We start from the raw sequence: 121,590 nt of genomic DNA on the forward strand, positions 1-121,590 counted from the left end.
GTGTGTTTACGAGAGTGTAAATATTTCTGACGCGATCTTAGTGGGGTATATTCGGTCCTAATAAGCGCCAGGTGTGTGTCACAGGCCAGCGTCGCGGAACCGGCGTATGCATGGACCTGATTGTAGTTACACTACCCTGAATTTACTAGCAGCGTCTCCGTAACCATCGGTGTCCTTCAGATGTTCATGCTACGGGTATACACTACGACGTAAATCAGTTTTGTGCGCTTACATATTTAACGGAACACTGATACCTGATGGCACGCCAGTTACGTTTGCCAATATCATACCTCATATATTGATCACCACCATTTACAAGCTAGTGTGTGTTAATTTCGGGAATATTGAACGTAAGTACGACGGATAATGCAGAATTATACTCGGGGATCAGCACACGACAAAGAGTCGTCTTGTCGTGAGGTGAGCGCCCGCAAACATTCATATACGTATACCTTCTGCGAGCAGCGCGCAGACGGGCTTAGAATATAATCGGCGTCCGCGACTAAACGCTTCTTCGAAATATCGTCACATGGCACAGGGAGCCTGCAGAATATCGGAGAAACTGAAATCAGAGGGCCTTATCACATACCACACTCTTCCAACGACACCTTTCATCGCTTGTGAACTGCCTACCCTGTATTCTTCCAAAAAATGCGTCCGCCGAACGATCAGCTGTTCATTGCAGTCGAAAAACAAAACGACAGTGAACGCGAGATTTGTGTGTGTGATTACTAAAACGTTCATTGCTTGATTCCGCTCTGCATTTGTACACAGCGTCCCCCTCCTCTACCCCCCACCTATGTCTCGCGAAATAGCAGTGCATTTCGCGTATAGTTGGTCTGGTGAGCCCTACCTGGCTTAAGTTTCGACGAACGTCTTTAGCATGTCAGAAGCTGCACTGTGTGTTTTTTTTTTTTTCATTTCCGTTAGAGCTATTATGTTGCTTCCGCACTTGCACAACATGTATTTTTCCGTGGTTTCATATTAGATTGTCTTGGTTCTTGCTATAAGGCGTGTGGGCACATATTTAACGACTTACAGGCTTATAATATACTTAACATTTTCGCATGGTTTATATCCTTATAAAGGGCATGAGTTATTGTCCGGTATTGGTTAATCACATCCCCGAAACATATTTTTCTGCGACTTATATATTCGAAACGAAGCCGCCTTCGTTGTCCACGCTGCAAAATGAAGACAACCTCTCCCAATTCATTTGTGCCTGACGTATTTGGAGGTGACAGGGGTGATATGCTGCTACCGTCGCCGACGCCCGGAAGAGCGGCGACGATGCGCGCAGAACCGCGTCCCCGCGGGTGGCTCTTGCAGGCGACCGCGTGCTCTACGAGGACGCAGCTGCTTTTTAAGTGGCGTAAACGTACTGTTTGCTTATAGACGTCATCATAACAACGTTTTTTAGGGCGAGGAAATGCGAAAAGAAGCGAAACAGAACCAAAACACTGCACGAGCCCCTATCAGTCACGCAGCGCACATCCCGTCAACGCCGCGTAGAAGCGGCGGCAGGCGGCGCAGCGATTGCGAAGCTCCAGGCGTATAGAGAGTTTTACCATAGCGGCTACCGGAGGCTCACGCTACGGCAGCGGGTTACCGGGACCCGACTGCGCAGGCGCGCGCAGGGAGGGCGAGGAGGTTGCCCCTCACCGAAGCGAATGCGCGGGCATGGTGAACGCCGGCCCGCGGAACTAATCCACCCTACCGGAACGAATGTGAACCCGCCCAGTCGGGCTCCACCACCCGACGCCGTAGCTTTAGCGGACGGTACCCGTTATGCTAAATCTCTCTAATAGCGCCGGATGGCACGGGTGTCGCGTAGCGCGAGGCGCATGGCTGGCGGGCTAGCTCGGACGCCGTGGAGGTGAGAGGGGCACAACATAGGTGTTTCTTTTTTTTTTTAAGTTGAGCTTCCAGATAAAGGTTCGCAAATCACGCGAGAACGCACTAAATATAGTAGTTTAAATAAGTTCTTAGCCCACCTGTCGCGTGAGACCGTCTACGAGGCCGGCATTTACCCGCACCCCGGTCGTACGACTCCCCGGTCATACGATGCTTTCTCGCGGTCCCTTGAAAGTCGTATTATCGAGGTTCTACTGTATAGTAGCATAATGTTAAGTGCTACGAAATGCCTGAGAAATGTCCGTACACAAGTTTGCCATTTCAGTGGTGCCTCCCGGTAAACAAAAGAACGTGATTGACAAGCGAAGATGCAAATAATGTACTGGTTATGATAAAGATTTGCTATTGCCTCCGTATACTGAAGGTAAACAGCAGGTTGCAAACTTCACTAAACAGGCTGGCTCACTAAAACCGGTGGTCACCGATATTTTACTTTCAATTTTGGTTGTGTACTAATGCAGTAAAAAAAAATGGACGCCATCCCGCCCTGCAAAAGTGGATGTCCAGTGAAGCTGTTGTAAACCATGGTTTACAACAGCTGGTGCACTACACATGCTGATGGGGCAAAGTATGAAATATTCCTCGTCGTCTCGGCGGGCTTGTAGCTTGCGCTCGACTTCTCTGGCGGCAAATGCTGGGTCCTGCCTAGCCTGACGCATGCTTTCGCCCTCTAATGACGCCAACCCCCTGAGGGCGAAAGCATGTGTCGAAAGCATGCTTAGAGGGCAGCTGCAAACCTAATCTTTACCAGGAACACATGGGGGTGGGGGTCCCATTGTTCACAGGCGCCTTATCATCCATCGAGCGGTTTCTATGGTTGTTTTGTGTTTTTTACAGGAGTACTGAGGTATATGCTGTATGCCTGATTAGCCTGGCGCATGCGCTTGGCGTCATGAGCGAGAACTGCTGGGTCTAGCGTCACTTAATAAGCTACGCTTAAGAGTACCGACACTTCGTGCACACGGCATACAACAATGAGAGGAAAGAGTTCCGATACTCTAAAAGCCTTTATTTAGTGACGCTAGCCGCACCTCGTGCGCGCAATCGAGCGGCCGTGCCATAGCCCTCCACTACAGTACACATCATGACTAGCACAAGTTTAGTTCTGCCATGTGAAACCTGAAAATTCGAATTTTGAAGTCTATAGCTAGACTGTGCAATGTATAAGGCTAGTACGGTTTACCTTTGTTATGTATTTCGGCTAGTTGTTTAGGTTTAGTGTTTATTACACCAGAACTAAATAAAAGTGCGTAGTCAGTGTCAAATGGACACGAGATGATGCATTTAGGCTGAATGCACAAAATCATGCTCTCTAGCACAGATCGCAGAGCACAGATCGCAGAGACGAACACACTGTTCAGAGCTCCCTGCAATACTGCTTCTCCCAAATTAATCAGGGCTGTTGAACTTTTTATTAGGGATGTCTACAAAGGCTTCCCAGCACCAGTAGCAAGCCGCTATGAACAGATTCGACAAGCACAGCTCCACGACAAGGAATGTCTCGCAGGTGTTGGCTTCATAGAAAACGGCTTGCCAGACAAAAGCAAGGTTCCAGTGCACCTTATGCCATTAGGAAGGAAAAGGCAAGATTGAGCACTTTCAATGAAATTGCAGTTAAACGTGGATATATAACGAAGTTGACAAAAATTCGAAATTTTTCGTTACCTCCAGGTTTTGAGTTATAGGGGTCGCATGAATGAAGCAGAAACGGAGCCACAATGCCAGACATCAGTTAAGGTGAACTCACTTTTCAAGAATTTATTTCACAGCGCAAAACTGCGCGATTTGCGCCTGCTTCTTTCCTACCGAAGCTTAGTCACTACACGACACCCCAAAGAAGCAAGGTCAATTACCCCTGTATTCACAATTTCAACTTACGTATATCGCTTCTGCCTTTTGACACCTTGAAGGACCAAACTTATGCTCAAAGGGCGCCTTTCCGCGAACTTGATACTCTTTTCCGCACCCACAAAATTGTTGAGAGGGTGCTGGGATAGTGTACTAGGGGGGCGGTGCTCTTCGCTCTCGCTGGCAGAGACAGAATTTTATTACAAGCTTGTCTTAAAAATACCATTTTTCGTTTTGTGGCAGCAGAACTCATCAGCGGTGAACAGACACCATAGATGGCAGTGAAGAAGCGTGACTACACGCTGACAGACAGGCCTAGCACCTAACCGACACCGCATTCACACGTGGAAACGCAGGGTATAGTTAGCGGTGCAGGCGTATTTCTCTGAAGTGGAGCATTTGTCCAGCTTATTTTTCAAGAAAAAAATGCAAAAAAACAATGACTAATCAGCATTGCAAATCCGTTACATCAAGGTTAACCGTCGCAACGCCTTAGTTACATAGAGTACTTGGCATCACATCACAAAGAGGAGAGGGACATCTCCAACTTCTGGGGCATTTTCTGTTCCTGATTTGCCGCGGTCCACAGGCCGCCATCGCACGAAATCCAGCCGAGTGGTCCGATCCCCCCGGAGACTGAACTTATTGGCGGTGAGATGTTTGAGTGGCGCCCCCTGTATCTGACGTCAGCTTAGGGACCCGCTCCGCTGTCGTCTGCTACATTCGCAGCGCTGCTACACCCGCTCCGCGGTCGTCCGGTTCTGACTGACAGCAGTGCCTTTGCTAGAAATCGCCCCGCTTTGATGCTGTAGTGCTTTAAAAAGCGTGTTTTCAATCAGATTCTGACGGCTCTGAATAATTTCAAGCTTTGTCCCGCACAATTTTACAACACACGAGGAGAGAGAGAACGACTTTCACAGAGCATCGCTCAGAGGTAACTCGCCCTCGTCCTATCTAGCATATTTGCGAGTTTCAGCGCTCAGAACTCCTCGATAAGTAATCAAAATGCGTAGGCTTCCCTTAACTATTTCTGAGATGCTCTTATGAAGACTCAAGAGTCTAATGCTACGCATCAAGCAGCGGGTCGCACAGCAGCTGAATAAAACGGGTGTTTTCTCTTTCTTTCGTTGTTGTTAGATGAACATTTTTTTTTCTGTGCCCAACGCACCGTCCTAAACGTCCTAGGAGGTTTGGGGATGTTTGCGAGGCTCACAAAGTTCGTGTGAATATTCAATGCAATAAGATCTGTGCTACGGCGCAGATAAGGTTGTCCACCGTACTCGAAGGCGGCTTTTGTGCACCTAATTTCTATCCAACCATCGATATCGTAACGAACTCAATCTCAACCCGAAAAGTTCTGACATGATTACGGTGTTGAAAACTTGATATACTTGCTAACTAACGCAATAAATAGTATACATGCCAATTTTCAGTATAACACAATTCGAAACCAATGAATATGTCCAGACAGCTCTTTATTGTTTTCCAACCCCTTCAGTCGCAAAGAACAAGTCCTGGCCTACTCGGGATGGCGTTCGGTGAATTGAAGAATGAATCTTACTCTCTCGTCTTGGACTGAGGAGCCTGCCCACTAACCAGCTCGATTTTACTGTTTTCTCCTCCTCCTGGTCCTCCCCCTCTTCAGTGCAGTTTTACTATAATGCCTGTCTGAATATTGGGATGATGTGGTTGTGGCAAATGTACCAAAATATCCCTCCAAATATGAAAAAAACATAGTCTTACTGTATGTTTGTCTTACAGGTTACTCGTTTTGCTCAATAAGCCTGCATACTGGTTAGAAGCCAGGTAGAAAACCAGCACGCGCCTATACACACAGCAGGTTATTTGGAAATCAACCTACATTATTTGTGCCCCATAGTGCATGTCGGCACACTTTCATGCCGTGACAACGTAAAGTGACTTGATACAATAGTTTCGAGTGTTAGGCAAGGTTGCCAAATCTGTTTTACCTTACATGCGATTAGCTGGAATCGTAATGCCTTCTGCCAAAGCCGACAGCCCCGAAGGCCTGGAATTTGTTTTGGTCTTCCATTTTCGCTGTTGTCGGTTGTCAGCCTGCGGCTGTTACCTTTGTTCGAAAGACTGCTAAACACAGAGGCGGACGCCTAGCTCCGACTCTTCGCGCTCCGCACAGGACCAGCTTCGCAGCAATGCATGGGCGACGCCGGCAATGTTTTTTTCCGGAGCGGTATCAAAAACTATACTTAAAATCACGCCTTGAGCTAGTTTACGCTATTGTAAGTCTTTTGTTACGAAAAAAAAGTTGCGCATTCGCGAGATCTGCTGCGGACAAGCACAAAATCTCAACCACGCGCAAAGAAACAGCATAGAGAGCGAGCCCGAGTGAAGCAGACGACAAATGCGAGAATCCCTAAGCCGACGTCACGGAGGCGCGCTCCGCAGCGCCGCCCGTGGTCGCGCTCACCGCCAATAAGCACTTGAGTGCACTATTGGGATAAAATGAAATACGAACAACGGTGCACGTGGTGCCGATGTTGATGATGATTAGTGGTCTCCCTTTTGAATTGAGGTGACTCAGGTGACGGCATGCGCCATCTCGCCTAAGCTATTTATTTAATTAAATTTAGCTAACCTACAATTCTTATTTCTCTTTAATTATGTCCTGCCGCTATCTCTGGCTGGGATGACACTTTATAGACTTCTTCCCTCCTTTTTTCCCACCAATACTCGGGCCACTGTTTAGTAATACCTACTCCTGACCAGTTAATGCTTCCATCAACCGCGAATCCCAGTGCCTCAGGCAGTAGGACTTTCCCCCGAATTCTAGCTAGCTGAATCTTTTGGCATTCTATTACTACGTACTCGATTGTGCTATTACTACGTGGTCGATTGTGACGGCCTCTGTTGCCGGACAGTCCGGACTGTCCGGCAACAGAGGCCGTCACCATCCGGACCGGCTTTCAGCAGATCATCGACGCCGTAGCAGCCTTCCTGTCAGACCAGGGACTGACTCTGTCCGAGAGCAAGAGTCAAACCTTTCTGGTTCACCCCTGGGGCACTGTCGCTCAACGAGCTACCCCGTCTCTGCAGCTGCATGGTACCCCTCTTCCCTGGAGCAAGCCCATCACCTACGTTGGCCTGGTGATCGACTATAAGCTAAACTGGATTCCTGCAGTGAAGGCCATCCGATCAAGGACAGCCCAGGTGCTCCACAGCGTGCGCCAGCTGCTGGCGCGCGGCCATGGGTGTACACATGTTTGGTCCCTAAGGATCTATCATGCGGTGGCAACTTCGAGAGTGCTCTACGCCTTGCCGATTGCCTGCCTCACCCCTTATCGCTGGGAGCAGGTGGAGCTCGACCAGAGGAGGGCCAGTCGGGCATGCCTCGGCCTCCCACAATCGTCGCCAACTGCCGGCACCTACACAGGGTCATCCACCTGGTCCATCCAAATGCAGGCTCTGCAGTGAGGACTTCAGCATATATAGCGTCTACACAAGGCTCCCGATGGCGCCGCACTTCTTGGACGGCTCCGGTCCCGGCCCAACTCGCGCATGGGCCAGCTCGTTTCCCTGTTCGAGGGACACATCGAGTCCCCTCACCGACCCCGCCCTTATCACCCACCGCCTGACAAGAGCACCACCCTCCAGGTGTGCACCAATCTGCCAGGCGTGCGCTCAAAGCGCCACACCCCGGCGGTGGCACTTCGCCACGAAGCGGCTGCCATTTTGCAGGACAAAGTATAAGAGGCCGCCTGAAAATATATAAAGATTTCAAGATTTTATTTCAACATGAAATTTACCATACATTTGTGTGTGTGCAGTTGCTGCGCTAAAAGCTGCCATAGCAGCTTGACGAGGCCCAGCAAACCGTTACATGGCAGTAACGACCATAAAGACAACATAAGAGAACATGATATACATAATCCAATATACGGAATTTGCAAAACAACACGACCGTAAATCTGATTAAACCATCTATCACTTCAACGGCAGGTTACATACATTGGTGGGCAGGTTTTGCTTTCGAATGTAAATTATACAAAATCAATCCCAAACAGCAGAACATTACAGGCAAAATAAAAACCAGGCAGCACAAGCATTTACAACTTGCAGAGAGGAAAAAACGAAAAGAAAGTCTGCAACTGTCATGATAATTACAAACTTGTCTACAAGGTCACAAAATATTTTCGCAATTCCCGAAAATTAAAGTTTAAAATTAATTAAAATTAAAGTTTAAAATTAAAGACGGCTCCGTCCTCCCAGCGACCGGAAGCGCCGCGGCTGCCTTTGGCTGCCTGCACGGCCTCGGAGATCGGAGTAGCCAGGACCTGCCGCCTCCCTTTTCCCGCAACGCCAACCACTGCTGAACTGGCTGGGCTCCACCTGGCTGCAGACCTGCTCCTGGAGCGAGACCGCCTGGAACCAGCCGCAGTCATCCTAACGGACTCGGGGCCAGTTCTACTCCAGGTGCTGGAAGCAGACATGCCGATAAGCCGCAGTGGTCACGTCGAGCGCTCCCTGGTGGCCAAGCTGCACGCAGTCACTTCCCGCGGCTGCGAGGTCACCCTTCACTGGCTGCCCTCCCACTGCGGCATCGAGGGCAACGAGGAGGCAGACATCCTGGCCAAGGGAGCCCACGACCTTTCCACCCCGACTTGCACATCCATCAGCGCTCTCGATGGGGCACGGGCTGGGCTCACCCCCATCATTCTACGCGACCACCCTGACGACCGAGTTGCCTGCGGGAACCCGCCGCAGCCACTGCCACACTGCATACAGCGCCGAGAACGGGCCCTCCTCCTGAGGCTCCGTCTTAACTGCTCTAAAACCGCCAGCAGGGTCCACCATCAGCGGCGCGCAGACTCTCCTGCCTGCAGCAGCTGCTTGGAGCCCGAAACCATCAACCACGTCCTCCGCCTCTGCCCGCATCATGGCGCAGCGAGGTTTCTCATGGAAGCGGCATACCGACGCCTGGGGCTGCCAACCACCAGCCTCGAGGCGTTGCTCTTCTCGAGGGGCCTTGACCTGACGAGAGTGCGGGCCTTCCGGAGCCTTCTCCACTACCTCGAGGCCACGGGGCTGAACCAACGCCTCTAGCCACCCCGACTAGAACCATTTCAACTACTTCTCTCTCTCTTCTGACTACTTTCAATTCTTTTCTTTCCTTTGTCTCACAACCACTGTTTTCCCACCTTTACCCCCTCCCCCCTCACCAAGTTGAATGCAGGTGTACCTTATATGGGCACAATAATATACTTGGTCGAACTTTCCGCATCTTATTTCTGAATAAATCACTTACTACTACTACCGCCCTGCCCTCACAATTTCGCTACACTCTCCTCCTTTGCTTTGTTTCAATATTCGCTCTCTCTCTTTCTCTTGTCATCGTTCACTCGGTTACGACGACGACGCGGCTCAGTCCAGAGACGGCCGCCAAAAAGCTGTGCCCTAAAAAAGACACCGGCAAAAGACAAGGGTCTTCTTTTGTCCTTGTCTTTTTTCGTTGTGTCCCCGTTTATGCGCGCCAAGTTACCAACTAGCCCGCGCTTCCATGTTATAACCACTTTAATTGGGGCACCCTTACTGTCTACCAGCGCAACAAGACTAGCCTGCTTCACGCTCACGAACTCGGAGCACAACACATCTGGGGACAGCCATCACGGCGTGCCCCGTTGACACGCCCACCCAGCACAACCTTTGCGACTTTGGATGACAGCGGAAACACGGCGCATAAATTGATTACGGTGGGACCGCCGAGAAAACGGCAATGACGAGGAAAATATTAACAGAAGGCTGTGTCTTCTAAATTATCCTGCATTGAAATGGGCGAGTTCGTTGCTTAGAGCACTGAAATATTTTCAAACAGCGCGCGGCGCACAGATGATGATGATGATGATCGATTATGATTAGTGGCTCTCCCTTTGACCCGGGGCGTCGGTTGTCAGCAACCGACTTGCCTGTTTTATTACGCTTACTTGCCCTACTCCCAGCTAACCTAATAGATTTGCTTTCTCCCTCCCATTTCCCTCTCTTCCCTGTTTTAAACTCATCGCTCCCACCCCCTTTTTTCTCCCCTCGCTGTTCTAAATTCTCATCCGTATGATTACTCCGCCGGCGTACCCATCCCTTCCCTACTTTTCCTCCACCACCACTCCAGTCGCCTCTTCGTCACCTCTATGGCCTTGAAGTTGAGGTTCCCCCTCGCCCCAAATCCCAAAGCCTCCACCAGCGTCGTTTCCCCCTCACCCCGCAGTGGTCGCATCTCTGTGCAGCCCCTTACATAGTATGATCTATAGTTTCCCAATAACTGCCGCAGCATGCACATGTTTCATCCTGCTGCCTGTAGCTACCCGTGTACGCCCGGGTTCTCAGGCACCCTGCCCGTGCCTCGAAGAGCAACGCACTGCCTCTCGTATTGCCATAGAATCCCTCCTTAATTTCCCGTTTCTCTGCCCTATAGGTCTCCAGGGTTTTTTTCGCTTCCATTCTCTGTGCCCACTTCGTCGTCTCTGCTGCCTTTGCCAGCTTTTTAACGGTTGTATAAACCACGCTTTCCCCTAGCGACTTTCCGTACCGCTTGGTCAGCTGTCTGGTCCTCCATCTCCACCGCGTGTCCACGCTCCGCATATACAGGTAATTAAACACCCTCGCGGCCCATTTTTCGTCCTCCATGTCACGAAGTCGCTCCTCAAACTTTATCTTGCTCTGCGCCTCCCTCGCCTCGAAAGACGACCAGCCCATATCACCTTGTACCGCTTCATTTGTAGTTTTGCTGTGGGCCCCTAGGGCCAATCTGCCTACCGCCCTCTGAATTACCTCCAGGCCCGCTTGGGTCTCCGGCTTCATGTACAGAACCGAATTAGCGAAAGTTAATCCTGGTACCATCACCCCTTTCCAGACTCCCCTTACCACCTCGTATTTGCTGTATATTCCCAGAGGGCTCTATGCTTCATTATAGCCGCTTTCCGTCTTCCTTTCGTCTTAAAGGAGCCATGAAGAGAAAATACAACTTCGTTTAATTTGAAAGAACGAGGATTCAGTATCGCACTCAGCTCCATTAGAGCCACAAAAGATGTTTTTTTAACGAAAAAAAAAGCAAGAAGTATTTAAAAACTTTCAAATTTTGCGCCACAGTGACGTGTTATGAGCAAGAATGACGTCATACGGGCCAACAACATCCATGGGCCAACAATAACACATAATTTTCAGTGCGTTAACTGCACGTTAGCATTCACGTGATGCGGTCAAATGGAACTAGAGGCCCCATTACAGACGTCCAGTCATGTTTCGTTGCGACAGGTCTCCTAGGCGGCCGCCAATCGCACAAAAAAGGTTCCGTGACGTCATAGAAAAGTTGCGGGAAATTGGCTAGGGGGTCGCGACTGCTTCAAACGTTTTCTTTAATATCTCCGTTATTTGTTCGAAGATTGCGATGATATTGGTATCATTGTTATCGGGAATAAGCAGTCTTTCTAATAAACCCAACTTGTATTTTGTCTTCATGGCTCCTTTAAGGTGGGCCTCATGCGCCTGCGTGTAATCTCCGCTGTCGTTCAGCCATACTCCTAAATATTTATACTCTTTCGCCAATGGTATTTCTACTTGCTGCACTGATACGGTTTTGTGCTGCGTGCCGTTGTTAAAGACTATGATTCCCGATTTTTCTCTGCTGAAGGATAGCCCTAGGTGCATCGCTTCTTCACCGCATGTATCCATCAAGCCCTGCATACTTATCCGGTTGTCTGCCATCAGCATTATGTCGTCTGCATACATTAGTACCGGAACCCGTTGCTCCACCACCTGCCCGTTTTTCATGTATGACAAGTTGAACCCCATCGTACTGACTTCTAGCTTCCTTTCTAACCACACCATGTAGATAATGAACAGCAGCGGAGAGAGAGGACATCCTTGTAGGTGTATACACAGGCCTATTGTATGTTATCCCCTCCCACACTATTTGCACTTGGTTCTCCCGGTATAGCTCCCTGAGTAAGCTAATGAATTCTGCCCCCACTCCCTCGTCCTCCAGGATACTCCATAGCCGTTCCCTGTCTACATTATCATACGCCGCTTTAATGACCAGAAAGGCTAACCATAAAGGTCGGTTTTGCATCTTAGCCACCTCTATGCATTGGCTTACCACAAATAAGTTGTCGTTTAGTCTTATGTCCTTTCAAAACCCATTTTGAAGTTCCCCTAATATCCTATAGCTATTTTCTTCTAACCACTGCTCTAGTTCGAACTTCACTATATAGCTGCCTTCATTGCTAACCTGTACAGTAATGACGTGACGGACTGGCCTATACGAGCTCGGGTTTGTCCTGACTCCTTTGCCCTTGTACACTAAGTTCATCCTGCTCATTTGCCACGCGGCCGGTATTGCCTTTTTTTCTATCCTTGTTCTGATGGCTTGTAGTAGCTTTCCCTTGCTCTTTAATTGGTCCTAATTGGTTAATCAACTACATCGGTATCCCATCCGTGCCTACCGCCGTATTTTTGGGGACCTTTTCCTCTGCTCTTTTCCATTTCATCTTGTCCCCATCTATCTCCAGACATTCCGGCCTGCCTGTCGCGACATTGCGCGGGGCCTCGTCATCCACCTTACCGAACTTCTCCGAGCTGATTTTGTGTAGGTATATATGCTTCCTCTACCTTGAGATTCTGCCCCTGCTCTTATTCTATAATACCGCCTTCTGTGGGGCTCGTGCGTTTCCCTAATGTCTGAACATTGTTCCAAAACCGGTTTTCGGCGCGTCTATACCCTCCCGCGTATACTTGCGCTACCTATCGCTCGCTGTCCCCCTTTATTTTCGCTTGTACTAATTGCTGCACTTCCTGTTTCATTTGTTTATATTGCTCCCATTTTAGGTCCACCTCCTCCTGATGTCTCCCCATCCTGCCTGCCTGTGCTCTCTAGACGCCAGGTGTTTATTTATTTATTTATTTCCCTCTCTATCGCCTCTCTAACGCCTCTCTATCGCCTCCTTGATTTCAAATTTGTTCCACCAGCTTTTGGGTTTTCTTTCCTCGATTGGCCCTCTCTGCCTTGACTATTTTTTCCTGCATAGTTTTGATGAGCCTGTCATATTCCCACAGAATCCAACTCTTCTCCAGGATTACTTTCTCCGTCAGCCTCTATGCTTTTGGCTATAACCGCAATTTGTTTGCTGTGCGCTGCCCCGGTCGACCCGTTTTTTCGCCTCCCAGTTTCCCAAAACTCAGGTTTATACGCCTGTGTTCACTGCCCATGATTGTGGCCCTCTTCATCTATGCTCATTCCATCCAACCATTCATAAAGTCGCTCTGAAATAAGGCAGTAGCAGTAGTCAATACTCGCGACTGTCTCCTACCCCACTCCCACGTGATTTGACCCTCGCATTTTTGTTCCCTATTCACTATGATAAGCTTTTGGTACTCACACATTTATAGCATTAGATTTCCGTCGAAGTCTGTGAACCCGTCGCTCTCCTTGCACGCGCAAAAAAAAAAAAAAAAAAAAACACGGCTTCACCTTAAAATTTGAATATCACCGCACGAATGCAAAGTGTTCTCCAGATTTATTATTTTGAAATTTTTACTGAAGTTGATGTGTAAAGGAGAACTTAGAGCGAGAAAAAGTTCTGTGTGGGTACGTTGGGATTTTTATTACGCTGTTTTTGGAGAATTTTTAAGAGGCAGTTGGAAACACTGAGGCACAGTAGCAATTGCGAGTTTTCGCTGTAGCAGCAAAGTTGTTGCAGTGACTGTTCTGCAAAAATGAATATTTTGCCAAAAAAAAGGTACGTCTTTATCTGAAAAAGACAAAAACGGGTTTTTGGTTGCTTGGAAATGCCTTCAGTTGTTCACAAACTGCCTCAATTGTACTGTTCAGACGGAATCGTGCTTTGAACTCGCTGTCTTGCGGGAGCGCATTTTCTTGTTGAACGTAAACATTTGTGTGAATTGCGGTATTTCCGGTGTTATTTTCAGTTGTGGGGGTACGGAGTAGTGTCAATCACTTATTAAATATGTAACTAGAAGTAATCTAGTGCCGAATAAGTGTCTTGCCTGTCATATCGATTTACATACAGGAAAATTCCGTTCTCACCTTGTGCCGAAACGTTTTGTGAGTAGGTAGTGTCCTGGGAAAATGCAGTGCTGCTGCTTCTAATCCTGTAAAATTTGTGGATTGCTCTCCGTAACTCACCTTTTAATTTTACAGCTGGCATGTTCGCACAAAGCGAAACATCGACCGGGTGCGAAAGGATGAGGCCCTCGCCGCTCAGCAAGAAAAAGAGCTTGAAAGAAGAATCCAACTTGCCGTAAGTCGGGTTGATTGCTCCTGAGTCATTGTTTCCATTAGGCTGTGTCTAGCGTTCCGTCTGGACGGAACGATAACAAGTGGTAAAGTTCCGTCCAGACGGAAGTAAGTGCTACGGGTAACCTTCCGTCCAGACTTAATCCAAATGAGAGCTTAGCGCTCCGTCCAGACGGAACGAACGTTGCGAGTGTAGAGTTCCGTCCAAACGGGATGAAAACCAGCCGATTAGACTTCATTTCTCGTATTTATACTTGGTGCAGAGGCATCGCCTCTTCTTGCGGGCGTTAGTCGCAGGTTCGATTCCTTGCGGTTTGTATTTTTGATTTATTTATTTTTTTGGTGGCCGTGCCTAGAGTTGTGTAGTAGCCATACTTCACGACCGCTTTACAATTCACGCGGCGAGGGCAGTCGGTCTTGATTTTTACTCAACGGGCCAAACCGCTACCGCTTGCTGAAGCCAAGGCCGACGTAGCCATCGGTAGAGTTATGTCCGATCATCTGTAATTAGTGACAGTGATTAATAATTACCAGTGACTGGCTAGTCAGTGAGCGGTAGTTGTTCAATTGGTTGAGTAAAAATGAAGACCTACTGCCCTCGGCGCGTGAATTGTAGGGCGGGCATGAAGTATAGCTATTACAAAACGCTAGGCATGGCCACCAAAACACAGTAAATAAAAAATACAAACCGCCGGGAATTGAACCTGGGACTATAACGCCCACAAGCAAAGGCGATGCCTCTACACCAAGTCCCAAGCTGAGAAAGGGCGTCTAATCGGCTGGTTTTCATTTTGTTTGGACAGAACTCTACACTTGTAACGCGGCCGGATGCGCAAGCGATCGACGGCGCACCACTCCCATGAAATACAAAAAAAGGAGAAAAGAGTCATCAGTTTCGCAGGCAACCTTGGTCTGTGGCAGGCGCAAGTAGCGAGAGGCGCCCGGTGGGCGATACCCAGCACGCCCCCTCGTTACCGGATACTCAAGTGATAGCCGGCACGCCGCTGAAGTAAATCATAAAAAAATAAAAAGAAGAGCCATCGTTTAAGAAAAAAAATTCACGTATTTCCGAAGTGTGGCAGCACATGCCAAGCAAGAAAAGTTGGCGAAAAAGGCGTGCTTTTTAAACATACAAGCAATGACGTACATGTACGCCATTGACCATTTTGAAAGTGTTTGCTGATGCCGTACATGTACATCTGTGACCCTCAAAGGGTTAACCCAAACATTAGTGTGCCACGAAATTTAATATTGCTAACATGTCGCATTTGTAGTTGGCGTTCCATCGGTGGCCGTTTAACGGCTGTACGGTGGCACTGCCAGTGTTGCGCATTGTTTTGGAACACTGTGTGGCAAACGTGTGCGCTTCTGCGTGATAGTGACAATCCCTGGGATTAAAAGATGATTGAAAGATAATTTGACATTATTAGTAATCTTACAAGGCTTCTTTAAATGTTTTTTTGTCGTGTTCATTATTGTTGTTACTATAATTTTTGAAAACACTGTATCTTGCCACAGGAGTCAGAAGCCAGGATCAACTTACTACGTGGCAAGGTGAAAGCACAAGAACAAGGAGGATTTGACTTCGAGAAAGCAGCAACTGCTGAAGTTGTGACTGATCTGACATCAGGGGGCCACTTGAACTTCTTCAAGGATGTGGAAAAGGCCGAGGTACTGTCAATGCTCATCATCATGGGGCTTTCGCTGTGTGCACTGGGTATCTTAGTTTGCAATGTAAGTTCTAGCTTCATTGTGATGCTTCTTTTCCAGGGTTGCAACGAGTTTTGCTATTTATTTATTTATTTATTTATTTTTTATTCACAATACCCCTAAAGGCCCCCGTGAGGGGTATTACAACATAGGGGGATTATATAGCGCACATATTGTTGTTAGCGCAATAAAAGTAAGGGTAAAAATGAAGACAGACTGCTAATAATCACACCATTCTGTGGACTAATTATATATTGTAATCTGTCTGTACATACCTAGATCGATTACCCGCTGCAGTGGCTAAGGTGTTGTTTCTCGTGATCCCAAGGATGTGGTCCCCCACACAGGGTACATTGTGTATTCAAGGTGATGGTATTAGTGACACCGTGGACCCCGAGCCCCCACACTCACACTGTGAGCAAACGTGGCAGGGAGTTTTAAGGTTAAGGGCAGAAGCCTTGAACAGTGGCCGTCGGAGCACTGGTCAAGCTCCGGCCTATGGGCTCCCTGTCGGGCTACCAGGCGCGGAGCTACGGGACTTCACTGACCATCAGAGTAAGGTTAGTGAAGAAAATATTCCAGTTACTGGTACCTGTGTTGAGATGTAGTTCAAGCATGTACTTGTTTTTATGTAACATGCAAGCAGAAAGACTATCAAAGTAGGGTCAGCAGTTGAAGCGGGGTTTTCTTCCCTTTCTTTTTTTCTTATTAAGCATCATATCTTGGTGAAACATGTGAGTGCGGCTCAAAATGTAGGAAACTCACAAACATTGGGGGTAGTTTGTCACCTTTTTTTTGACCACTCCTGCTTCGTTTTTCGACCTGTTTGCATGTACACCAGAGGAGCCTGCATGCTACCAATGCGGACCGTGAAAAGGAGAAGAAGGCTGAGCAAGAAGAGTACGAGAAAAAGATAGGCTTGCTAACGTACCTGGGGCAGAGCTCTTCGGAAGCATCCGGTACGTGCACCCACTTTACCATCGCATCCTTGTTTCTGAGATACCCTGTGCATATCTCCACTCAGTAAAGCCCTTGAATACAGCCCTGTACACATTTCCTCTTGCCTTAGTTTAACTCTTTCGCTACCGCGCCTATCAAAATCGATCAATTTGATCGATACTTTTGGGAGCGCCTTTTCATAGCGTTCCAGGCGTTTCTCGAACAAGTAAAGCTGTTCGGAGTTAGATCAGAAAATGGCCTTTCAAAATCACTTTTGTTTTCATTTTTGCAACGGAAACGTGATTTTTGACACGCTTTTGAATCACCTGGTTGTGGAAAAGGGGCGTGGTCATCGCGCCTCAAGGCTACCAACGAAGAATGCGTGCAACTCGTAATTACTCTGCACCAGCGCTTGTTTTTTGCTATAAGGGCGTGAATGGGGAACTAGCAAACGATTTTCAATCGTCAGGTTCACGCTCTGACAGTAATAATCCCAGAAATCGGCTGAAAATGTCAAGCAGTGCCTGGTTGCAAAGCTACTTTATGATTTTAGGCAGTTTTATTGCCTTTGCGCAAGTTGTCCTAAGTACTCTGGTAGTTCTACTTACCCCAGGACCATTCCCAAACAGTTTACAACAGTTTCGGTTTCGTTTCTGCATCGCGAAATTCATATTTAGCGCAACTACGCAGTTACCCAACTTCAAGGCTAACTGCCATGGCGCCTGAAGCGTCCGCGACTGATCCTCGAACAAAGCACGCCGCTCCTCATTTCCCCCCACCCTAACCCCATTTCTGCGATAAGAACTTCAGATGCAAGTCAAAAGGTCACACCCAGTCGCCAGATATCTGTTCCGCCGAGGACAGCGCTTCAAACCGGCCTTACACTGCCAGCTGTTCGCCTTCCAGTTTCGTTTTCATGCGAGGGTATATCCGGGTGTCTAATGTTGCTGCTTAGTTGAACTGTCTATTCGAACGGAGTCTCTGATAAGTTTTTGTACTGTTTCATTTGAAAAATGTTAGGTGGCGCTGCAATAGAGGAGGCTCGTTGTGCTGATCTTTTTTAGCGCGCGACTGCTACTCGGACAAAGATCGCAGGGGACGATTCTAGCTCATCGTACCTCATTTTTGCGAGCAAGGCTACAATTGCGAGTAAGAAGATGATAATAAAGCTCAGCTTTATGTTTTGAGAGATAACTGACCGTGAACGACAACAAACATCAGCCACGGCGTTCCGTTTTCAACTTCATGCATGTTTTTTTCTGCATCGCGTGCTTGTCCCAAATATTGTGCTCGCTGTAAATGCAAAGTCAGCCATTGACAAGATGTTTTTACGTTATGTGGGGGCAAATTGGTGCCTCTGATAACGTCAAACCGCCAGATTTATTCCAAGGAACCACCCAAACTTGCACAGTTTGAATTAGAGGTTGGGCTTCACCGCATGACACGAGCACCGTGCGTGCTAACATTTTTTTTTTATATCTGAAAAACTGTTCCGCGCAAGTCGACATTTTTTTTAGGGTGTGTTTTTGAAATGTTTCCCTGCAAAATGTATATTCTAATTTTTTTCTACTACCGGTGGTTTGATATACACAACTCCTTTTTTATCATTTTTTTCGACAACTTGGCAAAACTTTTGATTTTGATATTTTTTTTCACAACTATGATATATGAAAACCTTTAAAAAACTGGTGTTATTGGAAAGGCCGTTAAATAATCTGCATTTTGTGCTCCTGCAATTAGTGCCTAAATAATTTTTTAGCAGAAAAAAAAAATGTTTTCTTGGACCCCCCAAAATTGGTCAATTTTCTGCGGTAGCGAAAGAGTTAAGGAAACACTTGCTAACTGTGTTATGGCTTATTTTTTAAATTTGCCCTGTATTTTAAAAGTCTGGTTTAAAATTTCTGGAGGGTACATTGTCTAACGCAAAGGAAAGTCAGCGTTTTATATAGTGAGAACATAGAGATAATTTCTAATCTAATTAGGCAAAGTACTTTTAATTTGGCACTGTTTGTTAAAGGGACACTAAAGGGTGGGAACAAGTTGGCCTGTATCGATGGATTATGGTGCCCAGAATCTAAATACATCATTCTCGCAACTAGCAGTTGTTTATGTAGACAGAAAATGCCAGAAGCGTGAAAACGGGACGACGCCCTATACGTTTTCGGGTACCATGGTTTGTGACGTCACAAAAGTGGTGAACGGCGAGAGCTCATCACGTAAATGCAGCGAGAGTGGTCGAAACATGACCTAGAGACTCCAGACTACAATTTGCGCTAGTAATCCCGCAGTGTTTACACATCACTTCAGTGTCCCTTTAAAAGCTAGAAGTAAATAACTTCATCCTTAACAGTATAGCTTTATAATCATTTCTGTTTCCTTGTAATCAATTTAGAATGATGTACATTGTACGGTCATTACAGTCGCTTGGCGTTGTAAACAATTCCCCGATCATCCAACCCAGCGTTTAAAAATTTCGGTGTTTATTTACATTTTTAGGTGAACACATTACACTGCCAAACGATATGAAAGGATAACTTTCTCCATCGTGCAATGCTGGTTGATAGCAGGGTAAGCAGACAGCACAATGTGCAAGGGCAGCTTGAGACCAGAGGTCGGCAAATTCACTCATGAGTCCACTCACTCAGACTCATTTGGACTCAAACTCACGCGTGAGTTTGAGTTTGAGTGAGCGCGAGGCTAGTGTGGCATGGTGAGTTTGAGCTTAAGTGAGTTTGAGCCGAGTGATCACGACTGAGTTTAAGTCCGATTGAGTTTGAGTCCATTTTGAGTTCTGAGTACATTTTGAGTTTGAGTCCATTTTGAGTTCTGAGTACATTTTGAGTTTGAGTCCATTTTGAGTTCTGAGTACATTTTGAGTTTGAGTCCATTTTGAGTTCTGAGTACATTTTGAGTTTGAGTCCATTTTGAGTTCTGAGTACATTTTGAGTTTGAGTCCATTTTGAGTTCTGAGTACATTTTGAGTTTGAGTCCATTTTGAGTTCTGAGTACATTTTGAGTTTGAGTCCATTTTGAGTTCTGAGTACATTTTGAGTTTGAGTCCATTTTGAGTTTTGAGTACAATTTGAGTTTGAGTCCATTTTGAGTTCTGAGTACATTTTGAGTTTGAGTCCATTTTGAGTTTGAGTTCACTTTGAGTTCTGAGTACAATTTGAGTTTGAGCTCATTTTGAGTTCTGAGTACATTTTGAGTTTGAGTCCATTTTGAGTTCTGAGTACATTTTGAGTTTGAGTCCATTTTGAGTTCTGAGTACATTTTGAGTTTGAGTCCATTTTGAGTTCTGAGTACATTTTGAGTTTGAGTCCATTTTGAGTTCTGAGTACATTTTGAGTTTGAGTCCATTTTGAGTTCTGAGTACATTTTGAGTTTGAGTCCATTTTGAGTTCTGAGTACATTTTGAGTTTGAGTCCATTTTGAGTTTTGAGTACAATTTGAGTTTGAGTCCATTTTGAGTTCTGAGTACATTTTGAGTTTGAGTCCATTTTGAGTTCTGAGTACATTTTGAGTTTGAGTCCATTTTGAGTTTTGAGTACAATTTGAGTTTGAGTCCATTTTGAGTTCTGAGTACATTTTGAGTTTGAGTCCATTTTGAGTTTGAGTTCACTTTGAGTTCTGAGTACAATTTGAGTTTGAGCTCATTTTTAGTTCTGAGTACATTTTGAGTTTGAGTCCATTTTGAGTTTGAGTCCATTTTGAGTTCTGAGTACATTTTGAGTTTGAGTCCATTTTGAGTTCTGAGTACATTTTGAGTTTGAGCACATTTTGAGTTTGATTACATATTGAGTTTTGAGTACATTTTGAGTTCTGAGTAAATAGGAGTTTTAATTCCATTTGGAGTTTGAGTACATATGAGTAGCCTAACAGGCAGCTATGGTTGGCTGTTAAGTTTCATGCGTCACTGTGGGCTCGGAATTCAAGTTACCTGCGGGTATGGCACCAATCGCGATCTGCATGATCGGTTAGGAGGGAGGTGGTGTCTGATTTTTTTTAGTTTCTTGTTGAATTTTTATGGCCATAAGCACTTGGTGTATACCTAATTTTCGCGGCTGGGCGCGTGAGTGATAATTGACTGGTGAGGTCATAAAAAAGGGTTGTCTTAACTTTTCCTCCTGACGGATCCACTAAGAGCGTGGGAAAGGTTGGTGGGAAAGCACACGGCGGCGCTGGCGTGCTGGTTGTTCGCCTGCTACGGTTAACGGCTTGATATACTAGGGGTCACAAAGGAAGAGGTGAGAGCCGGGGGGAAATTGGGGCGGGGGCTGTCCTTTCTACTGTTTCAAATGAATTAGCTGAATTGACTGGGCAGCGCCCCTTAAGACAGAATAATGACCACATTCGATTGGGTGAAAAGTGAAACTGATGAGGCTAAGGCGTGTAAGGTATCAAATGAAAGGTCCGGATTAACGGAATCACGCGGGGTAAATAAAAAAAATGCTTCCTGATTGTAGTCATCAGGCAGTCATAATGAGTCATAGATTGGGTTAAAATTCAAAATGACGCTGCGAGGGCATGTGGGGAATCAAATTCAAGGTCTCGATGTGGGGAATCATTCGGGACGAACATGAGATATGGATATATCATGACGTAGTCATGGTAAATCAAAGACTCGGTTAAAATTCAGGTTCATGACGCTAGGGCGTATCAAATTAAAGGTCTCGATGAGGGTAATCACGTGCTTCCTGATTATTATCATGACCTAGTCAAAATCGGTCATAAATTACGTTAAAATTCACAATGATGCCACTGGGTGTCCGGGGTATCAAATTGAAGGTTCCGATAAGGAAAATCACGTCGGACAAAAATGTGGTAGGGCTATATCATGAGATAGTCATGGTTAGTCATTGATTGGTTTAACGTTCAAATTGATTCCGCTAGGATGTGATGGGTATCAAATCAATGGTCTTGATGAGCCGAATCACGTGGGAGAAATACAAAAATGCTTCCTGGTTATAACCATTAGATTGTCGTGGCGAGTCTTATATTGGGGTGAAATTCTAAGTGACCCCGCTAGGGAGTGTAGGGTATCAAATTTACGGTCTTGAAGAGGGGAATCACGTGGTACAAATAAAAAAAGGCTTCGTAGTTCGAATCATGAGATGGTCATTATGAGTCATAGATGGGGTTAAATTCAAGGTGAGGCCGCTGAAGCATGTGGGGCGTCAAATTGAAGGTTCCAGTTAGGGGAATCATGTCGGACACCTAAATAATGCGTCCTGGTTACAGTCATGAGTCATGGTTAGTTTGACTGGTATGAATTCCATATGACCCTGCTAGGGTGTGTGGGGTGTCAAATTAAAGGTCTCGTCGAGGGGGTCACGTGGGACAAATATGAAAATGCTTTCTGGTTATAATTATGAGGATATCGCAAAAGGTATACAGCAAAAGGTACACACTCTCACTCACACTCACTCTCACACTCACACTCACACTCACTCACACTCTCACTCTCACACTCACACTCACACACACACACACACACACTCACACTCTCACTCTCACTCTCACTCTCACTCACACTCAAACTCACACTCTCACTCACACTCACACTCACACCCACACTCACACTCACACTCTCACTCACTCTCACTCACACTCACTCTCACTCCCACTCTCACTCTTACTCACTCACACTCTCACTCTCACTCAATCACACTCACACTCTCACTCACACTCACACTCTCACTCTCACACTCTCAATCTCACACTCTCAAACTCTCACTCTCACTCTCTGACTGTCTCAATCTCTGTGAGGCCATGTGAGTTGTGAATTCATTTTGAGTTCTCAGCCCATTTTGAGTTCTCAGTTCATTTTGAGTTTTGAGTACATTTTGAGTTTTGAGTCCATTTTGAGTTTGAGTACATTTTGAGTTTTGAGTATATTTTGAGTTTTGAGTACATTTTGAGTTTGAGTACATTTTGAGGTTTGAGTACATTTTGAGTATTGAGTTCACTTCGAGTTTGAGCACATTTTGAGTTTTGAGTCCATTTTGAGTTTTGAGTTCATTTTGAGTTTGAGTTAATTTTGAGTTTTGAGTCCATTTTGAGTTTGAGTTCACTTTGAGTTTGACTACATTTTGAGTTTTGAGTCCATTTTGAGTTTTGAGTTCATTTTGAGTTTGAGTACATTTTGAGTTTTGAGTCCATTTTGAGTTTGAGTACACTTTGAGTTTGAGTACATTTTGAGTTTTGAGTACATTTTGAGTTTTGAGTCCAAATTGAGTTTGAGTACATTTTGAGTTTGAGTACATTTTGAGTTTGAGTACATTTTGAGTTCTGAGTACATTTTGAGTTTTGAGTCCGAGTGAGTTCTGAGTTTTGAGCTCAATGTGAGTTTGAGTTTGAGTGAGCGCAGATGTGCTGCTCAGCATTGAGTCTGAGTTTGAGTGAGTGGTGATTCGAAAAAAAAATTGTGAGTGAGTTTGAGTGAGCCGCGCCAACTTTGCCGAGGTATGCTTGAGACATGCGAACATTTTATTCGTAAAAATAGCTCAACCAGGACTCATGCGGATAAAGGAAAAGTTTCTCATCATGCATTGTCACGGAATGTAAAGTACTACAATTACAAAACAGCCATTGCTAACCACGTAAAGCATTCGCTGCACAAGCAAAGGGTCAACAAATAGCGACAGTACTCCAATTGACAGTGCACATACGCTGCGTGGAATGAGGCCAAGCATGATCATAACTTTGGAATAGTAGTTTGACTGGTTGTGCAATTCTGTTGTTTTTCTTCGCAGTTACCGCATTTATTTATTTTTTTATTTATTCACTTACCCTCAAGGTCCGAGGGCATTACAGAGGGGAGTGGGTACATACATACATGTACAGCATACAAATCAAAATTCAACAACAGAAAAATTGCAATCAAGTAACATCGCTTGCTACAGGGTTGAACTAAAGGCTACGTACAAATAAAATTCGGAACAGCAACTCTAAATAAAGCAGCATCTTTGATACCAACAATGTCATAAGGAAGACGATTCCAACATGCAGAAGTATTTGGCACAAATGAGTCATGAAAACACTTGGTGTGCGCTGACAGAATTTCTACTTTATGACGATGATCAATGTGAGTGGAAACATAAGTTGGTTGGGACAATAATCTATTTCTGAGTAACGGATTGGTGAAGTAAATTTTATGAAGTTGACATAAAAATTTCGGCCCATGCCGGTCCTCTTTGTCGCTGTCTTTTTCCCACAGCGCACTGTCCTCACTTCCGCTCAGCGCGTTCGAAATGCTGCACTTACGGAAGGCCCGCACAATTACCTCGGTCGGAATTTCGGCCCATGCCGCGGCGACCCAGTTCGCCAATTGGCTGAGTGAAGCGTACTTGATGCGCCTGGTTGGTGTCAGTTGGTGATCTTGCAGCGTCAGCCAGTCATTGTAATGCTTCCGCAGCCTGTCCTTGAATGGCTTGTTGATGGCCACGTTGAGCGGTTGTAGCTGGCTTGTCATACCGCTGGGTATTACCGCAATGGCCGTACTACCCTCCAAAAGCACGGACCTAACGGCATCTGTCAAGTCGCCGCGGTAGGAGTCCAGAACGAGGAGTGACTCCTTAAACAGCAGAGCACCGGCACGTCGCTGCCAAACAGTCTTGACCCAATATTCGTCGAGGGCACCACTCATCCAACCATTCTCGTGGGCTCGCACAAAGACGTTCTTAGGGAAAACTTCCCCGGCTGGAAGAGTCTTCCTCTTAAAAATAATGTACGGCGGCAGCTTTTGCCCATCGGCCGTGCAACACAACATCACTGTGGCGCGCTGCTTCTCGTAGCCTGCAGTTTTGACCTTGACTTCTTTCGCGCCCTTGTCATTCACGGTGTAGGCCACAGGCGTGTCGAAATACACCGGGGTCTGGTCGGCGTTACCGATCTGGCCCAGTCGGTACTCCTTTTCCACCTGCTTCTTGATGACAAAGCGCTGGAATGCGACCAGCTTCTCCTTGAAGTCAGGGGGCAGCTTTTGGCACGCAGACGTCCACCGTCGCAGGCTAAACCCAATCCGCTTCATAAAGTGAGTGACCCAGCCCCTGCTGGCCTTGAACCGAGTCCGTGCGACGTCTCGTACGTTTGCGATCTCCCTCGCCTTCGCCTGTATCATCTCCGTCGTCACAGGCATTCCACCCTGTCTTTGCTGCTGGATAAAGTCAGCGACTTCCTTTTCCACCTCGTGGTGTCGACCTTTCTTGGGTCCTGTGAAGGCCATTCGCTTGGCAGCACAGCTCAAAAGTTCATTCCACTGCTTCCGCCATCGGCGCACGTGCTTCTCATCGACGCCGAATTCGCACTGTGCTTGAAGGTTCGAAGTTTTCTCAGCCTCCTAGACTACCTTCCGCTTAAAAGCCGCGGTGTAGTGGCACCGCTTGGTGGGCGCCATTGTGCCGCGAACACGGGCGCTTCTCGAGGTCACGGAGCGACGAATGCAAGCAAGCACGAAACGCTCAGAGCCGAGTTCACAACATTCAAACAAGCAAAATGGCACCTGCAGAGCTGCAAGCTTATGGCCGCGAGATGGCGTTGAGTGGCTAGCAGTGACAGGAAAGCCGCATCCTCGAATCTAAGCCGACCCCCGACTTTCGGAAACGACTTTTTAAAAAAAGTATCGGCCTAGATTCGAGTAAATACGGTAATTCGCACTCGTCAGCAATCGTCATTAGTTCAGTAGGATCATATTGTATTGCAATGTCAACAGTGTGGTAATCGCCTTGTTGAGAGTCCATCGCGAGCGCGGGTCAGCGAGGCATACACAGAGCGCTCACTCCGCATTTGTCGTCTCCACTTCAGTAGACGTGCCTAATCGACGAATATCACAAGCAAGGCGGCATTGAAAATATGTATTTACTTCCCGATATCTATTTTATGCCAGTCGGCCCCATACCGGTAGTGTTTGCATCGCGAAACTGCGGAGTGCCACCGGCACCACCGCCAGTGCTACTGCTGCTCGAAGCAGACAAGGTCGCCATCGCCCATGCAAGCAGCGAATGATGACCTAAAATCTACTCTTGTATTCTTCCGCAGGTGATAAAAACAAAGCAGGACATACACGCAAGCACTGCAACCTCTAACTTAATGCCAGACCAGTACGGTTCACTGGGTAACGCACGCACACTGGATAGAAACATGGAAAGAACGGAGGACTTAACAGCCAGCATGGTGGTTGCAGCGTTCGCTTAATAGACAGCACTGGCACCTGGTCAGAAAAAGCAAAATGGCGGCGCCCACGTCTAGAAAGGCAAATGGCGTACAAGGTGGTGTATATTGCTCCCGGAAAAATGCCTTCCCAGCAATGCATTAGTGCTTATAAGTGAAGCCAACTTTAAGGTCGGTGTGTGTTTGATCAGAGTCCTTCAAGGCTTTTTCCGGTCATGAAACTCCCACCCAAGCTTCATTTGGGGACGAAAGCTAGTGTGGGGGGCACCACCGCAGATCGGAGGGCATCGGGCAGCCGCTGCTGCTCCGTGCGTGCAGCCGCTCATGGCAGAACCTGCGCCCACCTTTGGCGCCACTCTCTCGATAGAAACGCGCTGTTCTTAGTTGTGCCCTCAATTGTTTCTACAAAACGAAACCAGCAGGAAAGTCTTATAATTTCAGCCTTATGGGTAATCCGCATCAGGCAGAACGCATGCTCAAAACTGACAACTGGTGTCCAGGTTTGATTCTGAGAAATTTCTCAGACGTCCCCACGCGTGGGAGGCTTTAGGGGTAGTAGGGTTCCGACATGATGTAAATTCTTCCCTGACCTTTGACTGTGCTGCTCATAGCCTCACCCAGCTGCGGTTCTCAAACTTGAAAATCGATTTCACAGCATGACCATTGAAGCAGCTGGAAACGGTGCTGTTCGCTTCTAGGGAATATTCATGCACATCGAAAGCCTAACTGGCTTGGCTGTGGTGCTCAGTGCTTGCATGCCGTAGGCACCGAGGTTCAAGACATTTTCTTTTAACCCATAATTAGGTTGATATAGGGAGTGACATGCAGCAGTAATTTCTGACACCTGCTAGGACTAATTGATTGTAGGGTTTAACGCGCCGATGCAACGCAGGCGATCAGGCGCGCCGTAGTGGAGGGCTAACTCCGGATTCAAAGCAGGGGAAACACGGCGATGCGGTGCGAAAGAAAAGTTTGCACGGGGGCCAATTATTTCCTTTTAGCTCCCTTCGGACTCAGCGTCTTCAATGCTTTCCTTTTACACACCTTTGAGATGCAGTGCGGTGTCATTGTGTGCTTTTTCAAAACATTATTGAACACTATAAAACAAAGATTACACTTGTGAGTGCCTCTGGCTTCTGATGAAAACAAGTTGGTTGTAGAATTCAAGTTTAGGGTGCAAACGGCAGTTCGAGTATTTCTTAATAATTCTTGGCTTTGTACATTGCTCATTATGCGTGCGCTTGCAGAAACTCATTCACAGCGAACATTTACATACTCACATATTTACATATTTATTTTGCCTGTGATATTAACATAGTTGGCATAGTTGACATAGGTGATGAGGTCTTTTTATATAGTGAAGGTATTTTTGGCATATGACCCCCCATAAATAAAGGTCATCCTGGTGATAAAAATGAAAATGTCTGCAAAACAAAAAGGTGGTGGTTTAAAGAGCTCCTTTTACAGTTCGGCAATGTGCCTGATTACAGGGAAACCTACACCTCCCCCCTCCCCCCTCCCCCCAGCCCCCAAGGAAAAGAAAACAAAGCGAAGACTGCCGAAAAAAAAAAAAAAAATCCACTGCAGCTGTCGGCTTCACCTTCACTCACTGGGCATTATGAGTGAACTGCTGTCTCGGTAACCTTATTCTTTTTGCGATTAAAAAAATGCAGAAGCCTATGCAAAAAAAAGTGGATCTTTTCTGCTGTTGTGCCCACAAAATGCAACATGCATCTGACAATTGCAACAGTGATTCAGTTGCCGAGGGTATGCTCTCTACAATGCCAGCACACACATTGACGTGCTCTTTATCGCCATTCTTGACGCATTTGCCAAGCTGCGGACGAGCAGTAAATAAAAGCTCCTTTCGCTAACCTTTTTCGGGGAATAGTACGCTTCTGTCTCGCACGCAGCTCGGTGTCAGAAAGAAAGTGAAATAGCGGCGGTTTGTCGTCGTTTCCTCTGTAGCCAGACCGGCAGGCAGGAACACAGTAACAGCATGATTGTTCACACGAAATTTTTTGGCGCTCACGAAATGCCAAGTCCATTTAACAGCGCACGGCAAGTAAAGTGAATGCGTATTGCGAATACCGCGGCGAGCATCTGTTCCCTGCCGAATGCCGTCCGACCACTTTCCCTGGCTGCCCTTCAATCAACGCCAGCACCGCGGTGCAGCCTTCTCAGGCAGCGCACGAAGCTTTCCCAAAGCGTTTCGGCGAAGTTTCATGACCAGAAAAGCATTGAAGGACTGTGGTTTGGTCTTTGTAAGCGGGCTTTCCCACATTGTGTGTTACACAGTGAAGCCTCCTTATAAAGAAAAAAAAATAGGCTAACTCCCCACGAACGTGGCTGAAGGTGACCACAGAGGATGATTGGGCCGCGAATGCCAAGTGTAAGTGCAATGCCCATTGGGACCTCGAATACTGCGAGGCGGATAACGCAAGACGTCAGCAGAGTCCTTAAATGATTTTCTGGTCGTGAAACTCCGCCATCACGCTATGGGAAAGCTTCGTGCGCTGCCCAAGGAGGCCGCACCGCGACGCTGGCGTTGATCGGAGGGCAGCCGGGGAAGCGTTCGGAGGGCGTTCGGCAGGGAACGGATGCTCGCAGCATTCGCTTTACTTGTTGTGTGCCACTAAAATGAACTTGGCATTTTGTGAGTGCCAGAAAATTTCATGTGAACAGTCATGCTGTTACTGCGTTCCGACCTGCTGATCTGGCTACAGAGGAAAAGGCGGCAGAGCATCGCTATTTCGCTCGTCGTCTGACGCCGACTTGAGGGCGAGATAGAAGCGTACCATTCCCCGGAAAAGTTGGCGAATTGAGCTTCTGTTTCCTGCACGTCCGCATATCAAAAAAAAAAAAAAAAATGGTCACACCAGCTGGGCGAACGCGTTGGGAATGGAGATATTAAATAGCGTGTCAGTGTGTGGGCCGACATTATAGAAAGCGTACCCCTCGGCGACTGAACTATGTATACTGCTGCAATTGTCGGATGCATGTCGCATTTCGTTGGCACAACCGCAAAAAAGATCTGCTCTTTTTAAGTTCCTCGTGCTGTTTTTTACTCACAAAAATTATGAGGCTTCGACGACAGTGGTTCGCTCATAATGCCCAGCAAGCGAAGGTGAAGCCGAACCAGTGAGAGCTGCTGTGGTTATTTCTTTTTTTGGCATTGTCTTCTCTTTGTGTTTTCTTTTCCTTGGAGGTGGGGGGGTGGGGCAGGGGGAGGAGGGTGTTTATTGCTTTGTAGTCGGGCATATTGCAGGACTGTAAAAAAAGCTCCTAAAACCACCGCCTTTTTGTTTTGTGAACACTTTTCTTTTTTGTCACCCAGACGACCTTTGTTTCTGGGGATTAATGGGCCAGAAATAACCTCGCTATATAAAAAGCTGCGTCACCGTATGCCTGTAACTATGTCAGCTATGTTAATATAAAATGTAAAACAAATATGTAAAAATCTGAAAATATGGATGTTCGCTGTGAATGAGATTTTTTTATTTACTCATACTGTTGGCTGGTAAGGCTGATACAGGGTTAGGTTACAAAATCCTTGTATTAATATACCAGCTCAAAAGCACTTACATAATCATGTGCGTATAAATTTGTTTAAAAAATACGCACACAGATAATGTGCAAAGAATGCAATAAAATGCAGGCTAGAGATACAAATATAATGACAAACTGCACCCCCATGTACGCGAACATGCATTGAAACTATTAACAACATAGTTAAGATTGATCTTTACTTGGTACTGCATGAATGCGGTGCTCAAATTCAGAAACGTTTTGAGATGGGACGACAGATTCTGGTAATGCGTTCCGGTGATGCATTGTGTGTGGAAAAAAGGAATATGCATAAGTGTTGATGGTACTGTGTAAGCGCGGCTATTTGTACCTCGGATCTCTCTGCCTTGTCTTCGAATTAGGTGTTGTGTAGTTGTAGTGTTTAACTCTTTCGCTACCGCCGGAAAATTGACTAATTTTATGGGTTCAAGAAAACATTTTTTTTCCTGCTAAAAAATTGGTTAGGCACTAATTGCAGGAACACAGAATGCAGATTATTTAACGGCCTTTCCAATAACACCAGTTTTTTAAAGGTTTTTATATATCATAGTTGTAAAAAAATATAAGAATCAAAATTTTTGTCAAGTTGTCGAAAAAAATGATAAAAAAAGGAGTTGTGTATATCAAACCACCTGTAGTAGAAAAAAATGATAATATACATTTTGTAGGAAAACATTTCAAAAACACACCCTAGAAAAAATGTCAACTTGCGCGGAACAGTTTGTCAGATATAAAAAAAAAATGTTAGCATGCACGGTGCTCGTGTCATGCGGTGAAGCCCAACCTCCAATTCAAAATGTGCAATTTCGGGTGGTTCCCTGGAATAAATCTGGCGGTTTGACATTATCAGAGGCACCAATTTGCCCCCACATAACGTAAAAACATCTTGTCAATGGCTGACTTTGCATTTACAGCGAGAACAATATTTGGAACAAGCACGCGATGCGGAAAAAAACATGCATGAAGTTGAAAACGGAACCCCATGGCTGATGCTTGTTGTCGTTCACGGTCAGTTATCAGGGTGTCTAGCGACCGGGAAAACCGGGAAAACCGGGAGAAGTCAGGGAATTTTTAGCCACCGGGAAAAGTCAGGAAATTGTCAGGGACTTTTTGAATCAAGTAGTACCAGTCAGGGAAAACCACTTTGGGGCCTGCCCAAACAGTTTTAGAATAGGGGAAACCAGTCGAACGCAACGCGAAAGCAAACCGAACGCAACACGTTCGCGCGCGACGAAAGCGTGAACCGCATGAAACGTTTTCTGGTTTTTCTGCAAGGGAAAACGCGGCGCGTACGCCCAAGGCGCGCTGACGCCGCCGCGGAAACCACCCGCACGGTGCATGCCGAGCGGTAGGCGGTGGCAACACGGCGGCAGCACCGACCGCGGAGTAGTGCGGTAGCTCCAACGGCCGCTTCTAACCGCTCTTTAAAATGCTACTCAAGGCACAAACGCACTTGCTTGTGCAGGAAAGGAGCCACCGCAGGCACGAAATCGTCGACGCGGCCGTGAAAATACCGCGCACGAATCGCGTGCAGAAACTATCCGTGCGGTTCACGCACCTGGCTTAGGTTGCTGGGTGCATTTGCGGCAGAGGGACGTCTAGGTGGTGCCCAAATCGCACGCAAAACAGGCCTTTTTTTCCAGCGAATTTTAAAAGGCAGCGTTTTCTGGGGGCTAATCTTGGAATAACTTCCTTTGACATCAGGAGCCAGAATTACATAATCAAAAAGGAACATAGTTTAGCGCGAACCCAGTGAACTGCATGGGGTGTTTTCTGTTTGCGAAAACGCGCCGCGCACATCACAGACGCGCTGACGCTGCCGCGGAACTACCCGCACGCTGCGCGTGGTGCTGCCGGCGGCGGCGACATGGCGGCGGCTTCGAGCGTGAAGTGGTGACGGGAGCTCGGGCGACCGCTTCTAAGCGCTCTCTCAAATGCCGCACAAGGCACGCACGAAGTTGCTTGTGAGGTAAAGGAGCTTATAATGTAGGCGAAAACGGTACAATAAAATTCCCGCGCCTTCCCGCGAGGGGAACATGAGTAAATGCAGAGCATTGGGGCCTCAGTACTCGTTGAAGGCAGTGTTGCTTCCGTCGCTTCTTCCGTGATGCTGGAGTAGCAGACACGAGTAAACGTGGGAGCGAGCGTCAACCAAGGAAGGAAGGGGCAACGCAGTGACTGAAGCACGAGCGACCGCTAGCCGCTTCATATTTGCAGCGCGCGCAGTAGAGGGAGAGCAGTACGGGGGGGGGGGGGGGGGGGGGGGGGGGGGGCGGGGCGCCCTTCCACGCCCCACCGCGCCGCTATCACGCACCTGTTACGCCGAGACCGCGGCGGAGCGAACGGGCTGACTATGACGCATGCGCGCGCCAGCTGCTGTTGAAAGAGAGGAGGGAAGGAGGAGAGGCGCACCTGCTGTGGACGCCGTCCGACGCAGGAAGAGGCGAGGCTAAGAAATGCTCTGCATTTAAAACATCATCCGCGCCGCTACTGAAAGGGCCCATGCAATACCTGCCGGGGTGGTAAGCCTAGAGTGTACTAGACTAGTACACTCTAGTAAGCCTTAACATGTCTGGCGGAGCCTGCCGGCTGCCTCGAGAGCTTCGAAACTGCCGCCATGAGGCGCACGGCTCCCTATTGGCGCAAGTCGGCAGGCTCCTCCCTCTCCCGCTCGCGACGCGCGTCATTTTCTGAGCGAGGCAGAAGCTTCTGTGCAGAAGCTGCCGCCCGCGCGAATCGTCGACGCGGGCGTCAAAAAATCGCACGCGCAACGCGCACGCGCAACGCACCATGCAGTTCACGTTGCATGTCAAGCCAGGACAATCAAGAAAAAAAGCAAAAGGTGCTTGCTGAAGCGCAACTTGAAGTTTCTATCCCGCAAGATGAAATAAACTTTCTGAAGCCGTAACTGAAGGCAAGCAAACCTCAAACTGAACAAACTGAAATTAATCAAAGTGCATTTTGAGAATTAGGGCACTTGCAACAAATGTGTTTTTCCGTATGATAGAATGTCTTTTCTCTACGCTTTTTATATGCTTCACGGACCGTTTCCACAAAATGGCGCGTGTTGTATCGGTCAGGGAATTTCAACTAAAATGGTCATGGAAAACCTGGAAAAGTCAGGGAAATTGAATTAGGCAATTTGCTAGACACCCTGGTTATCTCTCAAAACATAAAGTTGAGCTTTATTATCATCTTCTTACTCGCAATTGTAGCCTTGCTCGCAAAAATGAGGTACGATGAGCTAGAATCGTGCCCTGCAATCTTTGGCCGAGTAGCAGTTGTGCGATGAAAAAGATCAGCACAACGAGCCTCCTGTATTGCAGCGCCACCTAACAGCTTTCAAATGAAACAGTACAAAAACTTATCGGAGACTCCGCCCGAATAGACAGTTCCACTAAGCAGCAACATTAGACACCCGTATATACCCTCTCATGGAAAAGAAACTGGAAGGCGAACAGCTGGCAGTGTAAGGCCGGTTTGAAGCGCTGTCCTCGGCGGAACAGATATCTGGCGACTGGGTGTGATCTTTTGACTTGCATCTGAAGTTCTTATCGCAGAAATCGGGTTAGGGTGGGGGAAATCAGGAGTGCCGTGCTTTGTTCGAGGATCAGTCGCGGACGCTCCAGGCTCCATGGCAGGTAGCCTTGAAGTTGGGTAACTGCGTAGTAGCGCTAAATATGAATTTCGCGATGCAGAAACGAAACCGAAACTGTTGTAAACTGTTTGCAAATGGTCCTGGGGTAAGTAGAACTACCACAGAACTTAGAACAACGTGCGCAAAGGCAATAAAACTGCCTAAAATCATAAAGTAGCTTTGCAACCAGGCACTGCTTAACATTTTCAGCCGATTTCTGGGATTATTATTGTCAGAGCGCAAACCTGACAATTCAAAATCGTTTGCTAGTTCCCCATTCACGCCCTGATAGCATAAAACAAGCGCTGGTGCAGAGTAATTACGAGTTGCACGCATTGTTCATTGGTAGCAGTGATGCGCGATGACCACGCCCCTTTTCCACACCCAGGTGATTCAAAAGCGTGTCAAAAATCACGTTTCTGTTGCAAAAATGAAAACAAAACCGATTTTGAAAGGCCATTTTCTGATCTAACTCCGAACAGCTTTACTTGTTCGAGAAACGCCTGGAACGCTATGAAAAGGCGCTCCCAAAAGTATCGATCAAATTGATCGATTTTGATAGGTGCGGTAGCGAAAGAGTTAAGGCATGCTGGTTGAGGGAAAAGAAAAGCTTGAGTCGCGCATGAGTACAGTGATCTGATGGGGTTTGCAAGGAGAGAATTTCAAGCATGTTTGAAGCATAGTCAGTGCGCGAGTAACGTGGTAATATAAACCAAACCGCCTTTCTTTGCACTTTTGCATGCTTATCAATTAATACTTTATGATACGGATCCCAGGTTATGCTAGCGTACTCTAATGATGGCCTAAAAATGTTAGATAGGCAGATAGCTTCACCATTGGCGGTGCCAGTTTCAGTTTTCTGTGCAGAAACCAGAGCTTTTTTCTTTCGGCAGCTCAAAAGAAATTAGCAATATGAGGAGCCCAACTGCAAGCGCACGCGTAACGAGCGATGTAGTACAAAGCCTAGAATTATTAAAAAAATACTCAAACTGCCGTTCCCATTCTAAACATGAATTCTACAACCAACTTGTTTCCTTCAGAAACCAGAGGCACTCACGAGAGTAATTTTCGTTTTATAGTGCTCAATAATGCCAAGGCTTTTAGCATTTTGAAAAAGCGCACTGTGACACCAAACTGCATTTGAAGGATGCGTCAAAGGAAAACATTGAAGAAGCTGAGTCCGAAGGGAACTGGAAATAAATAATTATCCACCCGTGCATACTGTTTCTTTCGCACCACATCAATATGTCTCCCCTGCTTTTCGCATGGGCTATAGTCCTAGCAGACATCAGAAATTAGTTCCACATGTCAATCAATATATCCACCTCATTGGGAGTTAAAGAAAATGTCTTGAACTGCGGTGATTACGGCATGCAAGCACGGACCACCACGGCCAAGCTATTTAGGCTTTCGATGCGTGTGAATTTTTCCTAGAAGCGAACAGCGCCGTTTCCAGAGGTTCGATAGCCGTGCTGTGAAACCGATTTTCAAGGTTGAGAGCTGCAGCTGGGAAGGGCTACGATGAGCGCTGTCAAAGGTCAGGAAAGAATTTACCGTATTTACTTGATTCTAGGCCGACCCCTGGAATTCAGAAGGTCAGAAAATAAAAAAAAAACTTACTTTGAATGTATGCCGAATGAAAAAAGCCACTGGACCGAGACTAGAACATGCACTTTATTTTTTGCGGTGCTTGACGTGGCATGTTCAATCCTCACTCGCAGGCTGAATCGGAACCGCTTCATAAAACGAGTGACCCAGCCTAGCGTCACTAAATAAGCTACGCTTAACCCAGCCCCTGCTGGCCTTGAACTGAGCTGGCACGACGCCTCGAATGTTTGCAATCTCCCTCGCCTTAACCTGTATTATCTCCATTGTCACAGGCATTGCACCCTCTCTTTGCTGCTGGGTAAAGTCAGCGACTTCCTGCTCCACCTCATGGTGTAAATCTTGCGTCCCGTGAAGGCCATTCGCTTGGCGGCGCAGTTGAAAAGTTCTTTCTGCTGCTTCCACCATCGGCGCACGTTTTTCTCATTGACTCCGAAGTTGCGCTGTGCTTGGAGGTTTGAAGTTTTCTCGGCCTCCAAGTCTACCTTCTGCTTGAAAGCCGCGGTGAAGTGGCACTGCTTTGTGGCCGCCATTGTGCCGCGAACACGGGCGCTTCTCGAGGTCATGCGACGACGTACGCAAGGAAGCATGGCACGCCGCAAGCTCGGTTCACAACATATGGTTCACAGCGTTCAAGCAGGCAAAATGGAGCCTGAAAACCGTAGAGTTCTGAAAACCCATTGAAAACCTGCCAGTTGCAAGCCTGTGGCCGCGAGATGGTGTTGAGTTGAGTGTCTAGCGGTGGCAGGAAAGCCGCATCCTCGATTCTAAGCCGACCCGCAACTTTCGTAAATGACTTTTTAAGAAGAAGTATCGGCCTAGATTCAAGTAAATACGGTAGACCATCTCGGAACCCAACTCCCCCTAAAGTCTGCCATCCCCTGAAGACTTCTTAAAAATGACTCAGAATCAAACCCAGACATCAGTTGACAGTTTTGAGCGTGCTTTCTCCCTGATACGGATTCTCGTAAGGGCTTCAATTTTAAGACTTTCCTGTAGGATCCGTTTTGTAGCAAGAATTGACGGTTTAATTACCAACAACGCATTTCTATCGAGAAAGCCCCGCTGAAGACAAGAGCAGGTTCTGCCGCGCGGCTGCACGCACGGAGCAGCGGCGGTCGCCCGATGCCCTCCGATCTGCGGTGGCACCCCTCGCAGTAGCCTTTGTCCCCAAACGAAACTTGGGCGGGAGTTTCATGACCAGAAAAGCATTGAAGGACTCTGAGGTCAGTGCATCTACAGTCCCGCTGAACGCTTCTCTGGCGTGACGGTGCGGTTTGAACAGGCGTTTGTGGCCAACCAATAACCAACAAACAGCTCCTCTGGTCATCCACCTTCACAGACTGGAGTGGCACTGAATTTTGTTTCGTGGCACAAGGGCAGCAAAGGTCAAAAAGCACCAGGTGGGCTCGGAAATGAAGCATTGTATATCACAATATTAAAGTATGTACCCTGTAACACTTTTACCCTGAAGTAAGCTTTTACTATTCCTTTATTCTCATGTGCAAGTCGGAGTAAATTTTGTGAGGGTTCAGTGTCGGGGTTGTCAGAATTCATCCTGACCCGCCGCGGTGGCTCAGTGGCTAAGGCGGTGTTGCGCTGCTGAGCACGAGGTGGCGGGTTCGATTCCCGGCCGCGGCGGCCGCTTTTCTGATGGAGGCGAAAAGCAAAAACGCCCGTGTGTACGAGATTTCGGCGCACGCTAAAGATCCCCAGGTGGTCAAAATTAATCCGGAGCCCTCCACTACGGCGCGCCTCATCGCCTGCGTTGCGTCGGTACGTTAAACCCCACAATCAAATCAGAATTCATCCTGGTGGCTGAGGAGCCTATATAATGTCGGTTGAGCTGAGAAATCTGTTCTAGATGTTCTGGGACATGTCCAGCTAACGTACTTTAGCGAAAGATGTTTGGACTTCTTTGCTGTGGAAAATCTACTGCTTTTCCACCAGTCTTCTTTTTTTGCTGAAAAACTGCATATATTTAGGTGTACTAAGATCTAGATGATTGAATACTCGTCCAACCAATATTAATCTTTAAAAGCTTAGAAACAAACACGGAACTGCTGTAAACATCCTGAAAATTGTCGTAATAGCATTTAGGACCAACAGAGCATGACCAAAAGTGCTTCTTGCTATGGCCATAAAAACGCTCAGAGTCGAGAACAAACTTTACCGACAGAAAGCTATTGATGTTTTCAATTGATTTGATCCATTATCACATTTAGAACCGAAGTGCAGTTAAACCTTATTACAAAGGACACTCGAGGGGCCCGGGAAACATCTCTCTTGTAACTAAAGTCTCCTGTAACCAGAAATTATAAAAACATTGAGGAGTCAGACTAGATCACTTTATTATGAATGAGCATTAAAGTGTGTTTAAACATATAATCAGAAAACAGCTAAGGAAGGCCTAAAAAAGTTGTATAGTAGTTTTAGTGACTGTAGATTGTATAATCTTTTTCCCCACCTTCTGGAAGTAAACCATTGCGCTTTGCAAGCCTTCCTGGTCTCAAAATACTGTTAAGGTGCTCTTAGATAGTTGTCAGCCTCAACTGCCACCAGTTCCTTCCCTTCAATATCCTCGTCGTTCAGCGCCTTTGGTCCATCCTCTTGGGCACCATTTCCTTTTACAAGGATCACACGAAGTTGACATCTGCCCGATGCAAACTCCTGAAAATGTTCTGGAACCTCTGCCATCTCTTGAATGCAGGCCCAAGCTTCATCTTTAGGGCAGTTTTCCACAGGGTCTTTCAGATGAAGCCCCTCATTCATCATGTCTCTTCTAAGTAATGAAGAATGTACTCTAGGAACCTAAAAAAGTTGCCCTTAGCAAGAGAGTGTCTCTTGTAACCAAGTCTCTTGTATGCGATGTTGCTAACATGGCAAACATACGAAAACCAGTCCAACGATTTTTCAAATGTCTCTTGAAGATGTCAAATGTTACTGTACAACAATTAAGTGTCATCTTATGAGTCTGCTGTTGATGCCCTTATCACGACCTCAGATTCTGAGGCCCTGTAGTTGCAAGTAGTAGCTTTTTTTTTTTTTCTCTCCCAGAAGTAGTGGCTTGTCGTGGCCACCCCAAATTATCTTCTGCTTTCACTCTTCAGTAGGAAGCATTTTGCTGTTTAGGTGAGAACAAAACTGATTCTGAAAGTGCATTTCTGGATCTAACCACGAGTAGGTAGCTTTACATGTCTTTTATGATCAAGTTTGGGGCCGTATTCATTCATCACTGGGGATCAACTTTCCAAAAGGGTGTAGTAAAAAAAGTGTTATAGGGTGCTCACATTTGGGCCAAAGGATGTATGCTGTACAAAAAATCAATCGTTGGTATTTTTAGATGTAGTATATTTACGTTTCTTTTTTTTGTTGTTGTTGTTTTATTCCGTCTGCCAAAGAGTGAGGCAGCCAGCTTTTAATTTGGTGTATGTATTTCAAGTACAGGTTTTATGACCTGCTTCAATAACAGCCATAACATCAAAATCAAATGTCAAGTTGGTGGTTGTTCTCTTTTGTCTATTGAAAAGTGAGATAGCAAACTTTTTATGGGCTGTACATCTGATTCAGGTATCTTGCATGGTGGCCTGTTTTGTTTTTTTACACGAACTGAGTTTATTTCAAATTTTTAGTGTTTTTCTTTTTCTTTTTTTTTTTGCATGCTTGTAGTGTATTCATTATAACAGGGCACCTAATTACACTGTTTTCTCATTGCCTTTTCAGGGAGTAAGCCATGGTTTGCAGAGTCTCATGAGGACCGGTTGCAGCTTCACAAGGACTCGGAAACGTTAGTATTTACAACCGCTTATTTTTTCCAGTGCAGCTGCCTGCTTACTCTTATAAATGGTGCACGATCTTCCACTTGTAAGGCTTGAAGTAGCACTGTGCCAGAAGGGAAAAAAAAAAAAAAACGGGTGCGACACAAAGTAAGGAACGAAAAGGGAGGTCACTTTTGGGTCTGGAAGTGCTGCCTTCCAGTATCGTAAACAGGGCGACGTGAAATTTTGCAATTTTATCGCTTGTCATAGGCAGTTGTGTGGCATACACTTTTTGTATGCCCCACACGACAGACATTGCCTACAGTCCACTGGAGGAAAAAAAGAAAGGCCTGGAAGGAGTACAAGCTTCAGTGTATTATGCTGTGAAAAGTAAAATTGCCCGTGCAGTTGCATGGCTGCACTGGTGGCAGTACAGCATGGGCAAGAAAAGCTCTTTCTGGTCTGAAGAGCTGGAGCATGCTAATTACATCTGCACTGTACTGTAAATTGTGGGCGTAGTTCCAGCATGCTGCCATGTCTGATTGCTACACGTGTCTAGCTGAATTCAAGCTCCTTATTGGGTTGGTAATGGATGGCTGTGCAAAGAGTGTCATTAATTAAACTGAATGTTTAAGCACAGCATGCTGCGTATAGGCAGTTTTATAAATACTTTTGAAATGTGCCGCTGTTGGCTGGTATTAAAGAGGTCTGGCAGCGTTGCATTCCCGGTGCGTTCCCGTTCCAGATGTGTTCCCACCCCCGCTCCCATGTTCAGTTTACTTGTGATCGGATCTGTAGGGGCCGTGTTTTGTTACATTTCAGAGTAATAGTTTTGTGAAATGTTCCGTATGGCTCAACAAGTACAGTCACCTAAACGGAAGTGTTGATTATGCTGAATTGAGAGTTGCAGAGCACCGAGTGTTGCAGAGTTTAGCTTATCTTCATGGAAAGTTGCTGTCACTGTTCAAAGAGTGGAAATTATTCTCAAAGTTACTCAACAGGCACTCTGACCATTCCCAGCGCAAGGAGCAGGGGAAGCTTTTAGGACGGAAATCGGGTGCTATACTTGGGTACAAGTTAAGAATGGCAACAGCTCATGTAGTGTATTACTCCGCCAAAGCAACAAACCCGCATGTCAACGCGCGCGTTTTCAAACGAGATTGCGCTTAATGCATGACATCGTCTTCTGTTTACACCTAGTCTATTCACAGTCGCTGCAGGAATTTAAAAGAAGATTACGTGCGAGAAATCACGAAAATGGCTCATTTCACGTTCAAAATACTCACAGTAAGGCACTTTTTGTGCCACGTAACAGCCGGCTGCGGTGATAAGGCGCCGAGGCAACTTCCGTTGCCGTTCTTAAGTTGTCCCCGAGTACAGTGATCTTTGCAGCGGTAGTTCCTTATAACATGTTTTTTTTTCCTCGACAGTTTGGTTTAACTTGTTTGACAGTGAACTTTAAATGTATTCTCGTGGCGGTACGGGTAGTTGGGCGAGTTTGGTTTAACTTGTTTGAAAGTGAACTTAAATGTATTCTCGTGGCGGTACGGGTAGTTGGGCGAGTTAATGTTGCTTGGTGTGATAACAGCAATAAAGGTGATGAACGAAGGGAAAAACCACAATATGGTGGCTGGCGAAATGTGATTCAGCTGTTGTGTATCTTTGCAGATGCATTTTCAATATGTGCTAAAATTGTTATAAAATCATAGTACATGTGATCTGTTGGATAACCTAATGTGAGAAACAGCGTGGAGTATGCAATTTGGTTTAGTTAATCTCCCATTCTTAATAAAGTTGCATCACTTTGTCTGAGCTGTCTGTTTGCTTATGTTTTCTTTTTAGGGATCCTAAAGATGCGAAAACTAAAAACAGGATGGACCCACTGAAGCTCATGAAGCACTATGTTGCCCGCTTGCGAGAGAATGGGGAGAAGATAACAAAGCTGAAGGTAACGGCTGCTTTCTTTTTTGTTGAAGCAAGTGGGAGTGGGCGAATAGCGATTTTTGCTTTCAAAGCAAATACAAAGTGAACAATGATTTTGTTGGAATAGTTGCAATTTAAGTGGATATTTTCTATCCAAAATGGATATATCATGATTTATAATAAGAAAACTGAAATTTACTATTTCTCAAACATGGATCAGTAACTAGCTTGTAGAAAAATGGAAGGCTCGTTTAACAAGGTTTGTGAGGTTTTCCTGTGGCATAAAACAAATACAGAGAAGCTATCTTGCTGCTGTATTGATTTTTTATATAAAGGCAGCATCCATGTTATGTGGTGACCTCAACCAAAAGTGCTTCAATGTATTAGTGTATCTAGGCTAGAGCTTTATTTCCCTTCTCTTTTTTATTTGGTAATCCTTCAGCATCCTTTACCAGTACCATGTACCCAGAGAGGGGGAGATTGGATGTTGCTGGAAATACAGCTATGCTCAGTGTCATAAACTTCCCTAGGGAAGCTTCCCAGGGTCTGTGACAATTTATTCTGAAAAGCTATATGATTAACCCTTTGAGGGTCGAATTTTTTTGAAAAAAACTTTCCCTGGTGGTCAAATTAGTTTATTGCGGATTTGGAATGTACAAAATGTCTAAAGAGTAGATTAAATGGTAAAAAATGATCAGGAACAGTATTTTAGGGTCAGCATCACTTAGAACTGAAAAATGTTCAATAGTATTTCAGAGTGTGGTATTCCTTGAAACACGGGTCTACGCACAGTGCCTTATCGCAGTCTGCACGCATAAAGCGCGTGTCCGAAAATGAGATGTCTTCTTCCGATGAAAGACTGTCTTCTGATTCAGACTCGGTGAGAGGAGCAAGCTCAGAGTCGGAAGAGTCATCGCGGTTGGTGTCATCAGAATGGGCAGTTTGTTGGGCCATATCGCCGCTTTGCCGTGCATCTGAAGAACTCGAAGGCAACTCAGTAAACAAGGAGAGCGAGAATAACTCGTGCGCGCCAGTGATAAACAAGCTAATAGCAGCGCCAATATAGATAGAAATCAACTTCCGCCGCCCCCGCAACAGAGTCTCTGAGTAGGTTACTTCAGTTCCAAGCAATGAGGGCAAGAATACCTAGTGAGCGTGGGTAATAAACAAGATAAGAGCAGCACCAATATAGATCGAAATCAACTTCCGCCGCCCCTGATAGCGAGCGCCGATCAAGTTTCGCCGGCCTCCAATGCGATCACGTGGCGAAACTGAAACCACGAAACGCGTTGACACGTACAGACGCCGTAACGCGGCGAAGCCAGAGAGTTCTGTTTTTCACCGCAAGAAGGTAGCACAATCAAATTTCAAACACTTCTTGTAAGTCCCAGGAGGTGGCAGCACCTCCCAGGGAGCATGCATCGTTAATATGGCGCGAAATTTCAAACGGATGCTCGAAATCGTGCCCGTACGGCAAAGACCTTGCGGGACGGAAAACCGCCGCAGTACACGTACGGCAAAAACCCTCAAAGGGTTAACACAATTTGCTTATGAAAAAGAAATGTAAATGGCAGTTCTATGAACTTTCATGTCAGCTTTAGGGAAAAAAACTCAGTGTGTGGGGCAATGCAAGGCATGAAAAACTAGCCTGATTTGTGAACCCTCTCAAGCATACCCTAATGGGGTGATGGTGTATCATCCCCGCTGACTGGTATGGCATCTTCTCACCCGCCGATTATGTGCCAAAGTGCGTTGCATGATGGCGCTACTGTAACGAGAATCCTCATAGCCCATTGCTTGCTTTTCATTACCGGCCAACTACGTATACACAGGCCTTGGCATGTAAGCCTCCTAAGTGACTTTTCAGTGGCATTGTTCGGGTCAGAGCCAACAGTGCAGTGTTTCTCTCTGTTTTTGCAGCAATTCTCCCAGCAGTCGGAACATCGGCGGGACCACCCGAAGAAGAAAGTGAAACGGCTGGGGAAGTCCCTGGAGGAGCTGCGGTCCGAGCGGTTGGCCCGTGAGAAGGTTGAGCGAGCCAAGGAGGAAGAGGTGCTTCGTCGGGCCCGGGGTGAGCTGCCAGCGAGGGAGAGGTCACCAGAGGTGATCTTGGACGACCGACGGCGTGGCTACAACTCCCAGTACAACCCCCACTTGTCCAGGAGGCCACAATGACTGGCCCGCTGCGGGACAAACATTTGCGGTGATGATGCCTCAGCTTCATGCGCACAGGGGCGTTTGCGCCAGAGGCGGCACACTGCTTGTGATAGCTGCAGGTTCAGCGCACACCGGGACTGTTTCGCCTGTTGGAAGGGTTTAGGAGAAAAGGGTAGAGGCCAGGATTCGTTCCATGGGGATGTTATTTTCCCCGCTGTTGAGGCTAAGCGACAACAATGAGACACACCTTTCTCCTGTGGCATGCTAGTGCTTAACATGAGGGCCGCAGTCATTGCTGTCTCACGTCATTGTTTTTCATTTTGTTTCCTAAGGAGAGCAATATTTATTTGGATTGCCAAGCATCACCTGCACTTTCTCATTATTGTTCACAGTTATTGTTTGTAAGTATACTGTAGGTGTGCATTATGCAAACGAGTACTTGTGCAGTACTTGTGTATACAGGAGTAATTGTGCCGCAATGCTTAGTTCTGCTGGATAAGTTACCTGGTAGACTTTTTTGTGTATGTGTATGACGGTTGCACCAAAATCGTGTTTGTTTGCCATTTCTTTCAGATGAAATTGAAGTCACATCCACAAAGGGGTGTTGCTTGAAATCTCAACTAAAATTATATTGTTACTTTTTCCTGCTTCCGTTGTCACCACTGTGCAATTGCTTCTAGATTCAATGCTTGGAGCCCGGGATTTTTTTTTTTTTTTTTTGTTCATAAACATGCACTTCTCACCGACCATAATTGTTTGATGAGGGATCGTGTTGATTGTTATTGTAGATGGGATTATGCTTTTTTCCCCCAAGCAGTAAGGAGTACAGCGAGTTGATTGACTGTCTCCTTCCAAGTGTGCACTAGACATTCGTATCACGGTGCTGTCCTTGGCCGGTGCAGCTTCCTGGGTGTTGCAAGGCCTCTGTATTGTCTTGACATTGTATTGCATCATGAAATGCTAAACTCAAAACGTTAATGAACCAGTGAAAAGGAACCAGGGACAAAACGTTAATGAACCAGTGAAAAGGAACCAGGGACGAGAAGTGGATGACAGGACCATGCTAGTCTTTTTTCCCCGTTAGCAATGGTTTGTGTTTTAAGAGTGTGCCAACTGGCCCCACTTGCAAAGCCTAATTTAATATGTGCAAATGTCTCAAAGAGGCCAATTTTCAACATGAAGTGTGTTGAGGAAGCTAGCAGCGGCGTGGCAAAGGCTGCTACTGTTGGGGTCAGACAGTATTTGGTGCTGGAGGAACTTCCAATGCTTGATGTGCTTCCTAAACATACCAGCTGTACTCTGGTCAGATTTGGGCACCTTTTACTTTCCTGTGTGTAAACTTTTTATCGAATTGAAATTTTCAGCCTGTAATTTGAGATTTTGTAGATATGTGTTATTCATTTGAACTTTTTATTTACAGTCAAACCTTGATATGTTCGAACAGTGTGGTAATCGCGAAATAGTACGATGTAGCCTGAATTTGATTTATAAAATCATGTAAAAAATGCGTCATAAACTTGTACAAATTAATCAATGAACGAATCGTGGCGCAGTAAATACTCACCTGGAGGTTCAAACAAAGTGTTTATTGTTTTGGCTGAAAGTAGTGGAGCAGGGTAGCGTGCTTCATGTTGGCAACGGCGTGTTTAACCATGGTGTCCTCGACAGAGTCTAAATGATCCACAAGCGATAGGCTGGGTAAGCTACAGCCTTCTATTGCGCTGCAGTAGTGGTGTAGTAGGGCCAAAGCAGCTACAGCCTCAGTTGAAGTCGAGACCGGGCCCCATCAGTGCTTGCGGGATCAACCTCGGCAGCGGCTGTGTTTGCCTGCTCAGCAGTAACTTCCCCTGCGATCTTCATGGCCATCAACTCCGCCGTTGTTCCGGTGTGGTTGTAACCACCAAGGAAGTATCAATGCTCATTCGTGGCTGAGCACTAACAAAGCGCTCCAACTTGCTCCAGGTTTATTCTAGCTCGCATTCTTCCTCTGTACCGTCCAATCCTGCCTTTTGGTTGCGTCCTCTGAAGCTTCTTTAGTGCGGCCAATGAAGCCTGCATGCCCAAAGCAGTTAGCTGTTATCAGGTGCTTGACATTAGCCCAAGAGGCTTTTAGCGTTTTAATGGCACCCAAAAGGTCTACCTTTAGATCTTGGCCCATCCGGAGTTCAGCAAGCAAAATGTTGATCAGCCAACACTTATAGATGGACTTGAAAGTGCGAATAATGCCCTGGTCCAATGGTTGCAGCTTGGACGTGGTGTTAGGTGGCAAAAACTTCACTTCAGTGTTGCTCATCTGGACATCGGTGTGGTGTGCTGTGCAGTTGTCAACTATGAGGCATACCTCCGGCCCTGATGCACCAGGTCTGAATCCCACCCCTTCAACCATTTTTGGAATATATCCCGTGTCATCCATGACTCCTTGTTCCAGGCATATGCCACCAGAATACTGGGGCGGTTGTGCACGCTCCTCGGGGCTTGAATCTTGCCTATGACAAGTGGCCACAGCTTCGTGCTTCCATCCATATTGGCAGCCAATAGAACTGTCGCATGGGCCTTGCCTTGCTTGCTGCCGTGACACACATCCAGCGTTTGTCGCAGAAGCATTTGCCAGAACAGGCCTGTTTCGTCCACATTATCTGGTGTGGCTCATACTCGGCAAAAACCTGGGGCCGCTCTTGATCGAGCCACTTCTTGATTTCCTCTTCATTGGCGTCCTCACTTTCCCCCGTGACTGTCTTCCCAATAATGTTAAAACAGGCCTTAACCCTTTGAGGGTCGAATTTTTTCACCAAATGCGTCCCCCCAGGGTCGTTTTTTTTTATTGCTGATTTAAATTCTACGGACTAACCTATATCGAGAAAAAATAATAAAAAAAAATTTTGGGTGACCGTAAAGTGACAAAAAAATCATTTGTGTTGTTACATGTGGTTCATTATGGTGTTACACAAGAAAAACTCTAAATAAAAACGAGAGAGTAACAAGCCAGCACCCTTTGAGTGAATCAAAATCAGATAGACATCAGTTTCGCGGGTGCAAAAAGCGGGAAGCGCCGGGAGGACAATACCGAGACCAGCCGCTGCACGCCCGCCGGCACGCGCGGGCGCGCGTGGCCAGATGCGGGAGCGATAGACGCCGCAGCGCTCATAAAATAAAATAAAAAAAAAAAACGAGAAAAGAGCCTCATCAGTTTCGCAGGCGACCTTAGTCTATGGCAGGTGCAAGAAGCGAGAGGCGCCCGGGTACCCGGTGGGCAATACCCAGCGCGCCCCCTCGTTAGCGGATGTGCAAGCGATAGCCGGCGCGCCGCTGAAGTAAATCATAAAAAAATAAAAAGAAGAGCCATCGGCGCAAGAAAAAAATTTGACGTATTTCCGAAGTTTGGCAGCACATGCCAAGCAAGAGAAGTTGGGGGAAAAGGCGCGCTTTTTCAAGATACAAGCGATGCCGTACATGTACGTCATTAACCATTTTCCAAGTGTTTGCCGATGCTGTGCATGTACGGCCGTGACCCTCAAAGGGTTAAAGCATTGCAGCCAACCGCTACTGGCATTGAAGCTCTCGGTGCCGAGAACAAACGCAAAGTTTGTGGCCTTCTGTTGCAACATCAGTCCTGATACAGGAATATTCCAGGCCCTTGTGTCAATGAACCATTTGTGCTGTGAAGTCTCAACATCTTCAAAGGCAGCTTTGCGCACACGCCGCGCGCCTGAGTGCTGGTTCAGTTCTGCCTTGGCTTTTACGTCGCTCTTGTTCTTCAGTAGAGTACTCAAAGTGCTTCTTGGCATGCCTAAAGCTTCGGCGACGCTTGATTTCTTTTCGCCATTCTCAACGCGCTGGATTACTTCCAATTGTGCGGCTAATGTCAGGGACGTCCATTTCTTTGCGTTTGCAGCCATCACTACTCGAACCACACCACGACGCGACAGACTAATAACTCTGACCACACAAGTACAATAACAACAACTGGTGTAGCACTGCTGTGGAGTAGTGGGTGCGGCAGTTGCAGTGCGTTGTTGATGTTGAAAACTGGCCAGGCTGCTGCGTGCGTACGCCACTACATTCAAATGGCACCCTTAGCGTCATCCATGTAAGCAGCTATAGTGCACAGCAGTCGGCAACGCCCATTGCCCCACCGCCATCCTCGAGGGTGTTGCGAAAAAGCTCGCCGCCTGTCAACACAGCGTGAGCGGTCTGGGGTGGCGGGGTTCGATATACATATTTATTTTATGTCCATTCCCATTCAAAATTCAAAATTAAAAGTTGGTGCGATTTTCCGAGTGATATAGAAAGCGTTCGATATAGGCAATAATTTGATATACCTGTGTTTTATATATCGAGGTTTGACCGTATTTGAAAATTCTCCTACAGGTCCTCTAGATGTCCTGTAGAGTAACAGAGCTGCTACGTCTTTTTTTTTTTCTTTCCAGGTAACAGCTTTTTTGCCCCTATTCAAAGTAGTTTTTTTTTTGTGTGTATGTGTGTGCGCTGTGCACTGCACAATGAATAAATGCGATTACACCACGGCCCTTGGTGTCTTGCCTTGCCTTATGAAATGCACTTGTTCCAAGAAGAAAAAGCAAGCAACAGTCATCATTAAGCACATGGTTATGAATTTAAGTCACAGTCATGTTGCTGCTGTGAAATTTTATTATACGCTGCTGCATGTCTTGATTTTTTTTTTTTTTAAAGGTGTCAGGAGCTCAAATTTCAATGATTCGACTGCTCCATGTCGAAGTTAAGAAGCACACATGTTATCCTCGTAGGATGAGTGACAGTGTGGACAGTTGAAAAGCAGTGGGTTCACAGTTGACCACCAGCTCCAATGTTTGAGGAACAGCAGGGGCATGCCGTATGGCCGTAGATCAATTGGTTCACTCCCCCTCAGCTGGAGCTGTTGCAGCAATAAGGCAGAGATATGCGCAAGCAGTGACGAAACCCTGCAACATCACGGGGCGCCTTGTGGGCGATAGCCAGCGCGCCCCCTCGTTACCAAATGCGCAAGCGATAGCCGGCGCACTGCTGAAGTAAATCATAAAAAAATAAAAAGAAGAGCCATCGGCGCAAGAAAATAATTTGATGTATTTGCGCAGTGTGGCAGCACATGCCAAGCAAGAGAAGTTGGCGAAAAAGGCGCGCTTTTTAAACATACAAGCGATGGCGTACATATACGTTATTGACCATTTTGAAGGTGTTTGCAGAGGACGTATGTGTACGTCCGTGACCCTGAAAGGGTTAAAATGGACATTGCTGCCAACGACTAAAGAGGAAAGTTGAACTTCCCTAATAGTAATCATGATACTGCAATGCATGTAATTAATTGTGATAGTAAAATGCATACGGCACATTTGAATGAGGCCTCTGTGTTTTTTTTAAATCTTATATAGTGCTCCTATTTTTTTCAACTGCAGCGATGGCTCGCAGGTACAGCACTCGCCTCATATGCGGGAGGTACCGGGTTTGAATCAGCATACGCCGGGCACCCACCGGTTTCTTAAATGGGTACAAGTGTCCCTGGTCAAGTGCGGACCCTTGAAAGGGGAAGCCACACCTGGAAAGCTGCCTTTACTCTTGGGAGGGGCCCCTGACCCTTGTACATCTGGCAGGGCCCCCGGCCATGATGCCGCGTTGCCGCATTGCCGGGGGTGAAAGAGTCTGGCGGCATGTCCTGCCACAGGTGGTTGCAAGTTGAGCGTCCACCGTGGCTGTGGAAGTGACCATGTGCATTCGTGTGCCTTGGCGGCGCCAGGCACCTACCGGTAAAATAGGTACAAGCGACTCCCCGGCATGGCACTCGGTCCTTGTGTGGGACTACGACGCTTGGGAAGTTCACCCGACTTGCACGGGAAATCAGCTGGGAAACGCACGGGAAATGCAGCTGCCCCTATGGAAAGGGGCAGCTGCAAAAACGCAGGAAATTTTTTTCTTCCATTGTCTGAAAGCAGCCCTGTCACCGGTTATAACACATATTATATTAGTATATAAAAAGTGCTGCAGATATGCCCCCCCCCCCCCCCTCCCCCGCTTTCCCCTTTTGCGGGGAGCAATAAAAAAGCAGCCTGTCTAGGCTTGACTGATCATTGTGTTGTCGCTAGCACAAGTTTCAATTCATTTGTACTGGATACCGCCTGAACATGTGACATTATTAAGCATGTATATGTTACACAGTTAAACCTGGATGTAACGAAGTTGACAAATGTTCGCGAGTTTTCGTTACATCCAGGTTTTCGTTACATGCAGGTTCTGAGTTAAGGCACACGGGAATGAAGCAGAAACGAAGTCAAAATGCCAGGCATTAGAGAAGGTGAACTCATTCGTTATGCATTTCTTTCGCAGCGAAAAACTGCGTGAGTTGCGCCTCCTGCTTTCGCACGAGCTTAGGCGCTACACGGCGCTACAAAGAAGCAAGGTTACTTACCCCCATATTAACAAACGTAGCTTAAGTATCACTTTTGCCTTCCGACACTTAACGCGTTACCAGAACCAAACTATGCTGAAAGGGTCCCTTTTTCCGAACTTGATGCTCTTTACCGCACTCAAGGCAAAAAGCGAAAACTCCTCTGTGTTCAGATTCTGGCCAACGTTGAAGATCCCCAGGTGGTCAAAATTAATCCAGATCCCTCCACTATAGCGCAAGTCATAGCCCAGGTGTAGCTAAGGCGTGTCAACCAATCAATCAAAAATCCACAGCCTACTTAATTTTTTATCTGAAAAATGGTTTGTGTGTTGAATATATTTTTGTAATTTTGGAGCCACCCAGAGTCGGTTACCGTACGACAAAACCAGTGCTTGCCTACACCTTACCTAGAAGCAGCAGCCACTTGTTGTTGGGCCCTGCCTTCATGGGGGTTTGTGAAGTAGGGCCCATAATGAAGTGAAGTAAGCCCCGAACGACACCTTGTTCGGAAATATCATTTCTGTTAGGCCCATTTCACCATTGAAATAGACTAAAAATAGTATGGCAGTTTGCAGCTACGTTCTTACAACAGGTCACTAAAGCATTATGGCAATCTACTATTACTGGTGTCGTGCAATTTTTTTAAGTGTCATTATTTGCTCATCCCCACACTCTCTGTGAGAATTTATTTCTTGCTACACGATTCCACACAGGCATACAATGTAACACTAACCCTTAATGTGCTCAATGCCACAGACACATCCACTCCAAATTCTGTGGTGCTCCTTGAAAAGGGCAATTAGAGCAAATTCTTAATGCATGCTTTCAAGAAGCAGTAACACGAATTGCTGCCAGCATTTCTCGGCTAGTAGCTGCCTGCTAAGCTGTGTTTCTCTTTTGCATTGCGTTTTGCTGAGTATCAGAAAAATTATTTTAATTGAAGATCAATATTGGTGGGCCTTTGCATGAGCATGAATGCGTGAGCATCTTTCCCCTGTCCCTCACAAACTTCAGACTTGGTCAGACCTTGCTTCACCTTCAGAAGTCCGCAACATGGCGTTTCCTCGTACATCCCACAGACAGCGTTGTGCCAACCTTGCTTAATGCTCCGACCATCTCGGTGGTCGTGTTTACTCGCTTTAGCAGCGGCATTGGCTGCCTGTGAACCCCTTCATCACCAGCGTCGGCATTTCGTTGCCGTCATTCCCATTCCTTGCTCTTTTGCCGCCCAGCAATGGCTGCAGACTCGAGTCTACATCTAGAAGCTGTGATGGAAGTCATGGGACCCACCAGCCAAGCAGAGGCAGCTGGCAAGCCACACTTTGATTGGTCTCTGCTTCACAAATGCATCACAAATACGGAGGAATCTTTAGAAAACTCGTGCCTTCTGAGGATGTTTTCCAGTGCAAAAGGGCGTGACATGCTTGTGCACTGAGTGCAGAGACAGTGATAGAAAACACTCCCTCTGCAGTTAGTCGTCAAAACCGTATGACAGGTCTTCATCACCCTCTCGGTATGCCTCAAAGTTGTGCGATCTGACATCCAAGTCTTCCCTATACTGAACAGCGTAGTCTATGAGGAGCAGCAGGTCACCAATGCTCTCCTCCACCTTAATGTTAAGGGGCAGGAACTTGACCGGACTGAACTCTTCGATAACAATGGTGATAGCTTCGGACAGAGTACTTTTCATCCAGCTTGTCGTCTTCGAGCAGCAAGCTGGCATCAGGTTCAAGAAAGTGGCCTATCTTCCTGCAACCTGCTTTGTTCAGGACATCCATCTTGGTTATGACGTTTATGTAAGGAATTTCAAAGTTCATCATATAGCTGCCAAAGCAGGCAAGACACCCGAAAGGGACTTGGGCATGTCAACTAGAATTAATCAGATACACTCCACATATGCGGAAATCCCACGATTCCAACGTCCTAATAAGCCTAATAATAAGCCTAACAATAATAACGTCCTAATAATAATAACACGTCGAGGTGAGCGTAAAGTTCGATCTGTCCCCGGCAATCGAACAAGGAATATGTAGTCATCACTGTCTTCGCCAAGCTGCTCCTGAAGACATCCAACGTTCTCTGCAAGATACTCAAAACAGAAAAAATTGATTGTGTGTACCCGTTTAACGTGCCGTCACAATGCAGGTGATGAGGCCCACGCCGTAGTGGAGGGCTCCGGATTAATTTTGACCACCTGGGGATCTTTAACATGCGCCGAAATCTCGTACACACGGGCGTTTTTGCCTTTTGCCTCCATCAGAAAAGCGGCCGCGGCGGCCAGGAATCGAATCCACGACGTTGCCCAGCTGAAAAAAACCATTGGCCGACCAATTGGTCCAATTTGCCACCCAATGGGTCCAAATGGAATCCCAATGGGTCCAAATGGAAACCCAATTGGACCAATTGGCCCTATTGGAGCGATCCGAAATGGGCCCATTGGGCCCATTGGCTCGATTAGGATGGCCAGTTGGACCAATTGGACCCATTGGCTCCAACTATAAAGTTAATACTACTGACTGCTCCAACATGATGACCCCATCGGGGAGCCATTTTGGATAGTATCTGGATAGTATTCAATTACGACATCAATTGGCTGAAATTTAATTCTCTCTCTCACTCTTAATTTGAAACCTTCAGAAATGTTCAGAACTTCAACCTTTACAAATGTATATTTATGAGGCAATTAATTTTGATATTACAATCAGAAATTCAAGATAAAGTCCTTAAAAAAACATAACAAAAAAACACTAATGAAAACTTTCCGACACGAGTAGCAAAATTGTTTTGAAATAAAACCCCGATCCGATCCAATCCAATCGAATCCAATCCATAGACGGACAGTGGACAAGTTGTATTCAACGTAGTGTTGGTGGTGTAGGTTGTAGGCGTGTTGGTCGGTTGCACACGCAGTCTTCTCTGACTGCATTGGAAATGTAGGGGGGTCTGCAAGAGTGTGAGAAGTGGCGACGATGATGTCGCACACCCATAGCAGTGTGCTTCAAGATGCATCTTTACGCTGAACGCCGCTAAGCCTCGCACCGAAGGAAGCGTGTCTCTTTATGTGAGTATACTGTTTATATGTGAGTTTTCCTTACCATTTTCACGCCTCATAGCGTGAGCGGTGTTATTAAGAATTAATTTGTCTGCCTAAATATATTTCAGGGCTGTTCATGTTACGATTGACGACATCGCCGCGCAACGCAGTTCGCCATGCACGGGACGTTGTTGAAGAGGTGAGCTCACGCCACGCAACATTTCAGTGCCTTGTTGTTTTAATGCGCGAAACTGCGGTTTATTATAAAGTTAACCCATTGTTCGCTTTTGCCACTCACTTTGTGAAGGTCCAGCCAGCCTGCGGCGAGCGGAGCGCGGCATGGACAATGGCCTGTGAAAAATTGCTTAAACGACGAATTGTCTGCATGCTGTGTATACAAACAGAGCAATAAAGATATTCATTCATTCCAAGAGTTTTTGTATTTGTGATACAGGTAACCAGCGCACTGCAGCGGCAGCTCAGATGGAGTGGCTGCGGCAGTGGGATGAACCAACTAAAAGTGCAACAAGTTGGCGGCCAATGGGAAGACCTGTTGGCGTTCCAATGGGTCGGCCAATAGGTCGGCCAATTGAACGGCCAATGGGTCGCCCAATTGGCCGGCCAATGGGTACGCCAATGGGTGCCTAAAACATTATTGGCCGACCAATTGGTCGACCAATTGGACGACCATTGGTCGACCTATTGGAACGCCAATAGGTCGGCCAATGGTTTTTTTCGGCTGGGTGTGCTTAGCAGTGCAACGCCTTAGCCACTAAGCCACCGCGGCGGGTAAAACAGAAAACAAGAGCACCGTTAGGTCCAAATTTGAGCTCTTCATCTTCCATGGCATCGACGACATTTATTAGAATTCAGATATAAATGAAACGTTGTAGTGAAAATATTCGGCTGCAGGGTCCAGGTTCATGATGTGAATGGCACGGCCGATGGCTTCGCAATGCTTTGGGGTGGTGCTCCAGTAAGTGTTCTTCCCACTTCCAGCGGGGTCCATTACTAGTTGAGCGTACTTTATCCTGAAGCATGGCAGTTATCCGGTTCAGTTCAGAGGCATTGGGAACCACGTCCGTCCACAGTGCACCTTTCGTAAACACAGTGGTGCCTTGCACAGTCCACAGAAGGGAGCAGGGCGCTGAAATCTTGAAACAACAGTGCCAGTTTAGTTCTCTGTCTGAGTCCTGGTTGTAGCAGAAGTTGTCAATCAGTCAGCCCATAGCCTCCTTGACAGTTACAGTAAACTTTATTTATGACTTTATTGATGTCAGGGGGAGGGGGGCTAGAGAAGTGAGTGGAGCCCTCTTTCTAGGGTCCCACTTTCAGCTGCCCCGAGCTTCTCTCTTCGGATCTGCTCTAGCTTAGTCTCGAGGGCGTAGTACCAAGGCCAGAGTTAATATAGAGTACCTCTGGGCCAGGGCTGCCTCCCATGTACCTAGTGTGTTGGGCTCATGGGTGTTCTCTGGGGGCCATGTGGAAGTTTTGTTACGCGTAAGTTGTTAGGCGTAACGCAAAAAATGGAGCGCGATTTAACGCATGTAACGCATGCAGCGACCCATCTTATAACGTGGGCTTTCCTTACGCTGCTGCCGGACGTTGGCAGCCGGGCACAGCGCCGAGAACGGCATTAGCAGCATTGAGAGGTTGTGCGGGACAACGAATGAAAGTATGCTTATTTGAAGGGCGCGAGCTCTGGAAACCGAGGTGTCTATCAGCTCCCCGGCTCCCCTCTGTGATTAATGCCATATTTTACCATTTAACCAGCGCGCTGTTAAAGCGGTGTTCAAGGGTTCAACACGGCCGGGCTGGAGGAGCGGCGGGCGCGCAGTTCGCGCGCTCGCCGCTGCTCCAGTCCGGCCGTGGGTTCAAGCAGGTAGTAAGATCCAAACCCGGCAGGCGGCGCCTCCATCGCGTAAACAGCCTCCCAGCCTCCCACGTGTCCGATCCTGGAAGATTGGCTGAAAGGTGCCGGACGGAGGTGCGGCCGTTTTCCTGTTTGGCTGGCTGTCGAGGCCGTGTGTGCCGGGGAAGCCCGGCCACGGCCACGGCGGCCCAGATTGCGATAAGGCAAAAGACAACAAGCGAGAGAACCTGTCCCGGTATGTTTATCCCAAGCGGCGCCGTCGCGGCTCCCTCACTGCTGGGTGCACTGACGTGTGGCGCCGTGCTTCGATTGCTGCTGCTGGGAGGCTCCGCGACCAGTCACAGCTGGCTGAGCCATCGAGCGCAGTGCACGTCGCAGGACTCTGAACAAAACTCGACAGGTAGTGTGGCCGAGACCATGTCAACGGGCAGGGCGGAAGACTTCAGCGTGCACTCGGCGCACATCACCGAGGTGCACGACATCCCCGTGGACGTCCTCATCAGACCGCTCTCCCCTGTCCTGGACGAGGCCAAAGTTGCTGGTCTTATGGAAACGCTCAAGGTGCGTTGATTCGCGTCGCCCGTCACACAGTGCGCCAAGCTCAGTTCATGAAAGCAGTGGCAGTTTGGATATGTTCATTGGAAAATGCCATGCTGGATGGTCCACCTGCACAGTACGAAAGCGGGAAAAGCTTCTTACACGCCCCAGTGTTGCACCAAGATAATGCGGCTGTAAGAAAATACACATGCACAATAGTAATCGTACCCTTCATCACAAACTGAGCCTTGTCAAAATTTGGGGCTAATTTGAAGGAGAGAGAACTGTAAGATGTGTAAGTCTCAATTTAATAGTTGTCATAAACATTAGTGGGTGGTTATTTCGAGGGCCAGCATTTGGAGGACTGTAAACCGGTGCTCCAGTGAGTGCCAACCCTGAGCTGCTTGGTTTCAAGAGCTGAGCTGATTTCAAGACACATTTGTAAGGCGCTGTGTTATCATTATTGTCTGAATATTCCTAGAATTTTTTACAGAAAGGGCGAACTATGGGTCTACTCGATTCAGCCTGCACCTCTTGAAACAGTTCACAGCGGGGCAAAGCTGGTTCCGCCATCGGCGGAACCAGACCTGCACATTTCTCGTCTGCTTCTGCACCTCCTCGGCAGGGAGTGCAGGCAAAGCCATGAACCCGTCCTGCACCCGGTGGCACCACTGGTGAATCGAACGGCGCCGTTCAGGTGCCAAGAGGTGCACCGCTGAAACGAACGGCGAAGTGCGGCACCGCCTGAACTGGTTCACGCGGTGCAGGTGAAACGAATAGACCCTATGTATTGGTGAGTGTAGTACACAGGTACCTGCTGTGTTCCTATTTTTGTTTGCTGAAATAAATTAGTCGGTAGTCGCTTTGATTAGGGACTCACTTGCAACAGACAGGCAGTTGTTTAGGTATAATGCAAAGTAACATTGTTACCATGCTTAGGTAGAACAGGTTTGGAATCTGGTAAATTTTAAGCCGCCAGAGTACAACAGCACTATTCCTGTTTTGCTCAAATTTCTATAACAGACGCTGGCAAAACAATATTCCACAACTGTCCAGAAGAAAATCCTGGCATTGTGCGGTACAACCGCGTGGATGCAGCTGTCACATTTCCAAGATAAGGGACAGCTGGGCTTGGAAGCAGTTAAGAAAGTGAAATCATAGGACACACGCCTCTTGCAAGTGAAGTTAAACTGTCATGTCGGGGAAAACAGCGCAGGAGTGAGGACGAAAGAGAAAGATACAGCAATTACAGCAAAAGATGTGATACAGCAGTTGACCTTTTTCAGTCCGGATCATTTACCCACTTTCCGGCCGTTCCGGCCCAGAAAGTGGGTAACAGTCTGGACTGGAACGGCCAGACCTTTTACCCTCTTGTAAAAAAGTAAGAAAAACCGTGAAATTTAACCTTGAATACCCAAGTCGGGCATACCCCGACAGCGGACCGTTACGGCCGTGTTGGGCAGGGCCCGATAACGGACCGCACAAGGTTCAGTTTTGTGATGGAAGAAGGAAGAGGAGAACATACAAAAATATAAAAAAACTGCACGTAGCCCAACTGTTTGTGAAGCTCTGGCAAAAAAAAATGGCACAATGTGTGTTCTCTTTATGATTTTGGGGTTCTCAGTTGGCAAACTAGGTCTTGTTGAAGGTTTGAAGGCACCAGTAAATTTTTGTCAGTGTACCTCAGATATAAACTGAACCTTTATGATATGCTTAGAGCATTGCGCATTACTAGCTGTCTGTAATACTTTCACGGCCTGTTATTTACCTTGTTCTGTGCTGATGCACAGAACTTACCCTTGTAGTTTGTTCTAAAGTTCAGGTTATTCCATAATAGACAAAAGACAATATCCCTGTCGTAAATGTCTAGCTTAAAAGTGCAACTGAGTTACGTTGGTTGTAAGGGCTGGCACGTTAGCGGCTCTTTCTACTGGAGAGGTGCTGTGGCTTTTTGAGTCGGCAACCAAGCGTGTCTGGTGTAGGTTCTGCTATTCATCCACAGTCTTAGTGACCATAGTCGAAGATAGGAGTAAAATGAGAGCTTCTTTGTTGCGTGGCATGCTTGGTTACGGTAACACTCCTTGAAACTATAGCTTCAATAATACAAGGTCAGAAATTTGCTGCGCAAAGGACAGCTGTCCCGGCTCAGAAGCAGAGCACGACAAACACTGGAACAAAATATAACAGTGCAGGAACGTCGCCTAAAGGGACACCTTTTACTGGTTATAAACAACATCAAAGGCTTGGTAGCATTGATGCCCTGCTTACATCATTGCTATTTCTGCTTTGATACCAGAAAAAGTGCTGTTTTAATGATAAAATGGACTTTATGCACAGCAGAAAGCCAGGGAGTGAACTGAAGAAATGAGGTGATGCTGTGACAAAAGTCGTGTGTATCAGCACGGCAGTGCCAAAAGATTAGGTGGGTGGGGCCGCAAAGACATCAAAGGCAGGCCACACATGATATCTCGTTTCAGCATAAGTTACAGTAAAGCGGGCAAAGTTGTTAAAATTCCTTTCGGGCCTTTGTTTGGCACAGTGTTTTGCCGGTTGCGGTTTCTCTGCGCAGTTCATATTTGATGACTTGCTGCATATGTCAACTGGTTATTTTCTTTTGGAACCCTGTCATTGGTGCATTTTAGAAAGGTCAGTGACTTGTTTCATGGTATATACAAGATAGCACAAGCGGTGTTCGTCATGTTTGTGTGCAGTCTAACATCCGCTGGGGGCAGAAGTTATCTGTTCTCTGGTAATATGTGCTATCCTGAATCTCGAGGGGCGCTGATTGGGCACATATCTGGAGTGCCTTGTTTTGCCGGGTGATGCCTGCGTCTGCTATTTTTGGCTATGCTAACGTTCAGACAATGCTGACAGCAGGAAAAATAACGCTTCACTTACTTCACGCTACACGAGGCTGTATACGAAGGTATCGGTATTTTGTTTGCCTGGCATTAGCTCATTCCCCCACCCGTTACATATGCCTCAAATTTGCCGCATCACACAGAATTTTTGCAACAAATTACAGCGTTAGTAGCTTCATGCTTCTTGCCTACAGGCATGCGCAAGGGCAGATGTGGATGAGGAGCAACAGTAGGTGATGCAGCAGCATTATAGAAGGTCGCAAGTAATGGGGAGGAGGAATAGAGGCTGACTAAGTGAAAAGTGACAAGGCAAAGCCGGGGAGGTACCTCAAAGTTGGAATCGTGAAGACTGACCTAATTGCTGATAAGGACGGGAAGGAGCGAGCACTCACGCTCACTAGAAACGGCTACTGCATGTAAGGAAGGGGAAAATTGTGTGTGAAGAAGATATAGGCTCAATGGTGCATGCATAAAACACTGACAAGAGTTTTTTGATTAAGTACGCGTGATGTTTTGATTGTATAAATACCACCCCCCCCACCTTATTCTTTAATTGTCCCTTTTCAGGCGTGGCACTTACGTCCTCTTCTTTTATGAATAAGTTTATTAATTTCCAGTAAGTCTTTTCTTCAGATTCCTAGACCTGTGCATCATCACCATGTTCGAACGACGTTACTTTGGGTATCCTTATCTTGCTATATCTGTGGAAAAATCGACGATTGCTCGCATGGAAATTCAGTCTCAAGGGTAAAAGAAAAAATGGGCTTCACACTCATGCGCATGCAAGCACGAATTTCGAATGGCCCGCGTATGTAAAACTTCATTTACATTTACATGCGGCACTTGGGCGCTTATCTCCATTTGGAAGTGGCTGTACATGCACATTCAACCTCTGAGCAGCATGCTACACTACTGTGAAATTCATATTCTTTTTCTTTTATTGTGATAGAAGTATAGAAATCATTGTTTTGAGTGGTTGATATATGTTTGCGTTCCATTGTGTGAGCACCTGCTCCACTGATGCCACTTTTACTTGGTTCATTATAAAACCAAGGCACTGCCCTCTTCAAAATCACTATTAGGCACTAATGGGTGCTCTCCATGAGGATGATTGCGATGTTGTGATGGCTGTGTTGACAATGGTGTAGAAACCCCAATCATGTTTCTCAGGAGCATGAACACGATGGGAAAGTAGCTTGTTGCAATATATATAGTAGTAGTGGGTTAATTAATTAAATGGGTTGGCGCAAGGCCTGGTTGGGAAAGGGAAGGTTTGGAGGGGTTAAGTGTGGCTCACTATGGAAGCCTTGCAGGTAAAACATCATTGTTAGCTGAGTGCCTGTTTGGTGTCAGTTTGGGACCGTATCCAGTGTTCATAGGACACCACTGACATGAGGCAAGGGAGGGGCTGAGCAAGCACCTCGTGCTTCGAGTCTCGCTCCTCCTCACACCTCATGCATCGTGCAGGCCAGCTTTGATTGCCCAATCCAGGCAGCACGCAAATAAAGCCTTTTCCACTTTTTTGTTTCCCGACCTGACTAGCTTCACTGCTGGGCTCCTACTACGCTTTGGCTCAACAGTGGTGTTCGAGCACTGCTCAATGCATTCTCGGATGTGTCCACGCGCAGTCATCTTGTAGCTGAAAAAGCCTTATGTGCTGAACATGAACACTGACGGAGCTCTCCAACGGAGCGCTCCGTTGTCAACGGAGCTCTCAGTAACCTCAACCTCATGGAGGTCAGTGGCGACTAATCAAGTTGAAGCAGTTCTGTTTGCTGTTTGAGTTTGTATAACTGGTGTGTTTGTTGGCATTAAGGCTGCGATAATGCACTTGTTGGCAAGGGGATGACTTAAAATCTACAGTGAAACTGTCTTCGGAAATGGCAAATTCAGTGCCAGTTACGAGAGGTCCGAGAGCCTAGCTACCTCAGCGAACACACTTGCAAAGTAAGACAGTGATCCCAGATCTTCTGTAATTTAACTAAGAAAAATGCAGACATGGTTGTAGGGGTTACTGTAGCTGCCGTTAGCAGCAAATTTATTTTCTGTGTTCCTTGTATTCAGATCTTAGTAAGCCTCTTTATGTGGTTGCAGCTGCGGCTGGCCCTACTGGTATCTACTCAAGAGTAAAAGTAGTGCAAAGTAGTCCATTACGAGGGGCCATGGTACTTCTTTCACACTGTTGTGTCTGATTTGCTCTACAAGACCTTTTGCCTCTATTGGCTGGGGAACGAATGTGCCCGCCTAAAAGGGGCCATGGAGACAAAATGCAGCCTGGTTCAGTTTGAAAGCACCAGCCCTTGGTAACGCAGTCAGCTCTATTCCAGCCACGAAAACTGCTTTTTTTTTTAACCGAAAAAATGCAAGAAATATTGAAAAAGTTCCAAATTTTGCGCTACAGTGGCACAGTAAATGCCAGCGCTAAAAACAGTTATCAGTGTGTTATTGCACATTAGCATTCAAGTGACACGATAAAACAGAACTAGAGGCCTCACTACAATTGCCCAGTCATGTGTCTTGGTGGGGCTTTGGTCAGTGGCCGCCAATGACACCAACAATATTCTGTGCCGTCAGAAGTCAGTGGAAATTGGTTCGGGAGTCGCCAATGCTTCATCTGTGCGTTCGAAAAGCAAAAACGCCCGTGTGTACGAGATTTCGGTGCACGTTAAAGATCTCCAGGTGGTCAAAATTAATCCGGAGCCCTCCACTGCGGCACGCCTCGTCGTTTGCATTGCGTCGGCGCATTAAACCTACAATCAATCAAATCTGTATGTTATATCTAATATCCAGCTAGTAACTAGCTACAACGTACTATAAACTTAAGCACATAATAAAGATCCCCAGGTGGTCCAGATAAATCTGTAGGCCTTTGCTACATGGCGTGCCTTATAGCTTTAATGGTTTTAGTTACGGTTTGTAAAACCCCTAACATTTAATGCGAGAGCATTACGTGGCTTATTGAATGAAAGAGGTGCCATGCCAGAAATGCATAAGATAAATCGCTGTTGGTGGCCAATGGAAATGGTAACGCAGGTTGATGCACAGAGAGGTAGTGGCGACACAAGGTATGCGATGACCCGGCGTGTTTTAGGTGCAGTGTCGTCAACTGGTAGCCGCAGGTTCAAGTACAGTATGTGACGTTGCTTGGCGAGTCGTTAGGGTCGAGGTTACATAGCATTAAAACTAAACATTGGACGTTCGGCCTAACACCACAGTTTGACATTTAATGCTGTCAACTGTTACCCATTGGAAATGGGGCTTGTACTCATACCCAAAGCTGCGGGTATCGTTTGACTTCGCAAGACTTCAAAGTGTAACGTTAAGCCTAAACCCGTAAACTCCAGCGCATGTTGCTATCGCAGCACAAGCGACAGATGTTGCTGTCAGTCTAGTAAGGCAGTACACGGGAGCACGTACCCACAGTGGTGTATTGAACCCCACTTTATAAGAAGTCTTCCGGTATACGGAATACTGTTGCAAAAGGAAAAGAATGATGGAGATGAAAATGAGAGACTGCTTTTGGCAATTGGGCACAATGCTTTCATTACATCATAAAAAGAGGTTGCGGCAATTCATCGAATGCCGTTACATTGAATGCCATTTCATAGAAACCGTTTCATCGAACACTGTTGTATTGAATACCATTTGGTCAAAGGACATTTCATTGAGGACATTTCGTCGGATTAGGTCGCGCATAGGCGATGGACAGAAATAAATTTTTTTTTTTCCCTCAAAGCCTTCTATCGTCAGGATGATTGCTTGTTACGTCTATTTTTTGTATTCAGGCATTCCTCTCAAAATGTTCCCAAGTGTGCCCAGAATATATTGCAATACTTTATGGAAGCAATGCGAATTTTTCTGCCTTCTTCTGATAACTCTGCGCTTTGGCCTTCCTAGCACACCTCACCACCCTGCTCCCCACCTCCTTTTCCCACCTCAATAGAATTCGACAGTACATAAATTGACCAGGGTTAGAAGTGCAGCTTGCTGGGCCAGTTGGTACATATCGAAGGAACGGAAACCAGCGAAAAAGGACGCAAAACACGAGGAGAGACGAGACGTTTCTTCTATTAAATTTCAGTTGCTAGTCCAGCGTTGTGTTGTCTATAAAGAGGAGCGCCGACTGTGGCCCAGAAAAAATCTTTTGCTCGGGCCGATAATGTCCAAGCGCCGCCGGCCGCCCAGCTTTCCCTTTGCTCTCTTCCTCCTTCGTTCGCCCTCTCGTCGCTGTGCCTCTGTACATGGCTCTTCCCTTCTTCGCTCTCCCCAGAGGCATCTTTTCTTTCGCAGCGACGTCTGTCTTATGCCTGTACTACTATGCAGGAGGCATGCGTGCACGCGCGGAATTTAAACACCCGTGCGCGGCCGCAATAGACGGCGCAGATAATCGCACGCCACCGCATACATGGCGATCACTTATTCCCTATCATTGAACGTTTATTCTGACATTATGAAGACCCACTTAAATTATTGTACTAACCCAGCAGATGTAAGACGCCACTGAACGACGACGACTTCAGAAGCACCAAAGAATGAGCAAGAGTAATATATATGGAACGCCACAACATACAGTCTAGCGTGATTCTGCTTACGACGAATCGATGCAGCGCAAAGATGACCCTCTGTTGTTAGCCCGCTCTCCGGCCGCATGCTTAATTATTTATGCTGCTTCTGCGCACGAACAACGCTTACAAGGGTCGCCCGGAGTCACCATCGGCAAACGGCAATGATGCACATTTCTGTGCCAATGATTGAATTGGACGGCTGCCCTGTTGTATCAAGTATACAAAAACACTGCCAGCTTGATAAGGAACCAAAGAATATCAAACGCAATCTTCATTGTAGTAGTAGTAGTAGTGCCACTTTATTTTACACTGGATTCAGGGTAGGGGGGTGGCGGAGGCCCAAAGGACCCCCGCGACGTCCAGGGCTCTGTCCGTGACGGCTTCTTGCGTTGCGAGGTCAGAGCTCCCCAGAGCCTGCTCCCAGTGAGAAGGGGAGGGGAAAGGGGGAAGGGGTCGCGCGGACACTCACAGAGCGAGTGGAAGAGAGTGTCCAGCGCGCCACATGAGGGGCAGTGAGGGGAGGTGAATTGGTGTGGGTGAGTGTGCACAAGGAGAGTGCGGTGTGGGAGAGTGTGGGTTTGTAAGAGCCGCCACATGTGCGCTGCCGGCGGAGTAAGTGAAGGGTGCGGGGGAGATAGGTTCCTGCGGAGGAGGCGGTAATGTTGAGTTATGTCCCTGTACGTAAGTAGGTACGCGTGGGACATTTCGGGGATGCCGTGTGTAGGCGTAAAAGAAACGGGAGCCCGGGATATCAAAGCTCGGGCGTGTTGGTGTGCCGTCTCATTACAACCTACGCCGGTGTGGGCCGGAGTCCACAGCAGCATCACGGGGTGGGCAGGGGGATTCTGAAGAAGAATTTTGAGGGCAGCTGTCTTCATTGTAACTCATGCCGCAACTTACCGCCCGGTGTTCACTGTCGCTCTACGGTCGTGCTATCTCGCCGATAACGCCGCGGACTCCAAATAAAATGCTGCGATTTGTATGGCTGCAATTTTTTGGCCTACCAGGGTTCCCGGCGTTTTTTTTTTTTTTTTTTTTTTTAAGTGGCTGACCAGCAGAACCACCGGCTCGTTAAACCTTTTCTTTCGGCGAGTCATCACCACAGAGATATAGGGTCCGGACGAATTCACATATCGCGAAATGAAGGCTTGTGAAAAGACCGCACTGTCAGGGACTTGATCTTGAGCAGATTGCTGCGTCGCGAGCAGTCGCGGGTGATGTTATCGCATTTCTGTTCTTTTCTGATGAGCGTGTAAGTGCCGGCCCGTGTTCTAGGCACACTCTGTTTTGGACGTAAGTTGGAGAACTGCGAGAAAGTTGAGAAAACCTGTTAAAACACAGCCGAATTGGTATTCACAAATTTACAAAACGGAGCCACATTTTCGGCAAGCACTGCGCAAAAGGTAGTGTTTGTATAGCAGCCATATGTTTGTATGTGGTCTCTGCATTTTGTCTTTAGGAGAGTTTTAGCACTCCGTATGCTCCTGACCGGGACCCGTTTGGGTACTTGCGCATTCGTCGCGGTAGGGAGATTAGTTCGTGGGCCGGCCTTCGCCATGTCCGCGCATTCGTCACGGTGGGGTGCGCCTCGCCCTTCTGCGCGCGCAGGCGCAGTCAGTTCCCGGTCAACACGGTAATTACGTACACGACGGACTGCTAAAACTCTTTACTAGAGAGTTTTAGCATAGCGGCTACCGGAGGCCCACGCTACGGCGGCGAGTTACCGGAACCTGACTGCGCAGGCGCGCGCGGGGAGGGCGAGGAGGTTGCCCCTCAGCGGAGCGAATGCGCGGGCATGGCGAATGCCGGCCCACGGAACTAATCCACCCTACCGCAACGAATTTTCACCTGCCCAGTCGGGCCCCGCTACCCGTCGCCGTAGCTTAGCGGACGGTACCCGCTATGCAGAACGTCTGTTCCGTCGTTTACGTAGTTACCGTGTTGACCGGGACCCGACTGCGCCTGCGCGCGCGGAAGGGCGAGGAGGCGCACCCAACCGTGACGAACCAAAGCCACCTAGAAATTGGACGAACGCACGGGCATGGCGAGGGCCGGCCCGCTGAACTAATCCCTCCTACCGCGACGAATGCCCAAGTGCCCAGACGGGTCCCGGTCAACACGGTAACTACGTACAACACGGAACATAGGGAGCGCTAAAACTCTCTAATACCTTTTCAAACCCGCGCGCACGAACCGACTTTCGATGCCGGCGCGCCTCGGCGCGTACTTCTTCGATAAAAACCGTTAAAACAGTTCTCAAATTCAAATGATGGGGTTTAACTTTCCGAAGCTACACCTGGGCTATAAGGCGCGCCGTAATGGGGGGCTGCGGACTATTTTCGACCACGTGGGGATCGTTAGTGGGACAACCGTTTTCGCCTACCCTTCCTCCTTTGTTTCCAAACTTGCTGTTTGTCTACTCTTTAGCCGTCGCCAGGAGAGGTAGGGAAAGGTCACGACTTTTTTTGTGTGTTTGACCCAAGTTTCATAAGTTGGCCTGAAATCTGTGCCAAATGTCCCCAATCGTCTTTAGTTCATTAAGCCTAAAATTCTGCGACCTCAAATGACGCCAGTTTTATTTTGCGACCTATATGACAAGCGTACAAAGCCGGTTTTCATTGCCTCTAAGCGCGATGAAGTGGTCAATAAATGCGTCGATAGTTCTTCGTGCGTATCCTCCCATCGTTTCTGAACAAACACTGCTTCGGAACTTCTCAACAAACCCCCAACACTGCTGCCCGCCGCGTGGCCTCTTGCTCGACCTGGGTGTGCTCCGTAGCCATCGACCGGATGAGTTTTCCATTACTAAAGTATTAAAAAAAACTAATTTTGGAAGCATGTACTTTTCGAAGCTCAACTGAACCCTCCTAGTAGTGGGAATTTTATTATTAAAGAGAAAAATTAATGGGTTCCATGCCTGGGAGCGCTGTCCTTTACTGTAGGCTGGGCTGGCAATTTATCAATTTAGAGGAGGAGGGAATTAATATTTGATCCCTGCCGGAAAGCTGTCGGGATCTTGCGTAGCGGGGTTTGGCTGCAGTAACCACAGATTTCGTGATCATGCGTTCTGCGAGTTCTCCTCTCGCAGCTCGCATGCATCATCGGTGAAAGGGCTACATAAGGCGCATGCCGGGGCTAGATTTTTAAACTGTCTTATCAAATCGTAACACCACTTGGTAATCGTGCTCGATAACTTGTAGCTGTGGCCACCTGCCTGAGTGCTAAGAGAAACTGATGGCAGTTCCTCCGCCATTGAACCTGCACTACAAATTGAAATGGTCATGAAGTCAACGCAACCGCCACTTCAAACACTGCGTGGGTTAGCCCCAGCGATCTCCACAGTGTCTATAGACCTCACTGTGTTGTCGTATTTCCTCCCACCATGCTGCCGACATATCTGCCACCGGCAACAACAAAAAAACCTCCACCATGCTGCCGACATATCTGCCACCGGCAACAACAAAAAAACCTCCGTCGCATGCCCCCCCCCCCCCCCCCCCCGCGAGGGACACGAGTAAATGCAGAGCATTGGGGGTGGTCACGTGGCGTAGGTTGTGGTAGTTGGCGGTGGTAGTTGTAGTTGTTGTTGTCGTAGGGGTTGGGTAGTTGGGTTGCGAGACGAGAGAGAGAGAGAGAACGTGTTATTTATTGCCATCGTTTGCACCCCACCCTCTCTGCGGGGCAATCGGTTGGATCTTTATTATTATTCTTTTCTTTCTTTTCTTTAAGCAGAACAGAGCGCAGGAGTAGAATGGAGTGAGCCGCGCCGATACCCGCTTTATATTCGTAGCGCGCGCAGTAGAGGGAGAGGAGGTAGCACCTGCTGCTGCAACGCCTCTTTCAGCGCCGGAGCACGCGCATGCGCGCCCGCCCCTGTTATTGAGAGCGAGGAGGAGCGGGGGAGGGGCGCACGTGCTGGCTGGCTGCGGACGCCGATCGCCAACGGACGGGTGACATTGTGGGTTAAAGAAATGCTCTGCATTTAAAACGAACGACGCCACAGTGAACAGTTATTTTGATGCCAAAGTCGGCTTATTTCATCCAAATAAAAACAAAAAAAAATTCCCCCGCACCTCCCCGAAGGGAATCGTGCAGAAATGCGAACGCATTGGGTGCACCGATGAGTGTGTTGCGAGTAATGGCGTAATTAATGACGAGAGTGTGAACGTAATCATTTATTCATCAGCACCTGTTTGTGTTATCGTTGTACCTGACGGCCACAATCACTGCCTTGTGATCGCTAAAGTGCACGGTCAAAGGGTCTTTGAGAAGCATACGCGCGTCACAGTTTCGCGTAAAGACCAGATCAATGCAACTCCCGTGAATGGTAGTGGGGCACGTGTCGAAGCCGGCAGAGAGACAATGCATAGAGTGCCTGGTCTGCATGTACTCGACCAGCCACTCGCCACTCTTCTTGCGCACGTCAACGTTGAAGTCGCCAACCAAGACTATGGGGTCAGAGGGTTTGGAGCGCACACGCACACTTTCCATAGCCGCGTCCAGCTGCGCGGCAACGGCGTCTCGAGCGAGGTTGGGCGCGAGGTACACGGTCACCACAAGGACTCCGTCTCCGGTGTAGGCAAGGGTGTACAAATCCTTGTACGGAGACGTGTCTCGAACGGGAGACGTGGCAACGGCGTGCGATATCAAGTTCCCATACACGTTAGACACGAGACTAACACCGCAGTACTCGCCGTCCTTGCCGCTTCGAGCAAACTAGTACAGCTCGCTTCAAGCGCATGCGTTCGGCATTGAGCGCGGAGAGATAACACCTGCGGGCGCACGCCGACGGAGCACGACAACCCCCGACTAAGAAATGCATTCGCATTTACGACGACGACGACGACGAAGGCAGAACTACGAGGCGCGCGCTCACGTGCGCTCGCGCTGGAGGAATGCAGGCGCACGCCGCTCGATGAACGCAAGACAACCCCCGACTAATAAATGCATTCGCATTTAATAGCTCTGCGAAGCGGTTGGTTTTGTGGTTTTAAAGAGCAGCTGCAGTGCTAAATTATCGTGATGCTGGGCCTCCTTGATCGGACAGCGGTTGCCGGAAGTGGCGCCTGTGGGAAGGGTACGTGTACATTTGTGAGAGACTTCACTTTTACGGCTTACATTGACATAAATACCCCAGAAAGCGGGGAGGAAAATCGCCGCGCCGGTAGCGTAGTGGTTATCGCACCAGACCGGTATTCTGGAGGTCGTGGGTTCGGATCCCACCTGGCGGGCATTTTTTCTCCGCTTTCTTTCTTTCTTTCCAAATTCTTTATCTGGTTCAATGACCTACCACAACCTCCCCTTTGCTTTCCGAGGTTTTCTTGACTGCCAACCCTTATTTCTGTGTTATTTCTACGAGCCCCTCATTTCCTATTCTGATTCGCTATATATATATATATATATATATATATATATATATATATATATATATATATATATATATATATATATATCAGCCCACCACCCTTTCCCTCCGGTAAAATGAAAACTTTCCGCCTATGCCTGTGCGTGTGTGGCAGGGCTGCACAGTGACGTTTGATCCAACTTTGGTATTAATTTTTTTTTCTAGACATCGAACTCGTCGCGTGACTCCATCTTCGAATTCTTTCCTCCATAGAACGGTGCCCGTGGTCTATGCGTCACTGGCTGCTGCATTGTCCGTGTTTGGCATCAAGTTATATACGGTGCGTGCTCCGAATGAAGAATTCGGACGACAGTACGGTATCTCGCGAACGAACGCTTTAACGTCAAAACAACGAGACCCTGAACAGGTTGCGGTATGCATCCAGAATGAGGTGTCCGAGAGCTATGTTATCATTCATCCTGCTGTTTAGTCTGGCGGCGCCTTTTCAGTTTGTTTTTTTCTCTATCTCTCCTGTTTAGTTTCTTTCTCCCTACTTCTGTAAGATTCGACCTGAAAAACAAGTAAAATGGAGAGTCGAGCTAGTGGGTCCTTTCTTGTCCGCGTCTCTAGTTCGCTCTTAAATTTCAACGATCCTGAAAAACAAGACGCAAGGCCCCTACAAGACCTTAACAAGGCGCAGCTTAGTGCGCCACGTAGCGTTGTGGCCGAGCAGATAGCTGTCAGGTCTTTGATGTATCGTGCGAAGTCTTTGGACAAGAATGCATCAGTGTGGTCGTTAGTTCGGTTAGCAGTCCGTACCGTAGATGGCAGCTTGCAAAACGGAGGAACTAAGTGAGAGGACGTCAGTTATAAGTCGCCATCGCGATTGTTGCGAACAATTTTAAAAGGTTAGTTTAAGACTCGTCCCACCCTCCCTTTTTTTTCAATGGCATGATAGAATCCCCATTATATCCATAAACTCGTGTGTGAAAACTGTACTGTTGAAATTCGCGGCCTATATAAATTTCGAACGGCTTCTAATAATTTTACCCCACTCTTTTTGAGAAAGTTCTGGATCTTCTACGAGTGGAAGAGGAGGTTATGGTACGAGTAACAAAACTGCATATTCTCGGCGCTCGCTGGCAAGTCGCAACGCGGGATCTTCCAGATTTGCAGCGCCCGCATGTCGGAGTCGTTCTCGGGAAGGGTCTAACATTAGCAGCAATGCCGCCTCGCGGTACACCTGTGTACAGGCGCCTTATAGGCGCTCGCCTTCGCTTGGTCGCATTCGGTGCGAGCTCATGCGCGTGGAATTTTCGCTCTTCACTGTGGAAAACTTACTTTTGCGGCGACGTTGTACGCGATGGAATGAGGCTTTGTGTCGCAATGGAATGGAGACACCGCTCGTGTGGTCGACGGTCCCTGTACGTGGCGCAACGTGCGTGTCGCAGCCAAGTGAAGCGTTTCAGGGGCACTGCCCTTATTTCAAGCGAACGTGAAGAAAGTCTCGCTATGGGGGGTGTAGGCCTGGGCTGCCTTCCATGAGTTGGACTGTTTTTAAAGGGTTTCGACATGGGCGGGAAAATGACGTCAGTAAGTACACCCGGGGGCCACGCACCCGCTCGCACACACGCACGCACTCGCTTTGCGTTCCACTGATTCGACCTTCGCGTCAAATTCCCCTCCAGACATACGGAAATACCTTCTGGCATCGCTGCTGTAGTGTGTTGTATACGAATCGTTTATTACGCGTCAGCGCCCTGACCTTGAAGATTCGCGTCGTGGTTGTATGAAGCTCGCCGTTAAAAGTTGGCCGGCGCCAAGAATGAGGTCAAGGGCGTAACTGTCACAGCGGGAAAATGTGCGTAACCGTGCGCTTTTGAAGGCGGCTGAAAAATAACAGCAATAATTAGACAGACAAAAGAATAATCAATAAGGTAACGAACACTTAGATAAACATTGATGGCAGAAATGAAAGTACTATTGCATGAAGTACAGGTTAAACTCAAAGGACGACCCTGTCGTTTTATTTTTCACCATCAGCAGGAAGTTTGTCGATGATCAAGACGCTAAATTATCCTTTTCATGTGCTCAACTAAAGGGAAACGCCCAGTTTAAAGGCCAACTGCACTCAAAATTTCGACCTCTCTAAAACCCTATTTCCGTATAGTCTTCTTAAAAAGAAAGCAACATGCAAGAAAAACAACAGCTGAAATACGCGCGTGGACGCTGCAAGCGGTCAGCAAAAATCGGCGATTTTGAAACCGAAACCGAGGAGAGTGCGGCCATTGCAGTGACGTTGCAACGGTCCAGCAAGCGGCCGTACGGACACCAGCTCGGGAGCAAGTCTGCGCGCAAACTCTACGCGCGCACGAAGCAGCAATGGGTGAAGCGTGCATAGCGGAGCTCGACCGGTTCTCCAGCTGCGTGGCTGGCCAGAGAAAGAAGCCCTCGTCGGCTGGAACGTCACAGGCGCGTCATGGCTGGTTACGCCATCTGCCGGCAGGTGCAGCGTGGTCTGCGGCGGAGCCTTTTTAAACGCTTCTATCTGATTAACGAGGCATTTCACAGTGCTACCACCTGTGGCCCAGCTGATCTGGGGGTACTTACTACGCATTAAAAATAAATTTGGTCGAGGTGAAATTTGAGTGCAGTTGGCCTTTAAGGGGTGAATGGCAAGAAAAGAGTGGCTGGTGTGAAGGTCTTTGCAGGATTGGCCAAGAGGTGTCACTGTCATTTTTATAAACATGCCAAGGAGCTAAATTTTGATCAAGACTTTTAAGCTCTACAAAATTTGGACGAAGGACGTGAAGGATAGAGACAGCGCCTGTACCTGACCTTCACGTCCTTCATCCTAATTTTTTCGCGCTTAAAAGTCTGGACCATGGAGTGCCAACTAGCTCGTTACCCACGCATTGTTAAGTTGATTTTCATTGCCTTGTGATGAACGGGAAGAAGCATTTTTTAAGAGAGGCAAGAGCACATACCAGTTATGGAATAAAGTCAATTAATATCCACACGATCGCTAGCCAGTGGTAGTCCGCTGGCTGCACCAAGTAACGACTTCCCCTCTCAAGTGTTGCAATCGCCCACACACTGCAACAAGCGCAGCAGCAGTGCAGGAGCGGTGGCATGCATATGAAAATGTGCGGCAGCATAAAGAAGTGGGTGAATATCCAAGTTAATCTGCTGATACTAAACATCATGTCACTACCAGTGGCCATCCAGAGAATTTTTGTAAAATTCATCTTGAAAACGGTGTGTCATGCATTTCACGCCCTGAAATTCTGCACTTATGGGATTTTGTATTTTGCCTCCATCAAAAATTCATGCTCGGAGTCCAGGAATGGAGCCTGTTACTTGATGCATATATTTGCACCGTACTTTAGCCACTACACCGCTGTGATTGGTCACGGAGCTTTGGGATCCATCCTCTGAGACGGGCTCTATCAATGCCATTTCAATAATAGCATGCCTGCCCACGAGAGCTCCGTGTCGCCTATGTAACCATATGTTTATGAGGACTTTAGTTTAACGCAGCCCCACGGGATCTTTGCCCTGCAATACGTACCTTGGTTAACCCATTTTTTTCATGCACTTGCAGGACCCGTCCCAGAAGGACAAGGTGCCGCCCATCGATGTGCTCTGGGTGACAGGAAAAGAAGGTGGCAACTACTACTACTCATTCGGTGGGTGCCACCGCTACGAGGCGTACCGGCGCCTTGGTCTGCCCACGGCCAAGGCCAAGCTGTTCCGCTCCACCGTGAAGGACCTGCAGTCTTATCTGGGTGCCTCGACGCCTGACCTCAAGTGACGCGCTCCTCTCACCACCTGTGCTGCCTGCAACGACTCCAGTGTGCAGTTCTGTTGCAAGCCCATTTTAACGCTCACGGCCTTTTGTGTATGCACGCCTGGCCTGTTGCGGCCAGTTTCGTGCGATGGGACAGGAGAGTGTCAGCACAAGAAGTGCATGCTGCACTACTGTCTAGAATACTTCTCTAATCCGAGCGAAAACAAATAAAACGTTGTTGCTTTAATGTTACCATTATCAAGGGAGCCTCACAGTGCAGTGTAGAACATTTGGGCTCATTTTGTCGGCGTTTGTTTTCATGTTACAAATTACATGGAAAAAGTTTTACTACTGCAGTAGTATTTTTATGTGCCAGTGTATGTTATATTTTGCTAATTAAAGTGTTTGCTAAGCTAATAAAACTATTTTTTCTGTGTTACGTCTGTATTTCATTGCTTGCTCTTGCTGAGATGAGTTTTTGTCTGATAAGTAAATGTGTTGCTGTGCAGCTTTGTCATTGACTTGTGATTCCTCGTATCAGTGGATACCTTTATATGTACTAATTGGATGACGTTTAGTTTTTTAGGTAGTCAATAAAGCAATTGTGTACCTAGCCCTTTGGGGTGAATAAAAAAAAAGTCATTGAACTTATAGAAAGCTAAACAACTGTTGATATGGTGGTGGGTTCACAGCTCGCATAAAATAAAACATGTTTCCGGATGAAAATAATCACAATTAAATTTATAATTTTTTTACTTGGTTGTAAGTTCATTCGCTCATTAACTTAGCCTTATGGGTGTCTCCCTCACCCCATTGTGCATGCCTGTACTCACATTTCGAAGCTGGTGCCTTTGCTAAATGAGCACTGTGCCACAACAACCTTTTTTTTTTTTTTGCTTCTGAGCAGTGTAAACATAATCCCAGCACCTAAGCTTTTGAAGGGAAGGCCATGGATTGAACCAACATACATTTCACCTTGCCTTTTCTCCAGTTCTCCTTAGTAGGCAAAGGGAAAAGGTAACTCTATTAAAGACTTATCTTACAGACTATTTGGTTTTGAACACATTAAAGATGTTCTGTGAAAAGAAATCGGTGGACTTCCTGTGCTCTTACACGGGAGCCACAAGTAATTCACACTGCAAGCATATTTTTTAGCAATTTTATCATCGAATCTCCTCATAAAGGTCTACTCCATAGAGGACACGATGTCTGCTCCTTCATGTCTCCTTTTTTTTTTCTCTGGTGCTTGCAGTTCTTGTGGAGTCTTTCAAAGGATCATCCATGCTCACCCTTGGTCCTATCCATTAACATCTGTAGATCTAGCACTCTTTCTTGGAATTTACTTTATGTAGCTGTGCTTTGTGTGCCCAAAACAGTCCGTACTACAGAGCTTCTGTGTATTTGCACTTGCAGTAGCACTTACAAAACTTGTAAACATGATTCTTTAGGGTAAGTTGCGCTTGTTAAGAACACTGCGAAAAGCGCCGTCTTTTCGTGAAAGTCTACGTTTTTTTCTTGTGTCCGTCTCAGTGTTCTTAACAAGCGCAACTTACCCTCAAAAGAATGCTACACCAACTAGCCCGACATCAAGCTTTATTGTAAACATTAGCTAAACATGTTCTGCTGTTGGTGCTACTTTTGAGCGCACGAATCATTGCCACGCTGATGGAAATGCTGGTCAAAAACGATGACTTAACAGGTTATGCAAAACTGGAATCGTAACTGGACCAATCGACTGGTGTACCAGAGTGTGTGTATCACATTGTGCACACGACGCTTCTCAGTATTGTCTATTGTTCCTTGTAAAACTGAATGGAGTAAATGAAGTTCAGCAAAAGTTACTCCCAACACGTTTGAGAAAATTGTATGTAGAGAAAGCAGTCATCATTGCCTTTTCCTCTGGCGTGCTTCTTCACCGAATGCGGTTATAAAGTGGTCTTTTATTACAGCGCATCGGCATTATCAGTGGCAATATTGTCGTTCCACAAGAAAACACTGTGTGACAAAGCCAACTTTATAGAGTTGCTAGCAATGTCTGAAAATGCAGATTATATTCAGAATCGGCTGTTTTCTTCTCCCCATTACGCCTGAAATAGAGTCTCTTTAGGAGGCACATGACAGCGGCCGAGAGAAGAGCACAGTTTACATGATCGTGTGGCGTCGCGCTGTGGCAAGCAGTTCAAGGTGTAAGTGGCAAGCTGGTTCAAGGTGTAAGTGAGGTGTTACGTCACGCAGAGTTGAGTGGTCGCTCACCCAGCCGACATGGAGTGGATTTTCTTTACATTCTTAAAGCGATCAAAAAAATGGGTCAGCATAGGATTACGACCGTGGGGCTTTGTCATGTTAGCTGCACTGTCATGTCACACTGGACCACGTGATAGCTGAGCATTTATTTTAGTTTAAAGTAACTTTGCACCTTCAGAATAAACAGCGCTTGTCTCAATCTAATCTCCATCTGGGGGAAGTGATGTATCCCATAAAATTCACCCTGCAAATTCTGCCTCGAGGTGTCCCAAGTAAATATGCGCAAAACAAGCACCTCAATAACTTGTGCTTTAAGTGCTTAATGCAGAATTTTTTTCTAGGTTTTTAAATTCCAGTTCTTTACTTCATTTCTGAGGGAATGCATTTAGGCATAATGCATCAAAATACAGTAGGAAAATGCACACTGATGCCAAGGCAAGCGAGTGAAAGGCTACCATCCGACGCCTGCCTGGGCTTCGCGGCTATTATATTTTACATTGCTATGCAGCACTTTAATTAAAAAAGCACATTGTTCTAATGCTAAAAGAGCATGGCACTGCTTAAAGCACACTCCAAAAACAGGATACAACTTTGCACATAAAGGAAAGAAATACGGTCAGCTAGAATAACAAAAAAAAGTGAACACGGAGTAGCATAATGTCCAGCCAGAAATGCGCCAAACGAAGCCCCCGCTGCGAATGTTTTTTTTCTGAATTAAAAGGACCACTTGGGTAATAAGGCTGTGCGTGCTGGGCACAATTCATAGCAAAGAGTGAGGCAAATTATTACCAAAGTAGGGCTCTGTTTTTACTTTGTTCCATTGGCGTACGCAGGATTTAATTTCGTAGGTGGGGGAGCCCAACAAAACAAATCCAGAAAGACGAATTGTAATGGAGGGGAAATAATTGACAAATAATCTAAACAATGGATAAATTGAAAATTAAAATACTACGAGATGGCGTAAGTGTACTGTACGTGACCTTACGATTATTTTTTTATTTTTATTTTTTTTCCAGGGTACTGCAAAATGGGGGATTGTCGGAGTGAGAGCAGACACCGGAGCCGCGTAAGCTTAGAGTGTACTCAAGAAAAAAAAAAATAAAACAAACGTCCGCAATTTTATGATGAGATGAGTAAATGACCTCGTTCATTCCCCCTCCTTCTCCTTCATGAGCTTGAAACTTTAGAGCCCCTAGCGTACGCCAGTGCTTTGCTTCGTAAGTTTCCACACCACTCCCAGAGATATGCTCCCATCCAACTCCAACTGATCGCCTAACGTGATGCTGCAAGATAGCGGCACTTACGATGCTTGGAGAGAAATTTTCAAGTACCATTCGTTTTGTACACTAAATCATCAAGCTGTATTTAGTTTATAAGAGTTAATCACATTGCTTTAACTGTCCCCAGTGCACGTGCCTGTTTGCCGAGCGCCGCTTAGCAGACGAATTTGTAGCAGAGCTGGCAGCGCTGCCTCGCAGCGGCGCTACGAACGGATGAATTGTCCCATAGAATTGTAAATTTCCTACTTTTGGCCTGTCGTTTTGACAACTTGCAAATGATATTTTTTCTTGCTTATAACCTTTACCCACAGTGAAAAATGTGTGGCAAGTTGCTTTAAAAACAAGTCGTTCGTTGCATGTTCATTAATATCTGCCAAGCATAGCCAGCATAGCAGTGGTCATCGTAATCGCCATCGCCGCCAAGGCTTTTCAAAATGGCGGACTCCTCCGATGTGATGGCAGAAAGCGTTGATGCGTCCGGTAAAACTGTTTTATACCTTGATTTCAACTCATTTGTGGCTGCGGCTGGGCAAGGGAATATGCAAAATGTTGTCATCGTAAACAACGCTGCTGGGAATGCAAATATTTCCAGCGTGCATGGTGCTTGCATTACGAAAGTGCACGACGTGCCTCTGGAGGATATAACACGTCCGCTGGCTGTGGGGCATTACGACGAAGACAAGGTACGGAGCATTGCCGAGATGCTTCAGGTAGGTCGTCAGTTCTTTTGGTCATTTTACGAGCACTTCCACACTAATGCGGGGGGAATCATCTTTGCGCAGTACGCGTCACGGGGTGGTCGCCGGTGGTAAATACCGTTTATAATCAGAGCGCCAGAAGAAGGTTAAACAATCGCTTTTAATTGTTGATTCCTTATCTTATCATTCGTCTGTTCGCTTATTAAGTGTATAATTTGTACCAAGGAGATCTTGCGCTCAAACTTTGATACGTTACGAATCTGCGGCATGGGCACGTAGCGCTTTATAGAACCTGTGTTCTGCCGTCTTTTCTAGAAAAGCCACGGAGTTAGTAAAAATGTCCATAATTAAAAATAAGTGAGATGCCTGTCATCCCTGTGCAGTTTAAGTTTGGTCAGAGTTGTAAGAACAGTTCGAGGTCCTGTGACCTAAAAGCGAACATGCCGGTTGTGGTCACAAGAGCGTGTAGCTGTCCCCTACTACTCGCCTAGCAGACTGCCCTGTGCTGTACTCGCATCTGCTGCCGGTCAGGAGTAGATGTAGTTTCATCGTTTTTTTTTTTCTGTGTCTGTTTAGCGAGCCCTTTCTCTTTAATATTTGTGTTTGGCTAACGCTTTCGTTATACCGTGTCTAAGCAGGGTAAAGCTAGTTGAAAACAAGGACCTAGATGAGCAAATACTTGCAACCAGATGAGACTTGTGTACGCTGTAACAAAGATGTTGAAATGATTGAACATGTGATGGCTTAAAGAATCTATTCAGCCTAAAATGTAGAGAACGCCCACCTTCCCGAAGCACTGGGTTTTTTACTGGTGTGTGATGGAGTCCAGCAAGAGGGTCTTTGGAAAAGCAGCAGTTTTTTTTTTTAATAGAAAGGCATTTTCAACAAAATATTCAGGACGTATTTATGTTATTCTACATTCCCCTTTGTGCCGTTCTTGTCAGAAAAGCATTTAAAGAAGCTCTGCAAACCCACTTTTAGCTTTCGTGATTTGCAACGTCGCTAGTCATAGTAAAGTTTACCTGGTAATACCCATTTTCATGCTTCTGTCGTTTCCTGCTTTATTGAACACCTGCTGCTCACTGAAAATTATGTTGTATTCTCTGCATTCATATCTACTGCAACAGGGATGGTTATTTCTATACTTTCACAACCTTTTAAATCTTTTGTCTACGTAAATTACATTTTTGGACAAATTATCGTGACGCATTAGCTACCAAGCTCATCACGACCAACCTTCTTTTAGTACTGTCTGTGCGTGCGTGCGTGCCCTCGTTATGTGGTCATCGCAAGACATTGAGCTAGGTTTTTTAGTTGGTAAGGTGGCAGGGCTATATAAATAAGGACTTGTACAAAGCAAAGAACCCAGTGTGAATCATTCTTTAAATGTGAATGTGATTGGTGGCTGCAGGCACATGCAAACACGCAGATAAAAAAAAGCATATATGGGTAGGCGGCCCATGTGGTGATGTAGCTAGCATGGGGATTGGCAAAAAAAAGCATGCTGCTCCAGCCAGGTGTCAAGCAGCTTTATGGCAGGGGTGAGTGGGGCCTTCAGACCCAAACAATGGTTTCAAACTGCACCCGTGAGTTCCTCATATGTGCTGGGCTTAGGGGCTGGCAGCTAGATGTGTGCAGGGGCCAGATTCTCAAAAATGATGGGTGTCACTTTGAAACCGGCGCAAGGGAATAGCGTGCGGTAACGCTTTGCGTAACGGTAACACTTAGCATAGCGGGTACCGTCTGCTAACGCTACGGCGGCGGGTGGGACTGGCATGCAAATGCATGTATTCTTCAGTTCCGGAGTCGTGTGAAGTGAGAAACTGTGGAAATCTCATGGGGCACCCCAAGGAGGACCATGACACAAAACAACGGGGGTCCGTAATTTTGCACGTTGAGAGTAGCATCACTTTGCTTTAGTCACTGAGCCCCGTGGGCTAGTTTCGGTATAAGTGCAGCTAACGTATGCACCTTTCATTGCCTACACGTATGAAACTGTCTACAAATCTGGTCGTTTGCGCCAGGATGCAGACTGTCTTTCTCATCGCCCTGTATACGCTCCTGATCACCAGAACGAAGATGATTTTTATAACTTTTTTTCTATTTCCGGCCTGCTGAGCATTCGCGAAGAGCAACGTCAGGATGATGGTTTACAGGCCATTATGGAGTGCCTAGATGCTACCTCACCCCCCATCTGTCAGAGCGCTTGTTCGTTTTTCGCGACGGTGTCCTCTACCGCCGGAACATGCGACCTGATGGCCCAGAACTCCTCCTAATGGTCCCTCGACATCTCCACGCTGCTGGGTCATTCCATGCCAAATGTCCCAGCCGTAAAATCGACCATCACGGATTTGCTCAGTAAAAATTGTGGGTCATCCTCGCATGTCCCACAATGCTCCCTGAAAGTGTTTTTGTCCAAAAAAATTTTGTTCTTTTTCTAGCGGCCCTTTTACCTCCAGGGTTTAAAGCAAACTTACGCCTGTGAAAAAATTCATGAAAAAGTAACTGCTCTTGCAATGGCCACAATTTTTTGTGAACATCATGTTGAGGCCCTGGGCTGCTCTATGACGCATTTTTAAAATATTTTTCCTTTTTTTTGCTGTGATTACGCCATTCAGAAAATACACAACGTCGAGCATTTTCAAACATTTTTAGCAAATATGAGCACATTCTCTCAGCCAATGAAGCATTTGTACCTGTATCTCAGTATTGTGGAAAATCGATAAAAACTATATTTACACTGAAAAAAAGGTGAAATGTGCGAGAAAACGTTTGTCAAACTTGGAAAAATCTCCTTTCTGGCCCATGTTCACCTTGAAATTGCGCATTGTTGTGCTCGTAGTAAAAATATCAAATACAAGCCATTCACTAGCACAAATGATCGCAGTTGATTTCAGAAAGTTTAATCAGAACAGTTTTTGGTTTAGCAGAGAAAAAAAAATTTTCAATTTGTACAGCGACACTACTTCACCCTGTTGTTCCACAGAGCGTCTTCTCTGCACGGCATGCACCTGCCTGCATGAAAGAGGCGCGAGCCAGCGGGTTCGCCCTACAAGAATACCTTTCGCCGCAATGGTAGTTCGTAGAGTCAGTACAGGAAAAAGGAATATTTCGCGTGTTAGTGGGAAAAGTACAACGTGGAGCTAGCGGTGGTGCGCCCATTCCATGAGTACGGGTAACTCAACGACTAGCTGGACATGGACATGCATAAAGAAGCAGGGTATGTTATACGTGGCATCTTTTAAGTGTGCCGAAAATTACGAAATAAACAGCGGTGGAGTCATCTAGTTAAACGGATTTATTTGTATGCTTTAGCGGGAATTGCATAACCTGATGCTTTAATGCACATCTGATATCCAGCCGTTGAGTTGCCCGTACTCATGGAATGGGCGCACCACCGCTAGCTCCACGTTGTACTTTTCCCACTAACACGCGAAATATTCCTTTTTCCTGTACTGACGCTAGAAATACCATTGCGGCGAAAGGTATTCTTGTAGGGCGAACCCGCTGGCTCGCGCCTTTTTCATGCAGGCAGGTGCATGCCATGCAGAGAAGACGCTCTGTGGAACAACGTGGTGAAGTAGTGTCGCTGTACAAATTGAAAATTTTTTTTCTCTGCTAAAACAAAAACTGTTCTGATTAAACTTTCTGAAATAAACTGCGATCATTTTTGCTAGTGAATGGCTTGTATTTGATATTTTTACTACGAGCACAACTATGCGCAATGTCAAGGTGAATATGGGCCAGAAAGGAGATTTTTCCAAGTTTGACAAACGTTTTCTCGCACATTTCACCTTTTTTCGTTGTAAATATAGTTTTCACCAATTTTTCACAATGCTGAGATACAGGTACAAATGCTTCATTGGCTGAGAGAATGTGCTCGTATTTGCTAAAAATGTTTGAAAATGCTCGACGTTGTGTATTTTCTGAATGGCTTAATCACAGCAAAAAAAAGGAAAAATATTTTAAAAATGCCGCATAGAGTAGCCCAGGGTCTCAACATGATGTTCACAAAAAATGGTGGCTATTGTAGCAGAAATTATTTTTTCATGTATTTTTTCACAGACGTAAGTTTGTTTTAAACCCTGGAGGTAAAATGGCCGCTAGAAAAAGGACAAAATTTTTTTGGGCAAAAACACTTTCAGGGAGCATTGTGGGCCATGCGAGGATGACCCACAATTTTTACTGAGCAAATCCGGGATGGTCAATTTTACGGCTGGGACGTTTGGCATGGAATGACCCTGCTGTTCTTTAAAGGAGCCATGAAGACAAAACACAAGTTTGTGTTATTCGAAAGATTTCGTGTTTTATAGTGCCCCCAGCGTTTGTCCGAATGCAAACGATGCTTTCTTCACTGAGAAATTAGTTTAAGTCAAAATTTTAATTTTCCCGCTAAATCGTGCGTTTTTGTGGTCTGCAATGACATCACAGGGTCGTGTTTACCGTTAGTGAACCTAGATAGCGCCACCACACCGTGGCAAGCCGTTTTCTACCTTTGGTTTGTTTGTGAACGTATTTGTACCTGGCTTGTTCTGTTCATGGAGACAATCGTTTCATGAAACATGGTGCTCGCTCGACAAATACGGTCACGTAAGACATCGTCGCTTGCGTCAATCGTCCAGTGTCATCTGAAACAACCCCAAAACTCCGCAGTCCTGTGCAGCTAAACCAAGCATAGTGTGCACAGTACCAACAGCAGTACGCATCGGTACTTCTATGTTTACGTGTGCTTTCGTAACTTCGACTGTTTGTCCCACTATTCTTAGGGCTTTAAAAAGAATGTGCCCTAAATTTAAGTGCAAATAGCTCGTTCGGCAAGCTTATAAGCTCTGCCTAATTTGCGTTTGCTTTTGCCGCCCTCCGCCAATCGCAGAGCTGTCTCGTATGACATCATGGGTTCTGTTGCTGGAAATGAGCTAGTGGGTCGCATGGCCATTCCATTTTTTCCTAATTATGTAGCTTATTTGAGCAAAGTTTACGTTAAAAGTGGTGTCAGTATGATTCTAACGAGGCAATCTTTTGAATGAACCAAACTTGTGTTTTCTCTTCATGGCTCCTTTAACAGCTCCACAATATGCCAACAGCTGGGCTCCTTGGGGTCACTCATACGTACGATCGTGTCCGTCGCCGGTTCTTTTGGCCTGGCCTGTATCGTTCCGTACGGCATTACGGGACAGCGGGTGAACTCTGCCGATGGCATAAATAGCCCACCACGCGCCATTGGGCCAGCTGCAGCCACTCAACATTCCAGCCGAACCGTTTTACCGTGTTGGTCTTGACGTACTCGTACTTTTTCGTGAGTCTCTGACGGAAAACCGGTGAATCGCCATAGCTTCAACAAGCTGTGCAACCGATTTCGCAGATTTCTTGCTTCATGACCTCATCCTTCATCATGGTGCCCCTCGCCAACTGCTAACAGACCGTGGACGCACATTCCCATCCAAAGTCGTCGCCGATATTCTTCGCCTCTGTTCGCACCATAAGCTAACAACCGCATATCATCCTCAAAAAACGGACTCACTGAGCATCTTTACCGTACCCTGGCTGATATGCTGTATTTCTACGTGTCTGTGGATCATGGCGACTGGGATATTGTTCTGCCGTATGTTATCTTCGCCTACAACTCTTCTCGACACGACACGGCCGGCTATTCTCCTTTTAGATGCGAAGCATCTCATGCTTGGGGCTGTGTCCCTCCTTCCCTCGTCGTTGTCCGCCGTCCGCACTTTACTGTGCATGCGCGTCTTTTCAGCCCCGTCAGCGTTTGGGCTGACGTCAGCACAGTCCACTATAAAAAGAAATAGCTAGGCGGCGCCCGGTTTCGATCCCACAACTCTCTGGCCGCAACGGGAGGTATGTGGCCCTCTTCCCACTGCGCTACAAACCGAGACGGGAGCATGTGCTACGAACGTGCCTTGTGTCCTTCACTCATTCAAACTACGTCAAGAAGCAACTGATACAACGAAGGCATGCGAAGCTGAACGTCAACGGAAACAACGAACTGAAAACTAATGGGAACTTCAGTCGACCCCATGGCTGCTTCGCATACTACTCAGGGTTCCCCTACGAGAAGATGGTGTAGTTTTTACCTTTTGTTCATTCATGAGCCTACTCTACCGCTCGACACCCTGGTCCCATCTGCGCCTTCATTTTTGGATACTTCCAAGTACGCACGAGGGGCCATAGCGCAGGCTGATCTGGCACGCCAGATTGCCTGTGCCCATCTATCTGTATCGCAGTCGCACCAAATGTGCACCTGCGACAACCGGCACCGCCCCGTTCGCTTTGCTGTGGGTTCTCTGGTGCTTCTTTGAACTCCGTCCCGCCATGTGGGTTTGTGCGAAAAACTCCTGCCCCAGTACTCTGGGCCCTACCGTGTGCTGTGTGAAGTCATTTCCCCTGTTGCTGCACCCACCTTAAGTCGCGTTGCACGCACTGACATCAGGAACGTTACACCACTTAAGCCGTACGACTCATGGCACCCTGCGCCTTCATAGCCGAAGCCGAGATGGCGCTTGCTCCGCCTGGGGGGTTGTGCAACGGTGTGTATGGTCAATACCCACAAATAGGACAATCTGCGGGAGCCGAGGCAAAGAGGAGAAAGAGGAGACTTTTTTTTTGGAGGGCAATTTCAGCTGTGCCAATGCCTACTGTCGCGGTGCATCTTCTTCTGTAAATATTGTAAATATACCTTCTCGCATCTTCTGCCACATATTCTTCTTCCTTCTTGTAACACTGTTGCTAGTTTTGCGTCCACATTATCTGAACACCCATATTTATGTTGTCATATAGCAAGGAAGGAGGCTGTAGCCAACTTATGTTGTTGGGGTAGATGGTAATCTAGTTTTTTTATTGATCTCTCATTAAATATTTAAAGCTGCTCCACTTTCCAAAACTTTTTGAAGCTGTTTAGAGCAATGTGTGCCTTTGGCAGTCAAAGCGGGCAAATTGCATCCATCAGGCCTTGTTATCTGTTACATTGGCAATTGTTCACACAACTCCTGAATACCATATTCTTGTGGAACTTGTCTACAGGGATAATGCTTTTTTGAGTATTTATGACTGGATGTTGTCTTTTCTGCAGCTGTTTCTGCGGAACTTTTCATATTTATTTTCTATCGTCACTTGGTCATACAACAGTTTCTGTAGCCTGTCTGGCAATTCTGCAGCTATGTGTGATAAATCAGCTGTAACTTTGCTGCTTTTTCAGTTGAGCCCCTGGTGTGGTACCCGCCCTGTTCTACTAGAACAAACTTGCAGTGCAGAAATGGAAGTTGTGGAGATTGTGTGTGTGGCAGCTATTTTTGGAATGCTGGTTTCATGTTTTTATTATTATCTTTTTAATGCAGAACCCAAACACAAAAGACCAAGTGCCGCCTGTTGACCTGCTGTGGATCAAAGGCAGTGAAGGAGGCAACTACTACTACTCTTTTGGAGGAAACCACAGATTTGAGGCCCACTTCAGGCTAGGCTGTGCAACCATTCGTGCGAAGCTTCTGCAGACAACGCCCAAAGCTCTAGCTTGCTACATGGGAGGCTCTGTGCCTGACCTCAAGTGATAGTGGCAGTGGCACTGTGTAGCTGCTTTGATTGACTTTGAAGCAGTGCATAGCCACTTTTGTTGACCTTGAATTGTGCACGCCACCTTCTGTTATGGTTTCCATAAACTTTGGATAGGGCCTAATATGGTTACTATTCTCACCACGCTTCCATCTGTACATATGCATGATGTCATACTAACAAAGGGGCAGTCATCTTTTTGGGGCTTCATTTGGGTATCGAAAATATTATCTATTAAAAGGATATGGTACTACTGCATGTACGGTAGGCCCTAGGCACTCCCGCTCACATTTGTACATGAAAAGGACCAGGAAGACTTTGCGGAGGGAAAATGTGCTACTTTGCATTGCTACTGGCAGCATTCAGATGTGAAAAGGGCCAGGAGAATGATCCAGGGTCAGGGCCACGATCATTCTGTCTTGCACTTGTGCATGAGCAGACCAGAAAAAAAATTCAAGGATAAATGTGCTGCATTGTAACATTCCTGCCGGCAGTAGCATATGAAAAAGAAGAGGAGGAAAACTTTGCTTGGGGGAAGTGTGCTACCTCGTAAAACTAATATTGGCATGGCATATGGAAAGGGCGATGAAACCTTTGCAGGGGGGAAATGTACTTTGTATTGCTCTTGTCAATTTTTATGTATGAAAAAGGCCAAGAACACTTCATAAGGGCAAGTGTGTTAGAGTTTATTACTGGGACTGGGATTTGCCTATGCAAAAGGCTATCCAGGGAAACATTAAGGTGTGCTACATTGCATTGTTCTTGTTGGCATTCATGTGCGCAAAGGGCCAGCAAAACTTCAAGACCAGAATGTGCCCTGCTATATTGCCCTGGTTGCCATTTGTGTGGGAAAGGGAGAAAACTTAATAAAAGAGAAATTTCCTACATTGTATTTCGCCTCTTTGTCTCCAGTTTTTTAGTCAACTGCAGGTACTAAGGTTTCCATTTTAACGTGAAACATTCTCACACTACTTGTTTGGCACTTTTGTGTCGGTGTGCATGCATGTATGGGGTCCTCGTTGGAACAGTTGGGACCGAACTCTAAAAACATTTTGCTTTCTCTGGTTTCAAACCGTGGACCCCTTGATTATCAAGCGTGTCACATAAGCAGGATGCTATCTGTATGCAGAGTTAAAGGTAACAGCTGTGTGTTGCCATAAACACCGGTGTTGCTTGGACATACACTTGTGGCGAATGCATAATGTTACATAACTCATTATTAAATGATCTTCAAATAAACTTGAAATTATTAACTGCGAACACCATGCACAAACAATTTGCTCAACAGCTTCGCTGTTAAAAAGCGGGGGAAGGATACTACATCTGCATCCAGAATTTGACATCTACACCAAGGATGGCAGACAAGTCATTAGACCAAGCCTGCATTAGATTGACCACGTCTTCAGTGGGGACGTCTAAAACTTTCGAAGCACCAGACCTGGTATAGAGCCTGCTAGTATAACTACCATGAGCTAACCGTCTTGTTCATAGGAAATTTATCTGAAGCAGAGCCAAGCTCGCGAATCTGACTAAACGATGCAAAATAACAAATGAGCTCTGACGTTTCACGTTTCAGCCACAATGCCTAGCAGCAATTTCACTTAATTTTTAAATGAAGCTTCTATGGCTAAGATCTGAGATTTTATGGTTACCGCGCGCGCAGCCAAAAGCGTGTGGGAAAGCCAGTTTAGAAAGTTCAAGCTTATCCTCAAAGTAAACGCTTATCGCCGGTGGCGTCGCTACGGAAACTCTTCCCAAAAAAGTGAGCGTGAACGAGCCAACAACAAAAACAAATGCATATGGCCCCTCGCGCCTGAGCTGACTCCGTGAATGTATGATGTAGTGTGCACCTGATAGGGCGACGAAGCGCACGGCTTTGAAAAACGAACGTTCTGGTGTGCGGGCTGTTAGAATGCGGTCACCGCCAAAGTCGCCCGCTATTCAAAACAGGATTTGGACCTCAAAGCCAAACTAAACTAGTTCATCGTTCTTATGTCCAACACTGTTTTGTTTTATCGTCTTTGACTCCTTCTAGATAAGAAAGCCCGTAACTGGGCACTGCCTCATGTTGAAAACCAGCACTGAAAGATCAGGGAATAGGGGAGGCCGGTAAAAGGGATGCACGGGAAGGATAATCCCTCACGGAAGAGTGAAAAGTTCCGGATAAAGAAGGGCGTGATACCTCCAAAACTGTCAGAAGTCAGAGTTGTGAGTAGATGAGAATTGAGATGAGTAAATGAGAACAATATTTTTTTGTTCAGTGAGTCTGAAGAACACCTAAAAAACGATTCCAGGCCTACACAAGGAAGTAAGATAAATATGAAAAATTTGAAAGTACGCTAGTTTGGATGTTTAGTTGCAAAAAAACAAGTGAAAAGTGGCGCTTGGGAGTTCTAAATGTTATTTAGCCTCTCCAGTGATGGTACATGTTACAAGAAGAACTAACAGATGGCGTCACGTATCCAAGCCAAGTGCATGGACGGCAGGCCCCAACCCACGGTGTAAGAGCCCCAACCACATTCTTACAACGTGGCATCAACCAGCCCACCGGCGGGAACACCCACTGTACTCACTGTCTCTTTCTAAACTTTAATAAACCCAGCCAACCAGCCATTATAACCAAAGTCCAGTGTTCAACACGCGAACCCACAACGAAACCATAAAAACGTCAAATGACTGGGATGATAGTTTCCATCGACCATCCACATACTTGCTAGCTCCCACGGCAAGTACATAAAACAAGCCGATGGTGTCAAAGCAGGACTAAAAGGTGCATGCTGAATAACAAACCATTGATCAGATGAAGATGAAGAGAGATGAAGAGAGCAGGGGCGACTGCCAGTCATCGGGCTGGACCACCAAGATACCTATTGACATTCCTGGACAACGCATACACAAGTCTGAGTTTTCTTGCAGAAGATTATTGAGCGCATTTCTTTGTTTATGTGGTGCTGGAGTACAAAATTTTGGTTCGAAATACAGGGTCAGTTTCCCCATATGGTGGGCAGCAAAACCACGCTGCCCTGCCAATATAAATATTGACCCCACCCTGCTTAACTGGATTTCTCGTTTTCCTGCATGGTGGTTGAAATTACTTATTGGTAAAACTAATGACACTGACTCGCCCTTCTTTCCAATTCATTCAGCATGCCTCCGAACTTGGCTTTAAGGCCACTCCAGAAAACTGGCCTTCGACAGACACGCGCGCCTGGTCGGCGATAACCAAAGAATAAAAAGCGCGCCGATGCCGACCACAAGCGAAAAACAACGTACTTAAGAAACCCAATTGAAATGTTAAGAAACCCAATGCCCAAGAAACCCAATTGAAATGTTTACACAGCCAGGACAGAAAAGCGGTATAGATTAGATATATCTTATTTGGCTTCTCTGCAGAGCTTCGGTGTCATGCGGAAAGATTTGGTTTTTGGCTTTTCTACAGACTTGATGTCGTGCGGAAGTGTCTCTATTAGTATGTATGTATGTACGTATGCATGTATGTATGTATGCATGCATGTATGTATGTATGTATACATGTATGCATGTATGTATGTACGTATGTATGTATGTATTGATAATCAGGAAGAGAGGTTCACCAGCACGCGTAAATTGTCTCGCCACCTGCTGGTGTTGGGGAGTTGGGATGGGGAGGAAAGAGTACATAGGAATAGGGGGATAGGAGAGAAGGTTAACATAGAACAAATATGAAACACAGAGGAAGGTTAAGTAACACATGGGGAAAAAATTTAAACAATTGTGAAAAGTAGGAATACATGAAGAGACGCACTAAACATATAAACTAAACGTGAAGGTACAGAACACAATGGTGTAACACACATGTAAAAAACACACACACACACACGCACGCAGAAGCACGCATAGCTGCATCAACAGACGCAAAAGAAAGGTTCGTTTGGCTTTCCTGCACAGCTATGATGTCACGCAAAAAAGTTTATTTGGCTTTTGTGCGGAGCTTTCATGTAAAACACACACACACACACACACACACACACACGCACGCACGCACACACACACACACACGCACGCACGCACACACACGCACACACACACACACACACACACACACACACGCACGCGCGCACGCACGCACACACACACGCACACACACACACGCACGCACGCACACACACACGCACGCGCGCGCGCGCGCACGCACGCACAAGCACACGCACAGCTGCATCAACAGACGCAAAAGAAAGGTTCGTTTGGCTTTCCTGCACAGCTATGATGTCACGCAAAAAAGTTTATTTGGCTTTTGTGCGGAGCTGCAGGCCTTGGCATTTTGTGTGAAAATCGAACTGCACAGTAGGGATTGCTCAGAGAGAGAGAGAGAGAGAGAGAGAGAGAGAGAGAGAGAGAGAGAGAGAGAGAGAGAGAGAGAGAGAGAGAGAGAGGGAGGGAGGGAGGGAGGGAGGGAGGGAGGGAGGGCTCGTGATTAGAGGAAAAAGCCGAGATGTTTGCCGGAATTTTGACACCGACATGATACTCGGCGGGGGAAGGGGGAAAGGGGAAAAGAAAAGGCCCGATAGATTACAGGGCAGAAGAAAGAAAAGAAAAAAAAAGAGAAATACAACAAAAAGATGACGTTCAGTTGGAGAAAGCAGGGATACTCGTAAGGCGAAAGCCTTAAGTGCCCCATTTTGCGATAAAGCGGCTTGCTGTCCGCTACAGAAAATGGTAGCTGCAAAAATGTCGGAATTTGTAGTTTATACGTGAATAAATTTTATTAAAGTAAAAATATTTGTTTGAAAAGCCAATTGAGTGCGATGCCATTGGTGATCGAATGGGAGTCGAACCCGGGTCTTCTGAATGAGAGCCGAGTGCCTCCTACCACGCTACGTCGGCACGTTGCCAGCGGGGGAACTGTTGGGATTACGTTTATTTCATCCATAGCCTCGGTGCTGAGTGGGTGAAGAGCGAGTTGGGGTGACATCCAGGAAGCTAAGCTAACATCCAGGATATAGCCCAGTCAGGCACGGTGGGCAGGACCATGGATCCACCGATGGTAGTGTGCACTTGCCGCAAATCCAGGCCCGCCATCATAGCAGTACCAGAACATATTTATAACAAACGGCAAAGGTGTGCTGGAGTCGTAGCAAAGGAGCAAGTGGGAATTTCGCAGGTCTGTCGCAGTCCTCTTTCCATCAGTTTGTGCGGGCCGGAATGGAGTCTAGGCAACCTGTTTGAGACAATAGATGAGCCGGGTGGTGTCCGTGCGAACAAATATAGTAGAAAACGGTAGATGAGATGAAACTGCACACTGCAGGCGTCGGGAATAGCCTGCAACAGGATCGGGTACTGTCGCAGAGGCGTAGGAAATACGGCCTAGTAAGCTTGGGTGAGTACTATACGGTTGGTTGACGCCGTGCCTCCACATGATACTGTGCTTGTGGCGCCGGTGTATAAGACGCATACTCTGTAGTGCGTAACCGGTGATTTGGGAGGGAAGAGGTATATGCACTGTGCCCTCATCAGCCCGCCTTCTGTGCAGATGGCTTGTCTTGTTTGCGGCATTCCTCGTACACCCCCATGTCGGAAAGGTATCCTGAGTTTCCGGAGGAGCCAAGATAGCCGGGCTGAAATGTTCGTGCCGTGAAACGAAAGCGAAGAAAGGAGCCGCAAACACGATGTTTTATCCCCGCAGCGCTAGATGTGCCACCTGCCAGCTGATCGCGCTAAAATACGGTGAACATCCGCGACATCGCAGTCGCAGTAATATATGTAGAAACATTACTCAAAAGCACTTCACCCGATGAACTATAAGGATCGGCACGTAAGCGGCCTTAAATGTCCCTGCCCATTTTTTTTTTTTTTTTTTTTTTGCATAGCCACGAGGGTTTTGGCAGAAAATAATCACTGGCAGTTAATAATCATGATTGTGCTAGCTTTCCCAGACGGACTGAACAGTGCTTCTTCGTGTAAAATGAGAAGGGCAACCGCGAAACGCTTATTGAGGCCCACATGCTGTCATTGATACTGAAGCAGAACTCTGTTAAGTACAGTCATTTTATTTCATCAATGAAGACGTGCAGCTTCTAGCTGTACCGCAACTTTCACGAACATCATTGAAGACGTTCATACCAATACACATGCCCTCGGCTCTGCTTCCTGAACAAAGTCAAGTACAATGTGAACATCAAGTAGGACGTGCACCATTCCCACAGAATTGTAGAATTATGTGCGTCTCCTCACAAGGTTGAAGTTACGTCGAAATTGGTAGAAGGTCACTGGGCAATTTATAAAGCCTGCTGGCCTGCTAGCGTAATCGCCTGCCTTGTAAAAAATTAAGAGGGCCTTGAATGCTCGTCTGAAGCGTGCTTCCATAGGCGACCGTCATTTACAGCTGCCGCTGAGGCATATATTTCATAATCAATCGTAGTTGAGACAGCAACGGGAGCACAGACGTGACCAGTGGTGCGTTTGTGTGCTTTCACTACTATCGCCATGATCCTTTTTCCAGTTGCGCCGCTTCCTTCTTTCTGCTACTATGACTGGGCCATGGGCCATGTCGGGAGAGGGGGTATGTAGCTTGATTTCATATTGTTGGGGGTCTGAGTTATTGGCTTCAAAAGGGGTTCATTGTAGTCTTCGGTGATCCGCAGGGGAAATGTACGGCCCGAGGTGCTTAGTAGGCCGTATCGAGCTCGTTGAACGTGTGAGACTACTTTCTAATGCTAAATCAGCTATAGCGAGTAGAGTGTGGTTGTCGAGAAAGTATGGGTCGTCAGGGCTGTTAGGATCGGAGGTGAGGAGCCGGAAGTTTCTATATCGCATGAATTTAGGGAAGTACCAAGTGAGGTGTACCAAGCGAGATCTGCCGGTGTGAATAGCTGACAATAGGGACATTTGGGTGTCATTGTGGGGTTGTACCACTTGCGGACAGTTTCAGGTGCGTAAGAGGCATTAGCGAATAATTTGTTAATGAATACTTCAGCGGACCGGTAGAGCGGTGCAAGGGGTGTACAATGGTCGGTCGGTGTTAGTTGTTGCAGTCGTAGCTCCTTGGATTTCATAGCAAGCGCCAAGCACACGTGCAGCAAGTTAAAATAATTATTGAACGAGACGTTTATATGGGCAAAGCATTACTCAACTCTGGTGGAAATCTCTATATTTATCAACACTGTCGATCAAAAAGAAAACATTAGGCATATTTGAGGCAAGACATCAATACATCGGTGATATTTGCATTGTTCTCTTAATTGAAGTTACAAGGCTGCTTGATTTTTGTGATCGCAAATAAAAACACGCCTGAAAAAAAAATTGGGGCAGCTTGCACTAGTGGTGCAAGGAGAAGCAACGTACCTAGAGGTAGACCTAGCTTCTTCCGGTTTTGCCAAGTTTTGCTAGGCTTTGTTAAGTTTTGTTAGGTTTTGCGATGTTCTTGCTAGGCACAGTTAAGTGTTGAGGGGTGAGGCCTAGTTTAGCCTTATTTTCCAAGGCGTTCCGGTCGGTCCCCCACACTGACAGCCGATCCCAGGGGGGGAAAGAAGCTAGGTCGACCACCAGCTCCGCTGTTTCTCCAGCCTTACACCACTAGTGCAAGCTACGCCGTTTTTTTTAACAGCCGAGCTGTTTAACCTCTTGGTAGCGCCGTCAATGAACAGAAAAAATGCCAAGAAAAATGGCGAACGCACGTGAGCGTGCGTCTCATGATGTTCCTTGTAACATGGCGCGCACCCAAGTGGGGGATTGACCAGGAATCGGGCATAAGGAGGGCTAATGTGCCCGCTACACGAAACTGTAAATCAGAAACTTAAGCATTTGAATGAGGAAAGACCATATAATCACAAGCGAGGACTGGTTGCGCCGCCGATGAACAGAAACGCGCGCGCCACCTAACGTCTGCCCCTGACGTCACAAGCCACACAAACAATGCCGAGGCTTCGCTAGTTGGTACCGCCGTCAAGCGGATCTCCCTCTTTAAAGTGCGATCGGCTCGGCCTGCTAGCTGTGTGGGATTCTTCTTCCTTCTAAGCTACCTTATTCCTGGCTTCCTTCTAAGAAGAAGTAGTAGTACAGGCCTTCAACGGCGAGACAGCACTCGATGAAGGCTTTGCGGCGGCGGACGATGATACGAGGACTGAAGAGGGCACTATACAAATAAAGTATATACTTTGCGTTTGATCTGGTCATGTGCTGGCGAGTGCCATATATGTATATACACAGGGTAAATGGTTCTGAGTGACTTATGTGGCGTTCGTCGAGTTAGGTTAGTGAGACGAACCACGGCCGCTCGATGGAAACAAGGTAGTTTCCATCGAGCGGCCGTAGACGAACACAGCTCTGCTGTGACATCAGGCTTGCACCATTTTGCAAGCTGGCGTAGGTTTATTTTTGAGTTTTAGTAGCACAAGAAAGACTATCACCTTTAAAATGATATGGCAAGGGGTGCGCATACGCATATGCCCCTTGTGCTCACACTCGAGCAAGCGCGAAAGCCGGCTTCACTGTTATAATGCACTATCTTCGGTGGTGCACCCTTTACAGGTGGCGCAGTTCTTTCTTGATATTTCTTTTGCTAATGCCAATGAACCGAGCTCAAGCTTAGACAGCTCTTAAAACGTTTTGACCTTAAAATACAGAAAGCGCTCGCAGCGTCCCTTCGTTTCAGTGTTCTAAATTCAAAAGTAACAAGAGGTTCCAGTAGATGGCGCGAGCAGTTGAACACGGCAAAACTGAATTTGCGTGAACGAGAATATCTGCTGGCGTTGAGAAGTTCTATGAAGCTTAGCCTTGCGATTAGGGAACTCCAGGTGGCTTTGCTCTGTTAATATAATCGTTCGCGACGTTTAGTCAGTGAAGGTGGGTTAAGGTGTGTTTTTTTTTTTTTTTTTTTGCTGGTGTGTGTGTTTCTGCTTCGAACGGGCCGGTGCTCGTTTTGACCGTTGCATTGGTGACTATAAATAGGCCCTCTTTCTCCACGAGGGGACAGTGCATCCTGGGCCACTGTGGAGGACGTTTCTCTGTTCGTTCGAGTTCTCATGTTGTAAGCAAGCCAGTGTGCTGCTATTTGTATCATCGCTGTTCTTTACTCAGCGATGACTTGGCAGAAACTTGGAGGCTCACTAAGAGGGTTCGACTTAAATTGAGGACGACTCAGCGAGCAATGGAACGGACGATGATGGGTGTAACATTAAGGGACAAGAAGAGAGCGGAGTGGGTCAGGGAACAAACACGCGTTAAGGACATATTAGTAGAAATGAAGAAGAAGAAATTGACGTGGGCAGGGCATGTAATGCGAAGGCAAGATAACCGTTGGTCATTAAGGGTGACATAGTGGATCCCTAGAGAAGGCAAGCGTGGCAGGGGGCGGCAGAAAGTTAGATGGGCAGATGAGATCAAGAAGTTTGCGGGGATAAATTGGTCGCAGTTAGCACAGGACCGGAATAATTATAGATTAATGGGAGAGGCCTTTGACCTGCAGTGGGCGTAGATAGGCTGGTGATGATGATGATGTTCTTTACTATTCAAGTTAAGTTTTGCTGCGCTCTTCATCTTTGGAACGGAGACAACTCCCTTGGAAGCCGCTCGCCCACCACGCTACCTCGACATGACGGAGGTCGGTACTTGTACGCCTTCGCTCATGTAACACCGTGCGCATACATACATTTGAAAACAGAATTGCAATAGGTGAGCTAAATAAGCGTACTGAGTCGCTTGAGAAGTGCATGCTTCAGTTGGACGACATGAAAGCTGCAGTTATCAATTGCAGAAAGAGGTGTGAGGACACAAGCGCTTCAATGAGGGTTGTACTCGAAAAGATTGATGATATAGAAAATAGAAGTCGACGTTGTAATCTCATTTTTATGGTGTACCTGACACGCAGGCCTTCGAGCCACCCGCTGAATCTGAAAAACAAGTAATAAAGGTTGTGACAAAACTCGGGGTCGGCCCTGTACAAATAGAAAGAGCCCACAGACTCGGAAAGTATCGCGTAAGGAAAATACACCCACTAATTGCTAACTTTGCATTTTTCAAACAGAAACATGACGTCTTAATATATGCGAAGAAACTTAAAGGGAGTAAAATTTGTATCTCGGAGGATTTCTCGGAAACGGTGCGCAGGAAGCGGAAAATTCTTTGGAATTTGCGCAGAACCACAGAATTGACGGGTCAACTGCCAAGTTAAGATATGACGTGCTGCACTTAAACGACGTAAAATACGTCTACGATGAAAGTCTAAAACAGGTTGTCGAAAAAAGCTGATGTAGAAAGAATGCCGCTTCAAGCATATCGTTTCTTGTTGTGAACTGCCGAAGTATCAAAAATAAAACTGAATATTTTCACGCTCTGCTTTCTTTAACGCAGCCTACTGTTGTTCTCGGCACGGAATCGTGGCTAGATAGCAGTATTTGTGATAACGAGGTGTTTTCCAGAGATTACACGTGCTACCGTAAATATAGAAATAACCACGGAGGAGGAATATTCATACTAGTGCATAAAACCATTCGTTATTGCCATATCGACATTGATGTTGGTCAATGCGAGTCCGTATGGTGTCAAATCAAATTATCAAATGGGAAGACACTATCTGTTTGCTCTTTTTATCGACCACCGGGTAGCGCAAGAGCAGTATTGACCGAGTTTTATAATGTATTAGGTTCGATTGAGGCAGACCATCTCATTAAAAGGGGGGGGGGGGGTCCAGTTTACCTGAGATTAACTGGAAAAACCATGAAGGAACCAACGTTCACTTGTATTCGGCCGCAGGAGAAGACATAATAGATTTGCTACAAAACTTTGCGCTAATCCAAATGGTGATGGAGCCGACAAGGGAGGGAAACGTTTTAGATTTGTCACTGACTACTCAACCGGCTTGGGTGGAGTCTACGTTGACCGTACCTGGGATTAGCGATCATAAAGCTGTTCTTTGTGAAATGACAGTGACCTATGAAAAAGTTCCGCTAGCCAACTGTAGGAAAATGTTTAACTATGCAAGAGCAAATATAGAGGGTATAAATTTAGCTTTACACACCTGTTTTTCCGATTTTCAAGCGCTTTCCGAAACACTGAAAATGAACGACCTATGGTTAATTTTTAAGTTCAAGATGCTACAGATACGGGATCACAGTCTGCACGACGTGGCAGAAGTAAACCGTGGTTTAACGGTGTAATTCGCTCGATTTATAATACAAGACGTAAGATTTACAAAAATATAGAAAGAAACCCACGCCATTATCTTATGCTAAGTTGCACGCTGTTAATAAGCTTTTGAAAGCAGAAATTCGTAAAGGAAGCAGATATTCTTTGACTCCTTTCTCTCAAGATTAAAGAAAAACCCTAAGGAGTTTTGGCGTTACATAAAAGGGAATGGTAAAGATAATATCAGTATTCCCTCACTTAAACATACCGGAGTATTGGTGGTAGACGACCTTGAAAAGTCAAATTGCTTTAATGATTTTTTTTAGCTCTGTATTCTCACCTTGCTCAGCTCTTATCATCTTATCCGGTCCAGCGGTGAGGGACATTACTGACATGTAGGAAATCCGAATAGATGAGCACGGAATAACTGTCCTTCTTCAAGGATTGAAGGAACAAAAGACTGAAGGTCCTGATGGATTACCCAGCAAGATGCTAAAGTTGTGTGAACAATCGGTTTCACCTTTCTTGGCTGTATTGTTTACAAAAAAATTGGCCACATGTTCTCTACCAGATGACTGGAAGATGGCTGGCGTTGTCCCGATTCACAAATCGGGTCCACGTAATTTGGTTGTTAACTATAGGCCAATTTCCTTGAAGAGAATTGTTTGTAAAACACTAGAGCATATTTTGTACACAAACATAATGAAGCATTTAGAGTCCCATTCATTGCTCAATTCTAATCAGCAGGGCTTTCGCCAGGGTGTGTCTTGCGTAACTCAATTAACGGAATTTCTTCATGAAGTGAGCGAAACTGTTGACAGCCACTCTGTTATAGATTGTGTGTTTATAGACTTCAAAAAAGCCTTCGACTTGGTTTGTCACGCGTTGCTTGTGCACAAATTGCGGTCTTTGAATATAAATGAACAAGTTGTTAATTGTATTGAAGAATACCTAAATTTAAGGTCTCAATTTGTAACTATAAATGGGTCACAGTCGAATATCGTTGGTGTCACATCAGGTGTCCCGCAGGGGTCCGTCCTAGGGCCTCTGCTGTTTTTGATCTATATAAATGACATAACGGAAAACATTGGCTCCTCTATGCGTTTATTCACAGACGACTGTGTAGTGTATCGAGAAGTGAAAGATGTCGAGGACAGCCGCGCGTTACAACGTGATTTGACAACATTCAGCTGTGGTGCCACAAGTGGCACATGACATTAAACCTAAAAAAAAAAAACTGTACATATGTGTTTTACGAAAAAAAGAAATGCCTTGAAAAGTGTTTACGCTATAGACGGGTACTCGTTGCAAACTGTTAGTGAATTTAAGTATCTAGTTGTTTCCCTTACTCCGACACTGTGCTGGCATGTGCATGTAGATTTTATAACTTCAAAAGCCTGTCGTATGTTGACATTTCTGCGTAGAAACACCAAAGAGTTCCCCCTAAGTTCACGAGAGCTGTTATATAAAACCTTCGCCAGAACGGTATTGGAATATGCATGCACTGTGTGGGACCCGCCAACAGCAATGGATAAAGCAAAATTAGTAAAAGTACAGAACCTAGCAGCTCGTTATGTTTCTGGAAATTACGCGAGACTTCAATGTATGACGAATTTAAAAGAGTTCTTGGGGTGGGAATTGCTAGAACTACGAAGGAAAAAGTTGCGGTTAAAGTTACTTCATAATATTTACTAAAGTCAAGTTAGGATACCCCGCGAGAAGTACTTACTTTCACCACACTACATATCGCAGCAACATGACATCAACCATAAAGTACGTGAATATCGCAGCAAAACTGAGTTGTTTAAGTCATTTTTCTTTCCCAAGACTATCCGGGAATGGAACGCCCTGCCTTCTAAAACAGTCACTATTGTTGATAATGAAGCGTTTGTGAAGGCTTTGTGAAAATGTGTGCGCGCAGGTGTTAGTGTAAATTGGACGTTGTTACTCTGTTCTTGCTTGCATTGTAATTTTTCATGTATGTACCCCTCCACTGTAATGCCAGTAATGGCGATGTGGATAAACGAATAAACGAATAAATAAATACATACATTTGTCATAACATTGTAAAGATTTAGCATGTGTCCTCCTTTTGCAAATATGAAACAAACAAAAACTATTTTGCACAGGCCCGTGCACCGCCCATCAATTTACGAAGCCGTATTTTGCTTATGCCAGAACTTTGTGAGTACCCGCCTGTTGTTTTCCTTGTCTCATTTTCAGGCAGTCCATTTTTAAATCACGACACGAGTCACCTTTCCCAATAATGTATATGTTTTTTACTCTCCATAACCGTAAGCTTAAAATTAGCCAGATCTTAATCCCTCGAAGTGGACCTGAAGATCAAAAAAGAAATAAAGATCGCGTAACTGAACCTCACCCATCGAGTCGGGCCAAACACGAATATTTTTTTACAACATGCACATTGTTTAACGCATGTGAGCAGGGTGCGTTCCAAAATTTTATTAAATAGCATTTTGAAAAAAAAAAAAAAAAGCCGAGCCATAATTCCTGGACAACCTCGTGTTAGAAAGGTCCAATTAGTTTTCGAAATAATGATGTTTATTATGCCTGCTGTTTTCACCATTACGCAACACAACGCCGGGGGGGCTTCGACTGGCCCGTAATACTGGTCACCAACTTTCGGCTGTTCGCGTTGCATGTGCTCTCTTTGCGCTACGACTGCAACGTCGGTCGGAAATTAAAGAAACGAAAAGCACACCAATCTTTTATCTGTGTTTTTCTAGACAACCTCAAAGGTTGATTGTCAGTACAAACACGAGGTTCGTTCGACAGCCATAGCGCAGTTCTCCGGGAACCTTCTCCGGGAACCTTCTCCGGGAACACACAATATAAACAAAAAAAATAATGAAGAGAGCAGCAGTGACAGAAAATTTCTGCTCACTGTGAGGTAAGCGTCCAAGAGGGTTGGTTCACTGTAACACCGCTAGTCATGTTGCACTAACCTAACTGGCCTGTTGACTGCACTGGGTGCGCCAAGATGTTCATTCGCAACTTCAATTACGATGACAGCCTTAATTAACTAATACGGCGGCGTTATTCACCAAGCTTTTCTTCAAGGTCGTGAAAATTTGACTAAACTATGGCTTCACTTCAGATATGCCAGTTGGAATATTTGTATTTATATATGTACGCTCATAAAAATTGAGGAACTTAATCTTGACTTCAGAATGCAACAAAATATTGTAAGCTCCTGTAATGAATGAGGGAGCAGTGAGGTGCTGTTAGCTTTTCAAGGCATCCCGCAAATGCAGCTTTGTGGTTCTTGAGTTAACAAAGAAAGCGACTAAAATTGCTTTGATAAACTGAATTCCCCGATATTAGGACTTCCTGATTTGTCCCTATATCCCTGTTTTAGATGCGACGGCATCTCATTCACTCGCCTTGTCCCTCCATACGGCGTTGTCGTTCCACACCTCTCCCCCATTCTCCTCGCCGCGCGAGCTGCGCTCTCCGCCGCTCACCCCCTCTCCTCTCCGATAGCGAACACTCTCTCGCGAGGGGCATTGGATTGGATTGGCTTGGCTTGGCTTGGCTTGGATTGGATTGGATTTGTATTGGATTTGATTGGATTTGGATTGGATTGAATTAAAGTGGATTTTGTTGGATTGTGTTGCGTCATAGCCGCGCCACGTTGCGTCATAGCCGCGGCAGGGGGTTCACGGCACGTTTCACGCGTTGGGAGAATCAACCTAACGGAAACGACAACGGAACACCCTATGCGTCGCATCTACACAGGGGTTCCCGCGAGGGGAGGTGGGAGTAATTTTTCTTCATTATTCGAAGCCATCCTCTGGGAAGTGCTTGCTACGAGCCACAGTACACAGGTTCCGTGTCTTATAGTTTCGGCTGTGCAGTTATTCCCGGTGGGCCGCCGCTTTTTCAGTGTAGAACTGCAAGCTTATTGCCGCTTCCATGTTATACATTAAACGTTGAGATAGCCAAACTACAGCATACCACTCTTGTCTACACGCACACACACACACACGCACACACACACACACACACACACACACACACACACACACACACACACACACACACACACACACACACACACACACACACACACACACACACACACACACACACACACACACACACACACACACACACACACACACACACACACACACACACACACACGCGCGCACACACGCACGCGCGCGGACGCACGCACACGCACGCACACGCACACACGCACGCACGAACACACGCACACACACACACACACACACACACACACACACACACACACACACACACACACACACACACACACGCACACGTATACGCATGCAGAAAAGCTGCATCGGCAGCAGCACTCCACTACAATCTGGGCTGTTAGATGGTGTTGTAGTGGAGTGCACAGTGCAGCTCCGAGGCACCCAGGTATGCACCCAAGGCCTCGAGCTCTTGGTTCCGCTTCGTAGCACTGCCCGGTGACCAAAGGAGTTCATCAAGTGGCCGCACTACTTGAAGCACGGCCAGCTCCGCCCGCCCTGCCGAAACTTGGGGCACTCGTACAGTACGTGCGGCAGGGACCGCACGGGCGTGCGGTAGGGACTGCACGGATCCTCGGCAGTGAGTGCAGGCGGAGCTGGCCACCCGCCCCAGTCGGTGTTTCCGCTCTGCCGTCCTAGCGTCCCCCACGCAGGGGCGCAGGATGGTCGAGCGCAGTCGACGAAGCAGGCGTGAGGTCCTCACATGCGGCGGGCCCCCTCCGACACGCAGCCGCGGATCTGTATGCCTGGTCCTGAGGTGTTGCTGTATGAGCAGGCGGGCGTCGTCCGATGCCGCCTGGGCAGCCGTGACCGAGGGAGGTATCACGTCTGCCCCAGCGGCCAGCTCATCCGCCCGCTCGTTGCCGTCCAGCCCGATGTGGGCGGGGACCCTTCTACCGGATGCCCCGCACCAACAGGGAGTGCGAGTCATCTCCTGGAGACGCACCAGGGCCACTCGGGGGTCGCACAGCAGGGCACAGCGCTTGGGAAAGGGCTCCGTCTCCAGCAGCAGGTCCAAGCCCAGTCTGACACCCACCAGCTCAGCCGTGGCCGAAGATGAAGCATAGGACAGCCGCGCCTGCCGGCTGGCCTTTACCAGCACGGTGGCCGCTGCGGCCGACCCCTGCTGCTGCCGCACCGAGCCGTCCGTGTACACTAGGGCGTGGCTGTCTAGGTCGCCCCAGACGACGCCCCGAGCCAGCTGCAGTGGTCCGCAGTGGTGCGCCCGCCGCTTGCTGTGTAGACTCGGGATGTCCAGCCGCACGTAATCTTCCAGAGCAGAAGCCGGGCCACCAGGTCCCGCATCGACGGGGGCCACCCTCTACTCGTAGAGCGCCAGCATGCGCCCCATGAGCGAGTGGTGGTGGCTCCGTAGCCGCTGCAACAGCGGGCTGCCTAGCTCGGCGCGCCGCAGCCGGTTAATCTGGCCAAGTGCCCGCTGATCAGCCGTCATCTCGAGGGTCCACCTCTTCTCGCACGGCAAGCTCTGGGGCAGGCCGAGGCAAGCGCGGACCCTCTTGCGGTGGTCTCTTTCCAGCTGCCGCCAGGTTGGTTTCCGCAGGTTCACCAGCGGCAGCGCGTATATAAGGCGACGCACAGCCGAGGCGCTGTAAAGCCGCAGGGCCGTCCGCTGTGAGCATCCACTGTCCCGGGCCACTATCTTGTGCACTGCCGTGGTGGCCAGCTGTGCCCTGGGTCGGAGATCCTTGTCTCCCTATCGGAAGTTCAGCCGGTGGTCCAGGGTTAGCCCAGGTAGCGAACCCCGGTCCTCCACTGGAGCTCCTCGCCATCGATAGTCAGATGCCGGGTCCATCCACGGGCGGCGTCGTCCGGATGTACCAGCATGGCGTCTGTCTTGGTCACCGACAGCTGTAGGCCGACGCCCGCCAGCTTTCCCCGGACTGCATCCATGGCCTCCGGCAGTTGCCGCACTATGGCTCTGCCCTGACCCTTGGGCCCCAGCACCCACATGACGATGTCGTCGGCGTACACAGAAATGTACACTCGGTGGCCCCCTCCTCTGGGCAGGCAGCCTGGCAGGGATGCCATCACCAGGTTGAAGAGGAAGGGGCTGATGACGGAGCCCTGCGGGGTTCCCAGGTCCACCGGCCGCGGGGCCGACAGGGCGTCCCCCACATGCACCTGCGCCGTGCGGCCCGCCAGGAATGCCCCGACGAAGCCCCGCAGCTTGCCCGCAATGCGAGCCTCCTCGATGGCCAGGGAGATGGCGTGACGCTGCAGGTTGTCAAAGGCGCCCTTAACGTCCAGCAGCACCAGGGCCGCCACCTGCTTGGAGGCCCTGGCGTGTTCGAGGGCCGCCACGACGTCGGCGATGGAGTCGGTGGCTGATCGGTGCCTCCGGAAGCCCGTTAGCTGCTCGGGGATGGCCTCTTCCTCCGCTGCGATGGCCTCTATCCTCCGCAGCGCCACCCGTTCGAGCAGCTTGCAGCCGCAGGATGTGAGGGCGACGGGCTGGTACGCTGTGATCGCCACGAGACCCTTGCCTGGCTTTGGGATGGGCCGCAAGATGGCTAGCAGCCACTCAGGCGGCAGCCGGCCCGTGTCCTATATGACGTTGTAGGCAGCCAAGAGCCGGCCGAACCCCACTCATCCAGACTGTGCATCATAGGGTAAATGAGGCCGTCCGCTCCTGGCGCCGACTTACGCTCGTAGTTGTGGAGGGCACTACGGAGAGCACTGCGGAGCTCAGCCTCCGTGATGGGGGCGTTGTTGAGGGGGTGATGCACCTCCCCCGTTCCAGCAACAGCAACAATGGGCCCTGGTTCTGCTTGGTGTGGAGGCAGAAAGTGTGCCGCGAAGAGGTCGGCCAACTCCGCAAAGCTGGCCTGCTTGTGGATGGCCATGGCAGCCAGGGTGTTGGGGTTCCTCTGGAAATTCAAAACAGCGCAAAAAGACGCAAAAAGACGCAAAAAGAAAACCAGCATGATTTTAGACTTCGTAGACTTCGCGTTTTAACTACGGCGATCCAATGTCTCTCTCATTCAGAAGCGAACCAAAACTGCGCTTATGAATCACTTAGCACCTGGCCTTCTATGCTGGCGGAGCTTACAGCCATCCGGGACGGACTGCAAGCGCTACTACCAGCACTTCAAGCCCCTGGAAGTTTTACTGTAAAAATGTACACCGACTCAACGGCGGCCATACGGGATTTGCGCCGTGTAGCCTCCAACTCGTCCGTTTCAAGAGAGATTCATAAACTGCTGGACACGTACCCCTGCCCTCTCCGACTGTCGTGGATCCGGCGTAATACTATTACCGCGCATATTGCGGCGGATACTTCCTGTCACCTCTCCTCGGTTCCACGACCGCTGCCCTTGCTCACAACGGACCCACATGAACAATTCGTCCAACTAAAGGAAGATCTGCGTCGCGCCACGCGCGCTCTCATCCCACCGTGTGGAACAGACCTTCCCAGTGGGCTCGCTCGCTGGGAGGAGGTCTTGCTGCGTAGACTTCGAGTTGGGGTGGCCTTATCTCCTGCAGTAACCCGGGCGTGGCCACCACGATACCATGCCCCGTTTACCAACACCTGCCCCTTCTGTACGGTTCCTGCCGAAGACGCCGACAGCAACCACCTGCTATAGACGTGCCCTTCCCTGAGTGCAGCGAGATCCAGACACCTTCGCGGCACAGGCCTGCATCCTGGGAGACCCCCTGATTTCCAACGATGGCTGTGGGGGCCCCACCACCGCTGTTTTCTGGATTTCCTCCGGGAAACGGGTGCCAACTTGTACCTCTAAGACCTTATGCCAAAGGGCATACTATCGCACAAAAAAAAAAAACATCCATGGTGCAACTTAATAATATCAAAAACAGCTATCAAAATATCTTAGATCTTTGCTTTTCAGACATTCAAAACGCGCGAGTATCGTTGTCTGACATCTCTTTTGTCAAACCCGACAAGCTTCATCCTCATTTTCTAGTTTCTGCTCCCGTCTCGATTCAGCGTTGCAGTGCTTCACTGCAGAATAATGAATTCCCTCCCTACTGTTATGCCCGTGGTGATTACATTGGCTTGTATTAGTTTTTTTCTTCGTATGATTGGTTAGAAATTCACTAACTCGGTGATTGCGATGCGCAGGTCGAGCGGTTCACTGAAATAGTCAAAAGCGGCATGAATCAGTTTATACCCAAGTGCAAACCCTGACGTTCAAAACACCCCTTTTGGTTCTCTAATGAACTTCGTACCACCCTTAGGTTAAAGACCGCTGTCATAGAAAATATAAGAAAACCGGGCTTGATGAATGGAAAGAGGACTTTCGCTCTTACCGTAAAACGCGTAAAAGTCTTCATGAGCGAGACCATTGCTCTTATCTCGATTCAGTGGAGAGCAGCGTTAATTCCCAGCATGCAACATTCTGGAGATATATTCGATCCCGTAACAATAACGCACATGAGCAAATCCGTCTTGTTGATTCCTCCGGGGAAGAAGTTCGTGATGTTTCCAACCATTTTGCGCAGCAATTTAGTACTACATATGGCCAGCGCGATGACAGTGAAATAAACGTCATGTTGAATAATGTACAGGGTTCTAGATTAGTACAATTGGACGAGCAGTTGGTGCTTCAGAGTCTATAAGGCGCATGAAACCGTCGCTGTCGTGGGGCCCTGGCGGAATATCTCCTGCTATTTTAAAAACATTCAGCAGCATTTTTGTTCCGGTTTTAACTGCGATATTCAATCACTGTCTAAAAACAAACATGTTTCCTAGTAAGTGGAAAATTTCCCGAGTGCGCCCCATTTTCAAGCCAGGCACCAAATCGGACGCAAAAAACAATAGAGCACTTTCTCTCCTTTGTGCTGCCTCCAAGCTTTTTGAGACAGCGCTGCACAAGGTATTGTACAGCAGTTCTGTACAGCAGTTTCTTACAAGTAAACAGCATGGTTTTATGTCAGGAAGGTCGACAACAACTAATCTCGCCTTCTTCGTGGAGCAGGCCTCCGCTGCACTTTCCGAGCGAGGCCAGTTGGACGTTGTCTACTTTGACCTGAGCAAAGCATTTGATGTTGTCTGCCACGCGTTGTTACTTGATAAGCTTTTGCAGTCGGACATTGATACACCACTCGTGGCATTTCTGGGTAGCTATCTAGGTAATCGGTTCAGTTTCGTTAGCGTTAATGGGCAGATGTCCTCTATGTATAGATCAACAAGCGGTGTGCCCCAAGGCTCCGTGTTGGGCCCTCTCTTGTTCTCCATTTTTGTAGTAAAAGATGTGTCAGCCGCAATTAAAAAGTCTTCTTTTCTTCTCTACGCTGACGACATCAAAATATTCAGACGGATAAAGGCCATCGATGACTGTGTTGCCCTGCAGCAAGATATATTCTCCTTTGCTCACTGGTGCTCAGATAACAGACTAAATCTTAATCCGGCGAAAACAAAGGTCATGTCTTATACCCGAAAAACGAACCCCATTTTCTTTCGCTACAGTATTGTTGACGGTTTTCTGTCTAGAGTCGACGAGATCAAAGACCTCGGTCTGCTCTTAGACAGCGCCTTAACTTTCTCGCCTCATGTCACTCAACTGACTCGACGGGCGCTCCGCTCGCTTGGTGCCTGCTGTATGCAGGTTTTCACAAGACTTCCAGTCTCCTCATTCGTTCCTAAAACTTTTTATGGCACATTCTATTCCTCAACTTGAATATGCCTCTGTCATTTGGAATGGAACCTGCATATCTGACTGTCAACGTGTAGAGCGTGTACAGACCAAATGTTTATCAGTATTTATGTATCGTTTTCCCTCTGAGCCTCTCCCGATAACTGCCTTTTTAATTTACCGGCGAACCCGCTCAGACCTTCTTTTCTTATACAAACTGCTTCATGGTACAATTTCATGCCCGGAACTGCTTGTATCAATCACTTTTCGTGTTCCGAAAAAAGCAACAAGGCTTAACCACCCTTTCCACACAGCTGCACAACTTAGCAAATGTTCTCCTCTTGATAGACTGCAACGCCTATGTAACACTCACTCTGGGGAACTCGATATTTTTCGCCGTCCCCTTCGGGGGCTTTAGGCAGGGCTGTTAGCCGTGGCGCGCTAACTTCATTTCGACAGTACTCGTGTTCTTCAGTTATTTTCCTCATGTGTGCGTTGTTTTCACAGAGTTTGTTCTGATTTCTTCGTGTATGATTTTGATGCTCCGGGCGTAATTGTTGTATGTACTATAAGACACTTCTGTAGTAAACTCTTCATACATATTTTTAAGGGGCCCAGGCAGGCCACAGTACCAAATGTTTCTATAACTTGTCATTCTCTGTTAATAGTTATAAATATTTTCTTTGTTTTGTTTCATACATTTTTGTGTAATTGATGCTTTATCCTATTGCTATGGTTCTTGTACGACGCGTTTTTGCAATGTATCATAACTTACAGTCTCTGTTAGTCGTGTAATGTAGGTTGGATACTACTTTTCATTTTATTCTCTGTAGTATTTCGAGTTTTTTTATTGTTCTTCACTCACCCACCTTTTTACAAGCTGTTTATGTGACAGCCGCTGGTGTATTTCAATGCGGTATTTTTTTCCCCTCTCAGTGCTTCAGCACGAAGGCCTCGGCTGTTCCTGGGCACTTTAATAAAGGTTGTTTGATTGATTGATTGATTGATTGATTACTATTATTGTAGCTACTACCTTTACCGTACTCTTACAAGAAGGCTAGTTTCGGAACGTGTCTTTTTTTAGCCTGTACACATCGTTCACTCAGCCTGTATTATATTTATTTCATTTACACCACTTCAGTTTGTGTGTGGTAGTCGCATGTTTGTTTTTTATAATATGTTGCTTGTCTTTTGTTTTTATATCACTATCCTTGCGCCAGCTCTCAGGCCATTGGCTGTTCCTGGGTACGTAAGTAAACTTGATTGATTGATTTATTATTTTTATTATTAATATTATTATTACCACGACTGACTTGCGGCCACCAATTCATTTCTTGTACATACTCATCACCGGCACTTCTTCCTCTTCGGCTGGGCATCATCAGTAACTGCTTTTGGTCCCATCGTGTTGCCTGCTGCCGTCAAGGTCACCGTCTGCGAATGACGCCGGCTTGTCGCCTCCAAACAATGAACTCTCAATGTGCGAGTATATATATATATATATATATATATATATATATATATATATATATATATATATATATATATATATATATATATATATATATATATATATATATATATATATATATATATATATATATATATATATTATATATATATATATATATATATATATATATATATATATATATATACTTTGGAAGTATAAAAACTCACACAGAGCGCTAGAAAATACTGTAAGTAGAGACAGCGACACACGAGAAAAAAAAAATAAAAGTTTACTGACGTTTCAGGAAGAGGACTTCCTTCAGTGTCTTTCTTTCTTCGTTTTTCTCGTGTGTCGCTGTCTCTACTTACATTATATATATGTATATGTATATATATATATATATATATATATATATATATATATATATATATATATATATATATATATATATATACAGAAAGATAAGTCGGCAGTCTACAACGCCAAAGGAGGCATATGGGTGTGGTTAGGCTCTTTTTTAGTACGGTTAATGAAGTTAATATTTTTTTTAAATATACGGAAGAAAGAAAGAAAGAAAAAAACGCGCCCAGAGTGGGGACCGAACCCACGCCTTTCGATTAGATCTCGAATGCCCTACCAATTCGGCTATCTGGGCGACTGTGTTCTCCTTCACTTTCTGGGCTATTTATATTTACTAGAAGTGTATCTGACGCTTGAGGGTGGTAGCCAGCGCCACTCAGACTACACGGGGAGAAGGGGACCTTCTTTTCAACCCCCGGGGCGTGACTAGAACGTCTACAGCCTGTCAAGAGCGGGTAACTGGCGGGAAGCCCTCTTATGCTACCTAGGCATCAAGGCTGCCAGAATCGAGACACTCGCTAGGCTTTCGCAGAATAATATAGTAATGAAATGAGGGGCTCGTTGGGGAAATACAGAAAGATAAGTCGGCAGTCTACAACGCCAAAGGAGGCATAGGGGTGTGGTTAGGCTCTTTTTTAGTACGGTTAATGAAGTTAATATTTTTTTTAAATATACGGAAGAAAGAAAGAAAGAAAAACACGCGCCCAGAGTGGGGACCACCCTCAAGCGTCAGATACACTTCTAGTAAATATAAATAGCCCAGAAAGTGAAGGAGAACACAGTCGCCCAGATAGCCGAATTGGCAAGGCATTCGAGATCTAATCGAAAGGCGTGGGTTCGGTCCCCACTCTGGGCGCGTGTTTTTCTTTCTTTCTTTCTTCCGTATATTTAAAAAAAATATTAACTTCATTAACCGTACTAAAAAAGAGCCTAACCACACCCCTATGCCTCCTTTGGCGTTGTAGACTGCCGACTTATCTTTCTGTATATATATATATATATATATATATATATATATATATATATATATAATACGTTTTGCCGCTATGCGGTTGTGCGACTGGGGGCCCCATTGAGTGGGCGTAAAATGGCCAATTGATGGTGCCCGCCGCAGCGGCGATCGTGACCTGGCAATTCTTTGTGCGGCTCAAGTTCTCGTGGCGAGGACCACTGCGGCACCTTTGCTTAACCGGCTTCCGCCCTGGCCGCATGAACCGTTTCACCGTGAACTCCTGAACTTCATGCCCGAAACGAATTCGTGTGCCTGGACACACGTTTATATATTATTTCGCCGGCAAACTTCCTAGGAAAAAAATTGGCGCAGCTTGCACTGGTGGTGCAAGGCTGGAGAAACAGCAGAGTTGGCGGCCCCTTCTCCCTTTGTCGGAGACCCGGCTGTTGCACCTCACACGGATTTTTCCGAACTTGCCGCTGAAAGTTCTCCGTGACTGTCAATCCCAGTTTGTTTTGTTCGCAGGCTTTCGCATCTCTCCCAAAGTGGAGCGCATTAGCATGCGCTAAACCCGCGGCAACCGGCTTACGGTGTCACAAGGCGAGGGACCCAGGTTAGATTCCGACCACGGGAAGCGTTTTTTCCCCCTGGTTCGTCTCTTTCTGTTTCATGCGGCGGCGGTCTTCTAATTATTTTCTGTTGTGCTTCATTTGGGGGTTAGGTTATAGCTTCCTCGTTCTTTTATTATTTATTTCCAACCTCCCGAACCAATGTGTGCATTTGCCTTCCCGTCTCGTAATGAGGCGGCCAGAAAAGGCGAGATGGAATGGTTTTTGCACGCTATGGGCGTCTAAATTCGTCGTTAGGTTTGTTTGCTGTTTTCCGTTTAAAGATTAACCCATATGGCTCTAATACTGTGAAAATTCCTATATGGCCTTTTTCCAGTGTAGGTGTTGCGCTCTGCGTGTCAGCACACTTTTTTTTTTCTTTCCAACTGGCTGCACATGTTATTTTTCCCGGCCGCTACTAGCCCTGTCATGCCCCTCGGGCCTTTGGGGTCGCCCAGTGGTGAGGTTGCCGGTTTCACGGTGCAAAGGTCCCGCGTTCATTTCCCGGGACCTCCCTAACCACATTTTTTTTTCTTGAGGCGCGCACTCCCAACACCTACTCGCGGGCTCCTTGCCTCCTCGCCACTTTCCCTCACACTTCTTGGCCTAGCATTTTCACCCTCTCCGCTCCGCCGATGATGATAATTTTCTGGTAACGCTCCATGGCGGAACCAACCGCTTAAACAGCTGCGCTGTTAAAAACGCGCGGTGGATGAGTGGCAGCACCCAAGTAAAGATGATGATACAAGCAGTGCTCCGTGACATGACATTGCTGCTGCCACGTAGTGCGAGCAGGTGCGCGCGTGTGCAAAAAGTGTGCAGAAAAACGAGGAAGCGCCGGAGGTCGTCTGGCGCAGTGAAAGCGGGGAAATGAGACAGAAGTGAAAGTGTTTACACATAAATCCACGCCCGAGCAATGGACGGCCATATATACAAACTTTGTCCAAAGCCAGTCACAGTCTGGTGGGCAATCCGAAGTAGCGAATGGAAATGGTATTTTAGACATGTGTGATCCATGTTCCCAACGGGTGTCGTCCGGTACAATTCGAGAGGGATCCAGTGGTCTCGGGTGGCTGTGCCACAGAAGTCCGGTGGCTGTCAGGACCCGCCTGACAGCCACCGGAGGATGTCTGTCAGGCGGGTGGGGTTCTACGATTTAGATTAATGCATATTCCGTGTGACTGGCGGCCTGCTATATACGACGTGTGCAGCGGTGAGGATGAGCACGAACCGCCACGAAAGCGTGCGGTCTGTATGTCTGTAGCAGGGCAGACGACACTGCTGGCAAGTCAGGTTGGCACGATGATACGACAGAGAACCACCGACGTGTCCTTGTGGTATACGCCTGGTGCGTAGGCGTTGTTGAGGGGCCTTGACAGCGACATGCAGAGTTGCCAGTTCCGCTTATTATAAGCGGATTTGGGCTTTTCTTCTCTCCCAGTCGCTTGTAAATTCTTATAGTCGCTTGTCTCGTTTTTTTGGGCTTGCGTTTTTTCGGAAATTTTATTGCAGCGCCCGGCACGCGCGTTTGTCACAAAAACCCGGCTTGAGGGGCCACAATTCGTCGTCGTCGTCGTCATCGTCGTCTTCGTCGTTGTCGTCATCATCATCATCGGTTGGGTTGTGGGTTGTGGCTACGTTCGTGCCTCGTAGTCGTTGTCTTCCTTCTCCTTCTCCCTGTCTTGCAAACAGTTGTCGTTGTCGTACTGTGTTGCCATGGCTTCAAAGTGGTCAAAATATGGGGAAAAGTATTGTAAAGAGTGGGAAAAAGAAACACAGCTCAAGGACTGGTTACCTCCTGTCACCGGAGGCGATACAAAAGCTGCATGCAAGTATTGCAAGTGTGAGATCCGCGCTCATCATTCCGAACTCCTTTAGCACATGGGTACTGAAAAACAGGTGAGATATTCTCGGCCACTTTCTATTGCACGTTTGACTACCATGTGTTTCACCAAATTGTCTCGTCCAAAGAAAACACCAGGATTGGAGCTCAAGCTTGCTGTGTCATGCCATTATAAACTCTGCTGATCATCTCGGCGAACTGGTACAGTCGTACACAGCGTGCGACGTAAAGCTTCACCGAACAAAATGCGGAGCGCAAATAACAAAAGTTCTGGCCCCCTGTTTGCTCGAGGGCCTTGTCGAAGATGTAGGTGCTCCGCAGTACTCATTATTGATTGATGAGAGCACTGACGTAGCAAACGAAAAGCAGTTGGCTGTCGTGGTTCGCTATTTCAGCACATAAATACATAAATTGGTGACCACGTTCCTGGGACTGTTCACACTCGAGAGTTCAAGCGCCCAGCCGATTGCACAAGGCCTTCTCGATTTATTGACGAAGGTCGGTCTGGATATCGCAAGGTGTTTTGGAATTGGAACCTACGGTTTCAACGTTATGGTTGGGAAGAACAATTCTGTGTACACACACGTGCGCGAAAAGAACGAGAACCTTGTTCATGGCAAGTGCTTGTGTCACTCCATTCAACTATGCGCAAGCAAGACAGTGGAAGTGCTTCGACGGAGTCTAGAATTTCTGGTTGGCCGCTCGTACAGTTGGTTTTTATACAGTTTTATACAGTTCACTCCGACTTCATGAATACAGCAAGATATACCAGCCGATAAACAACGGCAAAGAACCATTAAAGTTGCTTCAGTTGTCAGGAACTCGGTGGCTCTCCATCTCGAGCTGCTGTAAACTTATCTTAGAACAATGGGATAAACTCAAGCTTCACTTCACCATGTGAAGTGAAGCTTGAGTTCATCCCATTACCGTTGCTATGACGCTGACATCCTGTCCGAAATGTACGGGAATCCTGTCAATAAGTTGTACTTGGTGTTTCTGAACACAGTGCTGCAGGAGTTTTCAAGGGTCAACAAGCTGTTCCAACTTAAAAGTGGAAATCAGAAGCAACTGCTTGATTGCCTTCAGAACTTTTTTAGATCACTGATTTTCCAGAGCGCTCATCTACTCGCACATACCAGCTGCCGGAGAGAGGCTTCTGGATGTCAACCTGGAAGACAATGCAACCCACCTTCCACTTTCTGCTGTGGATTTCGGGGTGCTTTTCATCATGGAAGCCGCAACATCCAAACCAAGCGCTGAGCAGAAAAGAGATGTTAAGCTCAGATGCCGGGATTTCATTTTTGAGGCTAAGGCAAGTGCAGCTTAGGCTTCCTGATAACATATAGCTTTGGAATTCTACGAAATCGTTTTCGTTTGAATGCATACTGAGCCAAGAAAAACCGCCGCTTCCGGATGTTCCCCTCCTCAAACTGCTCAAGGGAACTATTGGTCTTCTGGACACCCAATATGCCTAGGAAACTGTGCTTCCTTCCCTGAAAAATTGTGACCAAGCATGCACTCTGTTACCGTATACTGTGGTCCACAGCAAGATCTTACGCCGGGATGTGTTATAGCGTGCGGCGGCGAAAGTCGAGGCGGCCGGCCATATAAACGTACTACGCTAGTTGACTGCTAGTAGAACGTTCTTCCAAGCATTTTTTTTTTTTCATAGGGATGGTCATCGATGTTCATCTCTGATGCGAGATATGGGAATGATAATGGGTACTACCATACTTGGGCGCGGGTCGTTTATTTATGCTCCAGCAAGAAAAAAAAATCAGTCTGATCTATTGAAACGATGTCTAATTTTTTCAAAGCAAAGACAACCGTATCAGTTTTATTTTTTTGCAAGGCTTAAAACTATTTATTGACCCAATCATTAGAAAAAGAAAAACAGGGTTCCAAGGCTGATGAATTTTCTCTTCCAGCCAATAGGTAAATATTCTAACAAAGCCAAAGAAACAAGAACACAACATCACTTCATGAGCAAGTATGGATGCCGTGAGAAGACCATGTTTGTTTTCTGGAAATGGAATAATGCCGTTCCCAACTACCAAACGAGAGAAATAGCACGACTAAGGAAGCTTAACTCCTGTGTTCCAGGGGCTTCGTGTTCGCAAGCGCATACTCCTATAGGGTGACTTTGCATAGCCCGCAGCATGCAGTGGCCGGCGTGGTGCTTACATCTTGCTACGTACGTGAACAAGGCCCGCAATTTATAACCACTGACCCTCGAAGATGGCTGCCTCGGGTAACGTAATTATATGCAAACTAGTATGGGGTCCAGATTGCCTGTTATAACGCGGATGATGCATTGTGGAAGCAGACTGCACAACGCCCAGGCGAAAAGTGCAGGATTTGAGCACTGGTGTGTTTAACTGCAAAACGCCGCCGGAGCGAGGGCGAGGCCACGGCCAATTCAGAAGAAAACAGAGGAGGATAGCGGTGATTCCCTACATACACGGTGTAGCCCATAGGCTAAGGAAAACAGGGAATGCCGCTGATGTGCAAGTAGTTTTTCAGCTCCTCGCAAACTGGCGGCCCTTTGCAAAAAGACGTACCTCCCGATAAAGGAACCCCACAAGTGTCCAACAAGCACAAAACGAAGTTTGTCGCATGCACAACGTCGGTAGTCTACGAGATTCCGTTGTCATGCGGCAAAAAGTACGTGGGCCAGACGGGCAGGTGTCTGAACACAAGGCTCAGAGAACACAAAAACAACGTCCACAAAAGTGTGAGAGGGCACTTAGGCTGCCGAGACTGCAAAGGCACCATCGGAACATGCATTCAGAAATTTGACGAATGCCAAGTCATTCAGCGTCATTGTGTCCAGATGACAAGGGAAATTGTGGAGGCTGTGTAAATCGCAAGGCTATGCGAAGATTGTGTCAGCGCTGATTTTATAGCCCTGTCCACAAAGGAACTTGATTATCTACACGTTCGAAACGACGCAACATAGCTAGCCATCTCAATGTCCACACACGAGCTTAGTGCGAGGGGGGTGGTGATCATTGTGGGGTTTGTTTTGCATCTCATGTTTTCGGCACAGTTGATATAGATTACTTATCGGGCCGAATGTTTTATCGCAGGTGCGTGCATGCGTGTTTACAAATATGACATGTTTCTGTAATAAAGGTTCAGTTAGAAGTCAGCGCTCGTCCTGTGTATCTGTGTGTCTTTGTTTCTGTTGCGCAGTATTGTTAAGATGAATCATCAACTCGCCCAATACTACACTCTTCAGACAAGCAATGGTGTGCACAACCGCCAGCGAAAGCAGAGCCCTTGACTAGATTGGGACTTCGTTATTTCAATTTCCGTAAAGCAGAATAAACGCATGCGTGGATGTCCGAAGGAATTGATTTAGAATTTGAAGTTCCTAGAAGGCATGCGTTAGTGAAGGAGCAGGATGCTGTTTGCTGTATGGCAATGTACGCCTACCATTGTGTTTAATCAGCACCTCGATGCGTCGACTCAGCCAGCATATATAGGAGCGACAACATGTACGGCCCGCCCTGCTGACTGATGAAACCACCAGTGTATTCTACTTCGAGGCGTGTGAGGCTTCACCAGGAGGAACGCATCGCAAGTCGCGAGGATCTCTGCCAATGCTGCAGGTGTCGGCATAGCTTCCTAGAAGCACACCTGCAGGGTGCAATCAGAAAAACCGCGTGGCGTGTTGCAGGAGAAGCTGTCATGCGGTCGTTGACGTTTGAATCTTCCAACATGAAGATGGGAAAAAGTGTTATGGAAGCGCGGATGTATTTAGGACGGCCAGCCAGGAGATGCGGAGATCGACGCATACGTAGGGGCTGATTACGGGTCAAATAGTGGAGTAACAATGAACGCCTTGCATACAGGGCAGGTGAACGAGCTTTTAAGTGCGAATGCACTTTATAAGCGACCCCAAACCATCCACCGCCGGCGGCGGCGGCGGCGGCGGCGGCGTCCGCAGTGCTCCTCTATATTTAAAAAAGAAACAGCATCCGGCGCCAGGTTTCGATCCGAGGACTTTGCGGCCGCAGCGCGACGCTCTACCGACCAAGCCACGGACGCGACGCTAATATCAGTGTTAGTGACGCGCCTTATATCTTTAACGCATTCAAACTACGTCGTCAGCGGCGTGCGTTGGCGACTCAGCGGCGTTATAGCGGCTTGATAACTGCGTGGTGTACACGTGATACTACAAACCCGATGGAAGAGATGGAAGAGAAGGCGGCGAGGCGGTGGGCTGCGGGGGCCGAGCGCAAGCGCCGCAAGCGGGCCGACAACCGTGCATTCGCACTTTCACATTCTCCCCCTCTGGGAAATGCGGGGGAATTTTTTCTTGAATCATGCGATGAAGTCGCCACAGAAGGACAGGTTCGTTTAAATGTCCAAGCTTGTCTGCCTCACGCGACCAATTCGTCGAGTTGAGATCCGCTTCACCACAGAGAACATGTGTACCAAAATGACACGACACGTCGGATGCCTTGGTAACAATATATGCGGATCACCGTATAATGTTCTTCAGGCGATTCTATCCCTCTCTTAAAGTCACTTTATAGAATTAGGCAGTTCAAATAAAACGCGACTGGTGCGTGGGCCTCACGAACATTTTTGCCACGCCGGTTGTTGCTCCTTCGCTCTTGAATGCAACGCGGCCCACAGGGCAAAGCCTAAGCGTGGGACTTTGGTTGTTGAGAGCCACAGATTAGCGGGGCCTGAAGAATGATTTGGGGTCGACAACAGGAGTGCGAATAGCGCAAGTGCTAGGTCGAAGGTGCCGAGTGGCTGAAGTATACGGAGGCCCCAAGCGTGGGTCACATCGAGTACAGCTTACCCACAGGTGCGCCTTTTCCCCATGGATTCCAGTTTTCTTTCATGGGTCAGGTTGATTGGTCATGTTCAGACGCAGAGACCAGGCGGTGAAGTCGTATATAATGACTTTATCTCGGGGATAGTGACACGGTCACAGGGTGCTACACCTAAAAATTACGAACACAGTGACGTTGAAAAAATGAGGTGCCAGTACAGTACCCCAAGAGGCAACTTAGCGTCAATGGAGAGGTTCGAGGTATGGACATAAAGTAGGATCCAACATTCGAAAGTAAACTCGTGGACAGTTAATGTTTGTACGTTTGAATGAAGTTACTTAACCTTTACGGAAGCCCAGAGTTTCTGAAGGACACGATGGCCTATGTTGTCGCAGGCCAGCAGTGGATGTACGTGCCCACCAAACGGGAGCGGCCACAGGTGCATACAAATACCAAGGGGAAATCGAGTGCATTTTCTGCTTCTAAGTAGGTTCAGAGGTTCGTTTGTACGGGATGGGATCGTCGGTGGCCATCGAGCCGCATTGAAGGCGTGTGTTAAAGGGGCCATAAAGACAAAATACAAGTTGGCTTTATTGGAAAGATGAGGTATTATAGTGCCCACAGCGCTTTTAGGCAGTAAACGATGCTTTATTCACTGAGAAATTAAACAATTTAAACAAATATTTTAATTCTCCTGCTAAATCGTGTGTTTCGTGACGTCAGCGATGACTTATCCAGGCCAGGGCTGTAGCGAACAGCGAAACGTTTTTTTAGGGGCGAAACCCCATAGGGGCTCGGACTGTCCGCGTCTCCTGTAATCGTCGTCATTTCATGTAGTCACGGTATAAAACACTGGGACACTAGTTTTCTAAAGCCTCGCGCTAGAACGCAACGCGAGACCAGCTCGTCCTGATCCTCAGGGGCCTGCGGCCGCGGAAGCATATGGGTCCCGTTAAGAGGGAACCACCCCATCCGGCACGTAGTCGCCGCAATTTTGTTTGGCTCAATAAAGTTGCTCTCTCTCTCTCTCTCTCTCTCTCTCTCTCTCTCTCTCTCTCTGTAGAACGTAACGCGTACTAAAAGAACATACAAGGACACTCGTTTTCCGACGCTTCACGCTAGAACGCTTTGTGCTTCTAAGACGCGAGACTTACACCAAAGCTGTATACCTCAACCCTTAACGGTTTCATCTCCGTGCGCAAAAATTCCAAGGCGCTAAGAATACACTTATACACTGCACGCTCCGCCCCTCCCCTGGTTTCACGTTAGTGGAGATGGCCCGGTTTTTTGTTAACAATGATGCTCGCTTTACATCCGGCATAGGCCTTTTTTTTACTTTGTTTACCGTGTGTGCCCTATATGGCGCCACAATACCGCTCAGGCCGCTGTCTGCACTCGCTTCACTTTTAACCTGATTTGCACCTGGCTTATTTTTGTTACGGTTGATTGTGATCGTTTCGTTAAACATTTGGCATCCTTTACAAAACAGGGTCACGTAAGACAATGTCGCATAAATGCCAATTGGCCAGTGTCGTGTGAGACAACCCCAAGACGCCGGACTGCTGTGCAGCTATAACCAGCCTATATACGTACTGATACTTCTATTTTTACGTGTGAGTTCATAACTTCCATTGTTTACGCCACCATTATTACTGCTATAAAAAGAATGGGCACTAAATTTAAGTGCAAATAGCTCATTCTGCAAGCTTACAATTCCCCTGTTTAAGTTGCGTTAAATTTTCTCGGCGTCAGTCAGTCCCAACCACCTGTACCCATAATACATCAAATGTTCTGTGCGGAAAAGTAGCTAGGGTTTCCCATGCCTACTCTTTGTTTTCCTCATTTTTTGAGTGGAGTTTGCGTTTAAAGTGGAGTCAGCGTTATATTCTAACGATGCAATCTTTCGAATGAACAATTTTGTCTTCATTGCCTCTTAAAGCATGCACGCGCTCTTCTGAGTCCTGACCCCCACGCTGTCATTGTTTGAAATACTCGTCACATGGCTGGCGTGCGGGATGTCGAGCCGAGAGATCCGCATAAATAGCACTGTGTAACAAGGCGGCGATCACGGTGACGCGCACGTGTGGGTTGAGTGAAGGGGACTGGAATATAAAGGTTAACTGCGTCGTACTACACCTTGTGGGAACACACACACACACACACACACACACACACACACACACACACACACACACACACACACACACACACACACACCACACACCACACACGCGCACATACCACACACGCACACACAAACAGACGCACACACACACACACACCACACACGTGCACACACCACACACGCACACACAAACACACGCACACACCACACACGCGCACGCATGCACGCGCGCGCGCACACACACATGCACGCACACACATACACACACACACACGCACGCATGCACGCGCGCACACACACACACACACACACACACACACACACACACACACACACACACACACACACACACACACACACACACACACACACACACACACACACACACACACACACACACACACACAAAAGCGGCGCATTAAATGAGCGCCAGCCAGCCGACATCCTAAGGTGCGTGCGGAAGGAAGGACGGCCTGCCTGCCCGCGTCCTCCTTCCGCTCCCTGCGTTACGCAGCGAACCCGGGGAGTGGCACGAGTGACGCGACGCGCGCTCACGTCTTGCAGTATACGGTGGGTTCCCTTCGTGTCTCACTTGAAGGCCGTGCAAGAAGCTCAGGGGTGACGGTTCTGAGGCGAGAGGTTGGTCCAGGGGGACAGGCAGGCTTCCAGCGAACGAGAAAAAAAAAAAAAAGGACGAAGCTTGGCCGACTGCAGAATATTAAGATTGTAGGGAAACCACCAGCTCAATATATACGAGAGCCACACTGCACATGATAGCATCTGCGAGTTTTAATGCTCACACAGTCTTACATACCCACAAAGCAGACGTGCATTGATTGGTTGTTTGTGGGGTTTTAGCGCGCCGACGCTACACATGCGATGAGGCACGCCCTAGTGCGGGGCTCCGGATTAATTTTGACAACCTGGGCGTTTTTGTTTTTCGCCTCCATTAGAAAAACGGCAGCTGCGACCGGGAATCTCACCCGTGTCCTTGGGATCAGCAGCACAACACCATGGCCAATGAGCCACCGCGGTGGGTCAGACGTGTATTCACCACCACGTTACCCTCGGGTGTTTTTGTTTAGTGCGAGTCCCAAAACCCACACGATTTGTTCAACTTAGCACTTCAAGACGGACGTCGCAAAAGCAAGTAGATGAAACACACGCGGTTACCCTCAGCGACTTTAATGTTGACAATGCTAAATTCGACAAACAAGGCGGGCTCTTGGCCTTCATCAGGGATAAATTTGGACTCGCCTGCTACAACGACACAGATCGTATTTGGATTTGCTATGGGCCGAGAATTCAGACAAAGCCGTCGCAGAAGCCATCACGGTGTACCGCAGCGACCGCAAATTTAGGCGTTTGCGACTACCATTACTCTAAAGCAATAAAGCATTCCACACCCCATCGGAAGTTGTAGTCATATGCAACAGCTTCGTGGGACATTCACGTTCGCAGGCCCGGGAGGGCGACTTTTCGTACCCGTCAAAAAAATAGACGCTGTGGCTGAGAATAAAATCAGCGATTCTTGCTCGAGTAGCAGCGCAACGCCCCATCTACAAGCCACTCTGGAGGGTGGCCCACAAGACTTGCAGCAGTCCAACAATGCAATCTCGCGATTGCCTTCTAAGGTTCTGAACGTCTTTAATCGGGACCATTGTTGTCTTGAACCAAATTTTCCTGAACCCTTGCTAGGTCACACAGGCAAGTAATGCTTGCTAACAAGTAAAACGTGAATTGCCGTATCCGAACCCACAGTCACTTCGCTGTGGGCTTTTATTGGGCTTAGTGGAAAGTTGATCCACCTTGCTAAGTAAGACCAAGGCATTCATTTTATATCTACCTTCTGAGGTTTCAGTTACGCGAACACAGCGTCGTAGATACTTCATGCTGGAGGTTCCACCATGGGCCGCTGAAAAAGGAACTCCCGTGATTTTCCGCTGCTATTTGTTTCTTCGCCACTCCTAATTTAATCGCGGCTGATTGCTTGCGACGTGGTGAATTTGGCGTTTTCAAAAGATACTAAAGGGCACTGTCGAACTCTTTATGTGGCCGTCGTCGTTGTCGTCGTCGCCGTCATCATAATAATAATAATAATAATAATAATAATAATAATAATAATAATCATTAGGGTTGTATTCACTGCAAGACGAAAGCCTCTCCCAAAGTGTTACATGTCGCTAAACTTATGAAATCCTCTATTTTACTCCTTAACAGGAGCCTGGACTGTACTTAGCCTCAGGTCCCCTGAGTGCCCTTTGTACGAACGCCTCCTGAGTAATGATGCCACATGGGTCTACCGTGATGCCAGCTTACTCTGGGAAAAATTCATGATTACTTACATCATGGTTAATATTGACAATTTTGTTCGTTCAGACATAAGTTTGAATCCATAAACTGGGTCGCAATTTGTTAAATTGCGTCGTTCCGATTCGCGGGTTGCCGTCACAGCCGAAGTCACCGGTAATGCGAGGAGAACGGCGGAAGCGAAAAGGCACGTTAAAACATAGTTTCTTCGGAAAATACAGCTTCGGGAACAGTCAAAACATGGGGTACATATCCTATACGTTTACCTAAGGCCACGTTCATGGGTATCTTGCCACGTCCTGGTCATGGGTATCTTGCGAGGACGGACGAAGATATGGCTTATCCCTACGTGAAGTTCGCACAGATGACGCACTTTGGCTTTCCAGTGCGTCTAGTCTGCCTAACATTAGGCCGATGGAGAGATGGAGTTTATCTATGCCATCCGTCATGGTTTGCGCCGCTTCATTTAGCTTGCCCGTCAGGTTCTCTTCTGCCCCCGTTGTCTGCATCTCTGGCGTCTCACTACGTCTTGGCGTGTCATTCTTCTCGTTATTGTCGTATATATTGCACCGCTCCTCCGCTCCTCCTCCCGTTTGCAGATGAGGGGGGGGGGGGGGGTTTAGCCTGCGAGGCAACATGAGCGACTGTAAATCTGAGGATGGCAATTTCTTTTTTGAGTGCTTCTATTTGCGACTACAGCTTGTTGCATTCCTCACATTGGGGTTTAGGGGGTTGAGCAGTGGGAAGGACAACATGGAGACCAGCTCACCTGTGACGCCCCGGGAGCTTGGGCCCTCAAGCGGCCTCTGTCGCTGACAGCATCCGTGCCTGGTCGGGACTGGTGCCTGAATCTGGAGCGGGATCTGGAGCTGGAGCGGGAGTGGTCTCTCACCTTAAGATTCATGCAAAGGTGTCATTCGAGGCATACTGATACACGGTGGAGCAAGTCTTGGACGACATTTGGTGCCCAGGGTATAAATTCCTAAGCTGCCGCCGCCTGGGCATGTCGGGCTCTGTTGTCATTAGGATACGAGGTCATAAGGTATCCTTCTGCATTTATTACAAGGTCGTAGAGATGAACTGCTTCACCTATAAGAAGGTCATTCAATACTGCACCAACTGTAAGTGTAGAGGACATAGAGCACACGTATGTGTCAGCGTTGGCATTCGCACCTGTGAGAGGTACGGCGTGAGAGACCCAGCGCTAAACCACCCATGCCATCAGAATGCGACCTCTGCAATGAAGAGCATATCATAAGGTGTAGAGAATGCCCAAAACGTTTTCACCTACCATAAATTCTCCAGCGCAAGGCTTCGGGGAAGAGTAAAGAGCACTCAAGTGGCAGAAGAGGAGCATTGAAGAACAGAGCTGAACACTTGGTCTCGTCGGACGACGGGTCAAAACTGAGGTCATCATCTCGCTCCAGCCTTCGCAGCCAGTGGCCGTCGCTGGAAAGGTGCACGACGGCAGATGAGAGGCGATCGAGGTCCCGCTCCAAACACAGACCTGAAGGCTCTGGGCACGAGACCCGGGACCGTGCCACAAAAAGAGAGAACACAGGACAGGCGCAGAGTTACAAGTCTGCTCCAGTCCTGTGTTCTCTCTTTTTGTGGCCGTCTTAATTTTGCGCAGTTTTTAACTTCACGTTAACGATGCACCAACAAGTCCTTCTAAGTTACTGGGGCAGCTGTTATCAGGACGTTAAATGGACAGGAGAGAGGGAGAGAGAGAGAGCATTTATTCACACAGCCCTCGTCCGGGGCTGCTATCCTTGAGGTGGAGGTCAAAGTTTCTCTTTCTAGATGGGGGTGAGCAGCGCTGAAAAGGGTTGCTCATGAAACGCCCTTTGCCCAGGTGGGCAGCCCAGCACTTTCAAGTGGAACTGTGATGAGATAGTAAGTGACGTTCCGGTGTGTACGCTCTGGGACTGTTCCAGTAAGCGTGGAAGAGGGGGTGATAGAGCCGCACATTTGCCAAGTGGTCTGTTTTGGGCAATCTGAATTTGATGTAGAGCGTAGTCGCCTCGTAACAAGTGCGTTTATGTTTCTGTCAGTGCTTGCTGATGTATAAAGTTTATTTAATCACTCTTAGGAGAGTTCCTTGCTTCATCGGGAGAGAAGGAGGACGTCTGGGCAGCACTCTGTATTCAGATGATGATGATGATGATGATTGCTATTGGTTTCCCCTTTGTAGTGGGGTGATCACGTGTCATCTTACCAAAAAAGGACTAATATACCTATGTTTGATACTCTTGTGTCTGATCTATAGTGGCCCCTTCTAGCCACCGTATCTTACGCTTTCGGCTCGTAGTGGCGCCCTTTCTTGTGCTCCCTCTGCTGTCAACTATGACGTGGGTCAAGCATAGGAAGTGTCGAAACACCAGGCTGTTGAGGCTTCAACGTGGATGCGGGCATTGAGGAAGGAAGTAGAATGTCCTGGCGTCCATTCGAAGTTCATGTTGCATGGCGATTATCGCAATACACCTTGAGCAAAGCCAACCTTAAAGTGTGCTTACCCGCAAATCAATGGCCCATGCACATCCAAGGGGATAGACTAAACATCCATCCAAATATACCGCCGCACACCCCAGACGCTGCACCATCGTCGTCTTCGTGGACGCCGGATCTGACAAAATGCCAAATGTGCTCCTTGGCGAAACTTACTAGTGTGCTTTGCGGCGAGGCCAGCTTTATAGGGGTAGATTCGTAATCACACCCTTGTGTGTGCTCCTTCGCTCGGGTACATTTTGGGGGAATTGAACACCGCTATACATGACATCCTCTATTAACACCTCCCCCCCCCCCCCCTCAGCAAAACATCCAAATGCACCTCGCTACTTTCAGTAATTTTGCCTTTTAACTGGCGTCGAAAGAAAGTATTATGGGAGCCCTTTTGGTTACGCAGTCAGCGCTATTGGTGCTGCTTCCCGTGCTTCATCTGTGCTCTATCAGCGGTACCATCGGCGGGACGCTACTACCAGTGCTTGCCACTACCATCAGTGGTACTCACAATTATCTCAATCATCATACTCTCCATCATCGCTTTCCTATAATCAACATAATCCTCTGGGGTTCCTCCACAGCCGAGTGTCGGAATGAAGGATCGCTCCAACTCGCGTCTCTCAAATTTCTCATTCATTGTGGTTTGAACCCGCGACCCAAGCACAAAACCCTACGGCGCTACCTCCACGCCGTGGCGTTCTTTTGTAACTGCAGTTGCATTTCAAGATGCACCAAGTATTTTCAGGGGTTTCAGGCGACAGAACAACATAAATTTGTGCACAAAATCCTTGGGCCCCTAAGCCCTCCTTTTGGCGTAGTGAATGCGAAAGTATTAGTGTTGAATTGTGGAACAGATAGGCCGGCATTTGCTGTACCACAGTGTTTCCCAGCTGCTGCGGTTGTAGACGGCTCACAGTCCACCGCCGCATGAACCGCAGCGATCAAATTTGTGGTACAGGTGTCGCGTGGAAGGCAGCGCGTTGATTCCATGGATGCGCGGTAATGACGTGGTGCTATACTGTCCAGAGGCACGCATGTGTCCAGAGTGTCCAGAGGCACGCATGTGTCCTTTCATTACTATTATCATTATCCTTTTACCTTTTGCGATGTTTTTCTTCCCCTTTAGGCTACTGTAAATGAGGGGCTCGGCCAATCGCTATTAGCAGGAACGTGCTTTGCTACTCCCCGTATAGGTACTTGTGTCATTACCACGCTC

The 121,590-nt window shown here is 47.1% G+C and overlaps 3 protein-coding genes, 1 long non-coding RNA gene and 2 pseudogenes across 4 annotated transcripts; 4 read left to right on the forward strand and 2 right to left on the reverse strand.

The window, feature by feature from the left end:
- The first annotated feature begins 13,394 nt into the window (after nt 1–13,394).
- Nucleotides 13,395–47,166, forward strand: LOC144147328 (leukocyte receptor cluster member 1 homolog). The gene is made up of 7 exons (XM_077679447.1): nt 13,395–13,523; nt 13,946–14,045; nt 15,560–15,712; nt 16,593–16,710; nt 38,394–38,457; nt 40,271–40,376; nt 42,272–47,166. Exons 1-7 carry the CDS (start codon nt 13,501–13,503, stop codon nt 42,524–42,526), a joined length of 819 nt encoding a protein of 272 aa, XP_077535573.1. The 5' UTR covers nt 13,395–13,500; the 3' UTR covers nt 42,527–47,166.
- Nucleotides 44,094–44,666, reverse strand: LOC144159129 (uncharacterized; annotated as a pseudogene).
- Nucleotides 47,167–50,267: 3,101 nt separating the features above from the next.
- Nucleotides 50,268–53,854, reverse strand: LOC144159135 (GPN-loop GTPase 3-like; annotated as a pseudogene).
- Nucleotides 51,210–52,345, forward strand: LOC144169883 (uncharacterized). Its single transcript, XR_013322534.1, has 3 exons — nt 51,210–51,963; nt 52,065–52,135; nt 52,244–52,345. It is a non-coding gene; the product is annotated as an uncharacterized LOC144169883 (long non-coding RNA).
- Nucleotides 53,855–53,873: 19 nt separating the features above from the next.
- LOC144147336 (sulfiredoxin-1-like) lies at nt 53,874–71,345 on the forward strand. The gene is made up of 2 exons (XM_077679457.1): nt 53,874–54,370; nt 70,721–71,345. Exons 1-2 carry the CDS (start codon nt 54,047–54,049, stop codon nt 70,928–70,930), a joined length of 534 nt encoding a protein of 177 aa, XP_077535583.1. The 5' UTR covers nt 53,874–54,046; the 3' UTR covers nt 70,931–71,345.
- A 3,484-nt stretch (nt 71,346–74,829) lies between these two features.
- On the forward strand, nt 74,830–83,580 carry LOC144147347 (sulfiredoxin-1-like). The gene is made up of 2 exons (XM_077679463.1): nt 74,830–75,140; nt 82,478–83,580. The coding sequence occupies exons 1-2, from the start codon at nt 74,865–74,867 to the stop codon at nt 82,685–82,687; spliced, it is 486 nt and encodes a 161-aa protein (XP_077535589.1). The 5' UTR covers nt 74,830–74,864; the 3' UTR covers nt 82,688–83,580.
- The last annotated feature ends 38,010 nt before the right edge of the window (nt 83,581–121,590 follow it).

This window comes from Haemaphysalis longicornis, unplaced genomic scaffold (genome assembly GCF_048455015.1).
Source record: "Haemaphysalis longicornis isolate Haplotype H1 unplaced genomic scaffold, Haemaphysalis longicornis Haplotype H1 scaffold_1, whole genome shotgun sequence".
Classification (NCBI taxonomy): domain Eukaryota; kingdom Metazoa; phylum Arthropoda; class Arachnida; order Ixodida; family Ixodidae; genus Haemaphysalis; species Haemaphysalis longicornis.

Bases quoted from the DNA above. Each gene is read 5' to 3' on its own strand.
- LOC144147328 (XM_077679447.1), top strand. From the start codon at position 13,501: ATGAATATTTTGCCAAAAAAAAG. The intron at 16,711-38,393 runs GTACGTGCACCC...TTGCCTTTTCAG, and splicing joins GAGCTCTTCGGAAGCATCCG to GGAGTAAGCCATGGTTTGCA. The intron at 40,377-42,271 runs GTAACGGCTGCT...CTGTTTTTGCAG, and splicing joins AGAAGATAACAAAGCTGAAG to CAATTCTCCCAGCAGTCGGA.
- LOC144147336 (XM_077679457.1), top strand. From the start codon at position 54,047: ATGTTTATCCCAAGCGGCGCCGTCGCGGCTCCCTCACTGCTGGGTGCA. The intron at 54,371-70,720 runs GTGCGTTGATTC...ATGCACTTGCAG, and splicing joins GTCTTATGGAAACGCTCAAG to GACCCGTCCCAGAAGGACAA.
- LOC144147347 (XM_077679463.1), top strand. From the start codon at position 74,865: ATGGCGGACTCCTCCGATGTGATGGCAGAAAGCGTTGATGCGTCCGGT. The intron at 75,141-82,477 runs GTAGGTCGTCAG...TTTTTAATGCAG, and splicing joins GCATTGCCGAGATGCTTCAG to AACCCAAACACAAAAGACCA.